This window comes from Oryzias latipes, chromosome 8 (assembly GCF_002234675.1).
Source record: "Oryzias latipes chromosome 8, ASM223467v1".
NCBI lineage: Eukaryota > Metazoa > Chordata > Actinopteri > Beloniformes > Adrianichthyidae > Oryzias > Oryzias latipes.
In genome coordinates this window covers 4,104,838-4,245,045 of record NC_019866.2, presented here as the reverse complement: position 1 = coordinate 4,245,045, position 140,208 = coordinate 4,104,838, and the positions used below count along the sequence as shown (strand labels likewise).

General features: G+C 40.9%; 10 protein-coding genes and 1 long non-coding RNA gene across 21 annotated transcripts; 6 read left to right on the top strand and 5 right to left on the bottom strand.

Moving 5' to 3' along the window:
- Positions 1-42,646: 42,646 nt before the first annotated feature.
- LOC101155111 (cytochrome c oxidase subunit NDUFA4) lies at positions 42,647-44,606 on the bottom strand. The gene is made up of 4 exons (XM_004071194.4): positions 44,447-44,606; positions 43,802-43,890; positions 43,314-43,374; positions 42,647-42,906 (listed from the first exon to the last, which is right to left on the bottom strand). Exons 1-4 carry the CDS (start codon positions 44,486-44,488, stop codon positions 42,850-42,852), a joined length of 249 nt encoding a protein of 82 aa, XP_004071242.1. The 5' UTR covers positions 44,489-44,606; the 3' UTR covers positions 42,647-42,849.
- A 1,122-nt stretch (positions 44,607-45,728) lies between these two features.
- Positions 45,729-51,997, bottom strand: slc35b1 (solute carrier family 35 member B1). The gene is made up of 9 exons (XM_004071193.3): positions 51,469-51,997; positions 51,010-51,101; positions 50,760-50,890; positions 50,621-50,651; positions 49,743-49,903; positions 49,531-49,657; positions 46,926-47,032; positions 46,605-46,758; positions 45,729-46,513 (listed from the first exon to the last, which is right to left on the bottom strand). Exons 1-9 carry the CDS (start codon positions 51,591-51,593, stop codon positions 46,461-46,463), a joined length of 981 nt encoding a protein of 326 aa, XP_004071241.1. The 5' UTR covers positions 51,594-51,997; the 3' UTR covers positions 45,729-46,460.
- A 673-nt stretch (positions 51,998-52,670) lies between these two features.
- Positions 52,671-59,531, bottom strand: fam117a (family with sequence similarity 117 member A). Of its 3 annotated transcripts, XM_011477843.3 has the most exons (9): positions 59,047-59,531; positions 58,001-58,146; positions 57,744-57,776; positions 56,023-56,118; positions 55,814-55,918; positions 55,603-55,719; positions 55,204-55,423; positions 54,918-55,092; positions 52,671-53,829 (listed from the first exon to the last, which is right to left on the bottom strand). In XM_011477843.3, the coding sequence occupies exons 1-9, from the start codon at positions 59,168-59,170 to the stop codon at positions 53,616-53,618; spliced, it is 1,230 nt and encodes a 409-aa protein (XP_011476145.1). In that variant the 5' UTR covers positions 59,171-59,531; the 3' UTR covers positions 52,671-53,615. The 3 variants fall into 3 exon arrangements, with proteins under 3 accessions (XP_011476145.1, XP_011476146.1, XP_004071296.1); XM_011477844.3 differs by lacking the exon at positions 57,744-57,776 and having other exon boundaries at positions 59,047-59,530; XM_004071248.4 differs by lacking the exons at positions 57,744-57,776; positions 58,001-58,146; positions 59,047-59,531 and adding an exon at positions 56,547-56,984.
- Positions 59,532-61,079: 1,548 nt separating this feature from the next.
- On the bottom strand, positions 61,080-72,482 carry LOC101174504 (RUN domain-containing protein 3A-like). 2 transcript variants are annotated; one of them, XM_004071190.4, is made up of 11 exons: positions 72,204-72,482; positions 65,221-65,336; positions 64,945-65,078; positions 64,790-64,875; positions 64,625-64,714; positions 63,498-63,578; positions 63,262-63,427; positions 63,035-63,192; positions 62,805-62,918; positions 62,502-62,608; positions 61,080-61,731 (listed from the first exon to the last, which is right to left on the bottom strand). In XM_004071190.4, the coding sequence occupies exons 1-11, from the start codon at positions 72,308-72,310 to the stop codon at positions 61,589-61,591; spliced, it is 1,302 nt and encodes a 433-aa protein (XP_004071238.1). In that variant the 5' UTR covers positions 72,311-72,482; the 3' UTR covers positions 61,080-61,588. The 2 variants fall into 2 exon arrangements, with proteins under 2 accessions (XP_004071238.1, XP_011476144.1); XM_011477842.3 differs by having other exon boundaries at positions 65,209-65,336; positions 72,204-72,481.
- LOC105354516 lies at positions 67,466-71,653 on the top strand. 2 transcript variants are annotated; one of them, XR_909120.2, is made up of 2 exons: positions 67,466-68,886; positions 70,294-71,653. It is a non-coding gene; the product is annotated as an uncharacterized LOC105354516 (long non-coding RNA). The 2 variants fall into 2 exon arrangements; XR_909121.2 differs by having other exon boundaries at positions 69,550-71,653.
- A 784-nt stretch (positions 72,483-73,266) lies between the features above and the next one.
- On the top strand, positions 73,267-75,473 carry rnf113a (zinc finger protein 183). Its single transcript, NM_001104784.1, is given in 10 exon segments — positions 73,267-73,372; positions 73,872-73,951; positions 74,028-74,123; positions 74,227-74,334; positions 74,416-74,525; positions 74,623-74,729; positions 74,805-74,894; positions 74,972-75,065; positions 75,141-75,247; positions 75,321-75,473. Coding segments are annotated over 10 exon segments (963 nt in total). The 3' UTR covers positions 75,386-75,473.
- Positions 75,300-82,700, bottom strand: strada (STE20-related kinase adaptor alpha). Of its 4 annotated transcripts, XM_023957376.1 has the most exons (13): positions 82,575-82,688; positions 81,938-81,989; positions 81,608-81,665; positions 80,604-80,632; positions 79,290-79,392; positions 78,606-78,727; positions 78,373-78,481; positions 78,163-78,286; positions 77,492-77,663; positions 77,274-77,378; positions 76,862-77,115; positions 76,741-76,783; positions 75,300-76,302 (listed from the first exon to the last, which is right to left on the bottom strand). In XM_023957376.1, exons 1-13 carry the CDS (start codon positions 82,616-82,618, stop codon positions 76,147-76,149), a joined length of 1,371 nt encoding a protein of 456 aa, XP_023813144.1. In that variant the 5' UTR covers positions 82,619-82,688; the 3' UTR covers positions 75,300-76,146. The 4 variants fall into 4 exon arrangements, with proteins under 4 accessions (XP_023813144.1, XP_023813145.1, XP_023813147.1 ...); XM_023957377.1 differs by lacking the exon at positions 80,604-80,632 and having other exon boundaries at positions 82,575-82,700; XM_023957379.1 differs by lacking the exon at positions 81,938-81,989 and having other exon boundaries at positions 82,575-82,681.
- Positions 82,701-82,715: 15 nt separating this feature from the next.
- On the top strand, positions 82,716-91,032 carry ddx42 (DEAD-box helicase 42). The gene is made up of 18 exons (XM_004071188.4): positions 82,716-82,792; positions 83,607-83,825; positions 83,899-84,049; positions 84,310-84,371; positions 85,538-85,574; positions 85,898-86,050; positions 86,129-86,233; positions 86,371-86,490; positions 86,578-86,754; positions 86,835-86,963; positions 87,047-87,146; positions 87,243-87,290; positions 87,365-87,462; positions 87,673-87,949; positions 88,096-88,322; positions 88,407-88,517; positions 88,612-88,722; positions 90,003-91,032. Exons 2-18 carry the CDS (start codon positions 83,614-83,616, stop codon positions 90,594-90,596), a joined length of 2,712 nt encoding a protein of 903 aa, XP_004071236.1. The 5' UTR covers positions 82,716-82,792; positions 83,607-83,613; the 3' UTR covers positions 90,597-91,032.
- A 664-nt stretch (positions 91,033-91,696) lies between these two features.
- On the top strand, positions 91,697-100,288 carry limd2 (LIM domain containing 2). 2 transcript variants are annotated; one of them, XM_004071187.4, is made up of 4 exons: positions 91,697-91,913; positions 97,627-97,671; positions 98,959-99,095; positions 99,182-100,288. In XM_004071187.4, the coding sequence occupies exons 1-4, from the start codon at positions 91,710-91,712 to the stop codon at positions 99,339-99,341; spliced, it is 546 nt and encodes a 181-aa protein (XP_004071235.2). In that variant the 5' UTR covers positions 91,697-91,709; the 3' UTR covers positions 99,342-100,288. The 2 variants fall into 2 exon arrangements, with proteins under 2 accessions (XP_004071235.2, XP_020560746.1); XM_020705087.2 differs by lacking the exon at positions 97,627-97,671.
- Positions 100,289-102,952: 2,664 nt separating this feature from the next.
- On the top strand, positions 102,953-125,625 carry map3k3 (mitogen-activated protein kinase kinase kinase 3). Its single transcript, XM_023957374.1, has 17 exons — positions 102,953-104,188; positions 109,546-109,606; positions 110,005-110,126; positions 113,031-113,071; positions 113,440-113,539; positions 114,695-114,808; positions 114,969-115,089; positions 115,749-115,882; positions 117,290-117,363; positions 117,548-117,615; positions 118,392-118,487; positions 118,572-118,733; positions 119,569-119,717; positions 121,529-121,660; positions 122,761-122,890; positions 122,975-123,152; positions 123,912-125,625. Exons 2-17 carry the CDS (start codon positions 109,603-109,605, stop codon positions 124,138-124,140), a joined length of 1,854 nt encoding a protein of 617 aa, XP_023813142.1. The 5' UTR covers positions 102,953-104,188; positions 109,546-109,602; the 3' UTR covers positions 124,141-125,625.
- Positions 125,626-131,958: 6,333 nt separating this feature from the next.
- Positions 131,959-138,687, top strand: LOC101173548 (glial fibrillary acidic protein). Of its 3 annotated transcripts, none has more exons than XM_011477837.3 (9): positions 131,959-132,500; positions 134,247-134,307; positions 134,802-134,897; positions 134,979-135,140; positions 135,225-135,350; positions 135,458-135,678; positions 135,757-135,800; positions 136,101-136,178; positions 136,246-136,406. In XM_011477837.3, the coding sequence occupies exons 1-9, from the start codon at positions 131,989-131,991 to the stop codon at positions 136,299-136,301; spliced, it is 1,356 nt and encodes a 451-aa protein (XP_011476139.3). In that variant the 5' UTR covers positions 131,959-131,988; the 3' UTR covers positions 136,302-136,406. The 3 variants fall into 3 exon arrangements, with proteins under 3 accessions (XP_011476139.3, XP_011476140.3, XP_004071234.3); XM_011477838.3 differs by lacking the exon at positions 136,246-136,406 and adding an exon at positions 137,455-138,687 and having other exon boundaries at positions 131,960-132,500; XM_004071186.4 differs by lacking the exon at positions 136,246-136,406 and adding an exon at positions 137,455-138,687 and having other exon boundaries at positions 131,960-132,500; positions 136,101-136,183.
- Positions 138,688-140,208: the final 1,521 nt, after the last annotated feature.

Sequence of the window (140,208 nt, the reverse complement as noted above, 5' to 3'; positions counted from 1 at the left end):
GGCAGGCGGTAGGTAAATGGAGTTAGACGCCAAACAGGATCAGGAAACAGAATATTAGCTCCAGATATAACGTGGTAATGCAGGCACTGAGTGAGGCTCATTGTAGTGTTTAAGTATACTGTGAGTGACTGTACATGAGAGTCAGTTATGCGGCATCCAGGAAGTGTGCGCTGGGGTTGCTAGGAGAGAACTCTGGAGAAGATTTCTGCCAATGACCAGAGTGGGGTTTCTGACTTCTGACAATCACTCAGTTATTCTATTCCTCAGAAGAACCATTTTTGCTCTGATGCCTTTTTTTAACCTGTTCTTGATAATCCTATTTTTTTTGTCATAATATTTTTTCTTGTCTTACTTATTAAAGTTATAAACAACAAAAGAAAACAAAGACATGCATGGACCTATTTGTTTACAAGAGGAAGCATCAAAATGGAGCGGAGCAGCAAGCTTGTAGCTTCTGCATCCCTGCTACAAACTTGATTGAATGGCATTTTTTCAGCTGCTCTGATTCACAACAATTTGAAAAAAGAAATACTCAACTTAATTTTAAGCTTAATTGTCTTTATATGTTCTCTATCAGGCCACAAGAACATGTTTAAAACATAATTTTCCTCTGGTCTTTAAGTACAACTTTGTTGCCATGCCAACTAAGAGCATCACTTACCAATGATTCAGTGAGAGGGAAAAAGACCAAGAGGGATCTGTGAACCTGAGAAAGCTATTCCTCCATAAAACAGAACCAGAATGAATGACCTCTGACGCTCTTCCAGGGTGACACTTCTTCCCTCATTCCTCTGTCTTTTACAGCTCATTTGTCCAACTTGCATCTCTCCTTTACCCCCGCAAGTGCATGCCCTCCAATACTTCCCTCACTCAGTTTCTCATTCCAAGACCACTTCTACACTTTTCTCCCATCTCTCTCTCTATCCAAAACCAAAGTCATTTTAAAAAAGAGAGCCATCAATCTTCTTCAATGAGACAAAAGTGCCTGAGAGTGCCAAGGCTATGGAAAATTACTACCTGTTCTACTTCAAATAAACATGGATAACATATGAAATTAAAGAATAGGTATGTGTGAAAGAGAAGGGAGCTTGCACCAAAAATATGTGGACTGCAGACCAATAAATTACATCTTAAAGAGACACAAATCATCCTCCATTAAGGGAGCAGCTTCAGAGGATCAAGAAAGGATGGACAGTAGATGTACTTAAAGATTCTAATCCTATCTGGCAACTCCTACCTAAACCTTGATCCATCTACCTCAGTATCAATCTAATGACACAATGTGTAATATTTTTTTTCATTATTATCCACTTTATATAAGTTAACCTACATGTTATTTTGGGGGAATTTAATGCAGCATAAAAAAACTAACATTTATTATACTCATGAAGTTATTGCAATCAACATGTATTTTGTAGATTTGGAGAAAACATTCAAATTCTGCCCGTTCATTGTGCTGTGGGAGATGATTTGTGATACTGGGCTTTGAAGTCCCCTAATTCAGGGCTGTCTAGTTTCTGTTGCTCCAGAACAGGAGCTTGGTTCTTATTGCCGGCAGTAAAATGAGTTTGTGTAGTGCATGTTGAAATGTAGCAGGGATTCCCTTTGACTCCAGAGAGAGTCAAAGGGAAGATTTCACCACTGCTTTTTTGCAGATGATGTCATACTGTTGTGCACTGTGGAGGCATGCACCACGGTGTGTTGCACTTGGAATGACAATTAGCATTACCTACTTAGAGGTCATGGTTTTTTACCATCTCTAGGTACATAGAGATCTCCTGACCCAGGTGGAGGAATTTAAGTATCTTGGAGTCTTGTTCATGAGTGACGGGAGGATGAGATTGACAGACGAATTGGTGCAGCGGCTGCAGCAAGGCAGTTTCTGTATTGATCCATTGTAATAAAGAGGAACCTGAGCAATTTACAGGTTAATCTATGTTTCAGCTTTCGCCTATGGTGACGGATGGGATCTCAGATACAAAAAGCTGAAATAGGTTTCTTCCTGTGGGTGGCTAGCTGGCTCACTTAGAGAAAGGGTGAGGAGCTCTATCACCCAGGAGGAAGTCAAAGTGATGCTGTTGTTCCTCCACATCAAAAGAGGCTTGCTGAGGTGATTTGGGCATATCTTTCAGATGACCCCTCGATGCCTCCTCAGGGAGGAATTCTGGTCATTTCTCATTTGAAGAAGGCGCTGAGGATGCACAGGAGGAATGAGTGTCTCTGTCAGTCAGGGATGCTTTTGGGGTTTACCTCTGCAGAACTGGAGGAAGTTTCTGGGCATTTCTACTGAGTCTGTTAGCCCTAAGATTCTGCTCAGGATAAGTGGAAGAACATGGAAGGATGGATAACTAAATGCCTAAAATAAAATGATTCTGACATTCAAATGATAATTTAAAACAGAGACACGTGACATAAATATTGCCTCAATCCTTGCTAAGTAAACTTTATAACCACAAAAAAGCTTTCCTCCTAACAGCAATAAAACAAGAAGAGAAAGTTTTGACTCGACATTCTAAAGACCATAGGAGTATACATAAACTGAAGCTGGGTCATGAGGTGCAGCTGAAGAGGAGGAGGATGGATAATTCTACCTTGACTCTAATAGTACCCCGCAAACCTGAATGTCTCAACCAATTACCTACTTTGAAACCAAGGTGACACCAAAAAATAAAAAGACTGATTTTAATGCTAGAGGTTTTAAGTTAGCAGGCACTTCAGACTGCTAACTGTACACTTAATACTGAAAATTGAGTTTTTATAATAAACTTTATTATTGCTATTTCAAAGAATCATGCGGGGGAAAAGAAATAAAACACGTATGAGGATTTAGATGAAGTATGAAGCAGTTTGAAGATATCCAGAGGGTTTTTGTGGAGTTGTGTGTGATGAAGCACTGACACACTCAGAGATGGAAAAGACAGAGGCATGACCTTGCAGCTATGAGAGGTTTTTAACAAGCCGCATGACTGCCCTGTTGTGCAGTGGCAATAATCCATACACACATTGTGTATCCAAGGCCAAGTGGGTGCCTCTGAGGAAAGACCATGACATGAAGAGATGAGTTTGCAAAGTGTGTGTTCTAAAAAGAAAAGTTTTCATTTGAAAGCCTGCAGAGACTCTTCTGTCATCATTATTTTGATTACTTGTACTAATTACTATATTTGCCACACTATAGGGCCCACCAAAATATAAGGCCCACCGTCAATGAATGGTCTATTTTCAAATTGAGGTTTCTTAGTTTATTTTCCTCTGAATCCGTTTTTTATTTATTTATTTTTTTTTTTTTGTAGGTCTAAGGGCAGGGATGCTCAGATGAGTTTAGTCTGTTTTGTTTCATTTAGCAATTACCTATTGTATTTTATGACAGATTTCATGTTCTTATACAATTACTGGTATGAAGCAAATTGAGACAACTGTTGTTGTAATATTTGGTTATATAACTCAAATTGAATTGAATTGAATTATAATGGCATGGTGCCTCTGTCAGTCTCCTCCCCCTCCCCTCTCTGCTTGGCTCCTGATGCGACTCAGCTGCTGCCACTTACCTCATCAACCGCCTGCCTTCATAAGGAGCTCCAGGACCAGTTTTCATCGCTAGTTTGTTGCCCCTGATGGTGCATAGTATGGTCGTCACGTTATTTGCTTTTGTCTCAAGCCTGCACCTAATATCTTGCTCTTACCTGTCTCCAGGATTACATTGCCACGAGTGGTCGCCTGAGTCTGCTATTAATCCGGAACCCAGCCTTGTCATTATCACCAGTCAAAGCACGAGCCTCTGCCGAACCTGCTGTTAACCACGAGCCACAGACGAAGCAGCCAGTGACCCCACGAGCCGACGGAAATCCTCCATCCTCGTCGTGGGTTCTCTTCAGAGTCTGCTGCCTCTCATGCTCACCTCTGATTCTGGATCTTAACATTAAATCCTTCTCTAACCACGTCAGAACTCACCTGACGGGAAGGAGACACCTTCCTGTGTCTCCTTCCCAGCGTCTGGGTCTATGCAGTTCTGCTAGTCATGACATATAAGGCGCACCAATCTAACTGCTCAAAAAAAACAAAAAATTATTAATGAAAATTGAGTGTATTAGCCCATGGAGGTCTGGATGAGGAATCAAACTTAAAATCAAAGTGAAAAAACGCACTCCAGGCTGACCCAACTTCGATGTAATGTCTTTGAAACAAGTCAAAATTAGACTGAGTAGTGGGCGTGGCCTCTACATGCCCACACGACTTCCCTGGGTATCCTTCTGATGAGGCGGCGGGTAGTCTACTGCGGGATCTCCTTCCACACCTAGACCAAAGCTTCATCCAACTCCTGGACAGTCTGTGGTGCAATCTGGCATTGGTGTATGGACTGGAACATGATGTCCCAGATATGCTCAATTGGATTCAGGTCTAGGGAACAAGCGGGCCTGTCCATTACACAAAAACTTTGTCTAACAGAAGCTGCTGACACACCCCAGTCACATGAGGTCCAGCATTGTCTGGCATTAAGAGGAACCCATGGCCTATCGCACCAGCATATGTTCTCACAAGGGGATCTTAGGATCTCATCTCTGTACCTCTGGTGAGCAAATGGTGAGCTGTACAGCCCTCCAAAGAAATGGCTCCCCAAACCATTACTGCCCCACTGCCAAACCAGTCCTGTCAGATGATGTTGCAGACAGTAGAACGTTTCCACAGCGTCACCAGACTCTGCTACATGCTCAGTATGAACCTGCTTTCATCTGTGAAGAGCACAGGGCACCAGTGCTGAATTTGCCAATCTTGGTGTTGTCTAACAAATGCCAAATGTCTTGCATTGTGTTGGGCTGTAAGCACAACTCCCACCTCCCACCAGTTTGAGCAGACATTGGCATATTTGTGGCCTGCCTAAGATAATTCTCCAGGGCTCTGGCAGTGCTCCTCCTGTTTCTCCTTACACAAGGAAGTTGGTAGTGGTCCTGATGCAGGGTTGTTGCCCTCCTAAAGCCTCCTCCACATCTTCTGATGTACTGGGCTGTCTCCTGGTAGCGCCTCCATGTTTTGGACACAACGCTGACAGACACAAACCTTCTTGCCACCACTCACTTTGATGTGCCGTCCTGGATGAGTTGCACTATCTGGGTTATAGATGTCATCTCATGGTACCGCTGGAGTAAAATTCTAAAGTCATCAAAACATCAGTCAGATAACAGGACAGAGAAGTTATCTGTGGTCACCATTTGCAGAACAACTCCATTATTGCAGCTGATTGCCTATTATTTCCACCTGTTGTCTATTCCACTTGTGCAAAAACATCAGTGTTGCTTTCTAATTAGACAGTTTGATTACACAGAACTGTGATTGATTTGGCTGAGTTAAGTTGTTTAGGCGTTCCCATTATTTTTTTGAGCAGTGTACTAGGCCCATTAAGCAAGACAAAAGAGTCACCCATAAGTTCTTCAGCCAGACTTTATTAACTACGTTCACAGTAACTCTAGAATTTGTTAATAACACGCTACACGTTAGCCACGTTTAAAGCGTTAGAGTAATCACCTTATCGGTAATCCCAACCCCATGTGAAAAACAAAAAAAACTAATAATGCAGAAACAAACATTACTGTGACAAGGCTAACTCCAAATCTTGATAGTAACAAAAAAAAACAGTCTTGCACTCTACACGTTAGTCGTGTTAGCGTAGTCACACGAACACCCAACAGCACAATCTAAAGTAATCCAGTTTTTAAGGCGCTTTAGATTATAAGATGTTCAATTGTTTTTTTAAACAGTTAAGGCTTTCACATGTATAAAGCAGAAAATACTTTGATTGCTCTCACTTGAACAGTATAAGACCACCATGAACCTGAAAGTGCATGAAGCAGCTCAGTCAGTCATTTAACTCTCCTTACTAATATCACAGTACTGCTGTGAACAAAAAGATACATTTAGAGCTGAATGTAATGTTGCCCTGTTTTTGACGGGGGATTCAGGCGGTGTGACCTCTGTAGGGCTTCTGTGCCACCAAGCAGCCAGCAAGAGGAGGCAGCATTCAGGCTCAGCTAGGCGCTAAAGACTTTGACACTAACATAATCACTGATAATTGATTCGGCTGGTGACGAAGGCTTAGAAATTAAAGGATAAAAACGGCAGCAGTGGTGGCAGCAAAGTAGCGCAGCTTAATACGAGCTGATGGGACCGGCACCACCTGTCACACACCATCTAATCACACATGAATGCAAGATTCTCAAGACTTGCACATTATCAAACCCCCATCAGGCCTGGTGCTGCTTAGAAACCTCAAAGAGGCTTTGATCAGCAGCGGACCAAAAGAGGCGCGGGAGCACTGAAGCCAAGGGCGGTGGAGCAAACGGATGGAGGAGTGCAAGAAAAACAGACAAAGAAAATGAAAGTCCTTTGCCGTTGCAGGACGACAACCCTGAGATACAGCATGACTAAACAAAAGAGTGAAGTTCAACCTTGCAAAAGGAGTTTAATTCATCCACTGGGTTATTTCTGTCATAATTATCAGTTACACCTGAACAGCATTTCAGCTTTTATTATTTTCATTACTTGAAAAAATTAATTTACCCCAATTTGAAGTTGAGACGCACAAAAACCTCTGCTGGTCTCATTTTTTTACATTTTAATTTGCTAAACTGGGGGTTTGACCAGCTCCTTCATGAAGCTTTTATCAAGCCGCCCATAGAGTTTTATTATTAAGGTATAATAGAGACACACGAGGTAAGTTGTAGCAGTAAATGGGGTGTGCCATCTAGCTGAGTGAACTAATGAAGACAAAGGGCTCCCTGAAGCCGTATGCTCACAGCTCTGATATATCGTGCTTCTACCTTCTCCTGAACTGCAGGAAGGATGTGCGCATGAGGATCCGAGTGGACATGTGCTAGACTGGAACTGACAACCATAAGTGGCAGAGTGACCATTTTCATGAACAGAGGGAGGCAAAGAGCACAGAGGAGCAGAAAAAGCAGCTAATGTCACTGAATAGTCCCACAAAGGAGCCAGTCTGCCAATGTGTTCGCCACAAAACACAAGCAGACTCACCTTCAAAGATTAAAGGCAGCGGAGTTCAGAAAGCACCAAACACTAGATACACTAAGAACGCTTTTCAAGCTGAGGTTACAGACAGAAATATACATCACCACATGGCCAAATGGTTGTTGGGAGATCAAAGATTTTACAGATATTCGACTAAATGAAGCAACCTTTTAGAACCAGACCGTGTTGGTCAGTGAGCTTACAAAAACCGAGCAAGGAAGCGATTAACCAAAGATAAATGGATTTAATAATTGTCATATTTTATGACTATTTAAAAAATATGTAGAAACACCAAATATTAGATAAAAAGCAACAAGCAAACATTGGGCCAAAAACCGAGACTGAGAAAAAAATGTGAATGATGCATCTGATCAGTTCAACACTGAAGGAGAATGTGAGGAGCAAATCAAAGCTGAGAAAACCAAAGTGGCTGCATGAACACAGAATGAAACGGTGACGCAAAAGAAAGAAAAAATAATCAAGCAGCATGTAACTTGTTATTTTGTGGAAGTAAAGACCCACTCTGATGAAAATGGTGTTTTGGGTGCTTTTAACAAATTCGTGTGGCATTTTTCTTGTAATGGAGGAAATATATTAACAAATTAACCTTAAAACTAAAAGTATTTCTTTATTAAATTATTGTGAATCTGGAGTGGAGGAAAAAAAGCTGATTGTGATGTATGTGCTACAGTCGGCCACCGGCTCCTCTCCATTCTGATGCATGCATTTGCAGACAAATACAGTACCTTCCAGATCGAATAATCTTTACTTTCTTAAACCTAAAGAACTATAATGATTTTTTTTTAAAACAACAACAAAGATCTTAAAAAGATGAAAATTATGAGATACAAAGGCTTGAGTTCATCTTAAAGTTGGTAACCAATAGCTTCTGTTGGCATCAAGCTCTGTTTTTGTTCCCCCTCAACACCTGGCAGCATGTCCAGCATTTGGAAAGCGGGCCAAATGTGGCTAAGGGTCAATTTCAATCCAACCCACAAATCCGTTCATAAAAACCTTGCTTTCAAGGAAGATATTTACATTTTTTACCATCAGCACCGCGAACGCAATGATCTCCATCCATGCACACCACAAAGAGACAGACGCCATTAACAGCCCAGAAATCGTATGGAGTTGCATTTGGAGAAGCAATACTGTGCATTTCATTCGGATTTAGCTCGGTTTAAATACTGTTTAGACCTTGGAATGGCCAAAGACATTACAGGAAAAAAACAAATTTTTGATTTTCATGTGTGCATCTTCACCTTAAATTACAAAAAGAGTGTAACTGTGAGTCCTTATGAAGTTTTGAAAAAAGGGTTTTGTGTGGAGTCTGCACTACGATGAACCAGAAATGTTTAAATCACTGTGAGGAACGCTCTGCAGTCAGGATTTCTTCTGAGGAGCGTGTTAAGACACCAAGTCTAAAAGGAACACAGACCAAAGACCTCTGAGACAGGAATTTCAGCTTGTTGCAACTCTTCAGTCATACTTTCTGGAATGTAAAACACACTAAAATAAGCTTTCAAAACCACAGTTTGGACTCACTTTATGGAGGTATGTTGCTCCAAAATTAACACTTCTGAGACATGCAGTATCACTGCATCTGGAAGTGTGACAGAGACAAAACAAAGCTTTAAACCATTAAATAACCAGTTATTTTGCACAAAACAGCAATGCTAAATGTCTTAGAGGTTGATCAAAAGTGAAGCTGTTCAAAAGCAACAGAAGAAAGCGTTTACAGCAGAGAGGAAGCTCATCGATTGTTTGCTGTTTTTGTCTGCCCTCCATTGGCAGCTTTAGACCAGCAGTACGATCTCTCCAATGGAGAGAAAAAAGAAAAAAAAATCTTGGAAAGGGGTTGTTCACAATCAGCAAACACCACAAAAAAAAGTTGGGGATGCACATTTGCATCATTAGCAAAGAAGCACACAGTCTCCTGATGCTTACTTACTGAGCAGATCCCTCAGAAATGTGGCTGCCATCCCCTGCACAATCACCCTGCCTTCTCCTCATGAATATTCATCCACCTCATTAACACTCAAGTGGGAAAACAAAACATATTGAAAGAGACTGCCATTACTCGGAAAGACAATGAGTGCGAAAAAAGCAGAGACAAAGGGGACGACGCGAGGAAGCACATGGTGACTGCAGGAAAAAGCTAAGGTAGGGGAATGCGTTCCTTTCCTAGTCTGTAATTTTCTTAAATCTCAGGAGTTTAAAAAAAAAAGAATGTCGTTTATTGTTCCTGAGGGCAAATATCCCTGTTTGGCTGCACTTATGAAGCTAGGGTAGTATGAGAGCAGTGTCAGCAGCAGGAGGTACAGCCTGGGAGTTACAGAGCATTTTTGCTCTGAATCTTTCAGCAAGAAAAAGTTTCAAACAGCTGCAATTTCTCTACTAATGTCTTACTGTTCATTAACTGCTAAACTATACAGGATATGCGTGAATATACCTCAACGCAATGTATAGTTACTGAAACCAACAACACCTACAACAAAAGCTGGACTGTACAGTTGGCCTCTTCTGGACTTCCTTAACTGTCCTTACGGTTAGATATGGGCTGTCTGCAGGCGAAAATGAGCAAATCTTTAGATCAAGACCACTCAGTGAGCCTGTAGAAAAAAAACTGTTCATGCACATTTTTCTACGGGCATGCTGCTGGTTGCAACAAACATATCGGAATTGCGTCCCGATGCCTATGGCTCCTCCCTATTGCTCCCATTGTAGGGGCGTTTGAAGCTGTAGTGGTGTCCAAAAGTTGTATGTTTTTAAGAAAATCCATAGGAACTTAGGGCTGGGTATCCCTCTTCAAGGTGGTCCTTGAAGAAATTCGTTTCTTTATGTGGGTGTGCTCTGAAGCACAGAAGTTAACATTTAATGTAACTACTGAGTTTTTGTATGATATTTTAAAGTTATGAAACCGATAATGTTATGTATTTTCCAAGCGTTGGCAGCTACGCCCTAACAAAGAGGACCGGCGAGTAGTGATGACGTCATCGAGTGGTAGTAACGTCCGAATTTGAAGACATCTTTTTTATATCTCTCCGCTTGAAGGGATAAAAGTAGGGATAGAAAGAAGCTGTATAGAGGTAAAGAAGCTATTCAGATTCAACCTTAAATAACGCGTAAGAGTAAGTTAGGGTGAAGTAGGTGGGACGCAGGCATGTCGTACCGATTTCATTTTTTGCGAACTGTGCAAGGAGCCTATTAGTGATAAGTTGTGCGCTCCTTCAGTGGAGCCTAACAGTTAGAAATGAGGAAATTAGACAGTGTAATTTGAGCAGAGAGCCTGCAGGCAGGTATGTGTTACCTGTACACCCTGTGCGTGCATATTTATGTGCAGTCAATAAGGAGCCATTACACACATCTTACTAACGATTAGTGTGCCATAAGAGCGCCGTATGACAGCATACCCTGTACATCATAAAGTGCGTCTAACTTACATTATCTTTATGGTTCGTACGCACAGGGCATTTGACACGTGTTGAAGACAAGGTTTTAGCATAAGGTGTTCACACAGCACTGTCGCTACCTGATATCAGCACAGTTGGAAGACGCTTGGTGCAGAATGTTGAAGTGGTGCAAGTCTCGTGAATCTTGCTCCAGACTTTTTCTTTCACAGCTCTATTCCGATAAATGAAAGACATGGTGTCACAGAATTCTGGCTGGGCACAAACGGAAATTAGTAATTTCTCCTTCAATTCAATTCAATTCAATTCAATTCAATTCAATTCAATTCAATTCAATTCAATTCAATTTTATTTGTATAGCCCAAATTGACAACAACAGTCGTCTCAATGGGCTTTCGTATAGGTAATTGAAAAAGTTAAACATAAAATCAAAAGGTTAATGAATACAGATCATGATCAACTTTCAAAGGGTTGGCAATTTAGGGCGACGTCATCCATACGTCACCTGCAAGTCCCTGATTGGTCAAAGTTTAACTGTTTCAACATTCAATGGCCACGCGTTTTGTACGTAGAGCCCAAAACGGACTTAAAAGCTTGCATCGTAATGTGTGAACATGGAAGCCTGAAACAGGCAATTCAGTGGTGGTCACCTGAACGCGTGTTGCTGAGGCCATGGGAATGTAGCATTACAGATACTTCACAACACACTTGCCACACGCACAAAAATGGTTCATTCCATTTTCATGATGGGCCTTAGGTGCTTGCACAAATATCAAAGGAGCTTCAAGACAGAATTCTGCTCCCCTTAAGATGCAGCCACTCCTCTACGATCCTCCACGGGCTCGGATAATGCAAAAACCTGTAGCATCCGTACCAGTCAGCCCCCCATGACTTCAGCCTTAACCCCTTGACGCCTGAATTTATTCCTAGCTATGAAAACTATAATAACATAAAATAAAAATCATTTGTTTTTGCTTTGAAGTTGGTGCTACGTTGAGGTATTTTGGAGCTGAAGTGCATATTTGCATCACTCGACGTCAAGAGTTCAATAGTGGGCACAAAAGCCTACCAAACAAAGAGAGCACATTAAGGTATTTTTATTTATGCTGAAATGTCTGTTACTCTTTACAGGATCTGCCTATAGAGATCTTCCAATTTAAAGCAGGAACTCATGGACTCCACGTATTTCTGTTGTTCTTCCTGTTTGGTCCAGAAGCTGAATCCTGGGCCTTCCAGGAGGATCCTATGAGGTAAAGTCAGACAATTCCCAAATTTGTTGCCCCACCAAAGTCAAACCAGACCTTTAAAGGGCACCAGCAAAACTGGTGCCATAATTGAACCAGGTCTCTGGAAATCAATACTGCTGCTTACATGGAGGCCACCGCCAAACCTTTTTTTTTTTTTATAATCTCTGCTTCTGACAAAAACAGCCCTTCAATTTCAGAATAGTATGAGCTATCGATTTCACAGCTACCATTCCTATTCCTCCTGTGCCTCCTCCTGTTCTCTCTCTTTTCCAGTTCCCACCCATACATGCAGCCCTTCTTTTCCTCTCCACTCAGAGGAATGTTTCTGTTGAAGCTATGAAGAGCTTTTTAATAGCAAAAGAAGCAATTTATGCCACTGAAATCCTTCATAGATGTTTTGTACAACAAAAGCACCAATAACACAAAAAGGCTTTTCCTTTCTCTGTGAAAACCAGAAGTGTGTTTTCACTCTTTGACGAAAATGCAATGATTTTAGTCACTTTATAAATAGCTGTTTCCTTTAATCTCTTAGGTCATTTGGGCTGTATTACCCTGTCTAATATCACATTTGGTTTGACGGGACTCCAACTAAAACCTGCACATAAGAGAACATCCACATAGGTTACCCCCCAAAAAAACTCAGACCAGGAACTGTTCTGCTGGAAGGAGACCGAGCTGACCACCACACTAAGATGCTAAGCCAATGATGTTGCAGGTTTCTCATCAAAAAAACGGCACCAAATTCGGAATATCTTTGGTCAATGTTTGACAGAGGTTTTTACCTCAAGTTCTTAAAGATCCACTCCAATGAAACCTAAAACCTAAAACGTAGGGGCTGTAAGCTAGTGGGAGAGAGTGTAAACAGAGGGTTGATGATCGATCATCTTAGGCTTAGTCCACACCAACAGTCTTGCCCACAACTCAGAGGTGAATTTCGAATAAACTCCTGCAGAAATAATGTCCTCCAAAATGACTGTTTTTTTATGTTGCCTAAGCATAATCATAATTAAAATACAGCTGGGAACACTTTTAAAATAGATCAAAAAATGTTTGAAGTGGGACTTTAAACTTTCCACCAGTTAAAGATAGACTTGATTTTATTGTACGACTGCTGGTTTGTAAATGTCTTGATGTCAGATCTTTTGGTGGAGATCTGTGTGAAGTAATCATCTGGTAGAACCTGGAGGCAGCTTTAAGATACTGTGCTGCATGCAGATAGAAAGACTACACAAAATGGGTGTGAAGTGTTTGCCGACTCTCACATTCACTTTGTCTTTGTTTTTGTTTTGTTTTTATCCCTAACTAGTCCTGTCCAACAACTGAGCAGTTAGATGAGAGCTGAAGGCCTCTTGTGTTAGATATATTTTACTGTTACAATATGGGTTATGAACCTTCTGACACATGAGGTGTATATTTGAAATGTAGACTAAACTTTATTTATGTTAATTATATTAATAGACTGTTTTTTGTTCGATAGCACAGAAAAGAAGAAAAGGGAAGAATAGAGAGGGATGTTAGAGAGGGGGGGGGGGTAGGAGGTTGATTATAGAAGGAGGGGGGGTAAAATCATAAAGCACCATAGAGCAACAAGTTGCTAGAAGTTTATCATCTTTACTGTCAGGTGTAGATGTAAAATAAATCAAAAAGGGGCGGGGCCTGTCCACACACACACACTCAAATGTTACAAACATACCAGTTGGCTCCAAAAATGTTCACATACAAACATTTCAATATGTACACAACACAACTACCATTCATTCACGCATACTCACGTTTGCTTTGTTGTTTATTCTAAAGGGGGAATACCAGTGCAATCAAAGCGACTCCATTTTTACAACATATTACCAAATAACATTCAAAATGTTAAGAAAATACTGTTTAATTACCAAAAAAGGTTATCATATTTTGCACTAAAGTATTGTTTGTGGTTTGTCTCAGCATGTTCTGTGGCAGCACAGAGAAGAACCAGATAAAATGTTCTAACCCTATGTTCCCAGGCCAGCCTGGTAGAAACTAGGGGCTGCAGCAGTCTAAATTACAAGTTGGCATGAGTGATTCAGATAAAACACAAACAAATACATAAAAATTAAAGTAGCAACACAGGAGAAGACTGTGGATCTGACAGAGAAGCAGTCTTCTTGTCTAAAAGATTTCCTCCAAAAGCATCCACTTTATATATGTCTCTGCTGCTCCATCCTTGTTATTGGAAAACAGCAATGTGTGAGGAAAAATCCCTCATGCCGGCTGCATCTGCATCAGTCCCAAACCGACTCAAACATAGACGGAAAATACATTTCATCCTCCACATCCAACACAGCCAATAGCACTGGGAGGCATTTGCGACCCCAATCCATATTTCAATTTTCCTCCTCTCATGCAAGCTAATTCAATACTTTTTGCCTTTCCTCACAAGCAATCAGAAATGTAAACGAATTAGCCTCCTTCTTGTGATGCATCTATAGGTTCAGTCACAAGCATTTTTTGACTGATGTTTCATTTCAGAGATATTTTTACAGACTTGCAAAACAGTTTCCCTTTTTTCCTCTTTATTATCCGTTTCTTAATGCACTCAGTCTGAATTCGCTCACATAGAAATTAAAAATCTGACACCACAAGAATTATACCGAAAGCTTCCACACAAAAGCATCATCATTGAATAGAATGAGTCAGATTAAAATGCCTGACACAATGACTAAAAGGACAAACCTGCTGGCGCTGACAGCTTTTTTGATTTGATGCATAGTTCGCTTAACTACATTGGGCCCAAATTTAAATAGCAGTACACAATAATTCTTTCTTTTTTTTTTCAACAAAAAGCAATCTGGGTTTTCGGAATGCCTTTGGTTCAAATCCAAATAACAATGATATTGCCTTTCTACTTTTTTTTTTTTTTTTAACAAATCTGTGTTGTGAAAACTTTTCACACATTATTTAAAGTAGATGTAACAAAGGCGCGTACAGACGAGTGAAGCCGCTACGACCTGCCACCTGCAGTATACCAGGGGCAAAGAATTACCATTACTATGTTCACTCTACAGACTTACCGAGTGGTCTATGACCTTGATATTTCTTGCGCCCCACCTACGAGCCCCGTATAGGCTTGCCACATTTTTGGCCCGCAGACAGACAGCTGAGGCTGTAACTAATGCTGCGTTCACACTTAACACAATGTGCGCAGCAGAGGCATCCAAACTCAATGTACAGACGTGATCTGAGGTCCTGCTGTGCCATTTGAGCGTCTGGCATGGCGGGGCAGTACAGTAAGTAGCACGCAAATTTGAGACTTGTGGCACAATTTGGCCGCCACGGCACATCCAGAGTTAAAAAAATCTGAACTTTGGCAAAGAAGACGTGTCAATCAATCAGGAATTCACCTTTGGCACCTGACATGTTCAATGAAAACCCACTTAGGGAGAATCTGATTGTTCTCCGTCTGAACTTTACAATAATAAAGAAATCCTCTAATTTTATCCCTATTTTATGTTTTCCTCCTCTGACTACTGCGGGACAGCAAGTCATCAAGCTGGGTCACAGAGAGACCAAAGAACTGAAAGCACCGTCTTGGGGTGGCCTATGCGAATTTGACACGTGAATCGTGTTCGTTGTTAATGCTGCAAAAATGATGAAGCCTTGTCAGTGAACAGAGTGGTTTCAGTGGGATCTCTCAGGTGTGGCTTCTTACTTTAATTGGGGAGGTTTTCTGGTAGAGTCCTCGGTGTGGACAGATCCCCCAAAATAATGTTGCTCCACCTCAGTATCAAACCAGATTTCCACATTGCATCCAATTCATAAACCATTTTCTGTCTCCTTGTGTTGTGCGTGTGGCAGTGAGGAGGGAAATGAGTAAATACTCTACAAACTGTGTGTTACATATGTATGAAACATGCTTCATAAATAAAGTTTGATTTGATCTTTTATAACAGACTAAAGTCCCACTACACCCCTCTTTCACAGGTGAAGGAAGCGGCATACATGTGATGATGACAAATGTAGAGACTTGAAGTACAGCAGTTTTACTCCGCCCGAATGGCCCCTATGACTCTATTCCTGTCAGATTTGATTACTTTAGCCCCACCGTGTGTTTAAAGTGGCTCTTGGCCTGGTACCAAACACTTACACGAGCACCTCCTGTAAATAACCCAAATGGCTGCTTGGTGCTGCTTCTTGCTGTGTGTGATGTGGAAAGATTTACTTTGGTGCTTCTGCGACTACGCCACTTTGAGCAGATTAATCCACAGCATCGGGCTGAAAGGCGGAAAAGGACAGCGCAGACTACAGGGAGATATGGACACACATCATCGTCAGAGTAAAGTGAAAAGACAAGCCGCCAAGCTAGACGGGCACATTTAAATCAAGACAAGTGTTCTCATTTCCCTCCAAAACACACCCCTCTATGAGCGGAAGAGAAGTGTTTCTGTTTGCCAGAGCTGCCAGGTGGAAGTCGACAAAAAGGCCACCTGTCTAATAACTGCTTTTGAAGCTTTCTGCTCAAAAATCTGAAAAAGAGCATCTGGCTTGTCCTCTCCAAACTAATCCTGCTAAATGTCTGATTTGTGTTTTTTGTCTTACATGAAATTTGTTTGGATTTCTCCCTAAATAGACGTCGCCCTCTGTTAAAAATATCATTTTGGTAATAAATCCAATCAATTAGGCCAAAAAACTGCAACACAAGTTTTACCACCAGCTCTAAACCAGCAGATGTGAGCAAATTCAATTCAGCTTCACGCATGAAGCACTTTATTAAACAGTAAGCGGTTTGCAAGGCAGAAAAAGACAAGAAGGGAAATAAAAAAATGTGTGAAATGCAGGAAAATGTAATACAAATATCAATAAAAGCAAATACTGAACAAAAAGTTGATGTTATTCAAAAGACAAAAACAGCTAATTAAAGCTCTCCTCCAGTTTAAAAATAAGCACTTTTTCTGAAGATGTTTTATCCTGTTTTTTTTCCTGCTCACAAACATGAAGCAAAAGACTGAAACCAACAAGTTTTTCCATGATTGCACAGGAGATATTGACAACAATAAATCAACAGAGCAAAATATTTGTTTTCAATAAATTGATGCTGTTTTTACAGAGCACATTTAACGCAGCGTAGAACATTATTATGAATTTTTTACACTAAACAAGACATATTTAAAAATGCATTTGGACATGTTGTGGTGCAAAAAAGGTTTGTCTTTCAAAGGATCTGCAAACTGTTCTGCTTGAGGATGAGAGGTCTGTATTGTTCATCATGAGCTGCGTTTCCATCACACATACTGTATGTGAAAAGCTTCATCAAGAACTGTAAACGATGATTTAAAGCAGATCCATTCAAATTTCTGCCACGGCGCTTGCGCTCATCATCATCTATCAAGGGAGACGTTGGCGTCTCATTCATGCCACGGAGTGGCGAGGTCCTTACACGTGGGATGAAGCCATTTTGAGAAATCGCGGTTGGTGACTTTGCAGAGGTGCTGTGGATCCAACAATTCTGCATGAGACGCTCAGCTTTTGATGAGCTGTGTGACGCTGTGGGACCTCGTGTGGCGCCCACTGTGCAGCGCCCAAGGCAGCCAGTTCCTACCACGAAGCGCATTGCTATTGCTATCTAAAAACTGGCACCCTGTGCAAAGTTGTTGGTCACATGACTCTTTTAATTTTAAAAAAAAGTATTTCCTCTGCAGTTTTGCTAAATATGTCAATTTCGATGCACCTGAAAAACAACCTCCTCCAAGCTCGGCTTGTTTTTTCAATGAATGCGAGGTTTTTGTTTGGTTTTTTCGAAATTGTCGTGTTTCCAATAGGCAATTTAATTATTGCAATTCCGGTTTCATAGTCAGAGGAAAAGCTGCTGTAGAAACACTTCAGCTATACGAGATGAGAAGTACAAAAGAAACAAGGAATAAAGATTGTTTGATTTTTAAATCATTTCTATAATGGTGGATAAAATTATTATTTAGCTCCAAAAAACAAGCAAAAATTCTGTTCCTCACAAACCTGTTACTTCTTAAAAAAAACCTCTTCTATCCATCACTTGTTACCTGTATTTATGTCACCTGTTTGCACTGGTTACCTGTATGAAAGACACCTGTCCACACTGGAGACATGCGGCGAGATAAAGACATTAAACTACTGCGTGTGAGATGCGACTTATATCGAACATCTTTAGCAAATTTGCAATCTAACAAGAATATTTGCACTTGAATTTGTTTTTTTCTTTTCTTTTCTTTTGAAGATTTAAACTACATTCATCCAACCTCAGCAAAAGTACATGTTAGGACTTTGCTGTGAAGCTCGTCCAAACGGATGTTTTGAGGGATGTTTAAGAAAAACAGAGCGAAAAAGACTGGAAGAATCTGGCAGTTGAATAAAGGAAAGAGGGGAAAAGTTGTTGAGACATCTGGAACGTTTTCTTTTTTGGGAATGTTTGATCTCTGAAGAGACACAATGCTGCATAAGAGAATTTTTCTATTTTTTTGTGAGGACGTGCATCCACGATTCTAGATTACACCTATTAGGTGTACAGTATAAAAACACAAACTTTCCTTTTTTCAGCCGTGAGTCCTCACATGAATTATAACGTGGACTTTTCCCAGCTGGTAGGAGGGTTCACTCCATAAAATTGTGTTACTTCTTGACCAACCTGGCTTACTCCACAGTTCTGGCACCGTCATCAGCAGCGCCTCAGTTCTTGATTTTAATACAATCATAAATAAATTAGCATGAGGTCTGGAAAAAGACGAGGCCTTGTGGGGACAGGCGGAGAGAAAATTGGGGAATTTTAATTAAAGGGGTAAACTGCGCTCCGACACATTGACAAACAACAGAGCAGGCAGAACCTGGACAGTTGCATGCGTGTATGCACAGTTCAACTGCTATTTTTGCTTTTGCATGCATGAATGAGTCTGGCAGTTGCTACACAAAAGGGGACATTGTTTGTCTGGGCATTTTCATGCACCGGTATGTGCATCACAATGTGTTGACAGGTAAACCAAGGAGGGAAATAAAGGCAGAGAGTCATCCCCTGAGGGATGAAGATGAGATTGTCTAAATTCCTTCATCATACAGATGTGTGACCTTCCAACTGTACATTTCTTAGCATTTTTTCCTCCAGTATCCCAGCGACCACACTCCACACAGCCACTATCACGTGATTTGGTGTATGCGGCAACTTTTTTGTTACATGATTTTCTGCAAAATGATTGAACTGCCAGTCTCTTTGTAATTACCTAAGGGGTACAGGCAATGGTACAGCCAGTAAAAAGGCTGATGAGGGAGTATTGAATTTGCACTTCAATTAGAGTGCTTATAAAGTGTGGATTACACAAGGACTCCAGGGCCACAGCTCTCACTCAATTACCACCGTAGACTATGCTATGGGAGGGGGGACAACAGGAAGGGGAGGGGGGCAGTGACAGGGGAAGAGGGAAGGAGGACACACCTTGAGATATTGAATGCTGGCACAACTTGAGCCACTCCTTTAATAAGGATGGATTCAAGCAAAAGAAAACACTGTGAAAGAGTTGGAGGAGATCCATCAACATTTGAATTTTTTTTGTGCGCCTCCTGACACTTTATAGACCGCTTCCAATGATAATTGGAATGTTCTTGAGGCCTTTTTTCTCATAATGGAGGACATTCTTAAAAAAAATTAAGCATGAAATGGCAATTCTGAGAATCTCTTTATTCAAATCATTGTGAATCAGGAGCAGATGAAAAAAATGTCATTGGAAAAAGGTTTTTGTTGTGACATAGAATCTACAATCGGCGGGCCACCAGCTCCCTGCTCTGCTCCATTCTGATGCATCCACTTGAAGTCAAATAGATCCATAAACATCTTTGTTTTCCTCATCTGAGCTGGTATCTGGCTCTAAACTTTACGACTGGATAGCTCTAATATTGCTCACTGTTTTTGTATTACCAGCATTATTGGTGTGAGGGGATGTAAGCTACCAGGAGAGGGTGTAAACAAAGGGATGATGGGAAATGTGGTGGGCTTTCTCCGCGCCAACAGTTCCAAGGTGAATTTCTGATAAACCGCTGCTGCTCTGCAGGAACTATGTCCTGGAAAACGGTGCAGGTTTTTGGATTTTCAACATGATTGAAACTCCAGAAATAGATCAAAATACGACCGGAGTGGTTCTTTAAAACACAGCAGAGCAGGTTGGTTATTTTAAACTCTTGTCTGCTTGCATTCATTTCCAATTTCTACATCGCTGAAAATGACTCCTCCTTTGAGTGGAAAAAGCGTAAACAGACAAATCTGTTCAAAAGGGGGGAAAAGCTCTGCATCGTGTGTTCATCCCGGGTAAATTGTCACAAGTAAATTGTCAACTGGATTATTGTGCCAATGAGTAAAAATCACCGGCCATTTAGAGTGGATTTGTCTGCAAGGCAGAGATAAACGACAGCGTGCTTTCTGTGGCTTAGCCCCCCAGTTCTGAGAAAGAGACGCATGAAGGACATATTTTTTAGAGTAAACAGGCCAAAGAGAAAGAAGAAAAGAGGAAACATTCCAATTTGATTGCCTGGCTGAATTTATAAAGACATTGTTGCATGATTTGAATGTGAATAGTGAAGATGCATAAAAAAGGCCTGCCTGAACCTCATTAGTTTTTACTTTCAAGGTGAAAATGTTGAAAATTACAGGAAAAAGGTTACGTGAATTTATTTTGAAAATCTTGCAGGACATGGCTGCAGTTTAGTCATTGCGAAACCCAAACTGGTTCAATATGTGAGTTAAGGCAATCTAATATCTTACAGCACAAAAAAGGCCTTTTCTTTGACGCCTGCCCCTTTTCTGTCTGCTTAGATCACACCCCGTCTCTACCTTTACCTCCTTTACTCCCCTCTCATTTCTACTGTCAACAAAGAATGTGCAGTCTTCCCACAGGCCCTAAAGGAATCTCTCACACTGCACTCACATAATCACTTCAGACCCGACTGTTTAGGCCGACATCTCCTCTGGGACTTACCAGCCACAAGCCAAATCAGACCGCTGAGTGAAAAAAAAAAAAAAATGCAGCCGACAAAACAAAGAAGAGCAAGACAGGCAGAAACAGGAGGGCATCTCCGGTCTGAAAACATCCCAGCTGGTGTTGGAGAGGAAAATGTCACTCACCTTCTGTGGCAAAGGGAGGATTTCTGTGAAGATGATCAACTTTAAGAGACTTTTGTCCCAACGTGAACGCCCAATGCAGAAGGCATGCAAGTTATATGATCAGGCTCTTTCATTTCTAAATGCCTAGATAAAAGAGCCACATCAAATCATCCTTTTATTTATTTTAAAAGCATCCGCAGTGGTCTTTTAATTATGAATGTGCCATTTTTACCTAAAATCACAACACTTTTGTTGATTTCTAAGGTCTAATTACTCTGCAGAGCGGACTGTGGGCTAGGAGCAACCCCGCCTACCCTTCCCATTACCCATATGTGCTCTCCTTGCAGCTTACAGCCCTAATTTTCTTTAAACTTGTCCTGCATCATCAAACAGCAGGATTTTCATCGAAAAGCTCCATCATTCTAGAGCAAATCCAGAATTTCATTATATCGGAGAACCTGGTGTTCATGACATGTTTAATGATTCCTTACATTGGCGAATGGGTTTTATTTGAAACCTTCAGAACCGTTAGAAAGAAGTTTTTTTTTGCCTCCAATTAGAGGTATCCTTTGGAAGAGAGACTCTCTTCTCTATATGAGAATCTTTTTTCTTTCAAAGGTGGGGAGAGAGGAGCTGGTGTCCCCCTGCTAATGTCAGACTCAACCAGACTGGAAATAATTTAAATTATTGTGAAGAGAAAATATTTTTTAACAATGGCAAAACCAATTCAGAGGCTTTCAGCATCCTATGTTATTAAATATAAATTATTGAAATTTAGTGAGTGAACTTCAGATGCATTCTGTAGATGGACGCTCTTTGTTTGTGGCTACAACGGCTTCACGCTTCAAAGCTCTGTCTGTGCCACAGTTCACTGCAAGCATAGGGAAAGAAGAAGTAAAAAATGTGCAAAAGACAGTGGCAAATGTTTCATTTTTCTGTCACAAATGTAAAGACCATGAGTTGCAGCTTCTGAATGTGGCTAAAGCAGATAAAGGAAAAAGGAAAATAATGTACTTCTGGAGCCTCTAATCCAGAAAACAAAACCACAGTCTTGACGGAGAGCAGCAATAGCAGAGAAAAACAATGACAATCTGACAAATCTCTGTCTTGGATTCCTGGTTCTGGTGATGGACATAAGCTCACCTCAGACCGTGATAAAGAGGACTTTCAGATTTCATTCCATCAATTCAACCAATCAATCCAGCAAAAGGCTAAATTTTTAGCCTTTACCAATCAGGATTACAAACTAGATTCATTCATGTATTAAACTGAAGTCCTGGCATTGGTGCAAAGCAAACGTGTCACCTCTGAGTTTATATTTGACAATTAATTAGATGTTAGCATGGTTCCTATGCTTCATGTTATGGCTCGGGGGGGTCAATGAAAAAACGGAAATAAGAGTAAGTTGGTGAAGCTGGTGTCAAAAGTCTTGTGCTTTTGCTTGAATATCCAATCATAGGTGCCTCCAAGAATTTGCACTTTTATTTTGAAATCAAAGTCATTGAAGATTTCCTGTTTTCTTTCTTTCTTTCTTTATTTTTTCAAGAAAAATGGGCTGCTTTGAGCTGCAGTGCATGGTAATACATCATCCAAGAGTGCAGCTGTGGCTGCAGCTTCTCCAGGCGGTGGGTCAAATGCAGAAAACACATTTCACAATAGTAGCACTTTAACTTAATGTTAAAGGGTAAATATTAGCAAATGCAAAGAAGCAAAGGAGAAAAATCAATTACATTAATCCAAATCTGGTTCCCATGTATGCTCCAAAGAGGCCTTGCTGTCATCAGCTTCAGCTAAACATTTTCCAGAATTTAAAAGAACATGCTAGTTTTGGTCATTTGGCTTCCTCTCATGTTTTTTTTTCTGATATTTTTTAACATTTGAACTCTGAGGACCAACATAAATAAAAACAACACAAACTCACAGCGAATAGAGCAGGACATCTGGAATAGAAATACGATTGATATTTTTCCTAACCATTTAATACCTTCGGGCCTGGAATCAAGCTCCTTTTTTGGGGTAAAAGCTTCAGTGGAAACATACAAAACAGCCTGATCTGTTTTCTTGCTACAGTTGGGACATAATGACCTCAAGCACCAGGTCAAAGCATTTTTCCATCCGCCAACCCCCAAATGAGGCTGCCTCTAGTCATTAGGGAAGCAGCGTTTTTAAAACTGAGAAAAACAACCTGCGCCGTGGCCATTAAAGATGCCATCGACTTTTTAATTAAGTCACATGGAGGGCTTATCAGTGTGAAGGCAGTAATGAACAAAGGCATAAAGCCAATCCCATCCCATATCCATGTTCTTTGAGGCTTTAACAGATCTGCTCTCATTTCATGCTGCTGCAGAAGGCCTTTACATTTCAGCAGCTGTCTTTATGCTCTCATTACTCATCCTGTGCAATAATTTAAGTAATTTGTTTTATCACACACAAATACTAAAACAAGGTTTTCTTTTAAAATCTTCAGAAGTCTGGCAGTAGAAGGAGAATTGCATGTATTATATGTAATTTGTAAGAGGAGACCAGCTTCCAGATCAAATCACTTTCAGATGATGATGCAGCAAATTTACTCTAATAGTTTTATTTGGTAACAGAAGAAACTTTAAACAAAAATGGTACAAAGTTTTGTTCATTCCAAAACTCCAAAAAAACAATTCCAACAAATTTCTTTTCTGTATGTTTCATCATACCGATTTTGATTGGCTGCTGGGTGTGGATTAAAAAGTGATATAATACACCAAAAGGAGAAGAAGAGAAAGAGAAAAGAATCTAAGAAGGAGGAAATAAGGCAGGAGGAAGATTGGAACGATTTAAATTTCTGCTCCATTATCTGGACAAAAACTAAAACAACAGAGGTGAACTTTCTCTCTATATAATGGACACCTCGTTGGGCATTATTCCTCACATGATAATTTGTTTATTTGTGAACTCGTCTGGCATTATCCCTCAAATAACTTATATGGGTTATAGCTCTTGATTTTTAGTTTCAAATATTTTATTTTCAAAAATGTAAAGTTTATTATTGTCTTAAAAAGTTACTAGTTTGGAATAACTCCAGAGACAAAATGTTGAACTCATTTTAACTTTTAAAATATGTATATATTTCAACAATTTTGAGTAAATTCAATCAGTGAGTGACAGATGGAAAAGCAGAATAAAAAAGAAACCAAGGTGGAGCTCTACCCCCCTGAATAATGATTGTGTTTTGATGTTAATCCAACTTTTTCTTTTAGGATTGCATATCTTTTAGGGACTTCAGCACACGATTGGTCATATTTTTAGCTGTACATTCAAACATTCCTCATGTTTACAACAGATGGTAGAAATCGGCTAAAACATTTTTTGTGAGATTTCCTTAAAACAGCAAAGACGGGATTAAAAGCAAAAAGTTCTGACCTGGATTTGCTGCAGCAGACTTCTTGGTGACCAAACACACTTTGAATTCTTCCTTTGATTCCCTGCGTAAAGGAACCATCCAGAGGGGAGGTGATGCTGGAGAATGTTCACTCGCTTCTCGAGTGGGACAGGTCACAGTGACCTCAAATCTCCAAATGTTAAGTTCTGAGCTGTTCTGGAGCTTCCAGGGTCCAATTAGCAGACCAACCTCCTCATCTGCAGCCAGCGCGTGTTTCTTCATGTACTTCGAGAAAAAAAAATAAGAAAGTCACAAAGTCTGTGAAGAACTTTAGCAGAGGGTTTGATTACTTTAAGTTGCATCATCATATGTCTTCATCCCTATTAAAAGTAGGAACAGTCGTGGTCACTGTCATTGTTATTTTAACAATTCCACTCTGATTAAAGTTGAATGAACAACACTGAACTGCTAGTCTTTCTTTTTTTTCTTTTTTTTTTTAACTTGTCCTGTCCAACAGCTGGGCAGACAGATGAGAGCTGAAGGCCTCTTGTGTTGGACATATTTTACTTTAACAACAGGGGTTATGAATCTTCACACAAACCAGAGGTATGTCTGAATAAACCCCTTTTGTAATCGAGGCCAAACTAATCATATTTGAAAATCTTTTGTGTTGGACCGGACGGAAAAGGAAAGAAGGGAAGAAGAGAGAGGGAAGTTAGTGGGGGGGGGGGGGGGGTAGGAGGGTGATCATATGAGGGGGGTTATAAAACCACGAAGCAGCATAAAGCAACAACCTACTGGATCTTTATCATTACGGTAAGGTTCAGATAAAGGACAAATCTCAAAGGGGCGGGGCCTGTCCACACACACTCAAATGTTATAAACACACCTGCTAGCTGCAAAAATGTCCACATGTCAACATGTACACAATACAGATAGTGTTCACACACGCATACTTATGCCTACAAGCCAACTAGTGTGAAATATTTCATTCAATCACACAAACTATTAGTGCAAAGGTGAGCTAACACCTGTGTTCAATTGAGTGTTTATGTTCTTCTAAAATGGATGGTGGAATGTGAAAAGAAGGGGGGAGAGTGCCCAGCCACCCCCACCACACCAAGACAGAACTGCTAGTCTGTCTAAATTTTAGTTTGTTGTTTGATTTACAGCTAAGCTAATTTGATCAAAATGTGTTTCTATCTGCCTCCAAGGAGGTTTTGAGAAAAAAAGAAATCACCTGAAAAACTAACAGGAAGAGACAACAAAAAGATATTACCAGGATCACAGTTTTAAATTCCACCCAAAACCTATTTTAAAAGTTTGGTTTCAGCAACAAACGTGAAAAACAAAAGTTCCTTTAATGGATAAAGTCTGACTTTTCCCACTGTCATCTGTGATGCAGAGTCCCCACCAGACAAAAAGGTGAAGTGAAACACACTCCACATCCTTTCATGCATGCAGGACTTCAGCAACATGAATGCACATGCACAGCATTTTATTTTGTTTCCTTAACACATTAAGATGAACTTTATGTAGCGCGCAAATTTTTTTTCTTGTTCTCTTGTATTTAGATGTGTTTATTTCTTTAACCTCAATGTCTGAGTTAACTGTTTATGGACTTCCTAGTGTCTCACAGGTGGAGCTCTTACAGTCTTCCAGTCCAAAAAGGTAGCTTCTTCTTCTTCTGCTGCTGCTTTTGTGTTAGGACAGGAGGGGAACCCTGTTTTTATTATATTTTTGTTATTATCATCACTGATTTAATTTCATGTTTACGCAGGACAATGATGTTTTGTGTAGTCTCCCCAGTTTCTGTCAATAGTCCGACCAGCTGCTATATAAGCCCCTCTGATGAGTCCTGTCTTGTGGTCAGTTTTGTTTGTTTTCTTGTTAATTCAGTTGGAGTTATGTTTATGTTTCGAGTAATTTTTTGTTGAGTCGACCCGCTTCATTTACCTTTTTTTGGGTGACTGAGAGAATCCACTCTTTTCACAAATCTTTCAAGCTGTGCTTCATTCTCACGTCTTCATGGAACACAACAGATTTCGACCTGAAATATGTTCTTGATGTGGGTTAAAGTGCCATCAGTTTAGTGTCTTTCATGAACTTTAATGCTAAACATGCTAACTGAGGTGTGCAGATCTTTGCTATTTCTCTTAGCATAACATGGTCAGACCGAGTGGTGCCTCCCGTGATTAAGCCATAAATGTGGCTAATCTGTTTTAACAAGCGGTTTATTAAGGCTTTGTAATGCTTTCTCAATGTTTATGGATTAAAAAATACATTTCATAGATTATTTTTTAAGTTTTTCCTTTTCTCTGTTGTATTTCTCAACGTAAGTAAGCCTCCAGAGAAAAGTGAAGTGACTGCAGGAGCAGTCTCATGTTGCAGGTTTAATGCGCAGAATGTTGGATTGAATTGGACGTTTACCAGCATTAACGTGCCTTTTTAGACCACAAGCTGAGATTCATTTTCTCCCTTAAAAATCCAGTAAATGAGTCAAGCTTTGGTTTTGCATCTAAATTCATGTGGCTTACCTTTTCTTCATTGAGCTGCTTCACTGATCAAAGACTTTGAGTCGGGTTCAGGACATTATCTTCAACCAATTACATGAAGGCAGAGAAAAGAGGTAATGGTGTTAGAAATACAAATCAGCGAACGAGAAACTCTATTATTGGTAAAGTAATAGGGACCAACATTGTTTGTGAGCTTCAGCTGTTGGCTTAATTGCAGAACCACGAGCAACACTGGCTCTCATTTCCATATGTAAATTCTCTGCAGACCTGTTTCTGGCAGTGCCTCTACTTGACTGCGGGCAGAAAATGGACTCTGGGGCAACAGAAAGAGGAAGATGCACAAACACACAGACTCCAAACAGAAAAAAGGGAGATTGCATTTAAAAAGTGATGAGCCGGGACTCAGGCAGAACTGAGGGAGGGGACGCGGCTTTGTCGCACAAGAAAGTCAATACTCCATGTTTGCTCAAAAGAAACTGCAGCAGCTCGTAAATAAAGGAGAACGTCGCTCTTTTCTGTAGGTTAAACCTCAAAGTGCCCCCCAACAGATTCTCTGACAGTTGTGAGTCTCCTTAGGGCAATTCACCCGCGAGGTTCAAGGACTTTCACGCTCAGGCTGATGCGCTCAGATGTGCACAGATGTTGCCACGCCTCAGACTGTGATCTGGTGGAATTACAAGAGTTATGTGTTGCTAATTCATACAGACAGCAAGGGATAGTAGGAGCAGGTCCCCAACGCTTCAGCAGATTCCAGACAGCATGCCTCCAGCTAATGCGACCGGGGAAAGAGGGTGCAAAAGACAGGAAGGGCACTCAACGTGAGGAATACACTGGCTTTCAATGGGAGATCAGCATTTTTTTTTTAACTTTGATTCGTGTTATGACAGTGAGATGTGAAACAACAGAACTCCAAATTGGAAGAACGCAAAAGAAAATAGGTTCAAAGTACAAACTCACCCATTTATAAAATAGAAAATGTTTTTAGAGAAACAAAGCCTCTTCTGTGTAGCCTCCATCTCTTATTATGAATTGCAATCTGTGTGTCTCATTATATCAATCAGTGACAGAGATAATACCACATGAGTGCTTCACCCTATTCCCAATACATGAATATACATAAACTCTTCCAATCAACTAGAACCGTTTAGGAAAAAAAAGGCTGGTGCACAGGAATTTATGCATTTCACATTAACGGCTAAGCTCGACTAAACTATAATTAAGAGGAGAAAAGTTAACAACCCACTGCAGGTCAGACCAAAAAAAGACTGTGACTGTATGTCCATAGTTTAACAGCGTGGGCTTTAATAAACTTGGTAAACATATTAAGCTGAAATTTAGAACAAACGCTGGCACCTCTGGGTGCTCATCTCTCTTTGTGGTTTGCAAATGAATCCAGACTTGAAGCAGACTAAAGGCATGAAAGGCAGTTACTGATATACAATTGATGTGATTTGGCAGCAGAGAGAGTTTGGGGGGGCGGTCTCTGGTCAATCTTTCAAGCGTACACACACATGTGCAAAGCACAGACACAAGATGGGGGGGGGGATTTGAATCGAATTCGCTGCCTCGTCACCTCATGTTCCCTCCTGTTTACAGACATCTCCTCTCCCCTTCTGCAGATCTTAAGGCTGCCCTGGATGATCGATTCTGCTAAGGAAACCATTAGATGTTACACATCTTTTGATGCTTCACTTGCTTTTTATACACACTTCTTTGCACATGTGGTCTGGAGTGCCCTTTTTAGAAAAGGTTGGTAATAGTATAGAAGGAAGTCCAGCTTCCAGATGGAACGGCTTTCAGGCCACACGTTCACATGTTCTGTACTGTTACTCCTTTGATTGTAAAACTCATTCATGTTCCAAACTAAAAGAAATCCAATTCAGCACCAGAGACAGCTCCACAGTCTAGAATCTGCTTTTAGTCTGAGTTTTACGGGTCACAGATAAACAACAGCGTGCTTGTTCATTCTCCACACACGCGTGGATCCTTGCATGGCTACAAAAACACTTTTCCGCTCCAAATCAATAATCCAATATGTTCAGTCAGAGATAACAGATGATCAGAAGATAGGTATCACGCAGTGCCAAGAGGCGCCTCCATCACGCCTGGCTCACACATTTCAAGTAAAAAAGAGAGGGGCCGCCAAAAAGCATCTCCGAGGACTGCCAATCTTCTGCGGTAATGGTAATACCGGAGACAAATGAAGGCAATAACTAGCAATGGGATTAGAACTCTTATAAAAGCGTGAAAGGCAGAGATTTGGGACATCTGTCTTCCCCACTACAGAGCAGAAGTGGCAGCACAGTGACAGCAAGTGTGAGACTGATTTTAATGGGGAGGAATTTGCTGACACCGTTATCGCACATTTTTAGTGTACATGTTTATTCAATTCTGTTTAAAAGCTCAGATCATTACATTCAGTCCTGTTCTTAAAGAACGGCTTGTCCAAACACTTTCTGACATTTTACCCAAAAAATATGTAGTTGTGACCTGTATTCTTAAGCACTTTGAGTTCTTTCTTTTTTTTCAAGTAAAAAAAATATGATTCTAATAAACTTTAGAGCTAAATTCTAAAAAGTGATAACGTGCACATATTTTTTAATCTGCAACCACTTAAGAAGAATAAAAGTTTGGGATTTCTGATGTTAGCTCACATATTGTCTATAATTTCAGAAATCTTTTTCTAGAGAAATGAAGCTTCCTTTTTAATAATCTGCCTATTTATATCAAATGCAATTTGCTCTCCCTGCACATGCTGTTACCTGCAGAAGGAATCAGTTGCTCCAGAGCATTAATAACAGTACCATGTGTTCACAGAGGTGTGTTATCACACCTTAAAATACATATTTCCACCTCATTTAGCTTCCGAATGTGAGATCCAGTCACATGTCATTTACTGTCTGCAGCAATGAGCATTATCAAAGGGGTTTAACACCCAAAATCAGATGTTTTTGAGCCATTACTCTTCATCCCGAAGCCCCTATTTGGTACATTGAATCACTTATCACATAACGATGCTCATATTTTACTTTCTTACAGATCAATCATTTCCACAATGTATGTGCAAATCTGTAGATATCCCTCTAACCTGCAATGACAAGCTTGATAATAAGAAATGTCAAATCCTATATAGATTTTTTTTTACATGAAGGCTGCATGTTAATAATAACCTTCAGGTGTGAACTTTCAGTTATCCTGGAAGGAAACCTGCCTAAATGCATTTGAGCCAAAAGCACATCAAGGTTTGCTCAACAAACAATCAGTTCAAGCAGAAGCCAACTGCTCAGGCATTACAGCTAATGATTATAAATAGGTGGACACGAGGTTTTACACGGGGAGCTCAGATAAACCCAGCAGGAAGCACAAACAACTCACTGCAGTGAGGCTAATGTGCAGAAAACAACAAATCATAGAAAATATCCTGCTTATGCTGAAGTCTCACATCTTTGTGAGGTTTTCTGGTGATGAATCTGCAGGAAGAAGATGAGCTAAGCCATGAAAACACATCCCAAACCTTTGTTATTTTGGCATGATTTACATTTTTTGAATGGACACAAACCTGTTTGTTTGCAATGACTAATCAAGAACGTTCATGGGGGTGATTTGAACTCTAAACCTTTAAAATTCATTAGCAGCTTCCTGTGTGGACATGAGCCATTTAAACAGTGTTTATAAACATTACATTTAAATTGTGCGCCTTTTTTGACAAGAGACGTTAAACCAGTCCACTAAATCCTCCACTGTTACGACTGTGGCTGAAATTATCTGCACTTTGAACAGAAAAAACATTAAATCTTGCATGAATCTGATTAAATGTGACAGCATGGGCATAATTATGTTATGGAACAGACAAAAAGCTCTTCAGTAGGCTAATGTGCTTGTCGGTGCCGCTCACTAGACTTCAGATGAGAGCCTGTAGGCCTAATTGGTCACACACTGCCTAATCAGACTTGTTGGATTGTCTTGCTTAACATTTTCTTCCCATTCTTGTATCAATTTTCAGCTAAATTGCCCGGTCCACCAGAAATGTAGTAGAATTAGGCAGATGGGGGGCTTCTGCTTTACGATAGGACTGCACTGAAAGACAACAATAAACTCTATTTTGGCTAAATGTTGTAAATAGTAGATTTACCGAGGGACTGTTGCTTCATTGCAGGGTTTTTTCAACCACTCAAACCAGCCGCCTCCAGTTTGCACAGATGTAAATGGAGAACAATAGAGAATGAACTCTAGATTTTGTTTTTTCAAGTTTTGTACCGTCTAGATTTTTGTAAAACATAAAATTGATAGGCAACCAGAGTGTCTAGAAGCTCAATCTGTCCATCCACCTTTCAGATCTTTCTTAATCCCTTTTGGGATCACGGGATTGGTGAAGCCTATCCCAACTGTAGGGCGAAGGCGAGGAACATCCCTGACAGGTTGCTATTGTGTCACAGGGCCACACAACCACACACACCTAAAGCCTTAGTCACAACTGTCCTTAGGGGTGGATGTACGGGTGGATGTGGGCCGTCTGTGAGAGAAAAAGCGGCAAACCTGTACACGGGACACAGGTGATCCCCAGAAAATATTAAGATCTTTCACCAATTCGTGAACCCATCGAGCGAAAATGGTCAAGCATATTTTTTCTACGGCGTGATGCGGATGACAGGTCGTAATAAACACTTAGAACACGTGAGGATAAGAAAGGGAGAAGAAAGTAAAAAGCAGGTGTGTCGTATGGATTTTTTAAAGAGCAAAGAGCCCATTAGTGTGGTTGTTGTGGTGCAGCCTGATTGTTAGAAATGAGGAAATTAGATAATCAGAACGTAGTTGTGCGGACATCCTACAGCCGTCCAATGAGCACATACACATGCACATCTAGTGTCTGCAGCCTTTACGTGCACTTCAGTAAGGGTCCAGCAGTCGCACCTTGCTAACACCTATCGTCCGACATAAGGACGCTGTACGACAGCATCACCTACATGTCAGAAGCACGTGCAACTTGTGAGTACTTTACTAATACTTCACAATACACTTAACACATCCACGACAATGATATGTTCCATGTTACTGGTGTCCCTTAAGGTGGCTGTACGAGCCTGAGGAAACTCCAAGACACACCTGAACTCCTCTCTAAGTACCTCCACGGACCCGGACAGCCCAAAAACCCTCAGCGCCTGTATGGGTCAATGGGTGCATGTGACTAAACCTTAAGGACAATTTAACTCCATTAAGCTACAAAGTTTGCTTTTAGACTGTGGGAGGAAGTCAGAGTTCCTTGAAAAAGAAAAGCATGCATGCACGAAAGATTATGATAGAGCAGCTAAAGAACATGACAAAAAATAACTTTACAACATCTTTAAATAATAAATGAAAACCAAGATAAAAGACAAATTCAGGCAAAGAAAAATCTCTATCTAAATATATTCAATCGCTTTTCTCTGCATAATTGTGATGCGTCATGTCTTCAGTTACACTGATTTATTGTAGCTTCATGGTCCCAACCAAAGGAAGACGGCTAAACTGTCTCACAGAAATGACTGTAAAGTTTCAGCACTCATCATCTGCTGGGTCACAGGTGCTGAAAGGAGCGCGGAGGGTGGGGCAACAAGCGCTGGTGATGAAGATGGGGAGAGAAAGAGCAGGCTTTGAGTTGTCGGTGATGAGGAGACAGGAAAGTTGCCCCGGCTGCAGCCAGATGCTTGGAACCAGTTGGTGGGGGTGGACCCACCTGTCTCTGGCTCTCCCCATCTCCCTTGTCTGTTGTGGGGAGCAGGCGACAGATGGAGTCCAAAAAGATCTGCTCTGGTCTCTGCTCTTCTTCTTCCTGTTCCCTCCTCCTCCTCCTCCTCCTCCTCCTCCTCCTCCTCCAGTCTTGAGGCGCCGTGCCAGGGAAACACGGAGACCATGCCTGGCCCCGGCCCTCCATAACTGCAGGGGTCAACTGCTTACAGAGAGGGCTTGACCTGCTGCCTTGTCCTCCCACAAAAACGTCACTGCCCCCCTGTGGATGTAAGCCGACACTGCATGTATTGCTTGAATTTCTGCATGATTTCTGTCCTAAGTTTAGGCTGTGCTGTGAGCTCTGGCAGGGCTGAATCATCGAAGCACAGATGGAGGATGATGGGAGACGCCAAATCCATCTTATACCAATCAAGACAGAATTCTGATCGATGTCAGGTTTTTGGAAGGATGGTATTTGAACCCCAGAATGCATAAAACTCCGATAGGAGGACAGCAGGTTTGATTTCAGAAGGGCGTGGCGCACAGGAGGAGGTACAGGGACAGGCAGAGCCCAGCAGGAAGGGTCAGGCAGAGCTGGATCAGACAGAGCATGTTCAGGCTAAGCAGAGCCATGTTGTTCTGATTAACCACTGAGGTTCTGGCAGAGAGGTGGTGATGAGCAGACATAAATGCAGCTGTTCAGGTGAAAGGCATGACGATGGTTGCAGGGAGGCAAGGCAGGAGCTGGATCCTGACAGTCAAGTTCCTGTTTGATCCCCACTGAACTCTGTCATGAGGAAGACTTAAGACTTTGGAAAGGAAAATTGTTTATTTCTTTGACACAATGTGTTTTAGTTTGAAATTTTATCCTTTATTTTGACACGTTTGATTTGATTTGCTTTATTTCGCGCATTGTAGTCGAAGCAATAAAGAATTTACACATTTATCAAACTCATTAAAGAAATAATGAAATGCATAGATTTTTTTTTAAAAACATAAAAATATAACAAAAAAAACCCATTTAAATCACATATGCTTAATTAAATAAAATTATCATTAACTAAAATCAAGAAGAGCTTGAAAAGGAGTGGGAAGTGTATCCAATCCCCCCCCTACTGAGTTAAGTCATTTTATAGTTTTACATAGTTTTTCTAATCCGGTTCTGATCAGATAGATAAGTTTAGCATCTTATATTTTGCTGTTCTTTTTTGTGTTTTAATAACTCTGTTGTCTTTATCTAGTTTTAATTTTACAAAGTTATTGGTTGCTTGATGAAGCAGCTAACCACTGCCCCACTGTGCATCCCTCGTCTTACCTCCAGCCAAAATGAACTGCGAAAATAACTCATATTTCATTAAAAAAAATCATTCTTTCGTGTGCAACTACCATACTATATTGATATGGTTAACTCTGAAAGGCTTGAAATGCATGATACAGGCCCTTTAAAATCTGTCAATCACACCCAACCAAACATGAGGTGCATGATTATGAAGCATCATCAAGGAGTGTCTGAAATCCATCAACTGGAGCCTTTCTTTGATAACGGACATTTTCCCTCTTGTAAAGTCTTTCCTCTTCCAGAAATATCTTAAAACGACAAAGATGCTTCCTCTCATTTTTCTTTTTTGGCTTTTTGGTTTAAACAAGAACAAGCCTTGATATTTGTAGAAGCTCATTAACAGCACAGATGAGCATTAATTAGGATGTAGGCTTTAAAAATCTGGAGGTTTAGAACCTCAGATGCTCATCGTGACCACACATTGCTGTTTTTCAGTCATCTGAACCAAATTTTCTGTTTTAATGTTTCTGTATCTCTGAAGAATTGGGATGTGATCCAGGCCCCAAATAGACTAACAGATTTCTAATCCACACTCATTGACTTGTGTTAGTTTCTCGCACTGGCTTTAAACTTTCTGCATGAGCTTTGTGGTCTGAAAATCGGTTGACTTAATGAAAATTATCTCCAGATATTCCCACCACATGAAAAATAAAATGAGTTTTTCACTGGCCCAATGTGAATAAATGAAAACTGAGAAACGGGTAAAAGCTGTCAAACTGTTGGCTATTATCTTGAGCGAAAAAGCTTCTCAATTATTACAGAACATGATATGAATCTAAAGAGACCAATTTTGCCAAATAATCAAGCTATTATCATTCATGACTCAATCACGGAGGAAATGACCAAGTCTCTGCGTGTGCCCAGCAGGAGAAAGCAAAAAGGAAAGACATGTACATGTGAACAAATTGATGATAATGAAGCTCAAACCGGTTTGTGTCTCCTGTGGGACTGTTTTTCCTTTTGTCACCAGAGTCTGCAGAGATATGGGCTTTCTGCCACATTCCCCGACTCTGATTGAGTGCAAATTAAATCTATTTTTTCCATCAATAAAATAAAGGAAAAGGAAAAGAAAAGACCTGCCAACATTTGTTCTGGAAGTGCAAAGAAAATCATATCAAGATCCCAGGATTTAGAGCTGGGGTTCTTTTAAGTCTCCTCCGCACGGTGAGCGGCGTGAGGGTTTATCTCCGTGGAAGAACAGCAACGTCATGTCAGTCCATTTCTGTTTCTCCACGAGATAAGACAGATCAAATTCGCTGCAAACCCCATGTAAACATGTTTTTGCCCCACCAAAAAATCATATTTCATGAAGTAGATTTGGGAAAGGAAGCAGAAAAAAAGTGTTTTTGTAAATATCAATGCACCGTAATGGAACTTTTTGCTTTGGTGGGGGAAGTTAGTTGTGAGGACTGTAGATAAATGGTTTAAAAATGTGAGATGGGATTGATTTTACCTTTGCTAGCACATGTTTTTGCAGCTGAAAACGTTTTCCTCAAAGATAAGAGCAAATCTGCTTTACGGTGTCTCTTCCTAACGGACCCTGAGAGACCTTTATATTTTTGGCTCTGTTTGTTTTGGGTGAAAATACTGTTTGATTTGCCCCTAAAATTTGTTGTTCTGACCTTTAAAAGCAGTGAGTGACACGTGTTCATTTTAGTGTTGGGGGTTGTTTCTGTGTATTTGTACAGATTTAGCCTTTTTCCTTTGTGAATGCAGCAGTTTGGTTTTTTTTTAACTTTCCTTCAATTTCGTCTGACATTGCTGAATTTCTGTATCACATGTTTCATATGCGACATTTTTAGAAGAATCGTCAAAAGTATGTTTTTTGGATTTCTTTGACAGCTGAGATTTTTTGTTAACCACGCCCACATTCTCAACACATTTATATCCCATGTCGTCGTTTTTTTCAGCATTAGCCAACAATTCATGAAGCAGATTTTCACAAAGTTTCCATAAAACAATGTGCAAACAACAGTGGAACGCCACTTTTGCAAGCTCGCCACGCTAATGCCGCCTAAAATCTACTTCTAATTCAAACATGTTGTTTCACAAATATATATATATATGTAAAAAAATAAGTAAATTTAAAAAAAAAACACTTTGGCTACGTTCACACTGCAGACTTTAATGCTCAATTCCGATTTTTTTCCCATTTTAAGAAGGCATTGGAGCTGGGATCGTCTGGACCCACTGTTGTGGAATGGGGATGTGTATGTGCCGGGGCCGCGCGCGTGTGTGTGCTTGTGTAAGAGAGAGGAGAGAGCGCGTGCAGCGCAGTATTCCCTACTGCGCTGCACGCGCTCTCTCCTGACCCTTCTCCATTTTACCCTATAAGAGATTTCAGCCCCAAATAATGTATTAGATGGTTTCTCCCGCTATGATGTCATCATTCTTTTAGGGTGGGTGGGGTTGTTCACTATGTCCAAAATTTATTTTTCACCAAGTGGGGGCTACTTTTGGTGAGTTTTTGATGATGTAAAGGGGCAAATTCACTCAGAGGCGCAGTAAGAAAGAAGAATTGCGAAAACAATCTGACCCTAGGCGCCCAGGAAAGGCAGCAGAACATAAAAATGCAGAATTTATCGTGCAGCAAAAGAGCAAACGGATGACATGTTCTAGATTCTGAATAAAACAATCATTTTGAAATGTTTATGAGAGATTGCTTCGATTCAAACGCCAGATTTTATTGGAGAATGAACCTCCAAAGGCTCGTTACAACACTGATCTATTAAACAGTGAATTAAGGTAATGAGGATCTGACTGTTCCCTCTGCGGTTTCTCAGCGTGAACCTGGAGACGGGTCGTTACGCGATGCTCAACTGCCGAGTCACCAAACATGTTTTCACACGTGACTCACACTTGAATGTTGGTTTCCCATGTTTAGCTGCTTTTTTGGACCATGTTTTGGTAAAAACCGCTGTTTTTGGAAACTTGTGGTTGGTGTGAGTAGAGCGTGCTGAAGGAGTCTGGTTGCTGATGTCAGTGTGGCTCTAATCAGCTGTTGGCAGGCGGATGATCCGGCAGTCTCTCCCTGCGGCGGCACCCTGGGTCGAAAGCCGGTTTGAAGTTTAATGATGCCAGCTGCCAGCTCCACCAGGCTGTGAGTGTTAATGAGCTGGCACTGGTGGCGGACCGGGCCACAGCAGCAGCACCTGGAAATGTAGCTCAAGTTTCAGAGGGGCGGGGCTCCGCCGGGGCTGTTCAGGGGCCTGCTGGAGACCCAGGACAGCACTGAGAGGCCCACATCTCTTTGAAGAGCGCCCCAATTTCCATATTTCATTACGCACTGCTGACTGACAAGGCCCTGCCAGATGTTCTATTTTCAGCTATTTAAATTTTGACCTGCTTTCTTACTATAGATGCAAAAAGAAAAAGGCTGCAGAATTCATCAAAACAAAGATGCCAAGGATGATGGGAAGTTGCAGTGTGTTCTTTTTTGATTCTTTCCATCTTCATCAAGCTCCAATAAAAATAAAAATAAAAATAAAAACCCTGTTAAAGACCCACTCCAAGGAAAAATTGTGTTTTTGGCATTTTTACCATCCTCTTATCGCATTTTTCTCATGATGGAGAACGTATATAAAGAAAATTAAGGATGAATTTACATTTCTGAGTATTTATTTATTCAAATCCTGCTGAATCAGGAACAGACAAAAAAAATCTTGTAGTTGCACAGAATCTACAACAGCAGGCCATAAGCTCCGTCCTGCACTGCATCCACTTAAAGACGACTAGATCCGTGTCCGAGTCAGCATTCGGCTCAAAATCTTATGCTGGATTTTTGCCATTTTTGTTGCACCGGCAATGGTTGGGGATATGAGGGGCAGTAATCTAGCAGGAGAGTGTAATCAAAGGGATGATGGGAAATGAAGGCAGGCTCACGCCGCACCTACAACACCTACAACAACTGCAGAAACTATGTCCTAGAAAAAAACAGTTTCTTTTTGCCTGAAAACACTACAAACATAGCATTAGATCAAATAGATCTAAAGACTTGAATCACATTTCTCCGTCCAGAATTTCAGGTCGAGGCTCATTTGCTATTTCAGGGGCCGAACCTGAGACCTTGTATTTATGAAACAGTCTCTAACCATCCAGCCAGTCCAGAGCTGAATGGGCTCCATGGTGAGTGATGCATGTTCTGAAACACCACATAAAACTGCCTGGCTCTGCCTCCCTGTCCTTGAGACATCGGAGATGATTAATTCTTGTGGTATTCCTTTTGAAACGTCTCTTAAATTGCAGCGTCCATACTCAATCCCTCATGCAAAAATACACAGACAACCCTGACCTTTTTGTGCATCTGTTACAAATGCACTTTGTCATCCTCAATGCACAAGCTCAAGGATCAATACGCTTTTGGCGAAATAAAACTTCTATAACTAAGTCCCTGTCCGCTGGCAGAGCCCGTGTCCTTGTCCGGGCTTCATGAACACAAAACTGAAAAACACCAGAGGAGAAAGGAGGGAGGGAAGGTAAGTGACAGAGAGGGGGAGCAAGGAAAAGGCAGCCCTGAGCTGGGTGGCAGGGGAGAAAAAAATTATCTGAGGCAAAAATATATATATACATATATATATATATAAACTGAAAAATATAAAAACTACTGAGACCTTAGAAGTGTACTTCTTTTTTTACTTTTTTTTTTAATATATATATATATATATATATATATATATATATATATATATATATATATATATATATATATATATATATATATATATATATATATATAAAGGTTTGGACACACCTTCTCATTCAAATAGTTTTCTTCATTTTCATGACTATGAAAATAGTAGATTCACACTGAAGGCATCAAAACTGTGAATTAACACATGTGGAATTATATACGTAAAAAAAAAAGTGTGAAACAGCTGAAAATATTTCATATTCTAGGTTCTTCAAAGTAGCCACCTTTAGATTTGATTACTGCTTTGCACATTCTTGGCATTTTCCTGATGAGCTTCTGGAGGTAGTCACCTGCAACGTTATTCATTTCACAGGTGTGCCCTGTCAGGTTTAATAAGTGTGATTTCTTGCCTTATAAATGGGGTTGGGACCATCAGTTGTGTTGTGCAGAAGTCAGGTGGACACACAGCTGATAGTCCTATTGAATAGACTGTTGGAATTTGTAGTATGGCAAGAAAAAAGCAGCTAAGTACAGAAAAACGAGTGGCCATCATTACTTTAAGAAATAAAGGTCAGTCAGTCTGAAAAATTGGGAAAATTTCAAAAGTGTCCCCAAGAGAGAATGATGGGGGCTGCACCAGATGACCTGGCCTCCACAGTCACCAAACCTGAACCCAATCGAGATGCTGTGGGGTGAGCTGGACCGCAGAGTGAAGGCAAAAGGGCCAACAAGTGCTAAGCATCTCTGAGAACTCCTTCAAGACTGTTGGAAGACCATTTCAGGTGACTACCTCTGGAAGCTCATCAAGAGAATGCCAAGAGTGAGGAAAGCAGTAATCAAAGTAAAAGGTGGCCACTTTGAAGAACCTAGAATACGACATAGTTTCAGATGTTTCACACTTTTTTGTTATGTGTATATAATTCCACATGTGTTAATTCACAGTTTTGATGCCTTCAGTGTGAATCTACAATTTTCATAGTCATAAAAATAAAGAAAACTCTTTGAACTGTACTGTATATCCTTGAATATAGACTTTTAAAAAAAAAAAAAGTTATTTTTTTGATGTTTGAACCGTAGTAGTCTAAACTCTCCAGTGAGTTGGGCAATCACATCTTCTTATACATTTTTTAAGGTCTTCACGTGTTTGATCTTTGTTATATAACATGAAAAAAACTGTTTGATCTCAGTTTTTGTTATGTTTGCAGTAAGGAAAAAATACAACATTTACTACTCAGAATTGAGTTTTTTGGACAGTTTTGGGTTCATTGTGGAATTATTGCGTAATACAATGAAAAATATCAGTAAAAACAAAAAACTTGGTGTACTAAAAATATTTTTAAAGATAAATTATTAAAGCAAATTCTGAAGAACACTTAAAAAAGCCTTCGTCTACACAGGGTTAAGCATATTAAATGTTTGGTATTGTTTTTTATATGATTTTGTTAATTTTTTGTAAATCCAGTTTGTTTAATTAAGAAAAAAAAAAGAGTTCATACTAAAGGAAAAAGTTCTCATTTATCAGGAAAACTTGAATTTCATCCAATCTTGCCTTGTTTTGCAAACTGGTGCCCAATTCAAGTCCAGTACATGTAAAGGGAATCCATAACTGATAAGTTTAATAATATTTGGTTTAATGCACCCATTGTGAAATTCCTAGAAGCTCTGAGGAGGAGCTTTTCTGAGGATTTTGCTGCAGGATTCTCTGCACATCTGTGTCTCTGGACTGCCTGACCAGAGGCCTGACCTTTTGCAAAGAATTTGCAGCGACAGCAATCGCCCTGTGCCGCGTTTCACATTATTTTCCCTCATTATTTTTTCTTTTTCACTGCTACTTTTGCAGTGTGGCACAGAAGAGCTGCATGCAACAGAGGGGTCAGGTTGCAGGAGGAGGGAGGTAAAGACGCAGGTCAGCTTTGGCTCTACAGTTTTTGCAGCGATTCCTCTGCGTTTTGTTTTTTTTCATGCAGTGAAGTTGTTTGAACTCTTAAACCTTTTTAAAAGTTTGACAGCGAGAACGAATAAAAGGGGAACTTTTGATTTTGGTGGTAATTAAAAATGAAATGTGTGGAATGATATTTCACCTTGCACCTTTCTAAAAATGTGTTGTGGAAATTTTGCCCGTTCACCCAATAAACCATCCATCGTAACCTGCTAAATCCCTTTCGAGGTCACAGAGATGCTGGAGCCAACCCAGCAACTGTTGGGCAAAGGCAGTGTACACACTAGCAGGTTGCCAGTCTGTTGCAGAGCCACACACTCATATGCACACTTAAGGACAATACGGAAATAAACATTAAGCTGTTAAGTATTGCTTGTGGACTATAGGAGGAAGCCAGAGTCCCCACACAAGCACGTATGCAAACCCCCCACAGAAAGAACCCAGCTGGGATTCAAACCAAGGCCATCTCACTGTGAGGCAGGTGCGCCAACCACTTTACCCAATAAACCTTACAATGAAGTACTTGTTCAGTCCGTTAAAAGAGCTGCAAGGGTTTTGTTTACTTAATTGTATGCTTTTTTGTTGCTTTTGTTATTTAAAGTGTTGGTGTGCTGAAAACCTATGCAAAAGTCACGTAAAAAAACAGCTACAAAATGCCATCCATCCATTTTCTAGACCTCCTATATACCTTTCGGGGTCACAGGGTTGCTGGAGCCTGTCCTGGCCACTGTAGATTAAAGCTGGGGCACATCCTGGACAAGTCAGAGAGAACATGCAAACTCCACAAAGGTTTGAACCAGGGCCTTCTCGCTGTGAGGCGAGAGCGCTAACCACCGTGCCATCGTGCTGCACCAACCACGAAATGTGTTTTCTTCAATCAAACGTTCCTGTTACTGTACCTGTTGGACATGATACGGTATATAGAAGCTGGGTGGAAAACTAAGTACATCAGTTGTGGAACCAGGAGTATTTTTTTCCTGTTTAAATTCCTGTTCATCTTCATTCTACTGATCTTAGTCACCTTTGCAGTTTTCTCTTCACAGGAACTTCACTTTTTGTCTGAATCACTGGGATTATTCCATTTTTCTGTTCTCAGGGTTCATGGTTCTTCAGCTATGTTTCCAGACACCACAACTCATTCAGAATTTTTTATCTAATCCCAATTTTTTTTCCTTTCTAAACTGAAGTATGGCTGTCTGGGAATGTTACTGTTAGGAAAACTGGCTTAAAGGTTTTCCGTTCACATCTTGTTCAGAGCAGAATCAAAGATTGTCGACATTGTGTCCAAACACACAACTGTTCAATATGTCTGAGGAGCAGCAGCTCCTTAACTTGAAGTCGTTCACTCGTCGCTTCAGCATTTTGGCTAAAATAGTCAATAGCATTCAATGAAATCAGTATTGACATGATTTTCAAACCTCTGAAAACATGAAATACAAATTAAACCTCGGAGATCTAAAAGAGGGACATTCAAAACAAGTTTTATACAGTTATTTAATCTAAGTGTCTACAAAACTGTCAACTTACAAATGTTTAAAAAAGGTAAAAAAGACATTAAAAAACAAGCGTAACTGGTTAGTTTATAATCAGAAACTAGTGTTCCATGTTATCACAGTCAAATCCAGCAACAGAGGTGCAGAAAACAATGAAATAAAACCCTTTAATCAAAGTATTACACACTGCTCCACAGGTTAATTTCTGGAGATGAAAAATAGATATTAATAGATGTTACACACTTCACTATAGTGAACGTGTGAAGATTCAATTTTAAGTTTCTATTCAAATATGAAGGTCTCCTTGACATTTTCTTCACCGCGCTACCTGCTCATGCTTGTCGCTGCTCTCCAGCTGCAGGCAGAGCAGAGTGACCCGCTGACATTTACAAACTCATCTGGCTCAGAGTGATCAAACTCAGAGGAGAAACACCTCCAAACGTCCCAGCGGGCGCTTAGCTGTCTGCCCTATGTGAGCCCTATTTGGGGTTTTTGCAAAATAAAAGCAACTTTGATGACAGATTTCACAAACCAAACTGCAGTCGGCACTCCAAACTGTGTAAGTAATATGCAGCTAGATTGCTGCATGATTGAATTGTCAATAGTGTATTATACAAGTGAAAAAAACTTTAAGGCAGGTGAGGTTTTCATCTAATCTTCAAAAACAAGGCACCAAAGTTCAGGTGGAGGTGTGAGCCATCAAATTAAGCATTAGACCCAGACTGGCAGATAAAGAAGCGCAGATAACTCACTCAGCTGATGCATTATGATAACAAAAAAAAGGATGAGTTTCAGGTTGTTGTGATGCAAATGAAAAGAAAGCATGAAAGCTGCTGTGAGATTTACTGCTGCGAGCAGTAACACAATTTAAATTATGAGGCAAATGACAAAACAAAGAAAAACAAAAGGTTTTTTTTTTCTTGTATGAAGGAGAAAACTCCTTTTTTTATTGAAGCACACAGAAAAAGTTAAATGGTAATGAGATGAGGTGCGATGAGGAAACTTAAATAAATGTGCGGATTTAGCATCTGCATCTCTCCCAAATGAAAATTCCCAATGGAGATGGTTGTGCGGATTTTCTTCTTGCGCTTTTGGTCCAGCAGGTTTGATCTTTAGAAGTCGGGACGGTCTTTCTTCAGTTTGCTGTAGTCCATGTTTACAGCGAAGAACTGGGAAGAAAAAGAACAAATTTGGCTTAAACACAAACGCAAGAAGCTAAAGTCATAGTGAACTCAAATCCCACGAAACTGTCTTGAAAAATGCTGCAGAGCAAATGAATAATCACATAAACATGAATCCTAATTGTTCTCACTCTTTGTATTTGCATATTTATTTTTAAAAACCTGTGTTGCAATCAAGACAAAATGGTTAATGACTTTAAAAGATTTGTTTCCTCTGGCCAGCATTAACTAGCTTATGGGCTTTCATTAGTTAATTTGAAAGACTTATCCACAGCTCTGCAGCACCGCTGGCAGAGATCCACACACCGACACGGAATGAAACCGCTTAACGCCTCTTTCAGAGAGACCGACAAGTGAAAAGTTTAGCGGTTTCCACCAAAAACCCTGAGACACACCTTGTACTGATCAGTCGGGCCGAGTTTGTTCCAAGGCTCGGGGTTGTTCTTGCGGTCCCAACTAAAAAAACGGAGGAACAGAAATGATTAAAGAAAGGTTAAAGCTGGACAGATCTTAACACACACAGAAGAAGATCATTGTTCAACTCAAAATGAGGATACTTTATTTCCCAAGATCTTTTATTTTAGCAGAAAAGTCATCTTTATCATGACGATCTAATCCAATAAAATTAATTTTTAACACCTTTTATCTTGACAAACGACATCTAATGAATCATAAAAGTTGTTAATATTTACACATAAATAAATCAAATGTTTATTTGAAACTTGTGACCGCAAAAGCTCCTTCATTCCAAGAAATGACTTAAATCTTAGCGAGGACGTGCTCTGAAAGCCTAAATGGAAGCCTGAACATCGTAATTGTGACTGGCATTAATTTAAATATATATTTAAAGGTGAAATACATCCAGTTGCATTTAAATTCCTACCTGACATCAGGATTTCTCAAGCCCAATCGAGCCAGGTACAGCATGGACATGGCGGCGCCTCCCCCAATGAAGAAGAAGAGGGGGATCAGCTGTGCATAAAAAGCAAGGAACATTAGGTGAGCATCATGTGATGGAGCTTTTCACCACAGAAACCAATGTTGTCACAACACCACATGGACAAAGACTTGTGAAACTCGAGCTTCGTCCTTGAGAAAAGCATCTTAGTGTGTAGATGAGTGTGTTTAAACCAAATACATAGCGTCAAATGACAGAAAAACCCAACAATAGTTAAAACATTATATATTTATGAAATTTTTTTAACCTGACAATATTTTAGCAATAATTAAGAGAGCAAATTATTAGCAGAGTCGGGGGTTTCTCTAGTACGATTGGTAAAATACTCGCGACACATTCAAGGAATGTATAAAAACTAAAACCCCAGAAATGTTTATTAAAACATTTTACATTGCATCTATTTAAACTGAATAGATTTCATTGTTTTAAAGTTAAGTAACCCCTCGTAACAAGCTCGCTAAAGCCAGAATCGCTACGGAATTAACTAAGCTAGGCTACATTAGCCACAAAAATTCGCTCTTTCGGTTTTTCCTATTAGCATCAATACCGACAAGCGGGACGTTAACTTACCGCCGGGTGGTTTCGTAGCTGTTTGCGGATTGTAACGAGCATTATGTTGCCCGTACAGATTGGTTTGTGTAGAAATAAACCGATTATAACCTCACACACCAAAACGCTGCGCAGCGTAATCTGCGAGATTTCGCGGAAGAAGGCCAAGGAGGAATGATTGGGATGCCACACAAATGCCTGAAAAAAAAGGCAATTTTTTTATTATTATTATTGTAAATATTTTTTTATGAGGCACGCAATATAATGTCATTCATTATTCTTGTCCTCAGAAAAATATAGTTCATTCATACACTTTAACATTAATCTAATATTAGGCGTTTTGGTTTTTTTTTTACATTTTACGCTGGCACGCGACGATGGCCCAAAAAAATTCTCCCCTTTAGAAAATGATTGCTTAAGAATACAAATTGGTGTTAAATAGTTTGTGTACCTATTGTTAAGTACATTGTTCAAGTGCTAATCTGTTTTATATAATATTTAAAAACTTTTTTTAAACTTATTTTTCTTTAATTTAGTTTATCTTTACAATCCTCAAAGTTGATGTTATTGCTTCATGTTTTGGCTGAATCTTTAGGATAGTATAGATTAGTATGTCCTTCATGTAAGCTCCATCATGAAGCTGTAGAAACAGTGACATGATGGAGATAAGAGGCAGTAAACTGCCAGTTCATCTCATCTGTGCTTGATGGCGTCAGCAGGGGTCGCTGTTGCTTTCAGCATCATTCTGCAATAGTTTATTTAGCTCAAATGTTTGTCTCTTTTGTTTAAAGCATATTTTTGTTCAAAAAAATAAGAATTGTGCAGTTGCTTTAAAGAAACTGTACAGTAAATACTTACAGTGACGAGAGTAAACGGAAACATCATAGCATAGTGATAGCAATATTTTACAACAAAACTACTAAAAAAAATGTCATGTTATGGCATTGTTTTGCTTTTAGTTTAATGAAAATTGTGTCTGATTTAGATACGAAAGCAGAAAAACCTGGGAAAAAATGAAAATATGCCATTTAGCAAAGAAAAAAAGAAGAAGAAGAGCTCCTGCTAGATAAATGGAGGGAAAAATAGCAGACAGAGATGATTTGAACGCAGGAAAAGGATGCTGAAAGGCCAAGGAAAGACGCCTAGAGGGAGACCAAAGAGGACATTCATGGGTGTAGAGATGAGGATTGTCGGTGAGAGTGAGGAGGAAGCTGAGGATAAATTACATGGAAGCAGACTATCTACTGTGGTGACTCCAAGGGAAACCAGCCAACAGGCAAAGAAGACAAACCAGAGGCAGAAATATCGAAGACTGCAGTTTATCTTACTAAAACTTTGTATTGGTCATAGTTACCAGGTCCATTTAGTGATGGAGTAATGGATTCATAAAGTTCATCCCCAGTCTTAAATTGCTGTTTCACAGCTCAATGATGTTTAAAGCCCTTTACATTGCACATAAAGTTATGGAACTGATAAATGACATTAAACCAGTTAAAATTTAGAATTACAACTGATATGAAAACCCAAGAAGAAGCACAATGACAAAAGGATTATAACCATTTCCCTTTTTTATAGTGTGTTATTTTTAACTTGTACAAAATAAAAATAATAATTGCAAAAGACAAAACCAACACATTTTAAATGATAGTACAGTCAATGGATGAAAACTGACAATCATAATTATTTATTGGCAAAACATTTGGATTTTACTTCACTTTGAAGATCTTTGAATTTGTTCCATTTAATGTCCACTTGCAGAGAAATGGGTTTAATAAAGAAATGCAGGATTTTCCGCTTGCATCAGTTCGTTTTTGTCCATGAAATCTCATTTTTTGTTTGAGGTTCAATGGTCGACTCTGGCCTTGATCCAATGTGTATTTCATTTCTTCAAACATCCACGGCACATAAAAGCTACAGTTCAAAACGGCGGCCGCTCAGTTTTAAATACAGCTGAGGATATTTAGAGGATTCCCGGCGCGGACAGTTCATCTGAACAGGACACCCCCTAAAACACTGACTGTTTCGATGAGATGCCTCAATGCATCGTCTTTTTAGGGGTTTTCCCAAATTTAGCATCCAACCCGAGACCTGAGGGGCGAGCAGACATAAACATGTGGTTACTGTCAACGTCAACTTTAAGAGGATGGATTTTAGGAGGAAAAAAAAAAAAAAAACTCACCGAGGAACACGAGGACAGTGCCGATCCACTGCATCGAACTCATGACGTTCCCGAACAAAATAACCGAACCGAGAATTGTGAAGAACTTCCGTGTGGTGGTGACGATGGAGCAGGTCAGAGGCCCAAAGTACACCACCGTCATGAAAATGAACGTCTGGGAAAGACATCAAAGTCATATTGAGATTTCCTTTTTTTTCCCCAAAGGTATTCTCATTTAAAAACTTTCATTACAGCACATTATTTTGTTTCGACAAATGTATTCAGAACCCATATAAAAGCAAGCTACAATGACCAAATCAGTTCTTCCTCTGCGTTACCTACCTGGCCTAAAGCGCTGGTCAGTCCGAACAGAAGAATATTGTAAAAGATGGTCGGGTGGCGCTCCGCAAAACTCAGGAAGTCCCAAACCTCCCCCGTCCACAGAACCGCTGAGGACAAAAGACGCATGACATCAAAAAACAGCTGTGGCTGATGATGAGGCTACTTTTAATTCAGTCCCGTCTGTGGCTCCACTGCAAGGACCACCTTCAGCTCTACAGCACCACCCAGCGGTTAAACAGAAAACTACACATGAGGATATGGGCTAACTTTGGAAAGAAGTGGACAAAGAGGTTGTTGGAGGCTTTATGTGCCGTTTATCACTATACATTTAGATATCCCAAAGACACACATGCTTATTAAGACCCTAAGGTTTTCTATATAAAGCTATAAATAAGAAATTCTTAATATTTTTCATCAAAAATGTCCCCTAAAATTTTTAAATTGGTAGCTTTTAACAACTATAAGTTTTGAAAAACGACTCAGAAGAAAATTTCAAAAATGTTATTTATTTTTATGTAAATTCCTGTTTTTTTCTGCATCCTTAGGGTTAGGGTCAGATTCTGCACACTCAGCTAGTGATGATTCAATTTGACTGAATTAAGACTTTAAGTAAACCTCAGAACTCAATCTACATCTTGATGAAACAATAAACTGTTGAGTTATAATCTTTTGAATCTCAAATGTCCTCCCAAAAAGATTTCATGTTACTCCTTTCCACTCCAACCCAATGAGCAAAGATTCGGATATTTTTGGAAATATTTTGGGTGCAACAGAAATAGTGTTACTTTTCATGTTGTCAGCATGAAAGTGCCACTCCGATCATCTTTTGATCTACTGTTAAAGCTTTCCCAGTGATCTTTTAATCATGATTAGGCTGTTTTTAGCCAAAATGTAAAACACTGTCATTTTCTAGAACATCATTTCTGCAGAGCAGCAGGAGTTCAATAGAGATTCGCCTCTGAGTTCTGGGCGGGACTGTTGGTGCGGATCAACCCCACCCCGTTTCCCATCAACAAGGACTAAGCTATCCGTTTACATACTCTCCCGCTAGCTTACAGCTCCCCACAGCCTTGCCGAACATAACCGGTACGACAAAAATGTCGAGCCATCCAGCCGTACAGCTTGGAGTCGGACTCCAGCTCAGACGGGGAAAACAAAGACGCACACGGATCTATTTGTCCACATGTGGCTGCATCAGAATGGAGCAGAGCAGGGAGCTTTTGGCCCCGCCCAGCATATTTTCAATGTCAGAAATAAGTTATATTTGAGCTGCATCTTTTCGTCTGCCTCCCATTCACAGCTGTTTTGATAAGAAATATTCAGAAATGCAATTTTAAGTTTAATTTTCTTTACAATATATCCTCCATCATCAGAAAAAAAGCCACAAATAGATGTTAAAACACCAAACCCCCCCCCCTTTTTTTTAATCAGAGTGGGTCTTTAAATTCTGAAAGACCTGAGTGATAAAGGAAAAGGACAACCAGTCTGGTTCATTTTGAGAATTTTAAAGTTTTCTTTGTATTTGAATTTGTTATGGTAAATGGCGTATACTTATATAGCGCTTTTCTACCCACAAGGCCCAAAGCGCTTTACAGTCACGCACACACATTTACACACTGGTGGCGGCTCCGCTGCCGAACACAGCCCTACCAGAGGCAAGGTGGGCTTACCCAAAGACGCATCGACTCATGGGCGTGCAAGGCGGGAATCGAACCTGCAATATTACGATCATGGGTCGACCGCCCTACCGCTGCACCACGGCCGCCCCACATTATTGTACTTTAGCATTTGACAAAGACAAGCAGAGTAAAGTTAAGGATTTAAAATGTTATGTTTTTATCTCTGCAGTCCCAGACACAATGTAATGTGGAGCCAAAATGAAGAAAAGCAAAGAACCCAATCAGATTCTCAGCAGAAGGTTCTGACAACATCTGGACGGAATTATTACAAAAAACAGAGAGAAATCTGACAAAAACATAAACTACCAAAGAAATAAACTGAAAAGGACGTTTTCTCCTCCCATTAAGGATGGACCAATATGTCATAGATATCACAAGAAGCCTCCCGTTTGTTGGTTTCAGGATAAATTCACTTATCCTCAAGAAATGAGGTGAAATATTGAGTAAGACAGAGGACTTTACAGCAACTACAAGTCATTTTAAAATAACAGGGCAGCAGATTGACTCTTCAGTCCACCCCTACAGCCTGGCAGTGCTTAACTTAAAAAGACTCATCATTAAATCTGAATGGTTTCTGTGCTTGGCTCTCCGACGCGTCATAGAAGCTTCTCCGTTCATCCCTTTGATGTTTCTTATCTCTACAGATAACACTCTGCTTTGACTGAATTGATGAGGTTTGGCTCCTCGGTAAACTGTTCTCCCATTTTCTGCCTCAAACACAAAAGTTACCGCTTTTGTTTTTTATGAACCATGAACTCCCGTTAGATACGACATCAAAGTAAACGCGGATCCCCGGCTTCGTCTCAGCGTGTCAACGAGAAAGAGGTTTTTTTGATAAAACAACCCACGGCAAATACAGCATTCAGTGTAGGGACATTATGAGTCCATCGCTGCTGAGTTTTCTGAAACCAGCATCAGCGACTTACCAAACCCGAGAATGAGAGTGGACCACACGTTGATGTTCAGCATCATGTGATTGGCTCCCGTTTGGAAGCGAGCCCTCATGTGGTCCTGTGCCACGCCCGTCAACCCGTCCAGAGTCAGCGAGACCAACTTAAATAAAGAGAAGGCACACAGCAAGGATCACACAGCTGTTAGAGCTAAAGCGTTCAGGTCTCCAGATCCCACCATCACTCACCAACAGAATCTCTCCGAAGCCAAAGATATGATCGTCCACAGCAGCCGTGCTCTTGTTGGGCTTATAGAGGAACAGAGCGACCCCGGTCACAATCAGCAACACACACAGATACTTAGCCAGCGGATATCTCTTCCTTAGTATGGTCACACCAAGAATCATCACTGTAACAAGACACGAAAGAAAAAAACCTTCATCTGTAGACGTCCATTCGTGAATAAAATCACCCTGAAAATGACGCACACACATGTAAAATATACCGGAGGACACAATAGAGTTTGAACGGCTGAAACATAATCTCACACAAAGTCTGACTCTCCCTATGAAAAAGAAAAAAACCTCAAGATTATTCTGAGCTGAACTGTTAGCACGCATTTAAAAACAAATCTTTTGTGTCTTTCCACAATGACAGACAGAAAACCTTAAAGGCTCTTAACAGTCTGATATGTTGTGAGCTACAATAACAAAATTGCAGTTTGTTGTTAAGCGTTTCATAATCTCTCTAAAAAAGGATTTAAACCTGAAAAAACAACAGGATTGAAGTCCTGATCATTGATTTCATATTGATCTTTTTCGTAAATGACCATGGTATGAGCGGGATGATGCCCCTCCAGGTGTGCATCATTAGACATCAACAGACTTTGGGGAAAGAAAAGATTAACGCAATAAAAAAAATTGAAAAAGCTAAAATATCTGTAATTAATTAATCTCGAATGATGCGATAATTTGACACCCCTACAGCTAATCTACTTATTCTCTATTTGTTGTCTCATTATGTCTTAAATACAAAGTAAGGAAAGTCGCTCATCCTTCACCAAACCGTAAGAGCAGTTTACACTCTAATCTTATTTTTATATATATATGTTATTACACAGACTTACCCGGTATGGGCTTGCAGGATTTTCCCAATACCTAAAAGACAACACTTTTTTTTTTAGAAAATGAGCATAAAGAACTGATGAATTATAAGCCCACACCCCTCTAAAGCTAAGATAATAAGTCTGTGTTTAAATGGCTTACTTGTGTGGGGTAATTGACAAACTGCAGGGCAGAGTTACTGGACACCATGGCTCCAACATAAGAAAGGGAACACAGGCCGTAGAGCCAGCTTTTAGTGGGATCTGGTTTAGAGCCCTCGAAAACCTGTATCACTGGAGAAGAAGGATAAAAAAAGGAGAACTAGTTTTATTTAGGATGGAGATCAGACAAAGTTTACATTAACGTCCCATTCTCTGGTTTGGATGGTTTGGTCTGTTCCGTGCATACTTACAGATCCTTGCAAACACAGCGTTGATTATGCACTGGATGAAAACCAAAGTGCGAGCATATCTGAACTTCTCATGGCCATAGTCCCCGCGTGTGCTGCAAAAAGAAGAGTTTGGGGGAGAAATCAGTGAAAATACAGATGAAGCGGAGTGTCTTCATCAGGAAGTTTGAAGGAGCAGTGATGCTCTAGAAATGATCTATCATGCTTTTTATTCAACAAGGACAGCAGGACAGTCTTTTTAGTTAGCAGCTGTGTGTCTTAAACTTAAACTGAAGGTGTTTCATAACATCTTAAGAGATTATGAAACCTTACATGATCTTTTTTAACTTGGCAAACGACCCTTTTTTCAGCTACATAAAAGAAAACCTCGACGGTTTGTTTACATTCTTGGTTCAAACTTGTGCTGACAACAATCGCGCTGTGAACAGATAAAGCCAGTTTTTACAGCTCCGACTTACTTACATTGTCTCCTGTAGGATTCCGTAGTAAAAATAACAAACGAAGACTCCAAAGAAGCAAACGATGAACCTGATCCTCATGTTGTCCCACAGCGAGGCGGGCTTCCCCGCTCCCTTTCCCGCAGCCATAGCGTCCCCCACCAGCCCGGGTATGCTAACAGACACCGCTCCGCTTCCGGCGCCTCTGGCACCAGCCTCTCGCTCCACTATATAGCCGATGTTACGAGCCTGGAAATGGCGCTCGCTTGTCCAAGTTAGTTAGTGGCGGGTTTTCCCGTTGCTGAATGTTTTTGCTTGAAAAAAAAAAACAGTAGGCACGGGAGCCAATACCTGTAGTACTACAGTCAGTGGAGATAATCGTCTATTAAATACAACGCCATGTAAGTCTATGTGGGCATTACTATGATTTTGAATACAATTCGACTAAGTATTTAAGGCGAATTTAACCGGTCTTTAGTTTGAAAAAAAGTGTCACAGCAGACAATTCATCTCCTGTAATATTATCACCGGAATTGGTGTAATAAAGAACTTAATAAGTGTCCTCTGCTGCGCCTGAACAAATAGATTAATCTAAAAAATCGTTCAGCAATAAATACCAACTTAACATTATCATTTAAACTCTTAACATTACAACAAAAATACTAAAAGACGTTAAAGCTGTCACTTTACGTTTTTCTTTAGAAAAATAATACGCATTTTCTTACGGCGATTTCAGGGAAAGCCTAAACAAAATGTAGGGTCCTTGTTAGGAAAAGCGGCGTACCTTTTTGTCGTCCAAGGATGTGGGTTGAAATAATTGGTCCTTGTAAAGCGAGTGAAGGCACCATGAGCCAATCACGAATCCCCATGTATTATGAAGGCGGTACTTAAATTTAAAATCAAAAATCCACGTGTCAAAGCCAAAAAACACAACAATCACAGCGAAAGGAGTTTTATGACAATACACGTAAATGATTAAACTAATATATCACCAAAATCGTTGAGGTTTTAGTTAAAACACTGGTTAACATTGGTTTAGGCCAAAACACAAAAAATTAGGGATTTCACTAATGTGTAAACTTCTAGAGTTGCTGTTGTTCTTTAAGTTTTGTTGGGGGGAAAAATGTATAAGAAAATAACTCCCAAATTTAAAAATTATACAGTTTTTCTTGAAAGTTGTTTTCTCAGTGTTGCAGTAAGATCTGATGCCAAAACTGGTTTTTTTATTTTTTTTATTGTTTTTTTTTTTTTTTAGTATTTTTAATAGCGCAAATAGCTTTTATTTCTTTATGATCAGAACAGACGGTAATAAAAACACATGGGCTGAGAACAAATCCAAATGGACCAATTCACAGAATACGTCTTAACAAACTAACTTTGGCTCCAACAATGCCTGCAATAGGCAGCAAAGATAGGATAACCTTGGTTTCAGCTTATTAGCAACCCATGTCAGGGTAGTTTGAGTAAATACGCAACCATAACACTTTAAAAACATAGAACAAAGATACAAAAATAGATATCTTTCTAGAAACATCTGTACAAAAGTAGCAGTTCAAAAACTATACGTCAAAAATAATTGTGTTTCAAACTATAGATTTACGAAACAAATACAAAATTGTTTTTGTTTTTTTATCTGTTAAGTGACACAAAAAGTATCTAGTAGGATACTGGTCAATAGCTGAGGACACTGAGAAGGTAATCCAAGTGCTTGGTTTCCTGAAAATACTGTGACATTTATGAAAGGATCCCTGCAACTAAGAGATGACACAAACACTACATTTGTTTGATCAAAAAGATACATTCTCTCTGATAGTTCTCCCAGTTTTCCCTAACATTTTTTAACTTAAGTTCTGCAGTCTAATCTACATCTTATATATTGAAAAAAAAAAAAAAACAGAATAAAGCAAGTGCTGATGAGCAAAACAACCAGCTAAGAGTATTCATCCCACAGGTAAAGATAATCATCAAATCCAAAAGATTTTAGGCCAAACTTAGTCAAGAGTCAAACAAAACTCAAGGCTGCAGTTGAAAAGTTTATAATAATCCTTGTGATCATGGCATGCAGTGATAATCACTGTCCATCGTCATGCTGCATATAAAACACTTCCAGGTTCTTCAAGACCAGGCAGTCCAATGTGCTTTAATCTTCAAGGGACTTGCTCACATTTCCACCTACGGCATGCCCAGGTGCCTGGTAGGGGAGGCCTGACCTGAGCAACCAGTGACAGGAGACACTGACAGGCCACGGAACAGCAGGTCCATGGAGGGCAGCAGGGGTTTCAGAAGACTGACAGGGCAGAAAGCAGATCCTCCATGGGGGGTAAAGTTGACTTTATTGGGGTCGGGACATGATGGCTGCAGGAGGGGCTCATCCTGACAAACAGTCCTGAGACAATAACAAATTTTACCATCATATTTCAGAACAAAAGCCTACTAAAGCACCAACTTTTCTTCGGTTGGTGAATAATTTAAAGCATCTACAGACAATTGTTTTTGTACAGAGCCTATATTATGTAAAATCAACTTTTTGAGCTTTTATGGGTATTATAATGATATTTTCTTTACAAAAAACAACCCCAAATCTTTATTTTGATTCGTTCACACGTTCAAGTCGGTGCCTCAGAGATCGAAAATAACTCAGCTGAGAAAATAACTCATATTTCATTTAAAAAAAAATCATTCTTTAGTGTGCCAAAGGTAATATATGATCATATATATGGATATAGATTATAAGCCCTTTATAGTGTATTTTCTTTTTAGCTGAGAGTTTACTTAGTTATTCAAAAATATACTTCTAAAATGATGACATATTCTGCCAGTAATACTTTTAATAACTAATGAATCCATCAAAAATCAGCTGTATTAAATATTTTTGTCAAATATTTAATAAGCCTTTTGTTTCAGTTCCATTTATAACAGCAATCCCAATTTTAAAAAAATAAATGGACTTAATGTGAACAATTCTTCTTCATTTCTTTCATTTCTAAAGAATAACAAGACAACATATTGTTTTACAGGGTGACCATGTTTCATAAGTTTCTCTTCAAGAGGATGAATATAATTAAATGAGTCAAGTGTTGTCCAATTTTTGGAAACACTTGACTCCCCTGAAGCTGACTGGCGTAAACAAACAGGGAAGTACAGAAGTTCTCAGTTAATCAGAAACAAAATAGGTTTGATTCACTTTATCATTTTTATTACATTCATTATGAGTTTTCACCTCAAGGGCTTTTTTGTTCCACATGTTCTTAAGATTACGCAAAAACTCATTTCACTTGTGTCGCCTTGTTGATCTGCTGGGTGTGACTCATGTCTTAGATCTGATCTCAAGGTGTTTTTGATTGAAGGAAAAAATAAGTTTGGAGATTATAAACTGTTGAAGGTATTTTTTGTTTAAATTGGGGCTCCCTATTTAGTAAATTGTGGATTATTTTTGAATTATCTAAACAACGGTTCCCTAAAGCTGATACTTACACGGCTTCCTCACAGACTCGGATCCGCTCGCAGCCTTCAGGTGGCTCACGTTGAAAGGAGTAGGTTTTGTTGGGACGTGGAGAAGAGGAGCAGGGCTGCAGCGGAGGAGCATCCAGCGCAAACAACGGAGGTGATGTTGGTGGAGAGGGACACAAGGGTTCACAGTCTAACGGCTCTGCACAGAGAAATGTCCCCATTTTTGAGCAACGCCAAAAGAAAACTCATTAATTCAGGTCTTTGCGAAGCTAAATGTGAAGCATAAGCAAAAGGAAAGGCAAAGTCTAACCTGGCTTGGCCACGGGTGACTGTGAGGGAGACAGGAGAGATGGATTTAGTGGATGAGGGGAAGCTGAGGGAGACAGGAGAGATGGATCAAGAGGACAGGGGGACTGAGAAGGTGAAAGGAGAGAAGCATCCAGAAGTCCCGGTGAAGGTTCACTCTGAGAGCCACTGCTGCATCTCTGCACCGGGGCGGGAGCTCTGTGCCCGTCTGGGATATCCAAAATCTAAAAGAAGAAAAAAAACATCAAAAATGTGCCATAAAAGTCTTGAAAGGATAGGGTTGAAGAAAAAAAACTTTCTTTTAGTCATAAAACTAAGCGGCAGATAAAAAATTTGACGTATATTTGAGCTAAAACAACATTTTTTGTGTAAAGTTTCTAGTCCTGCAGCACAGTGTTCTAACCTCATGCTGATCATCTTGTTTCTCTGACACAAAAACCTCCTCCAGCTCTAAGCTGAGGCCTTCGACGCTCCGTCGCAGCCGCTGGGCGAGCCTGTTCAGCGGCATCAGGGGCACCGTCTGCACAACGGCAAGCATCAACTCAGAAGCTAAAATACTAAAAAAATGTTGAATCTAACGTCTTCATTTTGATTGCATTACATGTGAGGGCTACCTGAGTGATGCCTGCAGCTTGCCCTGCTGGCGGGGGGAGCTCATATCCTGCAGGAGGAGGTGCATGTCGCGAGCGCTTTTGCAGCTGGTGCCTCAGCTTGGCCACCTGGAGGCAGAGTGGGAATAAAAAGTAAAGGTTACGGAGGCTGCCCAGGGCTGTGAAGGCTCCACGCCTTCAGCCTTGTGACCTCAAAGCTCTGGACAACTTGCCTCCCTCAGGTGCTCTGCGCTGCCCCAGGACGCCGAGCGCTTGTGCCCACCAACACTCCTCCTTCCTCGCGTCTCCTCCACCCAGGAACTTGGAGTCTTTGAAATCCAACATGACAGCATGATGAACAACAGGACACATGTTTGAGAGGTTTCAGAGAAAGCCGTCGGTAAAGGTCAACCGATCTGAGCCACTTTCCATTTTTCTGCCGAGCCAGCAAACTCTTTTAGACTGGGACACACAAGCTGAACCCGGCAGCTGTCCCACACACCTGTCTCACAGCAGCTGTACAGAGGAAGGCGACCAGAAACCGCTGTGAGCGGCAAAAAACAGCCCCACTTCCACACTCACGAGAAAACATCCAAACCACACCGTGGTTGAGAGTTTTTCACCTCCACACTTCACTGCACTTCACAAACATCCACCCTGTTGTTCAAAAAGTTCTGAAAAACAAGCCAAGCAGCCAAGATGCACTTCTTCTTTTGCGCGGCATCTCAACGCCTCGCTTTCACGTCGACCTTCGTACCGATTTCTTCACATAAACCCTCGATCTTCTACCAGCAGCTTGCTGGCTGGAGGCAGACGGCTGCTGGACGTTCATCGTCACCAAGTGAATTCAAGGTTGGGGCCCTCAAAGTTCTGGTTCTTAATCAGCTGCTTCCCACACAACTTGATCCACTCAGCAGCGTCCATTCTATTCATGAGCCTGCCTAAGCTAACGATGCATGCTGCGATTCAGATCTCTCTCCCTGCAGCATAGTGGCTCTCCGTCTTACACAACAAAACCTCCTTTTAAGCTGTCGGCTTCACAGCGCCACAGAAAGGCCGCGGCGAGCAGGTAAAAATCAGATACGACCCGCTCTCCGGTTGACTAAAACGCCCGGTGCCTGGCTGGAAAGCTCAGAATGCGGCAGGAGTCGGTCATAGAGGGACGTTGGTATAGAGTTACAACCCCCCCCAACCTCATCCAAAACCAACAACTCCACCCTCCCCAAAATATGAGCCAGGGATCATGAGATACAGACCTATAAAAAGACAGGGAGATAGCACCGCGCTTGGACCACTTGAGTTTCAAGCTTGGAAAACCATTCAGGAACAAATGAAATAGCTGTCATTCACCAATATTTTGTCACTTATAAACCTGTAGACTTCAGATTACTGATTTAATTCAGTGAAAGACGTCAACGTTTGACATCCACATGTGGAAATGTTCTCCAACGCCGCTTTAGCCGAGTCGAAGGCTCATTCCAGGAGCGTTTTCTCAAAGGATGAACACATTTTAGAACATAAATGGATCTTGTTCCCAGTGGTTATGACAGTTGTATGACTGGTGGCTGATCTGAGGTCAGTTGATCCGTCGATGAGCATCTGTGGCGTTACGGCAGTTCGTGTGGAAGTAAGCAGTTACACCATCTGACATAATGCAGAGAAACTTTGTCAAAGGGGGGGGTGGGCTGCTTGTGCGAGTGTGCTTGAGGAGAGTGCTGGGGGATGGGGTGTCTGTATAATGAGGTCAGGAGGGGTTTGTTCCTCACAATGGAAGCAAAGGGGGTTCATGTGGGTTTCAACCGTGCCAGGAGCGACGATGAAGCTGCGGAGCCTGAAGATGTTACTCTGGGCTTTGTGCACTAGATTGGAGCCGATACAGTGGGGGGGGGGGAGTAGAAGAGCAGAGTATAAAGAAGAACAAAAAAACAACTATTTCCAGTTGGCTGATTCTCACCCTCTGCCTCCAACTGGAACCACAAGAAGACACCTGCAGAGCCAACATCAGATATCTTGTCTGTTATAGAAATCCTACAAGCGAAGGAGCTGACAAGCATTTGGAATTCAAGCTGCCTGCTTTTTCTTATCTGCAACATGAAGCAACAGGTTTTACGCACTGGCAGGATCACTGCTATTCTGCAGTCATCTTCACCTGCTGTAATTACACGGGTGTTTTCATCACTAATTTACACGTCGGTGGCCAGTGACATTCACCTGGGTGGCTTTGTCGTTGACACAGGTGACCGCAGAGCCCTCCGCCTCTTTGGGCCACTGTCCCTGCAGATAGGGTCCCACGATTGTGTCCAGGGAGAGAGTTCTGCGGATTGTGGGTTTCGGTGGGCGCGCCGAGGTTCTGTCCGCTTTAAGAAACAGAGAGGATGTACATGGAATCAAGGAGACTTTCACTTCCTGTTTCTATGGCGACGTAGTCGCGTTCTACCTGTAGTAATCTTATGAGTAAGTAAGACGATCCGGTGGTTTACCATAGTGCTAGTTTGTGTCAAGATCCCTTTTTCTTAATGTGTGCAGCAAAACTGAGTAAAAGTAAAAGTCTGGCAGGTGAGGATCACGCATTTGACCTGGAAACATGCTGCTAATACATTTACCACCAACCTGAGAGCACACATGGCTTCGCTCTCAGCGTCCAGGGTTGCAGGGACGCATAAACAACATGCAGATGTGAATAGAGAAACAACAGAATCAGAATCCTTTCAAATCCGCTGCTGCGTTAGCATCAAGCATGCAGCAAGAGAAAGCCTTTAGGTCAGAGTGCAAAAGGAGGAGCAGCTAAGTGTCCAAATAACATTATGAGAGGAGTGTAGCTTGACTTTCACATCGTGCTGAAACTGTATTTGTAAGCCCACTTTTGGAAAAGAAAATATTGGACAACTGGTCCATTTGGTTCTCCAATAGGCTGAGAAATGTGACTTTTTTTCTCGAAACTAAATTGTAATAATGCAGATTTTCTACTGTCTCTTGAGTCACAGTATGCGGAATGTTGTCTAGATATTTAAGTGAATGTGTTTGTCCACTAATAAAAACTGCAACAAAAGCCCTGGATTGGTTCTAGAAGATCCCCTCATGCAACTCGATCTATTATACATACATCTATGATTTAGTTATCTAGTCAAAAGGATCTGCATCACTCACTCATTGTTGAGCAGTTGTGCACTTTTTTTGTCTCACATAAAACAATAAAGCTTTGGACCACATGGAGGTGAATGCGCACTGACACCCCCTCCTCTTGCGTGCGTATTTACCCGTTTTGACCTCCCTGCAGAGGAGAGCGGAGCCCCTCTGGAGCTGGTACGGGACCGTGGCTCTGAGGGGTTGCAGGCTTGGGTTGCTGCACCCCCGGGGCGCTCCTCCACTCCGGCCTGACATCTCGCCTCTTGCGTCCCGCAGCCGGGCTTGTAAAAAAAAACACACCGCTTCTTTGCTCCGCGCTCACGGCTCACAGCAGCTCCTCTCTGCGCGCACTCAGTTCATCCAAAGCGAAGAAACCGCGGCGAGTCCTCTTGATTGGCACAACTCCCGAGCTTTCTTCTGCACACACTTTCATCTTTCTTTTCAATGGATTCTTTTCTTTCGATAAGAAGAACGAGCTGCGTGGGTTTGCACTTTAACGCGTCCCGGTAATCTGCGCGTTCTCCGTCATTACGCAGAAATGCGCTCCGGCGCAGAACATGCCTCAAACATTACTGCAAAGTGACAACACAACAGCTCAACCTGCACAACTATCCCGTGCAGCATATGGGCGCACCAGAGGATTTCTCACTGGTTGATGCAGATTTGTGCGGAGCGCCGATTGGCTTTCGGGTGGGTCTGTCATCAGAGCACACGGCCCAGCTGGAAAACTCCCGCCCACTTTGTGAAAACGTTCATTTTCTGTGCTTGGAGCGTCCATTCACATGGTGTGTGTGGTCTGTAAGCCTCTAGGACCTCTGAGGGTCACTGCAGGGGCTCCTCTCGATGTTCAGATGAGGTTTGGAGGGTGAAGACAATCAGGAACATGTTCTGTCACGAGGATGGAGTTCACTTATTATCCTGGTCTACAGCACTTTGTGTTAGTTCAGTTCAAGAAAATGATTTCAGACACGTGAAAACGTGCGTAGAGCAAGAAATGAAGTCAAAAGTATTCACCCAACACAATCCAAAAGGGAGGGAGAAGTATTACTAAATGTAGTACACCCACTGTCAAAGTTCAGGGCCCTAACTAAGATATGAAGGGACATGTTTCCAGATATGAAGGGCTTTTAAAGTTTTTTAATTTATTATTTCTAATTAGGATACACCCATTTTAATTTTATTTTTTCCCCACTTAATTGTTTTATGTGTAGTTGATTATTCATTTATAAGATATGTAAACTGAATGATTTCTTGGCCATCAGCCTTCTGTATTGAATTCTGAATTTTGTCACTATAAAAAAAACCTGAAAAGTGCTGTACAGTATAAACAAAGATTGTTTTGATTTGATTTGAGGAATAATGAATGTCGAAACTGATGTCAACCCGAATTATTTTTTTAAAAACATATTTGATTCAATTTTTGTATCATATTCGAATGAACTTCAGATGTTTAAAAAAACAATTGGACAAAATGGCTTGCTTGACCAGAGGAGGAGTCTTTCTGATTTTAGACTACAAAAACTCTTTTTCTGGCCATTTTCTTTTCAATAATTGAGGTTCTCTTTAAAATTGACCTTTGAACACTTTAAGGGTAATTAAAAGGCATATCAGTTTATCCAAATTTATCCAAAACTTTTTAGTTTTGACATTTTTGTAAATAAATGTAGCTTAATAAACTACATATTTAAAACCAAATTTTAATATGAATAAACCGTGTCAGAAACAAAATACACCACATGTAGTTTGGGTCTTATCTTTTATGATAACTAGAAGTTTTTCTTGGTGAATGCTTAAAGTATTCATGTCAAGTGTTGTGCGGTTAAAAAAACACTCCTTTATCAACATGTTAAAATAAAGAAACTGAATTAAATTCTTAAGCACTTTAAAAATGTTGCATCATGATTAACTCCTTAAAATAAAAACTGTAACCCAATTAGGTGTCGTGGATTTCTTTGCCGACATCAGAAAATAAAAATATTAAAGTATAGAGGATGTGTAACTGAATTCAACAAGTGATAAAAATGTGGAGGAATCTAATGAGGTTTGACTTTGTTTAAAGAATAAAGTTAGTGGAGTTTCATGACCCAATAAACAATTCATACATCTCACCACTAGATGGAGCCAAAACGATGAAACAACAAACAATGTGAAAAACTCTCTAAGCTCAATGAACACACAATGGGAAAAGGCTGTTTATTGCCACACAAAACAATGAAGAGAAACTACTGCATTGAATTGAACATACTGTAACTTAAAAGTCATAAGGTTTGGTTTTAAACATCTCCTCACATTTTAGGGGTCTGATACCTCAATTAGCCACCATGAGATGCAGGCCTTCATTGCTTGACATCACTGTCACATCCGACTGTTCCTGCATCCAAACTGCTGCAGCTGCTGCTATGGTTACACGGGTGGACGAACCCACAGATGGAGGCACGGCATTCTATCAGTAGACCTTTAAGAAAGTAGATCAGACGGATGAAGGGACCGAAACACTGGAAATTAAGAGCAAAGCATTGAGTGGATGAGGTGAGGAGAAGAGATCCTTTCAGCTTCACGTCTCTCAGATACAAAAATCCAGTCGGGCGTTTGGCAAAGTTTCAGATGGGTATTTTGGACAGAGTCAACGCAGCATCTCCAGTCAGACAGGCTCAGAGTTAAGTCATGTTGCTCCTAGCTGGGAGAGAGTGCAGGGCTGGGCTCGGTGCTGATGTTGACCAAACACTCGCTGGACTTGAGGCTCGCCAGGGACTTGGAGCTCGGTAAAGAGGCCAGGGAGCCGCAAAGACCCAGCATGGATGGAGTGTTGTCTTTTCCTGCAACAACAGGACTCGGCTCATGATCATGCAGAGTTTAGACGGCCTACAAGCTAGCTTTTATGCCAATTTGTGCCTCTTAAAGGCTGTTATGTATTTATTAAAGACCCACTCTGATGAAAATGATGTTCTTGGTGTTTTTAACATGTTCTTGCGGCATTTTTCTGAATATGGAGGACTTTTCATAAGAATATGAAGCTCAAAATTGCATTTCGGGGTATTTCTTTAGTACAATTCCTCGTGAATTAGAAGCAGACAAAATAATTCTGTTGAAGAAAAAGTTGTATTTGTGATGCAGAAAAACAGTGCGGGCCCACAAGCTCCGTGTTCCGCACAGCTAATGTTAGGTTGGGGGGTGTGAAGGGCTGTAAGCTAGCGGGACAGCATGTAAACAAAGAGCTCAGTTTTGGGTGATGGAAGGGGGGGGGGGGGGGTGCCCCTGCCAACGGTTTCGCCCACAACTCAGAGGGGAATTTCTAATGAACTCCTGCTGCTCTGCAGAAACTACGTCCTAGAAAACAACAGTTTAAAGAAAACGTTTGGATAAAAACTATAATCATATTCAAAAGAGCCCTGGGAAAGCTTTGAAAATAAATCAGAAGATGATTGGAGTGGGACTCTATTTAGAATCAGAATCCTTTATTGTCAATGCACAGAGTACATTGGAGTTCTAGTAGCATCGGACTGACACTTCAAGTTCAAAAAGAGGAGTGGCGGCTGGGGTTGACCGAACTTTTTCTGCAGCAAATGTTCAAAGCCGTCATCTTTACCTGCTGAGGTCCAGGCAGCATCTCCGTTCTGTCTCCCTTCCAGCTTCTGGGAGTCCGAGTTCAGACTGACATCTGCAGAGAGCAGCTCCAGACTGTGGAAACTCCTCCTGGAAGTTTCCACAACAAGCGTCAATCAAAGCTGCGCTAGTATTTTTAATAAAAGCAGTTTTCAACAAACAAAGTATACCCCGCCTTTGCCCAACAGTGGCTGGGATAGGCTCCAGCAACCCCAAAAGGGATCAAGCAGGATCGGAAGAGGGATGGCATACTTGAACACGACCCGGAGTTCTGTAATGGATTTACCTGCGGAAAATCTTGACATCGCCTTGGTCGTTTGTGATGGCAGACCACTGGTTGACCAGCGGGATGGACAGATCTTTAGCCAGATTGGAGGAATTGCAGGGCGTGAGGGCAGTGCTGAGGAGAAACCAGACAGGAATATGTTGGGAATATTTTCACAACAGTCGGGATTGTGTTGAAGCCCTTTTTAAAAGGAACTGTGCGAGACTTTAAGAAGGAAAGTGTGTTCTTACAGTTGAGCCTGCAGTTCCAGAACGATGGCTTCAAGCTCCTTCTTCTCCTGCTGGCTCTGCACTGACAGCTCCTCCACTTTGGCTCTCAATCGCTTGTTCTCTGTTTCCACATTCTTCAGCTGCGACTCCCGCAAACGCACCAGCTCCTCCAGGTAACCCTGGGCACCAAACACGCATGAGCTGAAGGTGACCAGAAAGGGCGGCGATTACGGGTGGAGGCGTGTCACCTTCTGGGCGTAGACGATCTTGAACCTTTGCTCCATTTTGCGACACTTGTTGCTCCAGCTCTCCTCGTCCGTGACCAGAGGGATGTAAGGATGCTCGGGGACGCTCTCCTCGCTGTTGCTGCTGTCCACGCTGCGCCGGTCCTCCTCATCACTGAGGTAGTCGTAGCTTCGGAAGAAAGACGCAAAGGGCGATCAGCGTCCCACACAGAAGCACGCCCAGGTAAGGTCAGTCTCACCTTTGGGTGAATTTCAAGTAGGGCGTGTAGTCAATCACAGCCGGAGATTTCCCATCCAGACTCTCCCCTTTCAGACAAAAACTGCACAGAAAGGGATTTATTGTGAAAAAAGGATCAAATTTGGCTGTTTTTATTTAGTTATAATCTGATGTTTTCTTGTTCAGATCAAAGTTTTCCTGGAAGGAAAAACTGCTGTAAAGTTCCAGCAAACCGGCAGAGGATAAGGTTTTCTGTCTGTAAGTCATGATGTTTGACAGAAGGATGTTTGTTTTTGGGTCTCGTTTCTGCTTCAAATTTCCTTTTCAACTTGATGTAAGTCAAACTCATGAGAGACTTTTCTTTAAAAAAGAGTTGTATTACAACAATACATTTAAAATGTCTTGTTTTAATCAGTATAACTAATGAAACAAGTATTTTTACTTTACATTATATTTTTAAGCAGATTTTTTTTATTTGTAAAGAATTGCTTCATTTAGAAAAACTGGAACGATTTATTTGACGCCATCATTACATATACCTACAAATTCTTCTTAACATTGTAAGAATCTAATTCTAGTCTCACTTTAAGAGTCTAGAAGTAAGGATAGATGGACTGTTGCAGCACCTAAAATATGAAATATTTTGAGGAAAAAGTGTATAAATATACCAACAGGTATTTTTGTGATAATTATAGGGACATAATATTTCCAATTACCAGAGCAATATACCTAAATTTGAGTGTTTTTGGCTAGATTCAAGCTTTAGTTTTTTCTTAAAGGGGCAGAACATCACAACTAAATTTAACACTTAACACGTTAAACACATATTTATCACAACTTACTGTATTTATATATTATTTAATTGTTTTATTTTAATTTTTTTTTTTTCTAGTGTAATGGCGCTCCAAAAGGAAAAAAGGGCTTCTTCTTTTTTTTGCTGTAGTGTTGTTTCAAAACTTTTATTTTTAACAGCAATAACCATATTGGAATTTCAGAAACACAGATTGCACAATCTAAAACTTTGCTCTAAAAGTTTTTCTGATTCTAATTTAGATTTAACATCCAAATTAGTCACAAAATTGTCTTAATTTGTCCCCAAAAAGATCACTTTTATTTTGAAATTCAACGTTTTGTTTTTTTTAACTAAACCTGAAGTCGATGGCGCTGAGTCCAATCAGCATGCCGGTCAGCACCGTGGCTTCCTCTCTGAGCATAATGGCTCCGTCGTCATAGAACCTCCTGTTAAACAAAGAGATGGATTTAGTTCAATCTAAGCAGTTCTTCTCAGTATGAACTCATAAAGAGACAACAAACCTGGTGGTTCTGGTGTCCCTCAAAGCAGTGGACACATATTCCGAGAGGCGTTTCTCCATGAGCGCCACCCGAATCCACGCTCGGCCCTGCAGGAAGCAAAGGGAAGTCAGACTGAGCTCGCACTCACACGCTGCTGCGTACTCAGGATGCCTCGCCTTTGCTCTGGATGTGCTGATGTTCTCGATGTTTTCGATGCTGGAGACGCAGTTGTTCTGCACTTTGCTGCAGGCCAGACGGATGTATTCCCAGAAACTGCGCTGTCCGTCCGAGCTGAACCAGCTTCCCGAGCCTGTGGAAGGTTGAAGCGCAGCTTAGACAGTCCAGCACAATGCGGAACCTCCTCCTCTTTGCTTTTGATTCCACAACATGACCATGCTGCTTTAATATTGAGTCATTTCTCCGTCCGGTGGTGATGTTACCTGTGGTGTTACCTTTGAAGCGGTGGCTCAGGATGTGCTCTAAAATAGCCGCAAAGTTAATGAACTCCTCAGATGAGTCATCTATGGGCTCTGCGGTGTATTTTTCCAGAAGGGTTTTCACCGAGAACCTGAAACAGAAGCACACAAAGGGGAAAGCATGAGGGGCTTCTGATCCCCTTTGGTCAGAGGGAGCATTTGAAGACAAAAAAAAAGGCTTGAGTTGGACTTTTTTTTCTTTTTTTAGGATAAAACATCATAAAACATTAAAATCCCACTCCAGCCCACTTAGCCGCCCCCTGCGCACCTTTAAAAAGCCTGCGATAATAAAGTCTCAAAACGGCCACAGTGAACCTCTACAACAACTTGGGTTGAGTCCACTGACTGAATATGAGAAGGAGTGAGTGAGTGTGGCGTCACCCAAAGAAAACGGCTTACTTCCAGCTCCAGGTGAAGTCAATTCAGTCGCCATGTTGAAGCCAGACGATGTCCGTGATTGGTCCTAGTCGGTCTGAGCCATTGGTTCTATGGCAACCGCTCTCACCAATCAGGGGTGAGCTTGAACTTTACAGAATTTCAGATTCTTTGATCCAGCAGGCACTTCCTGTTTGGAGCGCCCGGTGGGAGGGGTCATTCAGTCCCGTTCTCATATCCAGTCAATGGTTCAGTCCCAATATACTCAATAATTATTGGACTATATCAGGCGTTTGCTATTTTTTGGGGGTGTACAGATCTTCAGATCTTCAGTTCCAAAATTTCCCAGAAGCCTCTGCAAAAACCAGTGCTCCCTAGATTTGACCACGATGCATTGCACGATTTGTCATTTAAAAAAAAAAACAAAGGATGTAAATTCATTTTTATAAATCATCCAAGTTTTCATCATCAGAACACAGTGGATTCTCCAGCACTTTTTGTCAAATGTTTATATTTGTTAGGTTTTTATCCATGACATCAAATTTGGCGTTTAAACTTTCTATTTTAAAAATACTGAGCATGCGTCTGAATTGCATTAGTATACAGTCTTTTGGGGTTCAGAGTGTAGCTTCGGTTAAAAAGTGGTCTTGATTCCTGTTAAGCCGTCACCAAATATGACTTACCTGCTGCAGCAGAACTGCAGAGAACTTTGTCAACTTTGAATATAAGACGAGATATGCAACTTTGTGCTGTACTGTACAAATGCACAACTGTATGTGAACAACGGCGGGAGCAGGCCTGTTTTCTGCTTTTGGGAACTTTGCCACATTATCACACTGAGGTCACCCCAATTGTCTTGTGTACTTCACAAAGCCCCCCTTTAATGCTCGGGCTTTGTTATCATGAAATCAACACAATTAGCCCCCTGTCTTTCCTGTGTTTGTGCGTGCAGCTCCGCTTGGATCTCGTCTCTCTGAGGGACCGACCGCATCAAAGAATGATCAAATGATTCCCTCCCCCTCATCTATACATTGTGGTGTATTTAGGGAAGCTGCTGAAGCTTTAGTTTGGCTGTTTGACCTCACAGGCTCACCCTTCAGCCCCACAGAGGGACTATGCACGCTAGGAGCTGGCTTTAGGGCACCGGCTCGTGCCGACCGTCTGCTTCCATGGGGAACACCAGCATCACAGAAGGCAAGACTGCCCTGGCGGTGGGAAGCACCTCCATAGCCAGAGGAAAGACTACCGTCGCCTTAGGGAACTCCTCCATCTTCAGAGGAGTGACCACTACCTCCATGGGAGACTCCACCATCCAGAGGCAGAAAACGACAGTGGCTCTGGGACGGGCCAGCTTCAGCCGGGGAACCACGACCACCTCCTTTCGGAAAGCCTTGACGGGCAAACGCAGAAACACTTAGATGGAAAGGACACCTGAAGCCAGGGCAAAGGCAGCCAGCACAGCCAAGCCGCCAAAAAAAGACTCTAACAATGAGTGGAAAACTTCCTTCTCCTCAAGCAGGACCTCCTTCACCAAAGGCAGGGTTGCAATCCTAAGGACTACGTACATCATCTCCTGGGGCAAATCCTCCATCTGCTGGAGCAGAACCACAGTAACTTTGGGAAAAACCAGCATAGCAGTCGGCAAAACCTCTGTGACACGCGGGGAGACCACAAGCTCTCTCACGACTCTGACCTTCACGCACGGGACCAAGTCCGTGTCTGTGGTCAAGACCACCCTGGTCAAGGGCGCCGAAACCCACAGCAACGTCTACTGGAACTTTCACACGTGAATCCTGCACACACCCAGACAGCTGTGGATGTATCTTTGTGGTTTTAGAAGGTCAGTAAAACAGCTGTACATCAAACAAACGAACGAACGAACTGCTGTGTTTGCGGAGCGGAGACGTGGCGAGAACCCGTTTGAGATGGCAGAGGAGGCGGCAGGTGTGTCGCAGAGATGAGACAGAGTTTTCTGGTGTGCTGTGTTGGCAGGGAGGGGAAGCGTGAGCACACACATGTGTGATGTATGTGGAGACGAGCGCGAGCGTGCGTGGTTCTCCCCAACACTGCTCTACTGTGCTCTGCAGCCATCACGGCTTCAGATGTAGGAGTTCCTCGCATGCCGAGAAGTTTCCTGTATAATCAACAGTAAAGCCATGTTTCTGAGGATATATGTAAAGGCTCGCGATGTTACAGTGCTTATAAAGTTAACCAACCTAACTGCTGCTGCGCTTGACTGCCTTTCGTGTACGCATTTGAGGATTTTATGAAACCAAAATAAACTCTTCAAAGGATAAACCATATGGAAGAACGCAATCAAAGCCTCCGATCCATGTGGAGAAGGCAAACCCGTCCAGCCCCCCGGTATAGAAAGAGACGCAGCAGCTCAGCTTCCATATGGTGCATACAGCTGCACACATAGGGAATGTCTTACAATCACAGGCTATAGGGAACAATGGCTCGGAAGACAGTGATGTCACTGCAGACTGTCCTCCTCACAACAATGTGTCCTTCAAACGTCTGGTGTCGTCGTGGCGATGGGACAATCGTTCCACTGTCCCCGTCCTCCCAGATAGGCTGCAGCCACCTACGGTTGCCTCTGTCCATTCACACCACACATGGGTGGTATGTGGCCTTCCACGGCCCACGTAGAGCAGCTCAACGGAGGCATTATGCCATCTGAGGGTCGCACTATTCGTGCTTAGCTTTCCCCCGGATCGCATGTTACTACTAACCCTGGGGGTTTGCGCAGCAGGGCGTGCTGTATGAGCGTGCGATGCCTCGCGTCGAGTGAGTCCCGAACGCCGCCGCCAGACCTGGGTCAGGAAGACGAGCTTCTCCTCAATGGGCAACACCAGCTTCACCGAGGGGAAGACGGCCTTAACTCTGGGCAACACCACCATCAAGAGGGGGAAGAGCAAACTGGCCATGGGGAACTCCTCCATCACCCGGGGCCGCAGCACCACGTCTCTGGGCTCCTCCACCATCACCAGCGGGAAGACCAAGATCTCCCTGGGCGGCGCCAGCTTCAGCAGAGGCACCACCACCACCTCCTTTCGAAAAGCCTTCTTCCCCAAACGCAAGACGCTCTAGATGAGAGGGGGCCGCATCGCCGGGTGGGGGGGACTGGAGCCAAATGTGAGCAGGGAGCCGGAGCATCACAGCAAACTTTGGGACACCAGCACAGCATCTGCACAGGGAGCGGGATTGAACTCATGTTTGGAGCTTGGACTTTGTTTGGTCATGCCGGGTTTATCAAAGAAACAGGTCAGTGGCTTCTAACTTAGGTTTGGTTGTAGGTTTCTGCAAACCAGACTGATTTAACGAGTTATGGGGAGTTATGATTTAAGCAAACGTTCCGCCAGAATAAGCATCTTTTTTTTTAAAGTTTTCCTCAGAGGTATAGAGCAGCAAAACGTGTGGTTTCGGAAGGAGAAAAATGCTGAATTCCTCACAGCTAAGCTGCCCTCTGTTGATGTAATCACATTTAAGTTCAGAAGGAAACTGCCAAACGCCTCGACAAAGCGGAGGAATCTTTGAGGACAGATTGCAACAGATGAGCTCCTTGGATCTGATTTGTGTGCCTTCAGAGCAAAGCAGTTTGCAGGGGAGCAGCAACGTGCTCTTGGTACGATATGACACTGAAAACAACATCCACGGCTTCCTGACAAGCTCCTTTTGTGCCCCCTCTCACTTAGCCTGGATTTAGGCCAAACCCACTCAGTCCTCTTTAATAGCGTTCTTGTTCTCCGGTCTCACCCTTCCACTGTACGCCACGGCTTTCTGCATTTCTCAGCTGTGACACCTAACTCCAAATACGAGAAGCCCCTCCATTAACCGCCTCGTTTTTATTCCCTGACTCTCATAGAAACACTTCCCTGACTTCCTTCTCTTTGTCTCCCGTTTTATTTTTCGTCTGTCTTTCCTCAGTCTTGGCATAATCGGCAGGATCAGATGACGAACTCTTCGCTGGCGACGATCTCTGTGCAGCAGTGCTGACCTGTCGGAAGGAGACACCCTGTCCTGCTCTGGACTGGCTAACAAACTCAAAAACAAATAAAATAATGATAAATTACATAATAAAAAAACCAAACATGTTTACGGGCTCAAATAAAATTAAAAAAAAACATCAGGGCGTGTCTATCTCCCCGTGAACAATATTGTCTCAGCAAAGTGATTCATGGTCAGCGAAAGTGTGGAGAGATGGAGCGGCAAGCTGGGCAGTAAGGATGAGAGTGTGAATCTCTGAGAGGGTCACGATGGTCTTAAAGGAGACAGAGTTAGCCGACCAGATGGAGATTGTTTTCCAAATGTGGAGCCAGTTCAGCCTTCGATGTTGAAAGAAGATGTAAAGTTTCAGAAATCATCTAGAACCCAAAGCAGTTCTGCAAAAATGTTTACTATGATTGCTTCAAAGCAGAAAGTTGGACTAAATTATCTGAGTGTCCCCCTGTCAACCTCACCCGGGACAAAAACAGGGAGCAGCCCGTGAGCTAAAGTGTGCTCCGAACAGGTTTACAGAACGTCTCATCATCTCTGCTGGAGCCACACCCCAAAAAAAGGCTTCCACCTCAGCAGCACCTTTCAGACGTCTCCTGCCTCTCCGCTCCGCAGCTGAAAGACTAACTCTTTGGAAACGCGCTTGTCTCACTCGTCTCGTCTATTCTTCCTCAGGTCCGGCGCATCCACAGCATCACCTCCTGCAGTTACGGACGACGTCGCAGGACCTTTTAGCCAGACTACAGCCGCCAACGGGACAATTCTGAGCATTAGAATCCAAAACGAGTCCAAAGGAATTCCGTTTGCCCCGTCCGACGCTCCGTCTACTCAGGCTGGAGCTGGAATCATATTGAAATTCGCTGCAGGAGGCCTCAGAAAAGCCACATTAAAAAAAAGAAAACGTGTTGCTAGGGGCAACGGCACATAGCTCCAGTAGATCACTATGACACAGCTGTCACTGTGGACAGTCTCAAAATCCCTTTTCAGATGCTGTCTGTGTCTCAAAAACTGAATTTTTCTAGTTTCACTTCCACAGTTTTGGGAAATTGCAGCTATCTCTAATTCTCTGATGCTTTATTTTTTTTCCATTTTGGGGTCTGTTCATCACAAAATGTCTTTCTCATAGAGCCCCCATGCAGAGCTTGTGCAGAAACGTGTTTCCTTCTTTCATTTTTCTTTTTGTTGTTGTCCCCAAACCACTTGATTTTGTAAAGCATTGACAAAACATCTTGTCTAGATTTAGGTTCCTGTCCTATTAGTGAAGAAAATAGAAAAGAAATATAATAAATTTAACCCCAATCTGGATCAGGAAAATCCCCTCTTACATAGTAAAGCAAAAAGTCAAGACTTTAGATTTCTGATACTTTTACAGTGAAGGACAGACTACACTACACTAGAGTACACAAAAGCTCAGCCTGATGTACTCATCAAGCACTAATGACATTTTCCTCCTGCACTCGGGCAGAAGCTCAGTTGCAGTAACATCTATGTCTCAGTCAGCGGGTCAAAGCCTGGATCCCGAACCACCATGATGCCTGCTTCAACGTCCAGCTAGAAATCCCCCGCTGACTCAGGATCTCTCCTAATGAAGCCTGAAAGATCAGCCTAGAACTACTTGAATCGCCTCTGATCCCACTGGAATCTGCAGGAACAACTTGGAGGAGACCCTCGCAGCGACACGGATGTCATAAAAACGCTAACCTTTGTTTTTCCAAACAAAAAAAAAAGAGAGAAATGTTGTGAGCACTACTGATAGAAAGCTGTTTAAGATTCATTTCTGTCTCGTCTGGTTTGTTTGTCATTAAAATGCCTTAACTATTTCCTGTGTCTCAGGATAAAGTGAGAAGATGTTTAGTGTCCCAGCTAACCACAGATTGTGCTTTAACTCCACTGTCAGGTTAGCTTTTCTTTGCCGCCATGCTCCGCCACGCTCACCTGTGTGTTTTACCTCTTTGTAAGAGTCACTAGAATGAAGACAGGACCTTGGACAGAGAAGGAACTGAAATAAAACCGCTTGACTGTGTGCCTACCTCAACGTCTGGACAACTTTTTTTTCTCCACACCTGCTTCCTCTGCTGAGTAGGAGGTTGCTGGGGCCTATCCCACTAATCATAGGGGCCAAAGGTGCAGGAACACGCATATTCTAAGCGGATGGTGTTTGTGTGGTTTATGGACGTCTGTGCTGTGAGGCTGGATGAGGGAATTCTCTGCAGCTTATGTTGACATAATCAGCTCACTGGAGTGAAACTAAGGGAAGCTGCCATTCCACACAGAGAGCAGGCAGGTGGGTAAATACACATAAACGTGCAGCTCATTGCGATGTAAAAAATCAGCTGGAAAAGACATTCCTCCCTCACAATTTTTTTTTTTTTATGGTGGGGGTATGTGAAGGTGAAAGCGCACCTGCCTCCTCTCCATCACCTAATTTCAATAAATGTATTTTATTTTTGCAACATTTTCATCCTTATTGCATCCCAGGAATCAGATTAAAAAAACAAAAACTCCCCAAATAGTCTAAATGGATCAAGGTGAGCATTCTGACACCTGCGCCCGGAGTGGCGCGGCGTCGAGGTCGTGATGTGTACCTGCACACCGTGATGAGGTTTTTTCGCTCCACCGCGACGCTCCGACTAGACGCCTTCTTCGATGTCAAGCCCATAGCCATTGCTGTCTGAACGCACCCCGACTCCATCCAACGGCAGGGCCCGCGGCCTCCTCGCGATCCGCGCCCAGGCCAGGACCCTTTCCCTCCGCGGGGCCTGCGTGCTCCGAGCGCTCGCTGTCCTCTGCGGGGGGCCGCGGATGTTGCGGCGGATGCAACAGAAGGACAGGACCAGGACAAAATGAACGGCGTCAAGCTGGAGTGGACCACGGGATGTACTTCCGGTTAGGAATTTCAAAACAAAACCACGAACATAAATCAAAGAAAAAAACGATCGCAGAGCAGATTTCATGAGGTACAGACGGAACTGTTGACACAACTTGGAGACAGTGAGACGCAAAAAAAACACATATGTGAAATATACGGCAATTTTACAAACTTTAATCAAGACTAATCAGAAATCGGAAACACAGCTAAACATGTTCAGTTTTACATATATTTTTTATGTCTTAATACTCTGACTACTTAATAGTCTGAAGTAAATAGAAAACGTTTGAGGTTTTTTAGTTTTTGTTACATTTTTAAATATATATCTGTTTAATAATAAAAACTGCTCAAACACAAACTTTTAGTTAGTCCTTAAGCTTACTAATGTCACTTATTTAAATAAAAAATTGGTCAGTAAGCGTCAGTTTAATGATATGATTTGTAATTAGCGTGGGCCTCCTCTCCTTTGCTGCTTGCTGTATTTCTTTCCATTTCACAACTAATACTGTGAAGGCTTGAGGTTTTGGTGCATCACACATATAATTATGTGACTTGTCTTTAATTGTTCTCCCTTTAGAGTCTGTCCATTAATTAAAAATGATGAAAAAATCCGTCTAAAAGTATTCAAATTAACCTTGTTTATCTTTACAGTTTGAAACCAAAAACAAAACCCCCCCTAAATCCTCACTTTGGTTGCGCTCTAAATCGTTAATCACATCGGCCTCCTGAACACCAGGGGGCGCTGTCGCTGTAACCAACACTTGTAAACTGCCGGTGAGATGGCGGACTCAGAGGAACCAAAAGCGCAGTCTTGTACATTTTTGTTCAAGAAATCTGCAAAAAAGTTTTGCGGGCGCAAGAGAAAAGCAAGCGACAGTGACAAAGGTAGTCCGTTTATTTTATCTTATGTTAGCGAATCTAATCGGTTGGTATGTGGTGTGGTAAAGGATGAAATAGTGGACGATTGTTTCAGTGACAGTTAAACTAGTGCTAACTAAGCTAGCTTAGTCTTGACTGTAAATCAGAGTTTGTTCGTATAGTCAGAGTAGCTGTAGGTGCTCAACGCACTGATAACTCCGCCTTCACGGTTTTGTCGCCGTGCGATGGTGTGGTAATCGCTCCAACCCTGTTTTTGTGTACTTTTATCTGTAAACATCACAGACTTCAGGGTAAACAAATAGCTAAACCCAATGAAGTTTTTTTAACCAAGTAAGCATCTTTGTTTTCCAGTATTCCACTCATATATGATGTTTGTTAAGGTAGACTGTCTTTTTGTTAGAAATAATTCCCCTTATTACTTTTTATAAAGATGAACAGAAATATGGCTGCACTTGATGAACCCTTTCCACCATCAATAAAACACCTTTTTCATTATTATTTTCAGATGCCAACAGTGAGGAGGAGCAGAGCGTCGTGGTGAGAAGAGATAAGAAAGAGGGTCGCGTCAACCCCATGATCCAAAGGGTACTTAACAGTGAAAGATGCTGTAACGCTACAATGTCACCAGGAAACAAGACAGTCACTTTTCTTTTGATTGCAGACCAAAAAAGTGGAAAGAGATGCAGTTTCTTCAAGTGACAGTGAAGATGATAACGAGGGAAAGATCACAGTTGCTTACAAATCCAGCCGATCAGCCGTCAGTCATGGCCAAGTCTTGTTTGTATAGAAAAAAATTAATAAATAAATTTTACTGAATTTTCTAAAGGTATTTTTTTGCCTACTCTATTTTTAAAAACAAGAAACCTGAGGGACCTGAAGACATGGGCGCAACAGCCACGTACGAGCTGGACACGGAAAAAGACAAAGACGCTCAAGCTATTTTTGAGAGAAGTCAGAAAATCCAAGAGGTAGGAACCATCTTACCATACATTTAATCCTTTTTCATGTCTTCAAAAATGCATTCATTTCTTTCTTTGTTGTTTAAGTAGGAGTTAACAGGTAAAGAGGATGATAAAATATATCGTGGCATCAACAACTACCAGAAATTCATCAAGCCTAAAGATACCAGCATGGGCAACGCCTCCTCTGGAATGGTCAGGTGAGGCGAATGATTTTCATCCCAGCTTCATTCAAAAAAAAAAAAAAAAGAGGCTTCAGGAGCTTGAAAGATAAAACATCTTCTCAAATACTGACAGAAAAGGACCAATCAGAGCCCCTGAACATCTGAGGGCCACCGTTCGGTGGGATTATCAGCCTGACATCTGCAAAGACTACAAAGAGACGGGTTTTTGTGGTTTTGGAGGTACGTGTAGAACTTGAATAACTCAAGTATGCTGCTTGATTTCTATTTCAACTCTTTTTTTTTTTCCCTTATCAGACAGCTGCAAGTTCCTTCACGATAGATCAGACTATAAGCACGGCTGGCAGATTGAGAGGGAGCTGGAGGAGGGCAGATATGGAGCAAATGGTGAGTTAATATGCTGGTTTCAAACTCGTGAATATATGCACTTGGACATTTTCCCCAACAAAGTGTTTCCTATGAAGATGAAGAGAATTATGAAGTGAGCAGCGATGATGAGGACGTCCCCTTCAAGTGCTTTATCTGCCGAGAGTCGTACAAGAATCCCATCGTCACAAAGTACGTCTTCAACCGTTTTGCTCCAGTGCCGTAAAGCATTTGGGTTGCAGTCTTGACCAGTTCAATGTCTCTTAGGTGTAAGCACTATTTTTGTGAGGCCTGCGCCCTTCAGCATTATCGCAAATCGAAGCGTTGCTATGTGTGCAATACTCAAACCAACGGCGTCTTCAACCCGGCCAAAGGTGAGCAGTCCATCCCCCAAAACAAAGGATGCACTGAATACAACTCAATGCTTTTATTCTTCGTTTATTTCAGAGTTGATGGCCAAGCTGGAGAAACATTACGCTGCGCAAGACCAACCTCCATCAGACGAGGATTAGCATCTGAACATCTTTGTCTCCTGTTTAAAGTTTGAATAAAAGCTGTTTTTGATTATTGGATGCTTCAGTCGTTGTTAGCTTTCTGAAAGAATCCTAATGCAGCCTTAAACTCTTACCCTCAAATCCACATGCAGACTAAACAAGAATCAAGATACACCCAGAATACATTCAATTCAATTTAAACATATAGACTTTTAAGGTTGAATTTACAAACCGGATACAGATGCTTGCAGGCGGATTTGAGTCAGGATCACGAGCCAAAAAGGAATACGCTTATTGTTCAGGTGAAGTTTGGGACAAACATGGTTCGTTATAGCTTCAATTCAGCATGGAGACTCCATCCAAACACTGAAAATGGGGGGGGTCTCTGACCTGCTGGGCCACGTCATGTGGAAAGAGGTAGGACGTTCACTCAGAAAATTTAGTAGCAGCTTCATGTTTCTTTAGATCCAAAAGCCCAAACTGGACAACTAAGAATAGCCACAGAAAACAACTGTTAAGTTTTTTTTTTTTTGGCTTGTAGTGTACAATCTGCAAACGGGTAAGAGAACAGTGAAGTACAGGAAATGGTACGTTTCTAGAGATTAAAAGCATGAGTGACACAAAACAGACAGGCAAGATGGCCGAAGGCTTTTCGACATCAGCTCCTTTTTGGTGGATGCTTGTTATATTCACCAAGACTTAAAACCAATCCCATCCTGACTGACTGGCTGGAGTCTCTCAATACAATCTTATGCTAGCTTTCCCACCAAGTCTTCCTGTCAGAAATCCCAGTCGTCCACATCCAGGTGGCTCAGACTCGATTCTAAGCGTGCCAGAGCGGAGGGCGAGTCCTGCGGCTGAGAGCCCTCGAAGCTGGTGATGGGCGACACGGGCTGCAGCAGCTCGGGGAGCGCTTCAGAGGGCCGCCGTTTCATCTGGAAACAACACTGGATGAAGGACTCACGTTTTCTTTTCTTTTACTTTGAGAATCCCAGCTCAGGATGAACTGCAGACCTTCTAAAGGTTATTTTTCAGCATCTGTTCACAAGTTTTACCATCTCATCTGACCTTAAGTTACAGTTTCTATTACATTTAATACATACGATTAAAGCAATGTACTAGGTGACGAGAATAGCAGAAAACATTATGTATTATTGGAGAGAAAAAAAACATTAAAACTGTTTGGATTAAAGTCAAAAAGTTTTTTTTAAATGTTTTCACAAACTCTAAAATATAAAATAGCAGTTTCCTATTAAAAGGAGTTATTTGAAAATCTAATATCAACATTGATGTTTGAAGATCACAATCTCCTGCCATGTCTGCTTTCAATACAACTGAAGATGTCAGAGTTACACAAAAAAAACTTTACATACCTGTTTGAAAAACGGATGCCCGCTTAGGGTGGTGGCAGAGGGTCTGCAGAAAAAACAAGAAGGTATCAAACTAAATCCCGTTCGCACAAACATCTTGAAGCCTGCGTGAAAAGCAGCCGACCTTTTCTCTGGATCCCGCTGTAGACAGACCTCCACAAAGTGGTGGAACTGTGGGGAGAAGGTCCGGTTGTACGGGTGACCTCCTGACGAGGAAGACGGTTCTCCGTTGGAGTGCCGGGCCCCTCCTGCTCCGGGCCCCTCACAGATCCCAGAATCGGCCCCAGAGCGGGACGGCTTGAGTGACAGCTCCTCCGGGGGAATGGTGGTCGTGTCCAGTAAACATGGAACTGTTCCGTTGAGTTTTTCCAGTAACATCTGTGCGGGACCAATGTGTTCATCATTTAAAGGCAACATGAGGTTTTAAGATAAATCCCCAAAGTTTAATTTAAAAAGCAATTTAGGAAGAAAAAACAACTAAATCCAAAACAAACATGTGCTAGAAGCAGTTAAAGAAATGATTGGTTTTTGCTCACCTGAGTGGCTGGCATGTCTTTAAAAGGCACATGTCCATTGGCCAACTCGCAGGCTGTGATACCGAGGCTGTAGATGTCTGATCGAGAGTCATAGCCCTGCAGATTCTGAAAAAAAAAAAATACAAGTCACTTATCTTTACAGCTTTGCATCAAAGGCAGTCTTTAAGCTCTGCAGTAAAAACACAGTGGATTGTGGGAGTGCAGCGGGGAGGAAATACCTGTTGCAGAACCTCTGGGCTGAGCCATGGAAGCACTTTGATGCTGAACTGGGGGAAGTCGTGGACCACTTTTGCTCTTTGTCCGTGACGGATCAAACTGAAAATGCTCCTCAGGCCCGACATGCAGACCTGTCCGTCAGCAGAGATCAAAACGTGACTGGCCTTCACGCTCCTGCATGACAAGAGGGGGAAAACCATTACACCCTCTTCTTTAAATAAACAAGATGTTTGAACATTACTGTTGCAATTACAGTAAAAAGTCAAAAACTAATACACCAAGATTTTCTTGGAGCTCAAATATTTATCAGAACACTTTCTTTTGGGTTTTGATCAGATTTACCGACTGATTTCTGTTTTGTTTGCTGGTAATTTTACGTCACCTTAGTGTTTTTTTTCAACTGAAATTACAGAGCTGTTTCAAATCAACCAAGTTTTTGTCTTTTTATTAAATTCCATAACATTTTCCATAACATTTCTAAGCTCAATTTGTTGTACTTACAAAACATTTAAACATTTAAAATGAGTCTCATCCCACTTTAAAGAAGATTGATCATTCAATCATTTAAACCAATTTTTAACACCTTTTTTTTTTAGCCTCTTTTAACAGTGATTTTTTTTTTTAATTTGGAAAATGTATGTTAAATGGCGTCACATTGTCACTGCGGGCGTACCTGTGCACGTATCCCATGTGGTGGATGTACTCCAGCGCTTTTAGCATGCCGTGCAGAATGTAGGCGATGGTCAGCTCGCTCATACCATCAACAAAGTTTGAACAGATGAGATCTCTTGCCGACCCTGCAAGATCCAACACTATGAGAAGACGAGCCCCTTCTTCTAGAAGGTTCAATCCCTAATAAGCAAGGAGCCGGCGTGATCCATACCATAAGCCATGAAGGGAGTGATGACCCACAGCTCATTCTCAGCTATGAAGACGCTCTTGTAGGGCAGAATACTGGGATGATGAAACAACTTTGACACGTGGAGTTCACTCTGATGGGTAGAGGAATCGAAACGTCAAACATTTTTTCAATGACATTGGTAAAAACAGAAACGATGGACAATGAAATGACGAGAAGAAAGCGTAACCTACAGATGAAAGAGTAGGACTCCTCACCTGCAGGTAGGTAACCATGTCATTAGTGCACGACTCAAGGTCGATTCGTCGAATGGCAACATGCTCCCCTGTGGCTTTATATCGGGCGAGATTTACGGTCATCAGATTATCTAATCCCTTCCCTAAAACAAAGACAGAGTTCATCTTGTATCCTCCCTTGAAAATTCTGTTTTTGGTCATCTTAACATGTTCTTCTGGCATTTTTCTGATGATGGAGGACATATGTGAAGAAAATCAGGATTCAAATTGCATTTCTAAATGTTTTTTTATTCAAATCATTGTAAATCAGGAGCAGATGAAAAGATGCTTTTGGTAAAATTGCATATCTGAGATGTAGAAAATACACTTGGCGGCCCACAGGCGTCATGAATTTCGGATGAACCCTTGCCGATCTGCAGAAACTATGTCCAAGAAAACGACACAGGCTTTAAGATTTTGGTTAAAACTGCATAATTTTAATCAAAAGACCACTAGAAACGCTTTTGAAAAATAGACCAGAGGATTATCGGAGTGGTACTTTAATGCCACCATGGAACAGTTGAACACAGAAAAGCTCCAAACAATAAACTCTAACAAGTATATGAAAACCCCAATACTTCAAAATCTACACATTTTAGGATTTAGATACAATCTTTTAGCTGTAGGAGATGGGAGGGTAGACAAAATAAAAAAACATAGACTTACCAAGAACAGCAAGCAGCTGGTATAAGTTGCTGTCAGGAAGGAAGCTGCCCATGGCGTCTCGATGGGGGCGAGGCGTCAAACTGTCCCGACTGTCCTCATGGGCCTGGACACCGAGAGGAAAGAATACAGCTCTTACGATGGCATCATCTGCCAAGGATTTTATAGGAGAAGTTTTTAATTTGATAAACAAACCCAAAATAGGTTCAGTGTAAAATCAAAACAAAACAAAACACTGGTGTTTTTTGCAAACATGTCCAAGGCCTACAGACAAACCACAACCAACAGAAATTCTATTTATTTATACATATATCTCACTGACTGCAAATAATTCAGTGTCACGGTTTGTGACACACTGATTTGTGCTTACTCATAATTGTGTTTTTTTATACAGCATAACATTAAAAAACCGGATAAAAATGAGGCACGTCTAGTACAAATCAAAATAGCACCTCAATTTGCTTAGAAAATGATGAGAAGCTTTTGCATCACAAAGACATTTAGAGAAACCTTTATTTTGGCTGAGACAATTAAAGATGATGGAAATACCAAGGCAAGTGAGAGCAAAACGGATGACGATCTGGGTTTGCTCCATGACGGCCGAAACCAAGAAACAGAAAAATCAGAGCAAACCTAAACAACGGAAACCAAAAGCTGCAATTTCCCAATAAAAAAACCAGTTTAAGATGTTCCATTTGTTTGCATTGACTCTTAAGGTTTTGATTGAAGCAGGAGAAATTTTATCTGGGTTAAAACTGTTGTAAGAGAAAAAAAGAAGTCAAACATGCTATGGCAGCCACAGCTGAAAAGAAGTTTCTGGAGGCTGTCCAATGACTTGAAGTCCAAAAACAGGTCCTCTGTGGTCGGACTTGGAATGGGATGCCATGAATGTTGAATGCACAGGATGCCATTCATCTACAGACAGCTCCATATTAGATCAATCAGAGAGCACCAACATGTAAAAACGGTTCACCAAACATCCTGAACAGGTCGACGTTTTTAGTGGAACCACCAACAAAAACCCAAAACCCAAAGCAGAGCAGGGGCCCGGAGCGCAGCAGCGGCACACAAACCACTAAAAGCTGCTGGAGGCAAATCCGGTGAGACCAAACTGGACTGACGAGCTTTGCTGAGTGCTGTCGAATCTACAAACATGTGAGGCCCGTGTCATCAACCACACGCTCATGCATGGATGTGCAAAGCCGAGGACGAAGCTTCAGCTTTTCTAGGTAAATGAGTGTGTAAAGCTGTGTCCTGCATGCATGCACATACACAAAATGCACATGGAGATGACGATGACAGGACCACCACACTTACTTTCCTGGGAGAGACTCCCTGAGCTTGCTCTGGGGTAGAAACATTGCGTCAATAACATAAAACACAATAAAGGGAGGGAATTTTGGCGCATGATGCAAAATCTAACAGTACGAAACACTGCATTTTGTTCAGATATCTATCGGCTTGACATCCTCAATTTAATATTTATTTACCCCAGAAAATTTAAAGCAAGACAACCAAGGAAAACACTGATAACCAACTCGAGACAAAAAATTATACTGGAGAAATAGGCAACACAGATAAACGATGAAAACTAAACAGTGAAAAGAAGCTACAAACAAACATATTTAACTATAGAAACTCAGAAATGAGAAACTATAGAAAAATAGCTGACAATGAAAGTTTGATGAACTGAAGCATTTAACACAAAATCGCAATGTTAGCAGAGCAAAGTACACCTTTTCTGTGCGTCAGAACCCCTTTCTTCCCCAGAATCCTTTATCATTTCAACAGTTTTATGTGGTTTTCCCCCGGCGTGAGATCAATCTGATGCGTCATTTACGAGAAAAAAGTCAGCGTGGTACTGAGCAGTCAAATAAAGGGGCTGGCCAAAGAATGAATATCAGCAATCCATAAACGTATTGACTATAAATCTGCCTTTCAATATGTAATAAATACAGGTCAAAAAACAATGACAGAAATGTGAACACAAACCAGTCCCTGTGTTCAAAGCAAGTTCATTTAGGGAGCAGGTAAAATCTGTAGAGTATATATATATATATTTTGTTTTTTTTTAAATAATGATCTGCTGCATTAACTGCGCAAAAGATGCAGGAAAGCAGGGCAGCATTTGTTTGCTTTTGTGTCAGAATTTAATCTATTAAAGAATTATTAAAAAAAAAACAATAAACCATTTCAACATGATTTTACACTTCAAACTTAGAGATAAGCGGACTTGATTACAAAATGTTGTTTTTTTTTTCTTGATTATTTTTGAAAGTTCTGGATCTTGTGTTTATGAATTCTTTCAGCTTGAATCTCACCTCGAAATAACTCCAAATCCCGTAGACTCTCCACGCTCAATTTCTCAGATACCCAGCGCTGACAAACACAGAAGGTTAACAATGAGCATGAAAAAGGAAAGAAATGCAAACAAGAATATGAAAATATTAGATGAAATATAAACATAAATATGCCATTAACTACAATTGCAAAAACATAACAGTAACATTGTAAGGGAAGTGAAGTACTTTAATTCATCTTGTTTAACTTTTGAGGAATCCATCCTTCTATGAAAACTGGGGATGTCTAGATTTTGTTTTACATTTATTTATTTGAAAAAAATCAAATCCACAATTAAAGAAAACACTTACAAGAAAAGACATGGATCCTCCTGAGTTTGCAGTTAGTGTAGGTGAGGTTTCTCTTCAAAGAAAGAGCCAGAAACACATTGAAGATTTTTGTGTTTGCTCCACTATCTTTATGTTTACGCAAAAGTAACGAAATAATTATTAAGACTAAGCAGTTCTTTAAAAATCCTTGACAACAAAATTAAGAAATCCATAATAAGCTGTGAGGCGCCAGTTATAAACATTTACTCCAAACTCATTGGGCCATGTTTTGGTTTTGCAACATTGAACCAAATGGCTCACAAAGCAAACAAAAACTAAATGTTACCAACTTTCTACTTCTAAAACAGCAAATTAGTCTAGCAGTAATGACTTTATGATTACAGCTCATCAGAAAGTTTGATAATTTAGGCCAAACACAGCCATGTTTAAATTAATCCTACTAATGTAACAAAAAAATACCAATGTTCAACGTCAGACAGAGTAAAATAATAATAATAAAAATTAAAATAAAGCAACGTGCAAAGACTTGAGTGTCGATTTGCTCAGTCAGTGAACAAGACTCTCTCTTAGCCATGGAGAACGAAGGCTAATCGACGTCAGCTTAGCTAAAGTAGCGACAACAGTGGTGTGGTAGACCGTTTCTGCATTTACAACTTACGGTTTGAATGCATAAATTGATGCTTGGAAAAGTGAGACTATCATAAATCCGTCTTTTTTGTCGTCTTCACAAATTCATCCTTACTGGCGGGATGTTTTTTCCTCGATTGGTCACCGAGTCGCGCCCCTTCGACGACCCGCCCACATTGAAAAGTGGACGCCCTTTGATGACGCAAGCATCCCTGATTTTAGTGGAAGCTTTTTTTGTCACTTAAACAGGTAAATATGTGTGTTTTGTTCGTTTTTAACACATTTGTGATGCATTCATACATTCAAAAATGATTTTGTCCTCCAAAATATAAACTAAGTTCGTTTATCAGCGTTGGAATGTTTTTGCACTTTCGTCTCGGCCTCGCAGCGGCCTTAAGTTAGCTACCTCTTAAGCTAATTCTGTCACATTCTAAATAGTTGTCTACTTTAAATGTTGCAATGTTAAACAATAGTAAGGTTTAACTGGCAAGAATGTATCTGCTCTAAAATATTGTAATTTAAAATTATTGTTGTTATATAATTGCTTATTTTTACGAGAACGATGTCACGTTAGCCTAGGCTAGCCCGGGGAATATAAAAACACGCAGGGTTAGGCGGCCCACATACGAACGATACCTTGTTGATCTGTACATTGTTGATGGCTTTCTTTGTTACACAAGTGACAGCAAAAATGTGATATAGTCTCACGCAAGTAAATAAAATTGGAGAAATTGTAAATGATTTAGTCCTAATGAATAAATACATTATGTATTGTTAAATACCCCCCCAAAAGAGCACACAAAAAAAAAAAAAAAAAACAGCAGCAAGCGTGGAGCAGGATTTTTGGCAAAGTAGATGTGGGATAAAACTCGGCGCTTTTATTATTAATGAGAATGCTGTTCCTTGCCAAAATAAAAACAGAATGAACATATTTTCTTACATGATTTTATGTTATTTTAACTAAACATATTTGGACATATTTAAAGATTCTGCTCATCCAGATAATGCAAGTCTTGTCAAGTAATATTTATCAAACCAACATGTTTTGTTGTTTTATTTACAGGAAAGCTATGAACTGGAATAAAGGTGGTTCGGGTGTGAAGCGGGGGTTTGGTTTTGGAGGCTTTTCCCTGGCAGGGAAGAAAGAGGAGTCCAGCCTTCCTCACAAATCTCACACAACATTTGGGGGCGCTGGATCGACTGGGGGATATGGGAAAGGCCAGCAGCTTCCGTCATTCTACAAAATAGGGACTAAACGAGCCAATTTTGACGAGGAAAATGCGTAAGTGAAGTGCATCTCCTTTAACTGTGCGGATATCAGCTGTACTTTAGGTTTGTTTATCTTTCCACTCTAGGTATTTTGAAGATGACGAAGAAGAGTCCAGTAGCAATGTGGATCTGCCTTACATTCCAGCCGAAAATTCCCCAACACGGCAGCAGATGAAGGCAGGCGGAGGCTCGGACAGTGAAGATGACCCGTTGGATGCCTTTATGGCAGAGGTTGAGGTGAGATGAAAATTGCGCTGAAACGTTACTGATCCGCTAATGTCAAATCAGCACTGAGTCTACATTAAAATGCCTAAAGCCTTCCTTAATGTAGAGCCACAAAATCTACGAGTTTGACCATAAAACAGTTTTTTTTAAAGCTATTTTTAAGCTATTTTTCCCAACAACCTACAAATAACTGTGTCTTGGGGGTCCAAGAACGTGTTTTTAATTGTATTATCATGTGAAAGTAAAATTTGTTGTTGTTTTTTTGGTCACAGAGCCAAGCAGCTCAAGACATGCAGAAACTGGAGGAGAAGGAGAAAGAGAAGAAGGCAAACAAGTAAGACTCAGCTATTTATTTAAGCATACAGACATATGTAAACACGTGCACGTTCTGCATGAGCATTCATACATACAAAAACACACGTGCTGTCAATTGATGCACATTTTTAATCGTGACTAATCGCATAACCTCTGTAGCTAACGCAAAATTAATTGTATATTTCTAGCTGTTTATTAATATAACTGTAAAATCCTATTTTTTATGTTTTTTTTATTTGCAGTCCAAGTTAAAAAGTTTGAAAACTTGATGCCTTAAACAAAACATTTAGTTTTGTAACACTAGAAATCTGAAAGATAAAATAGTTCAAAACAACACACCAGTATTTCCTGCGTTTAAAAGTCAATTTCATCACTAAAAGGAAGGAAATAAAATGTTAGTCAATTTAGTTTATAGCTACAAAAAAATGTGATCTCTAAACTCAAATAAACAGATATTTGGAAAAGTGTAGTTACTACAATACTCAGTTTTAAGCCCTTTCATAGGACTGTCGTGGAAAGAAATGCAACCAAGGTTGACACTGCTCTGTCTCTGGACAGTTGCTAAAGATTAGTAAAGCTGCAGGTGAGCACACCGGAAAGAGACAAGATCTGATTTTGGAGAAAATATCTAGTGACCAATTCAAATTCAATTCAATTCACTCTGAAAAAATCTTTTTTATACCCTTTCCTCTGTGTCTTTAATTTGTTTGATCAGAGAGACAAGCACGCAGATTCTTGTTTACTTGTTTACTGCAGAAAGTGTTTATTTTTAAAAGGTGCTTATGATCCTATTAAACATCAATCTAAATGTAAGTTAAAGACGTTTGTGGTTATGTTTTCTTTTGTAAAAATGACTTCTAAAATTATTGTTTTTAGCTTGTGATTAAGATGCAATCCAATCAAAAAAGTTGACGTTCCAAATATTTGATTTTACGCCATAAAAACGTAATAAAATTGAGAGCGTTAATACAAATACGTAAAACATATTTTTTTAACCCACCTCCTGCCCACACTTTAAAATGTCAGTTACTAAGGTTTCACAGCCACTACTGTGAAAAATCTATGCTTTTTGACATGTGGCTCAACTCAGGTAAGCTGACTCGTTTTAGCTGTGGTGGGGTGTGGGCTTCCTTTGGTGTATGAACAAGCCGCAGGGAAGTTTTTTTTCTCCGCTTTTCATTGCAGGGGTATACGTGATGACATTGAGGAAGAAGATGAGCAAGTGAGTGATGCCATCAACGTTTTTTAATCCATCACACTGCCGCTCACGTTGGTTGTCCATCTACGCTGGCTGATCTTATCAACTGCCCCGCTCTCCCCACTTTAGCCTTGAAGAATGCAATAAGAACGACTGTTTTAAAGTCATTTTTCAATGTTTTTTTCCCCACTAAAATGTAGACTGTTTGTAAGCTAAATGACTGCTTCCGACTTGAATATTTACCAGTTAAACAGTGATGTTTTTATATACTAATAAAAGAATTTGGGGAGCCTTTAGAATGTCGCTGCAAACTCACCTTTTCACATGGCTGTGTGAACTCTCTGCAGGAAGCCTACTTCCGCTACATGGCAGAGAATCCCACAGCAGGGCTAACCCAAGAAGAAGAAGAGGAAAATATCGACTATGACAGTGATGGAAACCCAATTCCCTCCACTACTAAAAAAATCATCCTGCCGCTTCCTCCTATCGACCACTCAGAGGTACAGCTTCATGTTGTCCATGTGCGTTGTCTACCGGATTTTTGTTTTCTGATTTTGCTGCTTTTTCTTTCTTTGCAGATAGATTACCCTCCATTTGAGAAAAACTTTTACAATGAGCACGAGGAGCTCAGTAGCCTCACTGGAAGTCAAGTGGTTGAATTAAGGCAGAAACTTAACCTGCGAGTAAGTACATCAGTCACTTTAAAACCTGAAATAAACCTCTTGTTTGTAAAATCTTAAATGATGATCCTTATATGTTTGCGCCAACATGGTGGGTTTTTGTCTTTTCTCCATGTTTGCTCTTTCCTTTTCTAAATAAGGTATCTGGCGCTGCTCCACCAAAGTTATGTACCAGCTTTGCCCACTTTGGTTTTGATGAGCAGTTGATGCACCAAATTCGAAAGTCTGAGTACACTCAACCCACACCGATTCAGTGTCAGGTACTGTGCAACTTTACAAAAGACGTGCAGCTGAAAATGTCTTCTAGAATAGCTGCATGCGGACTCCTGGCTCTGATCTGGTTCCAGGGTGTGCCGATTGCTCTGTCCGGACGGGACATGATTGGGATTGCCAAAACCGGCAGCGGTAAAACGGCAGCGTTTATCTGGCCCATGCTGGTCCACATCATGGATCAGAAGGAACTGGAACCTGGAGAGGGACCCATCGCAGTCATTGTTTGCCCCACGAGAGAGCTTTGTCAGCAGGTAAGCGATCAGATCAGACGATTTTAAAAGATTTCCTCTGAAGGTGGCGGACTCATTGATTATCCAACTGCGTTTCCTAGATCCATGCCGAATGTAAGCGTTTTGGAAAAGCTTACTCGTTGCGTTCCGTGGCTGTTTATGGAGGAGGCAGCATGTGGGAGCAGGCTAAGGCCCTTCAGGAGGGAGCAGAGATTGTCGTGTGCACTCCAGTAAGTAACTTGTTCCGGATTTGTGTAAAAACCTCTCAGTTCTTGCGGAAACGACGGGTTTTCTCTCATGTGCATTTCTACAGGGACGTCTGATCGACCATGTGAAAAAGAAAGCAACGTCCCTTCAGAGAGTGACATACCTGGTGTTTGATGAAGCTGACCGGATGTTTGATATGGGCTTTGGTGGGCTGACATTTTCAATGTTTTAACGAAAATTCTGTTTACAATTTGAGTGTTTTCATTTAAATGAGTAACATAAATTTTGGATTTGCCTTTTAGAATATCAGGTCAGATCCATTGCAAGTCACGTTCGTCCCGACAGGCAGAGTATGTGATTTCCCTTTTTTTTATACATTTTTGATATAAATTGCATTATTTAATAGACCGAACTTCCCTCGCAGCCCTTCTGTTCAGCGCTACATTTCGAAAGAAGATTGAGAGATTGGCGAGGGACATTTTAGTGGATCCTATTCGTGTGGTACAGGGAGACATCGGAGAGGTAGCCACGTTTTTCCACAAATATTTTACGTTTAACCATATTTTATGTTTAGACACACAGACAATTTGCTGCTTGTCTAAAAGTGTTCATGTTAAGTTGATGACTTAAATAAAAAAAAAAAAGTAAAAATATATTTTGGAGCAAATGCAGATTGTCTGAAATAAACACAAAAAAAGCTTTTTTTGTACTTCCCTCTCCTCCCCCAACAAGGCCAACGAAGACGTGACTCAGGTTGTGGAAATACTCCTCAGTGGGTCAGACAAATGGGCTTGGCTGACTCGGCGGTTGGTCGAGTTCACTTCAGCCGGCTCGGTCCTCATTTTTGTCACCAAGAAGGCGAACAGCGACGAGCTAGCTGCGAACCTGACGCAGGAGGGTTACAGCCTTGGCCTCCTGCATGGAGACATGGACCAGAGCGAGAGGAACAAAGTCATCAGCGACTTCAAAAAGAAGAACTTGCCCATCCTGGTGGCCACTGATGTTGCTGGTATGTTTGGAGAGTGACTTTTGTGATTTCTTTGTGTCCGTTTTATTGCTTTTAAATCTGTACTACATTTAAGAAGGGGATCTTAAAAAAGGGGAGGGGGGCTTGAAATTGTTTTGTGGTTACATTCCTTCATTTTGTGTGCCCAGCTCGCGGTCTGGACATTCCCTCCATTCGCACGGTGGTGAACTATGACGTGGCGCGGGACATCGACACTCACACACACAGGATAGGTCGAACTGGGCGCGCTGGAGAGAAAGGCGTGGCCTATACCCTGCTAACCAACAAAGACACATCATTTGCTGGAGATCTTGTGCGGAATTTGGAAGGAGCAAACCAAGCGGTATCTAAAGAACTGATGGATTTAGCCATGCAGGTGAGATGATCAAAGCCGAGGACTGAGGGTTCTGTATGCTGGAGGTCTGGTTCTTAACACAGCCTTTTTTGGGATTTTGTCCAGAATCCCTGGTTCAGGAAGTCCCGCTTTAAGGGGGGTAAAGGGAAGAGGCTGAACATCGGCGGGGGTGGCCTCGGCTACAAAGAGAGACCAGGACTGGGAGCTGAGAGCTCTGTGAGTTACCAAACACTGTTTTGGAAAACTGCATAATTTCATCTATATTTCTAAAATCAGATAGAAAGAAATGTGAGATGTTGTCACATTGCAGGATCGTAGCATCAGCAGCAGTTTGCCTTCAGCCAGTAGCTTTGACGGTTACAGCAAACCAACCACCGGAGCTATGGGGGATCGCATGTCTGCATTGAAACAAGCCTTCCAGGTACGCTCCGTGTTTAGTTCTTTACATATCGGTGTCGTGCCACAATTATTTCTCTTCGTCTGCTTTCTTTTTGCTTTTAAGTTAGATAAAGGTCTGGTATTTGGATGGAATTATTCTAGACAGTCCCAATCACTCCCAACTGTATTTTTCTTCTTTGGTCAAACTGTTTTCCAGTGCTCTTTTAAAGATGATTGTGCAGCCAAAATCCAAAAGCCTGTTTTGTTTTTAGGACAGATTTTCTGCAGAGCAGCTGGAGCTCATTAGAAATTCGCTTTTACATTCAACTAACAAATGACCACATTAGGCTATATGCACATGCTACTTCCTTATTCAGTGTAAGTAATTTTAGGTTTAGATTCCTTTAGCGGAAACGTGTGGCATACAGGAAAATGGTTGGGGCTTTAGAGTTTTCTAGATATCTTTTGGAGCTCCCTAAAGTCACACAAAAAAAAAAAAGGAAATCTGGCTCTAGAAGGACATCGGCTGGTCATAACTTGTAAGCCTGTTTTCAGGACCTGTTATTGCAGTGTCAATGTCAGCCGCAGTAATGTCAACAAGCGGGTCTAGACTAGAACAAGCGACAGAAACGGAGCATGCGACATGTAGACATGTAACAAAAAATACTGTCTTTAGAAACTCAACACCTCTGCAAAAACACAAACATACATATATACTGCAATTCTTTCATCTCCAAGTCTGCGACATCCGTACATCCGAAAGCCATCATCTGCTCTTCCCGGTAATTTATTCCCAGACAGCAGGACGTACGGCATTAAGCAAGTTCCCTTCAAAAAGAACAGACACGGCTCCTCTTCTTAAGAATTGAAAGCTTTATAAGGGATTTTTGCCAAATATTATATCCCACTTCTTTTCTAACTCGCCATATCTGTTGGGAAAAGAGTGGAAACTTAATGAGTTTACATTTAGCGGATGCTGCTCATTCAGGGACACAGCAATGGCAGCTTGATGTCTTGATCTTTTTGTTGTCATCGTGTAAACACACGACAAGCGAACATAGTGCAAAGCAACAAACAAAAGTCAATGAACACAGACCGGTTCTGTTTTCTGAGAATCTGCGTATGAACTTAGCCGCAAGCGGGAGCCACTCGGCAGTCTCATTTTTAACTAAAAATACGTCGCACAGTTTTAAACTAAGAAATATTGGTTACATGGGTTTCAAGTAACATCTCTTGAATGACGTTTGACGTAAAGAATTTATTGGTTCTCTTTTGCCTCCCAGCTGATCACTTATGGTGTGTTTTTTTATTTATTTATTCCAGGCTCAGTATAAAAGCCACTTTGTAGCTGCATGCAGCGGTCCTCCAAAGCTCAGCGCCAAGTCCAGCAGCACCTCCGGCTGGACCAGCGCCGGCAGCCTGAGCTCCGTCCCAACAGAAGCTGCCAACGGGTCAGAACGCTCTCAGATGGCCAACTTTGCCATGGCTGGTTTCACCAGTGCCGGCTCCCTGAGCTCGGTGCCCCCCATCCCCAGCAGTCCACAGCACAGCAACGCCACCCCGGCACCCCCCTCCCCAAAGGAGAGCTCGCGAGACAGACACGGGGAGGAGCGGGGGCGCTATGAAGACAGTCATCGCCACAGCGACAGAAGTGATAGGCATAGTGGAGACGATCGCTACGGAGATCGGGATCGCCGCGGAGACAGGGATCGGGACCGACACGGGGACCGGGATCGCCACGGCGGCGGCAGCCGCCACAGCGACAGCCGTAATGGCGACGGAAGCAAGAGAGATCGAGAAGACGGCAGGAGTGATAGAGATGGAGGAAACAGGAGGAGCGGAGAAGGAAGGGACAGAGATGACAGCTTTGCGGTCCCTGACCCACCAAAACGGAGAAAAAGCAGATGGGACAGCTAAGGAAAGCATTAGCAAACGTTATAATATCATTTTTGTGCTACCAAATATTTGCTCCATAAGAAATTTATAGCTGTAGCAGGACAGATGCTGGCACAAGCACAAATCTAAGAGAGCTGTTCACTTGAAATGGAGTGAACTTGTCCTAAAAATCCGTCAGGTTGGTTAAGATCTAACTGTTTGCTCTGAAACCACGTTTGCTCCAATGACTGCTTCAAGACAGCCATTGTACATATGCCATCCAGGCTGCTATCACTGTAAGTCAAGCAATAGAGTTGTAATGAAAAATGTTGTCTGTGAATTAAAAAAAAACAAAATCCAGTTTGACATGTGTTATCACTTGTTCATGAACCCCTAATTTCCTGTGTTGCTTTCAAAGCTGGTTTACTAAGAGGTTTTCATTGAAGTCATATTATTTACAAATAAATCCACATATCAAGACAACACAGTGTTGCTCGTCTTACATTTTAGTCCCATGGCATGTGGTCTTGTCCTTGTTTGCTTGTTAATCCAACTTTTCTTGGAGCTTTTAGGTGGTTGGAAGGTAAAAAATAGTTTTATTTCAAACATATAAAAACAACATTTATACACTTGCTGATAACAATTATTCAAATGAGTTTCTATTTGAGAGGAGAAAAATAAACATGTTTGAAAAGGAGAAAACTAGCTGATTTAAAGCCAATTTGTTTTAATTCTGGTGTCAGGTTGTGTTATGATGTAAATGAAGAACAGAATGGGCCAATTTTCTCTGACTTGGCATGCTGGAAGTCGGATAAAACTAGATAAAGCTCTAAATTTAGTTTTGTTATTGGCTGCAAATTTAAATTTGAGCTGTTTGTGTATGCCTAGCTCAAGTATTCCCTCCAGTGTTATGCATGTAATTTGTTTGCATTTTCTTGTGAAGGTAGTAAAAAAATAAATGTGTTTAAAAACATATTTTTTTAAATGTAGCCATCTCAAATAATTAGTCAATGTAACATGAATAGATCCAAAATACAGCCAATACATTTTGAGGCCAAAATGTAAAAAAATAAATAAAAAATTAAATCGTGTAAAAGCCCCTTATTCGGTTATGGATGGGGTTTTTCCGATAGACCCTGAACGCACCCAGAACAGATGAGAACCAATGGCGCGCGACATCCTGCCGGAGGAAAAACGACTGTTCTGTTGAAAAACCGAGACGGGGAGCGAAGCTGCTCTACAAACTCGCCCGGCACTGAGCTCAGCTCTCACCGCTGCGCCTCTCATACAGCGAGGGTACATTTCTGCACTAGTTTGACGCCAATTAGTGATTTCTCGGCCCGTTATAGCGCACAGATGGTGAGTGGTGCTTTTTCTCGTCTTCTGCTTCTCACCGTGCCCGACTCGACTGCAGTCTCTCTCCTCTCTCTCTCTGCAGTCTCTCATCTGCCCGTTTTGTTGTGTGCGATGAGGTGATGGTGTCTCTGTACCTAGTAAACGTTCAGGTGTTGTTTCTATAGAGTACAACGTGAACATATGTGCAAAAAGTGAAGAAAAAAAATTCAGATTTTTTCCCCTGGTATTTAAACGCCCGCCGCCGTGCTCAGCAAAATGCTAACAGTCTCTGTTTTTTGCTAGCTTGATGGCTAATTAATACATCAAACACATTTAAGTTTTAATCGTGCTCGTTATCTAATCTTTCCATCTTTTTTTCTTTAATTTGCATATGTTTAGTTGTATTCTATACAAGTTTTGTTTTTATTTCATATCACTATGAAATAAAACAGGTGTTCCGTTACTGATTCTAGCTAATTTACATAATTTATTTACTAGTAGCCAGAACATTAAGGGTTTTCCTTGACAATTTAATTAATATCCATTTTTAATCTTGTGTTTTTAGAATGAATCATGGTAAACATTTAAGTATTCATCATTTCATTGCAAGTTTGATCACAACAAAATTGAAATAAATCAATAAAATAACTGCAGGATGTTTCAAACACAGTCCAATATTACAGCTATGATGAAATAATTTAGCTTTTATTCTGAAAATCTCTCCTGTTTTGTGGTTGAGTTGGATATTAGGGTCATTTGCTGTAAAAGTTCCACTTCAGTTGATGATTAAATGAATAAACAAATAGATTTTTGGCTTTAGATCCAAACAGAAGCTGATGAAGATGTAGATGTTTGCTTTGTGAAACCACTTTTTATCTGTGTGAAGGACCGCAGTGGTGGTCATTTGTGGCCATATGGTTACAGAGCTTAACATGTTTTCATTTCCTGTCTCTCTATCACTATCTGTCCCCCTGAGAGAGTTGAAGGCACAGATTAAACCCCTCCTATTGGCTCCAAAGTGTTATTATCCCGCTCAGTTTGGGCTCATTCTTGGCCTGCATTAGGTTTCTGCATACCTTCTTCAGAAGTAAATGATGGGTTTATGTTCAGTGTTACCGTCAAACAGGTTGTGCAGTTTATAATTTTTTTTTCTTTAGAGTTTGGCTATTTAAAATCCAAAAGAATATATATTTTTTTGCCTGAATAGAACAAATACTTTTTATGGGTTTACTGTCTTTTTTTTTATTTTTTTAAATTTTTTTTTAGGCACACTTCTATGTATTTCTATTTATTTATTTATATTTATTTATTATGTTTTGCAAGTCAAATTAGTGCTTTGAGGAAACGGTTCTCTGTACTGGGGGAAAAAAATGCCCCCCAGGGCATAACGATAACTAAAGTTTCAGCATGAAGGCTTTCGGCCTGACGGATGCTACCTCTGTTATTCACTTTTATCAAAAATATGTACTTTTTGAGGGAAATTTAGAAAACTTAAAGCGAATTTAAAATGTTGGGCACCTTAACCAGTACAAGAAACTTTTCACAGCTGCAGGACAAAAGTGTTAAATGTGGCAAATGATCAAAAACACTTAAAATTTCCTAAAAACTAAAATAAAAGAACCAATCAACCTAATCATTTAGCGATGAGATCTTTTCTTGTCCTGGACATCAGCGAGGCTTGTGATGGAAATGTTACTCTACGAGCCCAGCCGATATTTGCATGTTCACCTTTGTTTTGTTTAGTTGTGTTTTCTGGGACCACATGAGACTTGTTGAAGACCAAATTTCACTCCTGGAGGCCAATTTTCTTGATCATATTTGAGCTGTTTCCCTCCAACCGTCTGAGATGTTGCAGCAGTTCCTCGTGTCGAGTCGACACAAGCTTGCAGCACATTCTTACACAACAAGCCCCCGCTGGCTTTCTTCTCCTACATTTTGTGGAGATAACATATAAAATCCAAATAGTTCTGCATGTCAGCACAGACTGGTAACCTGTATCTGCTTCTCCGAAGCATCTCTCCCCTAAAACGGTCTCAAAATGATAAGAGGATCAAAAAGGCTTTTATTTTGGACTTTCAAACCATTTTCTTTAATGAGGAAGTACATTTTTTGCAAAGGCTTTGTGCCATGACATTTTTGAAAGCTAAGCACGATGTTCACCACAATGAACAAGTTAAAAAAAAAACCTGCATCATCTTCTCCATCTAATAGAAGATGTGTGGAAACAAGTGTAATGTTTCACGTTTTAAAAGTAAAATAAAACACAAGAAAGCACAGATGATGGATTGAACTTGTAGAGATTGTTTTGTTCTTAATCACTGCATTTTTAGAAATATATAAAAAAATCTTTATCTTAGTGCTTTTAAAAATCGATTTTTATTTATTTTTAGATCTAAGGAAACGGTGATCAGCAGGTTATTTCAAACCTTGTTTATCCTGCTGTAACACAACTTGGTGAAGGTTTGTCTGAATGTTTGACAGGAAGTTGAAACAGGTTTCTGTCTGCTGACAGCACAGTCGTGCAGACATGCAACAGAGAAGCGCTCGGTAAGGTTTCTACTGAGACATGGAAGGTAAAAAAGGGAAGAGAAGTGGCAGAACTGCCTGCTGATGTGATTACGCTGCATTCCCATCCGTACCACTGAAACCAGTTCTCCAGCTGCTCAGATACCTAAACTCACACTTGGTTTATGATTTCAGAAAAATGTGGAATTTCTTCGTGACTTTTTAAAGGTGAAATATTCATCTCGGGTGTTTTTAAATTCCCAGGAAGTGTTTTTATTTGTTCAGAAGTAGCGACTTATCAGTTAGGGTCATAACTTAGGTCTACATGTAAAAAAAAAAAAAAAAAGAAATACTGTTTGCTTAACATTTTAACTGATTGACAGCTAATCAAGAAGTATCTTAGTGGTGTTGGAGTTGAAAGAGTGCAGTTCTTCTTGTTTGTGTTTCTCCGAACACCAAAACAATGATCCTTTTTCTAAAAATATCAAATAAAGACCCTATTTTGGAAAAATTACTCGACACATGTCAGCACAGGGTCTGTCTTCCCTTTAAAGGTCTTGAAAATGTAAATATTACTCTTCTTGGTTGAAGCTGTTGACTTGACTTTTACAGTCCATCCAAAAGCTGATGGAAAAATGTTTGTGGAGCAGGAGAAGGATCTAATAAACCGGGAAGACAAAGTGGAGCTGTTCTGGTGTCTGTGCAGCTTCAACAAAGAACAATGCTTACCAGAACCTACAGACATATACTTTTGACTCGGTTTTTTGTGATCTTTTTTTTTTTTGAAGGAATCTTTGCGCTTTTTCTCCATTTTTATGAATAATTTTTGGGAAAATAATGCTGGAAATATTTTTAAAAACATCGTTTTCTGCGGTTAAAAGATTCCAAATTGGATGGATTTGTACACAAATTGGGTTTTTTAATGTCACCAGCTACAACAATACTTTATCATTGATCAAACAAATTCTAGCTTATTGAAGCTCTCAAACATGTTAGTAATCCAGAGTTTGTCTAATGGTTTGTCTGGACAAATAGAAAGAAAATGGTAACGTGTTGTTATCTGGAAAGCAAACACAACCCCTCACTGGTTGACATGTGCAGGTGTGATTAAATCTGCAGTGAGGGCTCAGTATGAGTCGCCGATACTGTGAGCTTAGCGTTGAAGCTTTGCTGCAAGACGATTTGAAAGCTGAAAGTGTTCTTTGTTTGCTAAGATGACCACAATCCAGCCTCTTACACGCTGTTGCTCCACAGTTCAAAACGGTTTCAGGTGCAGCAGCGTTGGTTCATCACGCCACAAACTCTGAGCAGGAACACCTTGCTCTGTGGAACCGGCAGTTTGAAATCGCACATATACCACACCAATATTGGTTTTACTGACAGTTAAACATCCCATAATCATTTTTAGCGGGCAGTTCAATTGAAATAAAGAAAACTAGTGCTTGAATTACAGCTGAGGAAAGAAGATATCACAACTACTTCCTGCCACATTTGAGCTGCTTGGTGGAAGCTGAAACTCGTGTACATATAAGGCAAAAAGAGCAGATGGCACCAGCCAATCAAATTGATCAAACACGTTTACCTCCATCATTGCGACTAAACGTGCCTTTTACCTCTTTTTGAAGAAAACATTGTCAAACTTGTTGCATCTTTATTTGTATGCAACACGCCACGATTAATGTCATACACTGAAATATTTTGCAGGTCTTCCATTTAAATAATTTACTAACGAAGTATTGTGAGAAGTTTTCAGTCAGATCCACTGTCAGTTGTGTTAAATAAAATTGGGGTGATTAAACGCTTCATTTTTGGGCTTTTTTATTTTTTGCTTTCCTGCATCAAGAGGAAGTGGTTTAGCATGCAGCCTGTTAGACAAACAGAAAAGAGTGATCTTTGTATCTAGCAACAACAAATGAGCTGTTCTCCAGGGGAAAAAATGCTGCAAAGGCAGCCGGCTCGCTGGTGGGACTGGATCTAAAGGAAACGGCAAAACATGGCTGTGGATTCACTTATCATTTCCAAACATGAGTTTAACCGCAGTAATGTTCCTTCCCGTCCAGCGGAGATGAAGTCAGTTAAAAAAAAAAAAAAAGAATGATGGACTCAGACAATCAATAAACATAATTTACATTGAATTTTACAATTCTGGAAGGTTTTAGAGCAATGGTTTGCATCAGTGAGCAGGAAGTGCGTTAAAGTGGCCTAAACAGACATGCACTGCATTAATAAGCCTTTTGTCTGGACAATAAACAATCTTTTCCAACTAGATGCGTCACATTTAGACTGACATATTTGCTTAACTTTGTTCCCACAGTCTTTGAAAAGAAGCGTTTAAATATTGTAATCTCTTTGCTGAACAGTCTTTTCTGTTTCTTTGCCCGTTACTTTTCCTACTTGAGCGTCAATAAATTATCGATTGGAGTTGGAAGAGCTTGCCTGCAAAATAACAGCTGTTCTGTTTACTTTGTTCTTTTCCTGGACCCTAATAAAATGGCCCTTTTCCTGATCAAATCTTTGTTTCCTTGTGCAACATGGGCATAGGTTATTCTCCCGCGTTACTAATCCACCGTCTCCAGATTCAGCCAAACTGCTTTACATAACAAGCTTTCAGCAGAGTCAGCGCTGGACTTTTCCCCTGCCTTATTTCCCAGTTCGATGCGAGTTTTTCACTTGCCAGTCAGCTTCACATAAAGTCTTTTTACGCTGAAGGAATCACTTCAGAAAAGCCTTCATCCTCATCTTCAGTTTGCAATTCAAAGCATCAGTCATAGTGGTAACCGCAGAAAATCGACGAATTTACATAATCATAGAGTTTATTACAAAATATTTTCATAAACCGGCCCCAGAACTCGGCGAGGAAGCTCCCAACGTTTGCAAAGAGCACATATTGTTCTTTACTTCAGACCGGTTCTGGACTGTTGTGCTGTGCTGATGGCGGTTGGATGCAGAACAAACAGAAGGCACCTGATCCTCTCCCTGGGGTGCTAAAAGACAGATGGAAAGAATGGAAACTGGGGGGCGAGAAATGGATCAGAATGACAGTACAAACGGACGCATCGGTAAAGAGAGGACGCCACGCCATTTCTGAACCTCTTCAGTTGCTTGGAATTTGATAGGACACATATGTAAGCAAACACCAGTGCTCCTAAAAATGCAGGTTCGGACTAAAAGCGGGTTCTAAAGGTGGTACACGTTTTACATCTTTATTCCATAAAGGTTTTTTCTTTTCCAGGAGACCAGAAACGCCACTGAGGAAAAGCCTGTCCAGCGGTCCAAGGTATAGTTTGTCTTTCCATTTCCATAACAGATTTATTGTTTCCAGTTTTTAGGCCAAGGTCATAACTGCCCTTACGAGTGCATCATAAACCTCCGTAAACCTGTAGAGGGAAATCGTTTGCTTGTATTCTACCGGCATGCGGCGAGCAACAGGTCATCACAAAGACTTAAACAAGGCGTAAGTGGTTGAGGTGGAGTAGGTGAGACGCAGGCGTGTTGTACACATTATTAATTTTTCAAACCCTGCGCACAGCACAAGGAGGCAATTAGTGCTGTTCAAGTGATGAGTGTGGACTCCTAGGAAATGAGACTATCAGAGCGTAGTTTGTGTGGCCGTCCTACAGACACTTGCGTATGACGTAGACACGCTGTGTGTTTAGCATTTGCACAACGTCAGTAAGGAGCCAGTACTCACACTTTGATAAAAGCTAGTGCGGCGTAAGGACACCGTACGACGGCATCACCACTAGCTCATAATGGTCTCCAACTTGCATTTAGTTTTTCAAATACTTCCCGATTCCCCTTTTACCACACTCAAGGCAATCTTTACGATGTCTCTTAAGTCGGGCCTGAGGGGAACTGGAAGGCACACCTGTGCTCCCATTAAGATGCAGCTGCTCCTGTTTATGACCCTCTATGGGCCCGGACAACCCGAGAACCGGCAGCAGCGTACGGGTCAACCCCCGTGTGTTTCTCGTGCTTCACTCCACTTTGGTCACTCAGTGATCTCTTTTGCTGTGCTCGGCTTGCGCCTAAAGTTTGCGTCCGCTGCCAGTCTTTCATAGAGCATGAAAATTTGCTGCTTGATTCTTGTCTAAAAATGTGTTCATAAGCTTGACGCGTGTGGGAGGAGCTACAAAGTTTTCAGCCTCATTCCTACATGGAAGCATTGACTTGGTGCTTCCAAGGAAAAAATAAGAATAGAATCATGAAGTCCATGAGTAGAACAACGAGCTCTATGCTGGTTTTGGACTTTACCCGCTGAATCCCTGATGGGTTGACGTGACGCATATTCTTCACCGCAGTTTTAGATATTTGAACTCTGGATGCATCGCAACGTCCGAATGGTGCTGCTGCCAGACCACCGCGCCACGCCTGACCCTCAAAGTGGGCTACAGGATCTCTGATCGCGTCTGTACATTGATGCCTCTGATGTGAAACTCGCGTACGGTGTGAACGTAGCGTTAGAAGATCAAACTTTACTGCAACAATTTTTTTTCTTTTTCTTTTTGCGAGCTCTCACTTTGCTGTGATGTAACGCTGTGTGTCTGTGTGCTTCTGGACGCAGTCTTTTAGTTTTAAGACCCAGAAGGAAGTGTGCACATCATGTGAGAAGACGGTCTATCCAATGGAGAGATTGGTGGCCAACGACCAGGTCTTCCATCTGTCTTGTTTCTGCTGCAAACACTGCAACGCCAAACTCAGGTGTGTACACTGTGTGTTTTTGTTTGAATATCTCGTCCTCCATGCTTGTACTTAACAGTATTTCTTTCTCTTTCCCCCTTTGATAGCCTTGGCACCTTTGCAGCCCTTCAAGGAGAGTTTTACTGCAAACCCCACTTCCAGCAGCTTTTCAAAAGCAAAGGAAACTATGACGAGGGCTTTGGACGCAAGCAACACAAAGAGCTGTGGGCCTCCAAGGAGACAGATAATATAACAAAGACACCATGATCCCGTCTGCCTGTATGCCGCCCCAGATCTGCCTTTTATTTTCTGCTTAACTTCTCTAGTTTTCCTTTTAACAGTGACTACAGAAATGCACTCTTTTTGAACGCCATCACACAATTCTTTTATTGCCTTTTTCTGTTTTATTTTCCAATTTCCACTTTAATATTGGTTGATTGTGACCAAAAAGCCTTCTCTGGTATGCAAAGTAACAAAACTCCTCTTAAATGGTTTCTGTTTGACTTTTCTCCATAATTTGCTTCATGTTTTCTTTTTTTTTATAAGATAGTCGTATGCTCGTATAAATTTCCTGCATTTAGAGCATGCACTCAGGTCAACCTTTACACAAGAATGAAGTTTAAAGTTATAAATAAAAGATCATCCTCTGCAGTAGGAAAGCCTGTTAGACAGCTCTGCCAGTCAAAGTTAATTTCAGGAGCAAACAGGGTACCCTGTAAGAATTGTGCACACCGGCAACAGCTCACCTCATGTTTTGGTTTCAATATTTATCTCTATAAATCTCAGCCCCTGATTCCCACTTTAAGACGGCATTAGCCCCTACCCCCTGCATGTGGACCGGGTCCCAAAAGCCGTGTCTTCTGATGGTCTTTCGTGTCGTGGACGGTTCGGTTCCATGGATGAACAGCAAACAGTTTTGAGAGCTTGTTCCTCCCTGTGCTTTTTAATGTACAAATGTTGATGTAATTGTCAGCGTGTGTATAGTGTCAACATAGCGTTGTAGTTTGTGGTTGGTGAACAGCCCCCCCCGTACTGTACTTGTGGTGCACAAACGTTTATTATATATAGGCAGGATGTTGGAAAATGACTCAAAGGTGCACAAAAGCCCCTGAATCCAAAAAATCTTTATTAAAAGGACCCACTCCGATCATCCTTTGAGCTATTTTTAAAGTGTTCCCAGTGGTCTTTTAATTATGAACATGCAGGGTTTTTTTTAAAACAAAATCAACAAACCTGTTTTCTGAGACAGTTTCTGCAGAGCGGCAGGAATTCAGTAGCTGAGAGCTCTCTGTTCACATGCTCGCCCACTAGCTTACAGCCTCTCACACCCCAAGATTACTGGTGCAACAAAAATGGCGTGCATCATTGAAGGAAAACAAAGACGTACATTGATCTATTTGTCTGCAAGTGGATGCATCAGAATGGAGCCCAATGTGAATAAAGAAAAACTCAGAAATGCAGCTTTAAGCTTAATATTCATTATATGTGTCCTCCATCATCAGAAAAATGCCACAACGGAGTGGGTCTTTAACAGATTAGGGCAAATGTTTAAGTATTTACCCAGAATGGAGCCTCCCAATTGTGCTCCTTTTGTTCTTCATGCATGCAGGCTCTTGGTGTATTGTGATGGTTTCTCCCTTTTAGCTGTATTCATACACTTTGGTACTTTATTAGGACATTAACGTGTTTTACCCCGTGACAGAATCCACATGTTTAAAGAACATTTTCCTGTTTATTTCCCATGTTTACTGAACTACATGCAGCTTAGCAACTGGACCTATTTTTCCTTGCACTGATTCTAAAAGTAGGTGGATGGAGAGTTTGATAACCCTTTGGTTACTTGATGTGTGCCTGCAGGCTGCATGGGAAACCCAGCAACACAGTGCCCCCTACTGGGGAAGGCGTGACAGTAACGACTATTGTTAAAGGAGGAAAATTTTCAAAATAGCCTTTATTGAATTGTCTTGTATTAAATGCAGTTGCGGCACATTTTTTTAAAAAAAAATTTTATTTAATTGTTAAACCTAAGAGAATCCAATGTTATGTAACATTCAACACAGTCCGACTAAAGCCATTGAATTTTTTTTTCATGTTTAAATCAACCTGACACTTGAATAACACAAAGGACTCGTCGTGACTTAAAGTTTACTGTGAATCTGAGCATGCTGTATAGAAAAGAGAGCTTAACTTGAGCAGATACTTTTTTAAAAGAGACGCCTTAGAGATGAGTAGTTGACCTTGACGTGTTCCACGTGCATTTCAAGGTCTTTATTAGGAGGTCCTCTGTCCATGCCTTGTTAAAAATAATCCTCTAAAGTTACACATCTTTATGAAGATGACTTAATTCAACCAGCAGCCATGTTTTTTTCTCCCCATTGGAAATCTGATTCTGTACATTATGACTTTTTTTTCTTTCACTTTATTTCTATATGTTGCCCTGGAACCTACAATAATGCTTCAAAACCAATAGAAATGTATCTATGGATGCTGTCTTGTTATTTCCTGTTCGCAGTTTGCCAAGGTACAAAAGCATAATCTGTGAATTTCATCTTCTCCGCACAAAAGATCTGAAATGGTACACTCTATTCTGGTGCCAAAAGGCTCAGGTAAATGATTTTCGCCTCTGTTTTCTTATGGAATCTGTGCATCATTCCTGTTTTGTTCATCTTAGATTTTCAGCGCGTCTTGACCCTGAGGCGATAGAAATGTATGTACATTATAAAGGTGAAACAATGAAAGTGACCTGTGGATGAAGGTGGCCTTACTGCAGAAAGATGCTTGGACTGTGTTTGCAGTCGATCCTTTTTTTTGTTACCTACTTCTACAACTGAATGTAGTGAAATTTGAGCGCCCCCCTTTGGAGATAAAAAACCCACAATCATTTTGTGCATAATTCTTGTTCTTCCTTTTGTTTTTTACATGCTTTTGAAAATAAAATCAAATGCTGGTATTGATCAGATGTGCTGATTCTGCTGAGTTTGTTTGCATCGAAAGAGGAAAACCGTCAGCCTTTTTTTATTCTCGGTATTGAAGCCACCATGTATGGAAAGAGCTAAAACTTTAAGAATTACTGATTGTCCTATCACCAAGAATTGCAGACAGGCTCATTAAAACTTATTCCAGCTTTGGCAAAAAAAAAAAAGGGAAATAATGCGCAATACAAAATAATAAAACACTTTAGAAAAAGATAAATAAGAGGTAACTTGATGGTCAGTTTCAAGGATAAATGATTCCTATTCGACAATAAATGATGAAGAAACAGCATCTATGTTTTTCTACAGCCATAACATACCCATCTGTAGCTGTCAAGAGATGTGTATTAACAAATAAGAACATAGGTGTCACTTTAGATCCTAATTTTAGCTACAAAAAACCCTAAAACAGTCTGTTTTATGGCTAAAACTGGTGTTAAATTTAAATCTTTACACAATTTACTGGCAGCAGTACAACTTAAATGCATGGTGACGATGTCTCATCTGTGTTTTGGCTTAACGGCCTTGATAAGAAAACATGACAATATCATGAATGCAGTACGTTACAATTTGAAAATGAATTTAAAATCTTAGCTTTTGGTAAAAAAATAACAAGATAGCGAATCAACCACCTATGCAGATTAATAATATATTGATTACTGTGTTGTAAAAGGATTTTATTTTTATCTTTTTAACATAGAAACATGTTACTGTTATTTTAATATTAATTTTATTTAACTTTACTTTTTGTGGTGTATCTGTTTTGAAGTACTTTAATTCCGTTTTTATTTTTTAAATGAATGCACAAATCAAAACTGATGGCGGTTATCTGATTTCCCGATCAGCTGGGGCGCTTTGAACGCCGCACACGTCACCGCTGGTCCGTCCCACCAATGTCTGTGTGCGCGCGCCTGGACAGAAAGACAGCGCGCCCCCGCGGCAGTACGGCGCTAATTTAGATAGTTTGAAGGATCATCAAAACCCCGGAGAATAAATCCATGTCAGTCCACGCGGATGGGCGCGAGGGAGCCAAAGGTCTTGACGGGGACGGACTCGGTCTGGCTGGACGAGTCTCGCGGCTCATTGCAGGAGTAAACGCGGGTTCCGGTGGTGATATTTGTTGTGTCAGGAAGTTTGACGTATTCGCTTAAAGCTAATTTCTCGCTTTGTTTTGACTGGACAGCTCGCGGACAAAAGTTGGATTAAGGCCGCGGCGCGAATGCGGTGTGACTCCGTGACTGATCAAAGACATTTGTATTTTTTACAGTTTTAAGGATACAAAACTTTTTAGTTTGCAGTTTAGTGAAGTCTGCATTCAACCAACTAAACTTTTTTTTTATTTGTTTTTGTGTTGCAAACAGAAAATTAGTTATATTCTTTTTAAAAACATTTCTTTGGTCATTTTTTTGTCTTGGTTCAGTCGCCATCGAGTCGCTGTGTCTGAAATGAATTCATAAGTGCATTTGCTGTAGGCCACATGGGCTCTTTCATGACGAGACTTACGCTTATAAGTTGCAAATCAAGGTGGTTTTATTGAATTCTGGATGAAAATGTGATGCTTTAGGCCTAAAATAGTCTGAATAGAAACGTGGCGAAAGAGTGGAGGAAAATCTGCAAAGTTAGCAGGAAGAGCGCCACCAGTCCAGAATCACGGAAACCGTGCGGTCTTTCCTCTCTCACCGATGGATTGGATGCGAGCGCGCGGCGACGGCGGCAGCTTCTTCTGCCTATATTTGGTTCTGCTGAGATGAAGCTCTCTCTCTCTGTCCGCTGAGTCTGGGGGGGAAAAAAATCGACTTTTGGGTGAAAATGTTTTGGAAATGTGAGTTTTCCAAAGCTGTCGGACTCCAGCTGCGCGCGGGCTGCCGTCGCAGCTGCAGCGGCTCCATGTAGACTTTTCCATCGGAACCTTTGCCTGCTTGTTTTTGGATACTTAAAAAAAATCCTGTTATTGCGCGTGCTCTTTATATTTCCGTGGGAAAAGCCCTGGGTCGGGGTGGGGGATCAGCGCCTCCATGGGGCACCTTCTCTCAGGTGTGCCAGTCTGACCGCCAGGACTCTGATGGATGTAAACAAAGGGGATCTGTGACGTCACGAGTCCGGCAGGACACCTGTGAGGGGCCGGTCCAGCTGAGAGAACAGGTGAGTTGTGACACCCGTCATCAAGGACAGCAGACGTTTACAAGAAAAACGTTGTAAAAAAGACTTGTTTTGAATAAAGAGTTCTGGGTTTGTGGTATCACAGTAACCAAGGATGAATCCAAAGCATGTCTTGGAGTTGAGGCATAAAAGGAAAATTAAAATAATCGAGACAATAATCGAGTCTGTATCTGTTCAAATGGCAGGAATGATGATGCTCCACATGTGGTCAGTGGGAAACGAGGCTTTCATTGTCACCTTGAGGGGAATATTCCGGAATTTTTGCTTTTTGTTGGTGCAAAAACTCAATCTGGATCACAGATGGAGTCCCTGACCCTCTTTTGATTTATTTTCTACGACTTAGTTTCTGCAGAGTGGCAGTAGTTCATTAGAAATTCACCTCCGAAGTTGTGGGCGAGACCCTTGGTACGGAGTAAGCCTCCCCTCACTTCCCATCATCTGTTTGTTGACACACTCTCCCCGCTAGCTTGCAGCCCCCTCACAACCCCAACCTTACATTACCGCTGCAACAAAAATGGCCAGCATTATCGGAGCTATCCAGCCGTGCAGCTTTTCTCAGGCGAGGAAAACCAAGTCGTTCGTGGATCTGTTTGTCTGCAAGTGGATGCATCAGAATGGGGCAGAGCAGGAAGCTTGTGGCCTGCCATTGTAGGCTCTACGTCACACCTTTTCCAAATGGCTTTTTTTTTAACGGCTCCTATATATCACAATGACGCGAATAAAGAAATATTCAGAAATATCATTTTGAGATTTGTTTTCATAATTTACACTCAGGACCATAAATATTTGGACAGAGACACATTCTTTCTCATTTAGTTTCTGTACATTACCACAGTGAATTTTAAATAAAACAACTCAGATGCCATTGAAGTGCAGACTTTCAGCTTTTATTCCATGGGTTGAACAAAAAGATTGCATAAAAATGTGAAAAACTAAAGCATTTTTTAAACACAATCCCTTCATTTCATGGGCTTGTAAGTAATTGGACAACTGACTTCCATGCTATTGCATGGGCAGGTGTGGGCAATTCCCTTGTTATGTCATTATGAGTGAAACAGATAAAAGGCCTGGAGTTGATTAGAGGCCTCGTGCTTGCATTTGGAAGATTTTGCTGTGAACAGACAACATGCGGTCAAAGGAGCTCTCCATGCAGGTGAAAGGAGCCATCATTAAGCTGAGAAAACAGAAAAAAAACATGCCAGAAATTGCTACAGTATTAGAAGAGGCAAAATCAACAGTCTGGTACATCCTGAGAAAGAAAGAAAGCACTGGTGAACTCTGCAACGCAAAAAGACCTGGACGTCCGACAACAGTGGTGGATGATGGCAGAATCCTTTCCATGGTGAAGAGGAACCCGTCCACAACAGCCAACCAAGTGAACAACGCTCTCCAGGAGGTAGGCGTATCAATATCCAAGTCTACCATAAAAAGAAAACTGCATGAAAGTAGATACAGAGGGAACACTGCAAGATGCAAGCCACACATACGCCTCAAGAATAGGAAGGCTAGATTGGACTTTGCTAAAAAGCATCTAAAAAAGCCAGCACAGTTCTGGAAAAACATTCTTTGGACAGATGAAACCAAAATCAACCTCTACCAGAATGATGGCAAGAGAAAAGTATGGAGAAGAGGTGGAGAAGCTCCTGATCCAAAGCACACTACATCATCAGTAAAACCCGGTGGAGGCAGTGTGATGGTCTGGGCGTGCATGGCTGCTAGTGGCACCGGGACACTAGTGTTTATTGATGACGTGACACGGGACAGAAGCAGCCCAATGAATTCTGAGGTGTTCAGAGACAGACTGTCTGCACAGATCCAGGTGAATGCAGCCAAACTGATTCATAATCCAGATGGACAACGACCCAAAACATACAGCCAAAGCAACTCAGGAGTTTATTAAAACAAAGAAGTGGAATATTCGGAAATGGCCAAGTCAGTCACCTGATCTTAACCCAATTGAGCAGCATTTCACTTGTTGAAGACTAAACTTCAGACAGAAAGGCCCACAAACAAACAGCAACTGAAAGCCGCTGCAGTAAAGGCCTGGCAGAGCATTCAGAAGGAGAAAACCATGAGTTCAAGACTTCAGGCTGTCATTGCCAACAAAGGCTTTTCAACCAAATATTAGTAATGATCATTTTGGTTTCAGTTATTTCATTTGTCCAATTACTTACCAGCCCATGAAATGAAGGGATTGTGTTTAAAAAATGCTATAGGTTTTCACATTTTTATGTAATCTTTTTGTTCAACCCATGGAATAAAAGCTGAAAGACTGCACTTCAATGGCATCTGAGTTGTTTAATTTAAAATTCACTGTGGTAATGTACAGAAACTAAATTAGAAATAATGTGTCTCTGTCCAAATATTTATGGTCCTGACTGTATGTGCTCCAGAAGAAATCAGAAAAATGCCACAAGAACCTGTTAAAAACGCCATTTTCATTGGAGGGCATTGCAAGACAGTCTCTGTTTATGAGGAGCACAGACTGCAGCTTTGCGAGGATTGTAAGAATGTATGATTCATCCCTGCCTTGGGAAAAGCTTCTGTAACTTATTAGGAGCTGCAACAGATAATCATCAGCATTGCACTGGAAGCACAGAGAAGATTCTGATGCTATCTGGAGGATTTATGAAGAAAAATGATTCATGGTTCCAACCGTCCTTTGGTAAAGGACAACAATACAAACAAACACAAATCTGCTTGATAAATGCAAACCAAATGCAACCTGCAGTAGTGTCATCATGAAAAATAGTTTGTGAAAGTATGAACTTGTCAAACCCAAATGTTTTGTTTTTACTGTTCAAGCGTGGAAAACCAGATTAGATTGTTGCCGGGGATTTTTGTTTTCCTCTAATTCAATATATGTTATATAGTGATTTTTTATTTATTTTTAAAGAAGGTCTGACAAGTCTGGTTTTTAGGACCAATTTAATGACACCTTCTTGTCACCCGGTGCATTTTAAATAAAGTTTGGGAAGCTGCTTTGAACGTTTGGACAACTGGAGGTGACTGACAGACTTAAAAAAAAACCCAGATGCAACAGTTTAGTGTTAAAAACACTTTGAAAAACATCTCAATCCTCTGTGTCGTCCTCAAAATTAGTTTAAAAATAAACATTTAAACAAAGTTTTGCTTTGGTGCAAAAGTTTGTTGTCTGATCAATAATGGGATGTGTTCGGAGCCCCCTCAGTCTTGGCACATTAGGGGCTCCTTTGAGTTTCTCAAGTTCCCTGTTTCTGTGAAGGGATTAAAAAAACACAGAACTTGTCACATGAGGATTACAAGACACTTCTGCTTCTAAAGAAGGGAGACGGTTCATGTCTGAACCGTTAGGTTTCACCGGGTGAGCGCTGCAGTCAGCGCTTTATTCGTGGCGTCAAAGTTTTGAAGCTGTGGTCAAGTGTCTTTACAGTTTTAATACAACATTTGACCTGGTCCACAGATGGATAAACTTCTCACCTGAAAATACCCTTTTACCTTTTTTCTTTTTATAGTCCCACTCAGATCGTCTTTTGATTTATTTTCAAAGAATTCCCAGAGGTCTTTTAATTATGATTATGCCGTTTTTAGCCACAAGCAAAAAAACCTGTGTCGATTTCTAGGATAAGGTTCTGCAGATTGGCAGTATTTCATTACGGATCTGTGGGCAGGACCATTGGCGTGAAGCAACCCCGCCCCCTCTTCCCTTCCCTTCCCGGTTGCTGAGAGCTCTGAGCAGAAAATTGTGGGCCGCCCAGCGTAATTTCTACGCAACAAATATGCTCTTTTCAAACGACATTTTGTCATCTGCTCCTGATTCTCAACTATTTTAATAAGGAAATACTCAAAAATGCAATTTTAAGCCAAATTTTTCTGATATGCGGCTTCCATCATCAGAAAAATGTCACAGGAACATGTAAAAAAAAAAAGGCGTTTTCATGTGTGTCTTTAAATCTGCTCATTATTTGAATAACTGGAGCTGGGATGTTAAAAAAGGCCTTGTTTTTTACTGCAGTTGTAGTCCCACAGAGGACTTTTCAAGCGAGCGCTGGCTGCTTGTTGAGGTTGCAGGATTCTAACTTAGAGGGTCGTCTCAAACCAAAAGCACATGTGTGCCTCAACACCGGGCCAGGGGATTTTACCGTACAGCCCCGAGAGCAGATGCATCGCTGGCCTGAGACGGAGGACTGTGGCTGGGAAAACCAGCTTCAGACTAAACACCCTGGGAAGCAGACAGAGGAGTGAGAGCTGAGCAAAGTCCAAGTAAATCCTGGATACGCGATACAAGCAAAATACTACAGGCGTAGCTCGCCTCATTAGACCAGAGTGGTCTTTTTCTCAATCGAATTCCTCACATTCCACAATTAAAATCAGTTGAGTTTGGAGGGAGTAAAAATAAGATGACGAGGTCTGCTTCATGAAGTTCATGACCTGTCAGTAGAGTTAAACCCTGCTGGTGCCGTCTCCATCGGGCCGGCCCCGCGTGAGAGCGGCGGAAACTTTAAAGCTGTGTGGCCGCGCTCTGCCGACCACAGACGGACGTTCCCGGCATTCCTGCGGCTGATTATTACCAACAAGTTCACCAAGTCTGGGTGCTACCTCAGGTGTCAGGACTGCTTTTTCCGTGTGCAGAAGCCTCCTGTTTATTCCGGACTGTGCTTCTACAGTCGCCTCAGAGAAACGCCATCCTCTACTTTTTCCTTTGATGCGACCCCCCTTTAAACCTAGAACGCTGTCCCTATAAAAAGTTACACCATCCCTTTTGCCGGGTCTTTTTTCTGATATTAGAATGACTTGAAGCCACAACAGACGAGCTCTGTCAGAGTCTGAAGCCAAAGAAATCATTTCTTCAAAAATATTCCCACAGACTGCTGTTGCATCATGTCAGCCTTTAGCGAACAGCTGTACCCAATCTTCAGAGTATTTTCTCTTTATTTATTCTTGAGTGCGTGATTTAAAAAAAAATCAGCCACAAAGCAGAAGGAATGGTTCTTTTTTTACTGGAAGACAAAAAGGGCCTTTAGCATCAGAAAGGGAATTTCAACAATTTATCCGATTCCATACATTTGAAGGGAAGATCTGACACTCCAGCAGGATGCTTTATGTTGTCAGTAAAAGGGATGGAGTTTGCAGTTGTTGCAAGTGGTTTATCTCTGTTTCGCCTTACATTGTGTTATGTAAATGGAGTTTGCGTGATACTTCATTTTTCAAAAGTGTCTCAACCTGCAAACACACCGTCTTTAGGGCCTTTTTTATTTAAAATTTTAGCCAGTAAGAACAACTTGTCTATCAAATTCTTCTGTTCCGTTTCCAAACACAATAAAAACATTGATTTTTTTTTTTTCTGTTTCCTTCCACAGGCTGTGGGTGGTTTGGCACCGCAGAAGAAAACAGCTTCTTATGCAAACATCGCCACAATGAGTAAGTCCTCTACATTAACATGCTGACCGGACCTTTTAGCTCTTGGTCATAACACCAAAGCCACTCAAGCCAGCTTCCCTCAGAGCACGCCTGTGGAATCTGCTCCTCCAGACGCCGTAAGGTGAAAAGCTGGTTTTTGGCACTCTAAAGATGGGGGTCTGGTTCCCTCCGCTGCCCAGGGGCCTGTGTGATGTCTGTCCAAGCAACACAACGGGGATATTTTCTCTTCTTGAGTTAGCACAACCAAGGCAAAGCTGGTCCTGAGATCAAACATGGGAACAGGCATACCAAAAACGATCCGCTGACCAAGATCAATCACTGACGCGCATTTGGAAGAACTCACTTTACCCTTTTACTTCGTCAGTTGACTTGTAATCGTTGTGTTTCCTCCTCTCCAGATGAGAGACAGGCTCTCCATTCCATCATGAAGGATCTGGTGGCGCTACAGATGACGCGACGCCAGCCTGTGCTGTCCTATGACAGCGGCAAACCAAAGACGCCGACGCAGGTCAACCGACAGGTAAGTCGTCGTGGAACGTCATCAGTTCAAATCAACCCTAAAGACCCACCCCCATCATCTTTTCATCTATTTTCACAGCGTTACCCGTGGTGTTTTATTTATTATTATGCCCTTAAAGACAAACTCCTTTGTCGTTTTCTACAACCTAGTTTCTGTAGAGCGACAACAGTTCAATGGAAATTCACCTTTTGAGTTGTGGGTAAGACCGTTGTTGTGAAGCAACTCCGCCCCCTCTTCCCCTTTCGATTGCTGAGAGCTCGAGGACCTGTCCAGCGTGTTTTCTATGCAACAAATACGCTCTGATCTGAATAAAGAAATTTTAAGCTTGATATTTTTAATATATGTCCTCCATCATCAGAAAAATGCCACAAGAACATGCTAATCACCAGAGTGGGTCTTTAAAAGCATCACTGGTAACCAACTCCTCCATCGGGACCCAGAAACTCTCTAAAGCTTAAAAAAAAAGTAAAAATAAATAAATTCCACAGAAACTCTCAGTCACATGACTGTCCTTAGGGGTACTTAGAAAAACACCTACCATGGAAGGAATGCAAAAGGGATTTGGATTAGAGGGCAAATTCAGCTTATCTGACTCTTTGATGAAGAAGATGAAGCTCTGTTGTCCAAGTCTTTTCTGGATGATGAAGATCCTCAAACTACCCCCTTTAGAGGGTCCTATTGGTCGTTTTATTATCGATCTCTATTGTAACCATTATCTGTTAAACTTACACTAACTCTCAAGTTTGTCAGTGACTGAAGCATCCCCATCCCATCTGCCTCGATTCTTTTAAACCTGTGCTCCCCAACCTCTGGGACGCAGACCGGTACTAGTCCAGAAAAAAACCGAATCGACATTTTTTCCATTTTATATTATTGGAACCTGAAGGACGTTTTTATTTTGGAAAACTATAGGATTCTCCCCCAACGACATGCGACTCATTCTTGACGCATGTCAAGTCTTTCGATCTTGTGTCGAAAATCCATCCACTAATTTAAAACGCCTGAGCTAACATAGTTGACAAAAAAACAATAAAACGTGTTTGAAAAGCCTTTTTGGCAGAAAAGAGCTTTTGACTGCAAAATTAAATAAAGCTGCATTTAAAGGACAAAAACCAGGAGTCTTTACTCCAAATTTGGATTTATTGCAACAGTTGTTCCCACAGACCATAATAATAATGCAGAATATTCAGCCCCTGGTGGTCTGATTCTCAAACTTTTTCTCTTGTTCCCCCCCTTTGGAGGAGGAAAAATGTTGCTGCTAGAGACTAGAAACAAATTAAATAAAGAATCATTTACTTTGTATGAGCAATAACATTGAACCTATGAGCGAAAAGTTGCGTTAACGGCCGCAATGTGTCTTCTTTGTGCCACACACGTTTTCAGAACGAGGTTGCAGGTTTGTTACTGTAACTCTCAAGTCCTGCTCAACATGATCTTTGTTTTCAAAGTGGCAACAGCAGAAAATCTCCCAAAGATGGGACGTAGATTGGAAGCAGAATGCCCCCAGCCTTCTGCCCCATGAGTGGACGCTCCCTCTCCACACCCAGCAGAATTCAGGGAGTGTCTGTGCTGTGGACCTCATCCTGACGGGATTTCAATGAACTGATCCTCCTCAGCAGAGCTCAGAGCAGCGGCTTCTGCTGTCTTAAATGGATCTCTCAGTATTCCTATTGAGCACTGTCGTCTGGGGATTATTTGAGAAAGAAACCCTCGTAAGGGAAGACATGTACAAAGTGAATGATCCTTTAGAAAATATAAATAAATAAAATAAAGGGTCATTCACGCCCCTGAGATGCCGCCGCCCCCGCCCCCCCATAGTTTGAGAACCACTGGTCTAATGTTACAAGGATGTTGTTAATAAAGTTGTTGAAACAGTAGAGTCACATTTATGATTGTATTTACAAATGAGCAGTTTTAATGAACTTTTAATTTATTTTAGTATTTATTTGTTGCACCTTAAAGTCAGAGGAGGCGGATTTTGGGATCAGATTTTTTTTATTTATTTATTTTTTTAAGTTTCCACTTTTGCAGTTATGGGTTAAGGGGACATCTTTATCCCATTTTTATGGTTCCTACATGAAATCAAGTGTACAAATAAAGTTTAAACTGATATATTTTTTGAAAATGTTGTCTGATAAAAGTTGGGGACCACAGTTCTGTGGTTCTTCACCCACAAATAACAATCTAAGATGCTTAACTGACTCCATTTTAAACTCCTAAATGGCTCTTGACCTGTTTTCTAATAGAGGATTCAGGTGTCAGCATTTAGATGTGACTTCATAGCCACTTTGAAATTGCCTCCAAACTGAAACCTAAAAGGAAAGACGCAAACTAGGACCCACACGAGGCGACGCAGCTCTCTGACATTAACTGAAAGTTGGAGACACCTTGTCCGGTTTTAAAAACCCGATTATTGAAGCTTCAATTCATTCCTCCAGAAAGAATCTGAAGAGGTCAATAAGTGGATTCTTGAAGCTCAAAGTCCCAAACACCACCGCATGAAATGCACCGCGCCAAATTAAGAAATGAGAAGTCATCCTATTGGTGAGCTTGAGAGTTTCTTGTAGTTTGTTGTCCTTGGATTAAACCAAGCGATGGGAATTCTGTGTTTCCGCTGTAGGTTAAGCCAAACGACACACGCTCTTTGCTTCGTATTTCCTTTTTCTCTGTCCGGAACCAGCTCCCTCACCGAACCGTCTCCAAAAAGGCAAATGCTTGTTTCTTGAATTGTAAACCCCATTTCCCCTGAAACGGATCGTTTTCTCCACTCTTCACATAAACTCAGTCACCCCAGTTGTTTTGAGTGGAACTGGGATCTCCTAAATGGTCTTTTGTGAGAAGCATCTTTAGTAAAAGCGATATATTGTACAGGAATGTCCTCATCCTCTGATTTCTCTCCCTCAGGATGATGTGAGGATAAAGTTTGAGTTCTCAGGGGAGAGGAGGTGAGTTTATTTGAGTTTTGTTTACACGGATGATGCATCCAAATGCAGTCCATGCACTCCTGAGAGATGTAAACACACAGGCATGCCGTTCTGGTCACACGTTCCAGCTCATGAGAGCGAGCGCACACTCCTGCAGTGAAACCAGATCGGTATGCGAGCTGCAGAAGGAAGAGGGAAAGGACTGTGGTTAGCATGCGGCTGCCAGCGCACACCACAAATATTTAAGGTGTACTTGAAAGAATCTGAACCCACCGAAAAGTGCAGCATGTGTGTTTTGCTTGCACGTGTGCATGTAATTCAAATGGCGTTTCCTCAGCAGCTGGTACAAATCTGCCATAATCTGTGGGAATTCTGCTCTTTTCATGCAGGATCCTGATGTTTGAAAGGCCTGTGCAGTTTGAGGAAATTCAGCAAAAAGTCAAGAGCGTGTTTGGTCAGCTGCTGGACCTGTATTATGTGAACAATGAGGTAAAGTGCTTTTCAGCATGTTCTCCGGCACTTTGGATTGTCTTTCACTTCTCCAAGCGCTCCACGTTCCTGTAAATTTGTCGTGTTTGCAAATGAGGCTGTCTTTTAGAAAACCAGTTAATCCAAAAACGTGGATGCTTAAAGGGACAAATAAAGAGAAAAAGGACATAAAATAAGAAGATGAAAAAAATACCGGGGCAAAGGAGTTGAGATGATGCAAAAACTAGACTCATGGAAGCTTCTTTTATTTGAAACTGGGTTAATGTAAGCAACCGCTCCTCATTTATGTATTCCATATTTTATCTAATTTGATCTCATTGTTTATCAGAGTGTTTTGGTGTCAAATATATCAATTTGTTGTCTTCATTAGAAAACTTATTTGTGCTGCTAAAAAACACAGTCATTTCTTTAAAAAATGAATTTCCCCTTCTAAAAAATAGGTTTCAAAGTATCATTTATTTGCAAATTATCTTTAAAGACAAGTACATCTAAAGGTTGAACCAATTGGTTGTTTTTTGTGCATGTTTTAAACCTTCGTTTTTATTCAATTGTTTGTGCTTTGTTAAATTCTTAAAGTTTTTACATGTGAATAAAAGATTTTTCTCGCTAAAAGGGTTCCTAGCATCTAAATTCTGATCAATTTTAACAGCGTTCCCAGAGTTTTTTAATGAGTAAGGATCAGTGAACTAGTGAACGACTAGTGATTTATTAAAAAGGAAGGGGTCCGGAGCAACCCCACCCCCATTCCCCTCCCTGTTGCTGAGAGCTCTCTGTTTACACGCGCTCTTGCTGGCTTACAGCCCTTCACACCTCCACTCTAACATTACCGGTGCAACAAAAGTGTCGAGCATTATTGTAGCGATCCAGTTTTGAGCCAGTTGGCAGCTCAGATGAGGAAAACGACGGAGCTTGTGGCCCACCTGCTGTGTTTTTTACGTTTTCAATTGGCGTTTTTTTTTTAATCATCTGCTCCTTTTTCACACCAATTAGAATAAAGAAATACTCAGAAATACAAATTTGAGGTTAATTCTTTTTATATGTGTCCATCATCAGGAAAATGCCATAAAAACACAATTTTCTGCCTCGTTTTATGAATTTTGTGTACAGATGCTTGTTTGTTTTATGAGTTTGCCTCCTTGGGTTGTTTCTTTGCAGATGTCCATTCCTTTAAGAGGTCAGGACGACTTGGACAAGGCCGTCGACTTGCTGGACCGAAGTTCCAACATGAAAAGCATCAGGATCCTGCTGCTCACTCAGGAGCACAGACATGTAAGACAGACTGGCCGTACGGTTGCAACACGCCGTTGCACCAACACCGTTTCTTCAGCACAAAGCCGCATTGTGTAAAAACACCACGCCTCTAATTCCCATCATCGTGATACTGTTGAGTCACACATGGAAGCTGGTTTTATCCCTGCGTCCTCCACAGGCCACCTCTCCCTCCCATCATGCACCTTGCAAGCAGGTGAGGATCAAGTCCTCCCAGTCCACTGGAGATGTCAGCACGTTGTACCAATCCTCTGAACCTAGGGGGCGCCACTTATCAACCGGTACATTCTCTTGAATACCTGTTTACCATCAATTCAAAGGGACTAATGTTGGTTGAATTAATCAAAGTTGTAGTTGTTTTTATGTTCATTTTATCATTTTTATTGTCTGTGATGCAAATAAATTCTGGTTGCACTCTTTCTTTCCTTTATTGCATCAGATTTTCTTCCTTTTTTTCTTCACTGTTACACTAAATCGTAGCAAATAGTTTTTAGTGTTTGATTCTTTAAAACCAGAAGTGCTGTTTAAAAAAAACTCCAAACTTCATTTTCTCTATATTCTGAGACTTGATTCTTTTCAAACAAAGGCTTTCCAAAGCATTTAACTCTTGTCGGTCCTTTAAAAAAATGAAGAATATCACAGTCAATGAAATTCCCACTTTCAAGTGTCACCTACCAACGGAAAAGTAAAGATGGAATCTATTTTGATTATTACAACCCTTTAAATGATTTGAGTTTTAAGAAAAAACATTCAAATAATTAAATGAAGTTAATCAGACAAACCATTTTATTCAAGCTGTTTTAATGAAATAAATAATAATTCCTATTTAAATCCCCTAAAAGGTTTTCAGAATAAAGACTAAGTAATTGATTCAAATCTTTTTTTATTGGTCTCATATGTGTTTTGAGTGATACTCATAGTACCGTCTGTGATCCTTCAGGGTCTCAGAACACTGGGCGAAGTTCTCCACCTCCTGGATATGTGCCTGAACGCCAGCAGAGGATCGCCCGCCAAGGTTCATACACCAGCATAAACAGCGAGGGGGAGTTCATACCCGAGACCAGTGACCAGTGTGTAAGTCCCACTGTCCCTTGAAATGGAGTACAGTGGAAATTTCAGCCATTGAGGGTAGTTTTTAGAATGCAACTCCCACAATGACAATCGAGAGACGACTGTAAAATAGTTTTTGCTTTTATTGTGAAAGTTTGTTCATGGGAAAAAAATGTGTTGTTTTTTTTTCGTACCCTCGCTGACTGGCTGAGTGTCTGTTTCAGGCCCCTCACTCTCCCCCCTCTTTCCCCCTAGTCAGATTTGCATGTGACAAATGGGGAATAAACAACACATTTTTGCAAAAAATGGCGGCTTTTCTGTTGGTTTCATCTTCATAGCAACCATTTTAGTTTTTTGGCTGCCTGGGGATGACAAACGGGTCTATGTCATTTCTGCCAAAGTAAACGTTGGAATTTCTTTGACAACAGAGATATATTTATCAACCATGACCACATTCCCCATATAGTCATATTGTATGCTATATCGTTTCATTGAGCTGGAGCCAGCGAGTCACGATTAAAATTTTCACAATATTCTGGTTAGAAAAAGTGTGCGAGCAACAGGGGAGCGGCACTTTTGCGAGCTCGCCATCTGAACACTGTTCAAAATCTACAGCTTCTAATTACAACCCCCCCCCCCCAAGTATTTTCCCAATGATGATGGTTAGGAGGTGATAGAATGAAAGCCTTAGGAGGAGTTTACATTTGTAGGTGGTATTGAAAGTGACTTTTTTTTTTCTAAATTCAAGACGGCTCGAGGTCAAAGGTCAACGAAACTTCGATTTTTGTTTGGCTGTGTCCAAATTTCGATGGCCGCGGGCTTCCCGGTCGACGTTGGCCCGGGTCCTTCGTCGAGCGGCTAGACCGGATGTTAACGGCTGTGAATTTGGGCGAATGTCTTGTCGCCTAGCAACCGTGAGTCCCGAACAGAGAGGGGTAGTGAACCAAGCATGGAGCTAAAATTTTCCTGGCTTATTTGATCCAACTTTTAATCTTGTAAAAAAAAAAGTGTCATTATTTCCTACTGGGGCCCGGCTTCATAGTCCGCCATTGTTGTCAGAAAATATCCGGGTTCGGCCGCAATGCATCTTGGGATATGGACAGCATAGAAGAAATAGAAATAGAAAATTTCACACTTTGTTGTAGTTGTAGGTCCTGTTGGCCTCCTGTAATCGTTTTAAAACTTTTTTGGTTTCATTAGTGGAGGAGGTTGTTCAATTATGTCCAAAATTAATTTTCACCAGGTTCTAGGTTTGTGCAAATTTTGGCTAGTATTTGTGGTGGAGGTGACATTTTTGCTTCAAGGCGCAGTAAGAAAGAAGAGTTGTTAAAACAATGCAGTCCAGGACTCTTGCTGCAGGAGAGCCACAGGTTTTTAGAATTGCATTAGTATGTCTGCAAGTGTTTGAAAGGAGGAATGCTTTGGTTACAGATGCTTGAACCCTGGAGCAGCACAGAGAACTCAATCTCTGGAAGCTGTCAGTCTCTGGAGAGCAACTCAGACAGGTGACACACAAACCACATCGTCAATATGAAACACTTGTTCACAGGCCAAGAAAATACTAATATCTGTTGCACCTTTTATTTATTTAATGTATGCCTTTATAAATGGGTAATTTAAGAGTCCTTGGCCATCTGAATCCAGTTGAATGCTGCTTGACTTCTCTCATTTTTCCTTCTTCTCTCACAGCCCTTCAGTGAGGAAGTCACGGATGCACAGAGCTAAAAGCTACCCCGATAATCGTCAAGAGTGCGCAGGTTCGATTCTAAGGAACTTCTTATTTACGCTGTTTTTTATGTAAATTTGAAAACAGTTTTAGACTTGGAAGTAAAAAGAACTACAATACACATTAGACAAAAAAAAAACATTTAAAAAAGTATGGACAATTTAGAAAAACAAGTAAATGAGAACTGGAGTGGACCCATAAAAAATGGTATACAGTATTCCCCCCCATATGAAGTGGGTTAGGGACCAGAGACGCCCGCGAAAATGGAGAACCAACCCCCACTGCCAAAGAATGTCCGTCACCCATTCTTAAACATATATTTAAAGAACATTGGAATATTGCTCAACATAAAGAGAATGTACTTCCGGTTCCAACCACACGAAGTCCATTCAGTTGCCATTTTTTCGCCACACGGACGCCATGTTGGAGCCAGACATCATCAGCGAGAATTGACTGGTCCGAGTCGATCTGAGTCGACGTTTCTATGGCAACCTCTAATCCGGAGTGATCTTTTTTGGAAGTCCAGACCCCTACCACTTGAAAGTGGGATGCATGAAATCTGTCAATCAAACACTGGACCTAGGGGCCAGCAGGCAACACCTACTTTCATTGAGGCATCTGATTGATCAGTTTAGAACTTGAATAACTTGAACTACAAAAAAATCATACAAAAATTGAGGATTTTTTTTCTCTCTCTCCAATATTGCCCAAATATAGTTTCGAGAAAACAATTACTGTTATCAGGCAGGAACATTTAAATTCCCTCTGTTTCCCACTTTCTAATCCATAACCTTTTTGGATTTTCAGACAGGGAGAACTACATGTATGACAGGGTAGCAGGGAAGGGAGGCACCTACCCGCGTCGGTACCACGTTTCCCTGCATTGCAAAGACCACAATGAAGGTAAAAAACGACACCAGGATGATACTTTTACCAGCCTTTTTCTTTGTATTCATCAGAGCCACTTGCTCCTCTTGCTCCCTGCAGGTCGTAGAACATTTCCACGGATCCGTCGCCCACAGGGAAACCTGTTCACTTTGGTGCCTTCGAGACGGTCGCTCAACAGCACCGAAGACGGTCTGGGTAGCTGGCAGATGGTTGACGCACAGGGCCGGCTGCGACCCCAGGAGCGCTCCGTTTCCCACAAATGTGAGTTCCGATGCAGCCGACATCCAGCAAGCAAACGACAGCTGGGATTTTTAGATCCGCACCGCTCCTGAGATCAGTTTAAAATCGTCTTATTCCTGTTTATAACAGACTTTGAAGTAAAATGTTTGTTAAAATTTCAGTTGTTTTCACAGTTTACCTATAATGATGCCCCAAACAGAAAACTCCTCCTGTGTGTTTCTTTTTTACTTCTTTATCAAACAAGTATACATCTAAGATCAAAATTGAGACACCTACACAATAATACTGTGCAAAAATACTTTTCTTACATAGATAAAATTGAAAATGGAAGATAGATAGAAGCCAAATCTGGTTATCTTAGCTTGTTGTCTTAGCAGTCGTCCCTCGTTTAACGCAGACGTCAAGTAAATAACTTGCAATCGTTGAAATCTGCAAAGTAGTCCTCTTTATCTTCTTAAATTATATATGCTTTAAGGCTTTAAAAGCCCCCACTACACACTTCTCTCAGACAAACATGAATATTTTCACACGTTTCTCTCTTTAAACTCTCAAAGTTCAAAACGATCGCAGAAAAATAAGTCCAGGGTTATAGAAAGAAACCAAAGATCTGCGTGCGATTGAAGATTTATGGAGATTTCGGGCCGCATTCTGTACAAGAGACACGGCACAGAGGAGACTGACTGACAAGGTCTACAGCCAATCAGGACACAGGGAAAAAATGGCACCAAAAAGAATCTGTGAAATGTTGAGACTGCAAAAAGTGAACCTTGATGTAGTGGGTATTTTATAAAAAAAACAAAAAGAAATCAGTAAAGAATTGGCATGGGTGTGTGTGCACGGTTCTGCTTCCTCCCAGCGCCCAGCGCTCCAGTGACGTGGCGTCGGGGAAAGCTTCTTGGACAGGGCGCGTTTGGACTGGTTTACCTGTGTTATGATGTGGATACTGGGAGAGAGCTGGCAGCGAAGCAAGTCCAGTTTGACCCTGACAGCCCAGAGACGAGCAAGGTGAGAGGAAACAACCAATCCAAGCTGTTCACTGCATGTTATGTTATCAGAGTTTTCTTAGGAAACAATATCAGCAAAGTTTTTAGTAAAGTCTGGGTGGACATCAATGGAGTTTGATGCAAAATCAATAATTCTGCTTAATTATTACTAACAAACCGTCTCCAGCTCTGATGACCAATTGTAAAAGAGCCAGGATTGACTTTAGATGTGGATGTTTAGGTCATTCTGCAGGAATGCAGATAGTTAATAAGTCAGTTATTTCTAAATTTCTCGTGTATTTGTGCTTCTGTTAATCACTGGAAGAACTCAGTGTTCACTAAGATAACCTGAAATATTTAAAAAATGTTCATCTAACAGGATTTTTAAAAAGCAAATAAAAGGCAGGCCTGGTAAAACATTATTATTAACGTCACAAGTGTATATAAACTTATGAGTCAGTCTGAAGGGTGTCCATTAGGAGTGTAATGAGCTTATCAGCTTAATGGAGTAATCGGTAATCGATTAAATGGCTTAATTGATTAATCGTCACATTCCTCCCCAATCGTTTCACTTGGCTGAAAACGGCGTCTCTAGACATGACGACAATAAAAAAAACTGACGGCAAACAGAAGAGACGGATCAAACGATTCCGGGATCACTTCCAAAAACGATAAAGGTCAAATCCTAGATGAAAGCACATGTACTGTATGTCGGACAGCCTGTCAGAAACAAAGTGGACTTTATCTTAAACTGTGATTGAATAAAAGACTGGACTGGAATTTCCCACTAAACTGCATTTTGAGAATCCACAGAGCGTCTGTGTCCTCTGGTCTGTTTAGACGGGACTGGAGCTTTGTGGTGAAGTCATGGCCACAGACACAGAAATGAAGCATGCCAAGAACAGAAGGCTGTCTTCACTGTCCAACATGGAGGAGGCTCAGGCCTGGTCCGGCTTCAGGATGTGGGAGTCTCATTGTTGTAATCTCTAAAATATTGAGATATTTTGGAACCGAATGTGTTTGGCCTCAGCTCCAACTATTGGTGTTCCAATAGGGTTATGGCCCACCACCCCTAACAGCTACAATCACATCAGTTTCTGACCTTACAGATGTTCTCCTATGAGAGCGACATAAACATCTAAGACAGAAACTACAACTTGTTTGAAGAAGAAAACCTTCAAGCTGAGACAATTGGAGCAGAACGCCTCAACTATATTCAAATATATGATCATATACTGTATTACCTTTGGCACAGTAAAGAACGATGTTTTAAAATAAAATGACTTATTTTCGCAGTTGATTTTCCTGTCTGGAAGCAATGCGACTCGATGATTTATGAGGCTCAAAATATCACTTTGGGGTTGCTTTTTTGTGAGTAATGAACACTATAATACACTTAAAAGCTCAAAAAGTTGATTTAGCATGAAATAGGCCCTTTAAATACCTGTATACAGGTGCAAAAGTCTCATTGCTGGTTCCAAAAACCAGTAGATTGCCTCAACAAATGTGCTGAACAATATGAAATAAAGCGTATTGATTTTTGTTTTTGTTTTACTACTTCTACATACTATGATTCTGTTTATTTGTCTGATTTCTTATCCTTCGTCTGCATTCTCATTCCTCATTGTAAAAACACAAGAAAACTGTCTTATCAGCTTATTTGTTCCTTACTGACTTCATTCATTCTTATTTTTTTGTAAAGCACACTTTAAATACTTTATCTGTTTCTGTAATTAACTGTTTGTTGATTAGAATTGACAAATAAACTCATGAGAAATTAAAACAGACTTTTTTTTTGGTCTGAAGAAGATGTTTGTGTTTGTTTTTTTACAGGAGGTCAGTGCTTTGGAATGTGAAATCCAGCTTCTGAAAAACCTGCACCACGAACGCATCGTTCAGTACTACGGCTGTCTGAGGGACCACAGTGAGAAGACCCTCACCATCTTCATGGAGTACATGCCCGGGGTGAGTTCCTGCAGTGTCGGCCTTCAGTTGGTGGCTAAGTTGGTGATTTATTCATTACAATGTACATTTTGATAAAATATTTTTACATATATTAATATTTTACAAATGTATACTGATTCATATATTATTTTGTTGAGAAGCATGTCATTTATGATCATTTATTGTTTAATTTGAACATATTTTTTTTGGTTTAGGAGGTTAAAGTTCAAACATTCAAAAGTTTTTGTGATGATCAATCTGAGATTTTTTTTATTTCTCCTGTGATGATTGTGATGATAAATCTGGAGGGGGGGGGTCTTAATGTTTTAAACTAGTTATTTTTTTAAGCAATAGTGTGTATATTTTGAAATTTTGCATAAAAAGTTTTAAAAAGTCATTTTAACTTAGTTTTTCAACATTTTAAAAACTGTTTTCTAAATTCAGAATCCTCTTTGATTAGGGATGGGTTCCAAAACTAAGTGCCAAGTTGGAATTGTAGTACCTATACAGTACTGTAGTACTGTATAGGTACTACAGTACTGTATATGTACAGTACTACCCATACAGTACTGTACATGTACAGTACTACCACGAGCGTATATAAACGAGCGTATACATGTCAATCGCATTTTACCTCCAGCGATTGTGGGCAGCCTCGTTTAAGAATGGGTGAGGCTATCAGGGTGGGCGGAGCTTCAGTCAAAATGCCAAAGGCGAAACAAGTTCCGGTGTTCATGTGCAGGGGAAGCGTGTTTTTTCATTTTTGAAGCACCGTTTAGGCACCTGAACCAAAAGTACCGGTTTGGAACCAGATAAAACCCAAATGGCACCCATCCCTATTTTTAATAAAAGACAAAACAGCTTTTACTTTAAAAAGAAAAGAAAAGTTTAGATGTTTTTTTTTTTTTTGTAAAACTCTATAGAAGCAGCAAAATGGACAAGTCTTCACAGATATAAGACCAACTTCCAACTATTCCTCCAAAAAATGTTTTTATTTTCAACTTTTTAGTAAATATAATCTTATGATTTAGTCTTTTTTCTTTTTTAAAAAAAGGTGAATTACACTCAATCAAACGATTCCATCCTACATTTCCCAAAATGCATCTGTGTTCGGTCTTCAGGGTTCAGTTAAAGACCAGCTGAAAGCCTACGGCGCCCTGACTGAGAACGTGACGCGGAAGTACACCAGGCAGATCCTGGAGGGCATGTCGTATCTGCACAGCAACATGATTGTACACAGAGACATCAAGGGTAATAAATTCACTTCTACTGGAGAGGCGAAAATGGATGTTTGGAGCCTGTGACATTTGCCTCTATGTAAACTGTGACCATCAGGTGCCAACATCCTCCGGGATTCAGCGGGAAACGTGAAGCTCGGAGACTTTGGTGCCAGCAAGAGGCTTCAGACCATCTGCATGTCTGGCACCGGCATCCGCTCTGTGACCGGCACCCCCTACTGGATGAGTCCGGAAGTGATCAGTGGAGAGGGCTACGGCAGGAAAGCGGACGTCTGGTGAGAGCAGGAGCTTCAGATAGGAGGCTAACATGTTTGTTGCATCTTGTTGGCTGCAGAATAAAATGAAAAAATATGTAAATTACTAATCATTTTTAAATAAAATTGCATCTAGGATTCCTATTACATTTATATTACAGCTTGTAGGTAAAATACACAGGTTTATCGTATGAAATAATACTAACATTTAGTATTACATTTACATTTAGTATAAAATTTAAAAAATACTAATGCATTGATAATTATTCAGATAAATGTTTAAATGATGATTTGAAATGAAAAATTCTGAATTGAAATTGTGAATTGAGGACCGAAAGTGAAGGAGAGAAACAGAAAAACAACAAAAAAAACAATAGCTGCTACAAAGAAACAATATTTTTATTTGGTAACAGTTTTGGTGCATAGTTTTTTTTAAATCCAAGATTCAAATTTCCCCTAAAAAAATTTAATATTTCTCTCTTTACAATTCCTACCATATCACATTTAAAACTTGTTTTTTAAACTTTCAATTTTTTTTTTTACAAATGAACAATTTGACTTTCATTCATTTTAAGCTAATCCTGATTTGCTCCCATATTGTATTTCGTAACTGGGGGCCAGCAATGGAAAAGGCACAGCCACCTCAGTGTTTCCATGGTGACCGGGGCACATCTAGCAGAAACTGGTCGGCAGACCTTAAAATTCAGAAATGATGGGGTTCTTGTGGATCAGAAATGGAAAATTCTAACCTGAAACTCACTCTAACTTGTGTTTTTGCAGGAGTCTCGGCTGCACCGTGGTGGAGATGCTCACAGAAAAGCCCCCCTGGGCTGAGTATGAAGCCATGGCTGCCATATTCAAGATCGCCACCCAGCCCACCAACCCGCTGCTTCCCTCACACACCTCTGACCAAGCACGCGACTTCATCCACTGCATCTTTGTGGAGGCCAAGCACAGGCCGAGTGCCGAGGAGCTGCTCAGACACCCCTTCTCCCAGATTCTGTGCTGATGTCGGAACATCTTCTGGCTCAGAAGCTCTGCGGACGCGTCCAGAGCTTCCATTTCTGTGGTGGTGGTCCCAAATGTCAGTGTTCAGCATCACTGCCATCATGTTTTGACGAGTCAATGTTCTCATCAGCTCAGAGACACTTGCCTTAAAATCCAACGCCAGCAGATAACTTGACTGGAGCGTCCACAAGGGGGAAGCACAGATCTCTGATCAGCAGAGGAGCTCTTCGTTCAACATTATGAACTGATGAGAAAAACTAGGAACCCTAAAAGCTCTGGTTGCTTTTATAGAGGCTAAAACAGGGGAGAAACTTTAAAATGGGCTGAAAATGTCAATTATTCTCTGGTGCGGATCAGATTTCCTTTGTGTTCTCAAACTTGAGGTCTTCAGGGTAAAATGCACCGTGACTAAAGAAGATATTTCTCTTTTAATATCAAGGACCTTTGGGTAAAATATGAATCTGAAATTCCATAACTTGAATCCAATTTCAATGATAGTGAAACCTAGTTATGGAAAAGCGAGCATCTCTGACCGCCATCCATATGAATAAATAAGCTTTTTTGTGTCTTACCCCCGTTTTCTGCCCTGGGGCATCTCTTCTCTTTGACCCACAGGGTCTGAGATGTTCTCACAAAAGAAAATGCCAACTGGGTTTGTATTGATTTAGTTGTAAAAAGATGGAAATGAAAGTGGAGCAGAGGATGTTTTTCAGTTTTGTGTTGAATAAGGCAAAGCCTGATTGTTTGTTTATTCAACCCAAACATTCCTGACTGAGACGCTTAAGCTAAGCATTTCATTTAAATCTGATGCACTTTTATGTAAAATGATTGCTTTAGGGGTTTTGTTTAAGCTCCATTTTTGTTCTTTAACTACAAATGTGAAGCATTTCACTTTTATTTATGTGCCCTGAACAATCCTAGTAGTTTCTATTAGGTCATCTGTGTATAAATCTATATTTTTGTATAATTAGACAGCGTCAGATCAAAGACTCTTTTGGGACTCGCGTTGGGAAAGTAGTTGAAAGCAGCTGGTTTTGCAGTCAAATAGAGAATTTACGGATGAGAAGTGGGTGGAAGACGAACTCTGGTCGCCTGGCTCTCGCTCCAGTGCAGATTGTTCACGTTCTCAGCTCTGATTTGGAGAGCTTCGACACGTCTAAGAAGGTTTTAGGGTGGAAACGGTAATAGCATGTGAGCCAAAGACAAGCTGGACAGACCCGGCGCTCATCTACCCAGAAGATGACTTTCTTTATCCGAGGGATCACATGTTTGTGGCGCTGCTATGCTTTAAAGGCAGCTAGAAATCCTTCCATGTTGAAAACGATGCATTTGGCAGAGCCTGGGATAAACCAATGTAGAAATCTGTACAAAAACATATCAGGACAAGACTTGCAGTGCAAAGTCTCTTTCAAGTATATTTTACAGGAAGAATATAATATGCAAATGTATGCCTTCTCTCCAAATTAAATATTTTTTTTAACTGAAATTTTCTGGTTGTGTTTTTTATTGAACAGCAGTGGTTTGTTAAGACTGTTGGTGGTAAGAAGCTTCTTGATTTATGCTCTTGTTTGTGCCTTTTCCTCACATCCCTGTTTCGTTTCCGCCTCTGTCTTTATCTGCCGTTCTGTAAATGAGAACGAACAGGAGGCGGCAGCCGGAAGAAAACAGTTCTCTGTCCGTGTCTGGCTGAGAGGGGAGAAGATGGACTGGACTGAACAAAGGGCCTTTTTCCCTAACAGATGACAGGCTGACTTTGGTTTTTATATACATTACAGAACCACGGTGAAGGAAATAAGTATTTGATCCTTGTGTTGTGTTTTTTCTTTTTTGTTCCTTATTGAAACATCTTAGCAGGAATGAGCAATCAGGAGAGGCAGGTGAGCCTTCACCTCACCTTTAAACTATCCACGTTGTCACAAGCAACTAAAAATACAATAAAAATGTGTCCATTAATCTTTTCTATAAGTATCATTTAGATGAATGACTTTTAATACATTTTATTGCTGTATATTCAGTGTTTCCTTTGCAATTACAGTGCAGGTTGTGAGATGAAGCAGCACATGTTGCACAGCAGCACTGATCAATCCCTAAAGGCCGCTCTACAATTTGTGCATATTGCACAGATGAAAATGAGTCATATACACAGTGGCGGTGCTACACTAACTTACTACCCGCAGTCACCCCGCACACACATTTTGACGACATCCTTTTGTGTTCCCTATTCTTATTTGCCCATTTTACACACTAAATAAATGCATGAATTTTCTAGACTCTTATTTTAGGGGGGTCATATTCAGCTGCACAGGGGGCCTAAATCCAAAACACGCTTTAGGTTGCCGGCCAAACAAGGTGAACATTTACTGAACACACTAAAGCTAAACTTTTAACATTTAACTTTTTGATCATAAATATGAATAAAGACAGGCAAGAATATTACACCTAGAATAAAATCAAGTTATATCTTAAATAACTTTTAATAGTTTGTTCTCCATAAAAATGCATTCAGTCAAAATTTTACAAATATGAACATACTGCAGAACGGAACAAACAAAGGCTGGAAATATTAATAATAAGAAATAAATTAAGTCATTGTATTTTCTTTGCTCTTGTGTCCAGTTTTTTGTATCACGAAAGAGTCGTGATACATCTGTGAACAAATACAAATAAACCTACACGCACACCCGCCCATCATTGAATTTCTTCATTTTGACATTCAAAGCAGAAATCACTGCTTCAGCACCACGGTCAGCTCCCATCGGGGGCCTTAAAATGCTTATTTTTAATTAAACAGTCTGATTCCCCTGATCCACATCGGTTCAAAAGTCTCAAATCATTTCTTTATGAATGTACAGAAGTTTTTAGGAGATGTTTTACTGTTGATATTGCTCAGAATTAGGAAAACACCAAATATTTTTGGAGTAATCTCAAGTGATTAGTTTTTTATTTAGTTTTTAATGTGAAATTAACACCTAAAACATTATATTCACTATAATAGATTTTAAAAATCAAACCAGAAGCAGATCAGTTTCACGGAGTGGTCCGCCCAGACTCTGGGCCTCAATCCCATCAAATACCTGTAGAGAGAGCTGAAGCTTAGAGTTGCCAAGCAACAGCCACCAAATCTTGATTGTTTAAAAGTCATTTGTAAAGAAGAGTGGAGCAAAATTCCTCCTGATACAGATGTTTCTTGTGGCTGGTGAGCAGGTTCTGCTCCCCAGCCACAAGAAACATCTGTATCAGAAGAAACATATTTGTGACAAGAGGGTTTAAATTCTCATTTTCCTCAAAGAAATGCAAATAAACTGATATGAAATTTTTAAAAAGTTGAGTTTCTTAATCTTCAAATAAACTCACCATTAGGATGACAGAATATCAATAGAATATCAGCAAAATATCAAATACTTATTTCCTCCACTGTAGTTCTTTCAGTTTGCCTAAACAACACTAAAACGATTAATAGTTTCCTTTATTTGTTGTTGTTTTTCCTCATCATTTTCTGTTCTTTTCATCTATAAATGACATTTAGGGGCCTTTTATTGTGAAATTTGTCACCCCAAATGTTCTTGGTTGTCACATAAACTCATTAAGAATTTTTGGAGTCTTAAATGTAATTAAATGCTTTAAATTGATATAAGACTTTAGGAATATTCACTCGAGATAACAGTTTGTGCCCTAAATATCTGCACAACTCGATTATGTGCCTATTGGACAAAAAGAAAATTGTAAAATAGTTAACTCCAGCAAATGATCTTTGCTAATTCTTTGGTGGCATTTATCATATTGTGTTTTTGTCAGAGGTCAAGGTTATGAGGAGTCACTCCATCTGAAAAACAGCTTTCAGATTGGGTTTGGGCTGAGCACTGTGGCTTTAATGAGTTGTGAGTGTGTGGTATGCAGAGCCGTCTGTGTCGTGGATTTGGGCCCCAGCATTCCTGCTGACAGGCAGACTGGAGCAGCGGCTCTGAACCGCTCTCCACCGCCTTTTTTGTGGCCATGCTCTATTTGGACCTGCTGGTGCTGAGTCATATAACTGACCAGTGTGTCCCAGTTAAGCCCCCTGAGTTTTTTCTTTTTTTGTTTTTTTTAACTCCACTTGAAAAACTGTAGCAGCGCAAAAGCATCCAATACAGTCCAGAAATGCACCTAAGGAGGTTTTAACTTCATATGTCATCACGGATTAAATCCAAAACGCACGACGATGTGAACTCAACGAACGTTTATCTTTTTGAGAATAAGAACAAAAATGAAACACAGATCCACTTTCCTCACTGGACATTTTGAAAACCTGAGCAGCTTATTTGATGTTTAATGAATTACTCAGGGAAACATAAAGAAAATCACATTCCATCCAGAAAATTGGAAGTCAAAGCTAAAGTTGAAATTTGTGCTTCCATTTTTTTGCATTAAAAAATGTATTTATTGGACTTAGACAAACCAAAACAAAAGATAGAAGACAACACCTGAAATATATATTAGTATGAATTATGATATTTAGTCATGAAAAAGTAAAATGAAAAAGTAAAAGAAAAAGAAATTTATTTATACACATATTCATACATGTTTACTTTCACATATAGTAATCTAGCTGCATCTAATATACATTTTATGATTTATAAATTATTTATAAATAGACATATTTGCCCATACACATACAGCACACGGCACATTGAATCCATTAAATATTCCGTTTGTATAATGGATCTTGCTTTCAAATGTCATAATCTCACCGATATTGTACCTCATATAACTTTGTTCAAATGTTATTTCACAAAAAAATTAAGATAATAGTTTATGAAACAAGCTAAGTCTTTGCCAGTGTTTGCATTTTAACTGATGGTCAAAAAATAATACAAGAAGAGCTCATTTCTTTTTGCTTTTTGCTTTTCACGTCTTATCAATAGAAGTTTTGGTGTTTCCAATTTTTTTTGGGTTTAATGTGCAAAAGTTCAACTTTCACCTAAAATCTAACTAAATCTATGACTTTTACTTGGCAGAAACCGGCTGGAATGGTGCCCGGGATTTCTAAGGCCACCCCGTCCTCAGATCTGACTTTGACGCCTTCAGAGAGGCGAAAAGGCAATAATGGTTTAAATTCTGTTTGCTGTGTGGCCCTTTAAAGTTTGAAGTCTGGTACTTAAATAAATACTGCAGTTGTTGAAGAAATCTGGCAGAAAAATGGATTAAGTGCGCATTAGGATTCTGTCCTGAACCCGTTTCAGTGCGCCTCATTCAGAAGGGAAGGTCTCCTCATGTTGAAAACATCAATTCGATGTTCCACTGGACTCCTTAGCAACTCCATCAGTGGGGAGGGAGGAGAGGCATGTTTAATCATCAGAACATATTACCTCAGTGACCACATCTAAGGCAACAGGGGGGACTGTCTGAAACATCCAGAGGGCTGAAACTATTAGTGTCAACATAATGATGCAGCCGTGCCGTTAATCCTCACACACGGACGCTTTGAAATCCACAAATCTCTGCCAGGCTGAGTGTGTGATCCCATTAAATTCAGGACACATTGTCGGGGAGTTTTTCTGCTTTTACAACAGCAACACTCAGAGTCTACATAGTAAACTCAAAGAGGCTTTATGGACTGTCTCTCAGTGCCACTGGTGTCACCTCCCAGGAACTTTACAACCCCCTAAAAAACTCCTTTGGTACAGCTGTTGTTTTGGTTTTACTGCGTGTTACCTCACAGAAATGAACTGTTCCTGCAGGCTGATGTCTAAATTCAGAGGAGATCGAAATAAAATTCATCAAAAGCGTATCAGGAAGTTTAAATATTTCACAAATCCTTCCAAGTTCTTCCTTAAAAATACTTAAAATCTTTTGATAATCTGATCACTTTTTGTTTCACAAAATTACACGTCCAGAAAAAGCCCAACATTCTCATCTCCATAACATCTTCTGAAAAAAAGTCTGGCTTTTTAAAGGTGATCTGATGTGTGGTTAGTGCCGCTGTTGTTAGGGTGACGGCTGAAAAGGGTTTTGTAACGCAGCCTCTGTTAGTCTTTCTGAAGTTTAGATAAAGTTTGGACTCCCTGACTCCTTCTGGGTTGAGCTCCCTCCTCCTCATCTCAGCCATCTATCCGTCTCTGAAACCAGCAGGAAGTGAACATGGTGCATGGAGACCCCTGATGAACATGTTTGTTCCCACCGTCTTCAGTTCATACTGCATTTTAAAAATAAAACATGTCCAAAGAATTTAAACATGTTACCAAGGTGTTTAAAAGGACAAATTTGGAACAATTTTGGAAGTTTCAGAGTAAGCCCCTGATGTATGCAGATGATTCGGTTGTTTTTAGCAGTTTTTAAATATCTGTGCCTGTTATGGTTTAAAAAAGAATATTTTATATAATTCTAGTAAGGGTTCTGGGTTGATCTGTTGTACCAGAGAAGATGTGAAATTGAATTTTCCGTTTTTTAAACTGTCCAGTACTGAGCTCGATGTCTGTCATCCAGTAACATATCTTAGTCATGTTATTGATGACAAAATGATTGATGACAACAACATTCACTGAACTCTTAAAAAAATCTTCTGGGTGGCATGTCTTAAAAACCCATTCAGATTCAAATTAAACTGGGTTTTGAGTGGTTTTACCATGTTCTAGTGGCATTTTTTTCTCATGATAGAGGACATATGTGAAGATAATCAACCTCAAAATTGCATTTTTGTGTATTTCTGTATTTAAATTGTTGTGAATTAGCAGGAAAAACGTTGTTAATGTGATGTAGAAACATCTACGGCAAGCCACTAGCTCCATTCTGATGCATCCACTTGTGGACAAACAGATCCATTTTTGCCATAGTTTTCCTCATCTGAGCTGGGATCTGGATCCAAACTGTCCGACTGGATAGCTCCAATATTGCTCCCATTTTTCCTTTGCTGCTCCGGTTATGTTAGGTTGGTAAGCTAGTGGGAGGGAGTGTAAACAGACGGATGATGGGAAGGATGTGGGGCTCACTTGCAGCAATGGCCACAACCCAAAGGTGGATTTTTAAATATTACTACCGCTATTTGGGCTAAAAACTGCCTCATTGTAAGTAATAGACCACCGGGAACATTTTTATAATAGATCAAAAGAGGATTGGAGTGGGACTTCTTTGAACTCTTCGTTACCAGTCCCAAAATTGAACATACTGGTTTGGACACCCTTTTAAGTCCTTACGTTTTTACGTTTATAATTTATGTTTTACTTGTATTTTATTTCTTCTGTGTGTCATATTTTTATGGTTCTGAGATTTAGAGCTCAAGTATGGAATAAATGTTGGTTTCATTCCTACATTATTGTATTTAACAGGAGAAAGCCAATAGGTTGTTAAAAAACATTACTGCTGATAGTTACTGTTTGTCATAATTCTGTAATCCCGTGCAGAAGTGTGTGTTTAGCCCTAAATGCTGAACTCAGCTGTGTTTGTCTAACAGCCGTCTTCTGCGCTGGATTTGCTCCGATCTGCCAAACCTTGGCTGGGTTCTTTGGGTTTGTTGCCTTCAATCAGAACCTGTTTTTTGTTTTTGTGGTCCAGTTTCTGGTCAGGCTGGAACGGCGGCCAGACGGTTTCACACAAATTCCTTTTCATTCAGTTGGAACAGAAAGAAAGAGGGTAAGACAAAAAAAAAGGGGGGGGGGGAGTGAAAAAGGGAGTGAGTCAGAGGACCAGGAGTGACAACAATCCACGGCCCACAGCTTTTTCAGTCGGATGCAAACCACCCCTTTATGCGCCATTCACTGTCTGCTGCCCTCCCTTCTCCCTGCCCCACCCTGTGGCCTCTGTGTTCTGGACTTGGGGGCAGTTCTTCAACTATAAAAGCCCAGTTTGTCCCCTCTGTGAGCCCATTCCCCCCGTCATGGAGAGCCAGAGAGTCCAGTCCTCCTACAGGAAGCGTTTCGGGCCTCAAGGCCCGGGCAGTGCAGGGGGAAGACTATCGTCCAGCCGCCTCTCCTGGCATGGAACCCCTCGAAACATCTCCATCTCCAGCCCCATATCCCGGACCTCCCTGGGCTCCTCTACCGCGGCCCTGCTGATGGGGAGTCCAGGGGATCGGCTGGACTTCTCCGCCGACTCCCTGCTGAAGGCCCAGTACAAGGAGACGCGCACCAATGAGAAGATGGAGATGATGGGCCTCAACGACCGCTTTGCCAGTTACATCGAGAAGGTGCGCATGCTGGAGCAGCAGAACAAAGTGTTGGTGGCAGAGCTGAACCAGCTGAGGGGGAAGGAGCCCAGTCGCCTTGGGGACATCTACCAGGATGAACTCAGGGAGCTGCGGCGGCAGGTGGACAACCTGACCACAGGCAAGGCTCGACTGGAGATCGAGAGGGACAACCTGGCTGCAGATCTGGCCACGCTTAAGCAGAGGTAGGTGTGAAAAAAGGTGGTTAGTGCAGGGTGGTGCTCAGAGATAACCTTTATCCTTTGTGTCTCTTGTTTGGAACAGAGCTGTGGTTAACTGAAAATGTAACTTTCAATTTCAAATTTCTGAAAAAATACCCAAAAATTAGAGAAACTTAACTCTTTTTTTAAAACACATTTTTATTTTCAAAGGATAAATTTGATTTCAAATGTATTGCTTTAGAATTAAGTCCAGTTTATCTGGATTAGGTTGGAGAAATCCTGGCACAGGGGAAGAAAACGTTTTCCTTTTTTTTAAATTACAAGAGCATTTATATGTAGATTCTTTTTGAGAGGGGGGATTTGTTAGAATGCAGATCTCCATGGTCCGCCTGAGCTTTGCTACTGGATCCCTCTATACAAGCCTGATCCCGACTGAACCCCTCGTCAGCCCCGAAAGAGTGTGGAGGAATGAGGCCAACACAATGGTGGCCCTGCACAAAGAGAGCAGCCGGGGAGATGTTCTTTGAAGCTTCGCATTTTTTCCTTTGCGGCTGCTTGAATTTATGCCAGAAGTTTTAGAAAGAATGACTGAAGGTCTGGGGGGGGAAAAGGTCTTCAGCACAGTCCTCTTTGCCCTCTGCTCCCTAAAAGACGGTAGGGTGAATAATGATACGGTGGCTGAGAGGGTCAGAGGTCACCTCTTCATTGATGCTGCTCCCATACCAAGACTACTCAGAAAACTCTGCATGAACCTATACAGATGTTGGAGTGAGATCGTTGCGTGTCTGTGTTTGGCAGATGGATTGTGGGGCGATGTCTGTTTTTTTAATTTTTTTTTATTTTGTGTCAATGTGTGTTTGCATCCTCCTTCCCGTGGGAAAGGCCTCTGGCTGTTAGGTCGCAGTGAATGTGTAATGATGCATAAGCTGCCCTTTCAGCTGAGCCTGGCTCCTCCTCCCCTGCACCACAAGGAGCAGCATTAAAAGCATAAAAGTAGCTGATGTTGTGTGAGAACAGAGAACGACGGGGTTATTTGATTCCAGACCAGGGAATCAAACATCATCAGGGAAAAGGGCAGCATGTGCACTTTTTTTGTTTTTTGCCCCTTAGACGATACAGAAATAAATATTTTATTGCACGCTGACAGCGAAATATGAGTTTTGAACGATGTACAAAAATGAATCGTATAATGGAAATAATGTTAATGTGAAACTCAGCCCTGATTCAAACCCAATCTTCTGGGGACCTCAAAGCAGGAACCTTCAGGGGGCCCCACCCCTGAGGATATTGATCACATCATTGTGATGTATAGTTGTGTCTGTCAATGGAAAGGAGAAGGAGATCGGAGAGCCTTTCTTCTTTCACCAATTTTAGCTTGGAGAAAGATATCTCTACTGTTGTTGTGGACATTGGAAAATGACCACAAGAACAGTAGATTAATCAACTAGATTAGCAGAAAAATCTGATTCTCCAACTCACAACTGGATGTTATGTGACGTCATTTCCATAAAGGGCAGGGGCTCAAGCACCTCTAGAGGTCCTGTGTGTGCATAGGACCTCTAGGGTAACGCCTGTTGAAGCAAATAGACTCCACTTGGGTTCCAAAATTACCTTAATTTAGCATCTACTTGGAAGCAAAAACACTAAATCTTTTTTTTTTCCTTAGCTGGAAATAAATTCAGAAATTAAGGGGTTCATGAAAAAAAGCTGCATTTAAAAGGTTGTGTCTCCCTTCAGAGAATCTGAAAGCGATCTGTTCTCTTTTGACAGGCTGCAGGATGAGATTGTGCAGCGTCAGGAAGCAGAGAACAACTTGAACGCCTTTAGACAGGTAATCTTTAGTGTCACTGCGTACATTTTGCGCATTTTAGCACATCTGAAATTTCAGTCTGTTTTGATTCGTGCGTGATATACGTAAAACAAAAGTGGCTTTTGCTTTGGTCAGTCGTCGATGTGCTCAGATGTCCAATGAGGGTTTCGATAGACAGGTCTTCACAAGAATTCGGTTCTGAGCTGTTCAAAATTTTGTTGCTTGAGAATGACGAAGTTTACGCATATTTTAGGAAGTTTACACGCAATTAGTACGTAAATCTTACACAAAAGTGCATGATTTTTGTGTGATGCATACACAATTTTGTGGCTTTCCACAACTGTTCCACTTGTGTCTAATAGTATTAGTCATACATTATGTGCCATTGAAGTATGACTTTTAAATCCTGTATACGGCGCATATATGTTAAAATTACGTAATTGACGCACAAATCACTAATAAATTATTTAGGAACAGCGCAACTTTTCTGAGTCCTCGTGTCGTTGTTCACGCAGGATGTGGATGAAGCATCTCTCAGTCGTGTCCAGTTGGAGAGGAAGATTGAATCTCTTCAGGATGAGATCAACTTTTTGAAGAAAATACACGAAGAGGTTTTTCAAAGCTGATTCAACACAAACATTTAGTTCCTATGTTTGTTTGTTTTCAACTCTTTCATAACTCTTTCTGATCAGGAGCTGCGTGAGTCACAGGAGAAAGTCTTGGCCCAGCAAGTCCATGTTGACCTGGATGTTTCAAAACCAGACCTAACTGCTGCTCTGAGAGACATTCGACTCCAATATGAAAACCTGGCCACCTCCAACATGCAGGAGACAGAGGAGTGGTATCGATCCAAGGTCAGTTTTTCTGACAATTAATGTTCGCAAGCAGAATTTGTTTTACTTGTGTGAGGGATATATTGTCTATCTTTTGGGTTACAGTTTGCTGACCTGACAGATGCAGCCAATAGAAATGGAGAAGCACTGCGCCAGGCCAAGCAAGAGGCCAATGAGTACCGGCGTCAGATCCAAGTGTTGACCTGTGACCTTGACGCTCTCCGCGGGACAGTGAGTCCACAGCCGACGCCGTTTTCTGTTTCTGTTCTTCACTTCCTCATCAAACAAGGGTTTTTCTTCAATTTTCTAAAAGTCCTGTTTTGTCTTTGCCCCTCGAGAACGAATCTCTGGAACGCCAGCTGCGGGAAATGGAGGACCGCTGTGCCATGGAGACAGCCGGTTACCAGGATACGGTGAGCCGTCTGGAGGAAGAGATCCAGGCACTGAAGGAGGAGATGGCGAGGCATCTGCAAGAATACCAGGACCTGCTCAACGTCAAGCTGGCTCTGGACATTGAGATAGCCACTTACAGGAAATTACTGGAAGGAGAGGAGAGCAGGTGAGTCAGAGCACGGCAGATGGTTCTGCTGTGACACGGCAGGCATGACAGACATGTAATATCTTTCTGCTTTTATAGGATCACCATTCCAGTTCAGAGTTTTTCCAATCTGCAGTTTAGAGGTCAGTATAACCCAAACTCTATGTTTTATTTATTTCAATTATTTTAGATGAAATTAGTTTTTAGATATTAGTAATAGAATAATTATATCATAAACCTCACTGAAGTACCTGCAGAAAACACTGTGATGTTGTAATATATATTTAACAGAAGTGTATTTGTGATCAAACAATTATTTATTTTATTGTGAGTTCTGTTGCTTTACTAAATTGCAGACAAATTGAGTATTGGAAATGAAAAGGTTTTGTTAAAAACGTGAATATTTTGTGTGTGTCGCTTTTCTGTTTTTGTTGTTGTTTTAGAAACTAATTTGGACTCTAAAACCCCAGAGGCTCATGTGAAGAGGAGCATCTTGGTTCGAACTGTGGAGACCAGAGACGGTGAGGTGTGTAGAGCAAACGTTGGCACAAAAATGGGGAGTTAACGTTGCACTTCTCTTTCATCCAGGTGGCACTGAATTGAAGTTGGGTCAAGACATCTGGACTAAAAATGCTCTTCCTTGAAGAGTTCGGTCCACTTTTGTATCCTCCAGGTGGGATGTGGAAGTTTTTTACACCCATAATTCAAAGTAAAATGCAATTCTCAATAAAAAATTCATTTTTTTCAAACAATTTTAAAATGCTTTTTTTTTCAATATGAAAAATTACAGTAAAATCAATTGCGTTTTAAATTGTTGTGGGTTTTGGTACCATAATTCAGATGAAAAAGCAGTTTGCAACTGCTCTAGCATTCTTTTTTATATTCAATTCTAAATTGCAAATTGAATCATGTCTGTTTTATCTGTCTATTTTAAATTATTGTGTTTATTTTCTTTTGTGTTTGAAATAAAGAAATTGAAAATATATTTGAATTGAATTGAGAATTGCATATTACTTCAAATTATGGGTGAGACAAACTTCCATAGGAACACCCGGATTCCTGCCAAGAGACGATTCATTACATACTGATGAAAATGATGAGTTTTTCGGTTTGTTCTGATGATGGAGGACACATATATAATATAAAGAAATTTAAGCTTACAATTGTATTTCTGAGTATAAGAAAGCAATTTGAAGGAGCTTACATGTGACAAAGGGCCATTTTTGTTGCACTGCCAATGTTAGGTTGGGGTTGGGAAGGGCTGTAAGCTAGAGCGTGTAAACAAAGGGATGATGGGAAGGGGGTAGAGTTATTCCACGCCCGCAACTCAGAGGCAAATTTTAAATGAACTACTGCCGCCCTGCAGAAAAATTGTCCTATAAAACGACATTTTTTTTATTTTGGTTAAAAATTGCATAATCATAATTAAAAGACCACTGGGATTTTTTTAATTAGATCTAAAGATGATCGGAGTGGGACTTTAAAGGAAAAGAAGAGAAGCTAGAATCCTCTTGTAATAGCCCCTAGCATGATCACAGGGTAGTTGGGTGTGGTCATGTTGGTCATCTTAGAAACTAAAAAAAAAAGGTAAATATGGGCCAAATTATGTCTGATACCTCCCATTCTGTTTGGGTAAGTATTATTAACATCTATTGCTTCTCCTACCCCTCCTTTCAACCTGATGTTGTACTTCTCTGCTATTCCCTCTGGATGGCAACGTTGAACCCCTCTGGAGACTCACGGTTCACCTCTCCAGGGACTTTTCCTATTTTTAACTCCGATCTCTTTTCTTTCCAGATCATTAAGGAATCGACCACTGAGCACAAGGACATTCCTTGAACTCTGCATCTTTCCTCGTTCATCCTCAGACTTTTGACGGAGGACTGTGAACGCTCAGCGTTGCATATTGTTGTTTATCCTGACTCCATATCATCTAGTTTTTGTCATCCCCTCAACATTTGCTGCTTTGTTTTTTTTAATCAACCCTAGCATAACCACCAATGACAACTTAGTGTTTGAAACATTGACTTTGTGCAGTCCAGTCATTTTGAATGAAGTGTGGTGCATTCTAGTTTGAAAACAGGGAGGAAAAGGTTTTCCATTTAGCTGCTTTGAAGGAGATGTAGAGATGTTGTCCTCTAACATGTAGCACTGTGGACGTTGATGTGTGGTTAAGTGTACGTGAAATGTGGCGACAAGAAAGAGACATTAAGAAAGAAAGATATGAGGATGTTTCAGGAAGATAATGTAAGATTGTTTCTCTAGAGTTCATTTATTTCAGTTTGCTACTAAAATGTGATTTTCTCTTTTGTTGTTTAGGCACTACAGATGTTAGTTCCTAACTAGTGAGAGAACTGAGCTGTTTAATGCTAAAGAGGAGGATTTAACTTCTTCCAAACTGGATCAAAATCGTTGCAGCTCTAATGTTAGTTGCTTGAGAATACTCTTGACTCTGCATCAGTTCCAACACCTTCTGGTAAAGACATGATCAGTTCTGGCACTGAAACGTGTGAGGATGGGATGATAGGAGCAGACAGCGAGAGGTTGAAGGTGTGGAACGCTGACGCCACGTGTTCCCTGGAGCCACTATCAGCCTCTCTGTTCCAAAAGAGTCAGCCAGTTCCCGCGGTGCTGGCCTGATACTACAGACAGAGACAAGCGGAGATCCGGCAGTCCAGAACCGGCCTCTGTTTTTACGTCTCTCTGATGGAAGCAGCTCAAACCCTCAGAAACATTCAGCCCATGACTTTTGTTGAAAGTTGTGGCCGAAGCACAGCGGTTTCCATGTCTGCCAAGCCTGTGCTCTTCACCAAGGACACTTTGTTCTTCTCACCTTCCAGCTTCCCTAATTCCACTTTCCGTCTCTTTCCTCTTTTCTATGACACTCCTCGATCCTCTTGTCTTTTGAACATGTTTTGACAGAAATTGCAGCTGTAAATATAACATGTTTTGACAGACAAATATAGCATATGTTTTGTGATCCATAAGGATGTCATTTAAACTACAATTAAAGATTTGGTTTGCTGGGGATGTTTGCCTCTTTTCTGTTTTATTGCAGTGTTCAGTTTTCAGATAACCTGTCCTTAAAGCTCATCCAGATCTTGCAGATGCATCATAGGAACCGGTCCGATTCTGACAGTCAAACCCGCTGGCAGCTGAAGACTGAATAGACTTGAAAATGATTGTTTTAACCCCCCAGGCAGGAACCAACTCCAGGCAGATGGGTTCACTTCTCCTGGTTCATGATGACTGCCACTGTAGGACAGATGAGCTTTAAAGGATCGCAGCACATAAACATCAACGTTTTCTGATCTAACCTCAAATATGGTCTTCTGTTCATTATATTGTTTTCTTTTAATTATTATTTCTTTCACTTTGAATCTGCTTTTTCCCACATCCTTTTTTTGAAGATGATAAATTAAAATGGTTCTTTTTTTATGTTTATATATTATATATATATTTTTTGGCTGCTGTTAAACGAACAAACAACACATTTGTTAACTTAACTTTAAAGCCATCAAGAAAATTGTTGTTATATTCTCTAAGGTTAATTGTGTGGGTTAAGCTACAAAAGTTGTGTTTCTGGGAAAATCATTATTTCAAAATAAAAGGTGGTGTAGCCCTTCTTTCTTTTTTTAAATGATGGTGTTATTTTACTTTTTCATGGAGGGGAAAACATTTAAAGAATATTTTGTTTGGAAAAACTGAGGCAAAAATATTTAAATACAAACTTTGAAGGACTGTATAAAAGTTTTTGTGTGGTTGATAAAAAAAAGTTTTTTCTTTCTTGCCTCTTAGCAAGAATTTATTTATTTATCATAAAAGTTTTTGCTTCAGGTCATAACATACCAACTTTAAGAGGAATTTTTTTTACATTTAATTAATTTATATATATTTTTATGTATTTTACTTACTTGGGAAATACTTTTACATACAAACAGTTCATCAGCAAAATGTTTTTCATGCTCAAACACAGAAAACAAAACATTTCTTGCACTGAGAATTTGTGTTTTAATGTGTCGCTGTCACTAAAAATCACTACAAATACTTTATGCATTACAAGATAATTTAAGAAAAAGCCTCACAAAAACTTTTTTGTGCTACCAATCAGACAAAAATAATGTCTGGCTCCTTTTTTTACCTAAAACCACTTTTTTCTCACATATAGTCCAATATACACTTAACTATAGGAGTTGAGGGCAGAAGAAGGCACAAGTGGGATCTGTTGAGGTTTAAACTCTGATATAGAAGCCCACAATTGTTGAGTAGTGCTACATTGACTGTGAGACGTTCTCAAAACTTCATAATAGTTCCACAAAACACAAAAAAATGTAAAAGTTCCTTTAAAGGATGGGTTTAAAGTGTACATTCTAGTATAAACCAGTGACAAAGTGTGTAAAGTAGTGTGTTTGTTCCCAGCTCCTATCAGGGGAATGAAGGACCGGGGGTCGGCGCTGGAGGCAACCCTGAGCTGAAGGAATTCAGGGCAGATAAAACTCTCAGGCAATTGAGGGTTCGAGCTTCGGCGTCGACCTTTTTCCCAACAAGTTC

Coding starts and splice junctions, on each gene's coding strand:
- LOC101155111 (XM_004071194.4), bottom strand. CDS start 44,488: ATGCTCGTTACAATCCGCAAACAGCTACGAAACCACCCGGCG. Junction 43,891..44,446: donor AGCTACGAAACCACCCGGCG/GTAAGTTAACGT, acceptor TTTTATGCACAG/CTGATCCCCCTCTTCTTCTT. Junction 42,907..43,313: donor GCCCGACTGATCAGTACAAG/GTGTGTCTCAGG, acceptor TTTTCTTCCCAG/TTCTTCGCTGTAAACATGGA.
- slc35b1 (XM_004071193.3), bottom strand. CDS start 51,593: ATGGCTGCGGGAAAGGGAGCGGGGAAGCCCGCCTCGCTGTGGGACAAC. Junction 50,891..51,009: donor CGCTGTGTTTGCAAGGATCT/GTAAGTATGCAC, acceptor CTTCTTCTCCAG/TGATACAGGTTTTCGAGGGC. Junction 46,759..46,925: donor TGACCAGCGCTTTAGGCCAG/GTAGGTAACGCA, acceptor TGTCTTTCCCAG/ACGTTCATTTTCATGACGGT.
- fam117a (XM_011477843.3), bottom strand. CDS start 59,170: ATGTCAGGCCGGAGTGGAGGAGCGCCCCGGGGGTGCAGCAACCCAAGC. Junction 56,119..57,743: donor GTTCCAGTTGGAGGCAGAGG/GTGAGAATCAGC, acceptor TGGATTTCAAAG/ACTCCAAGTTCCTGGGTGGA. Junction 55,919..56,022: donor GCGCAGAGCACCTGAGGGAG/GCAAGTTGTCCA, acceptor CTCTGCCTCCAG/GTGGCCAAGCTGAGGCACCA.
- LOC101174504 (XM_011477842.3), bottom strand. CDS start 72,310: ATGGAGTCGGGGTGCGTTCAGACAGCAATGGCTATGGGCTTGACATCG. Junction 62,919..63,034: donor CTGGAACTGCAGGCTCAACT/GTAAGAACACAC, acceptor GTTTCTCCTCAG/CACTGCCCTCACGCCCTGCA. Junction 61,732..62,501: donor TGCTGCCTGGACCTCAGCAG/GTAAAGATGACG, acceptor CTGTTGTTGCAG/GAAAAGACAACACTCCATCC.
- strada (XM_023957376.1), bottom strand. CDS start 82,618: ATGATAGTCTCACTTTTCCAAGCATCAATTTATGCATTCAAACC. Junction 78,728..79,289: donor CCAGCTGCTTGCTGTTCTTG/GTAAGTCTATGT, acceptor TCTTTGTTTTAG/GGAAGGGATTAGATAATCTG. Junction 78,287..78,372: donor CACTCCCTTCATGGCTTATG/GTATGGATCACG, acceptor TGGATCTTGCAG/GGTCGGCAAGAGATCTCATC.
- ddx42 (XM_004071188.4), top strand. CDS start 83,614: ATGAACTGGAATAAAGGTGGTTCGGGTGTGAAGCGGGGGTTTGGTTTT. Junction 84,372..85,537: donor AAAGAGAAGAAGGCAAACAA/GTAAGACTCAGC, acceptor TTTTCATTGCAG/GGGTATACGTGATGACATTG. Junction 86,964..87,046: donor AGATTGTCGTGTGCACTCCA/GTAAGTAACTTG, acceptor GCATTTCTACAG/GGACGTCTGATCGACCATGT.
- limd2 (XM_004071187.4), top strand. CDS start 91,710: ATGAGAACCAATGGCGCGCGACATCCTGCCGGAGGAAAAACGACTGTT. Junction 97,672..98,958: donor AGCCTGTCCAGCGGTCCAAG/GTATAGTTTGTC, acceptor TTCTGGACGCAG/TCTTTTAGTTTTAAGACCCA. Junction 99,096..99,181: donor CACTGCAACGCCAAACTCAG/GTGTGTACACTG, acceptor CCCCTTTGATAG/CCTTGGCACCTTTGCAGCCC.
- map3k3 (XM_023957374.1), top strand. Junction 114,809..114,968: donor TCACTCAGGAGCACAGACAT/GTAAGACAGACT, acceptor CGTCCTCCACAG/GCCACCTCTCCCTCCCATCA. Junction 121,661..122,760: donor TCATGGAGTACATGCCCGGG/GTGAGTTCCTGC, acceptor TTCGGTCTTCAG/GGTTCAGTTAAAGACCAGCT.
- LOC101173548 (XM_011477837.3), top strand. CDS start 131,989: ATGGAGAGCCAGAGAGTCCAGTCCTCCTACAGGAAGCGTTTCGGGCCT. Junction 134,308..134,801: donor ACTTGAACGCCTTTAGACAG/GTAATCTTTAGT, acceptor TTGTTCACGCAG/GATGTGGATGAAGCATCTCT. Junction 134,898..134,978: donor TGAAGAAAATACACGAAGAG/GTTTTTCAAAGC, acceptor CTTTCTGATCAG/GAGCTGCGTGAGTCACAGGA.